Source organism: Pelophylax lessonae (assembly GCF_965119305.1).
Source record: "Pelophylax lessonae genome assembly, chromosome: 3".
Taxonomy (NCBI): domain Eukaryota; kingdom Metazoa; phylum Chordata; class Amphibia; order Anura; family Ranidae; genus Pelophylax; species Pelophylax lessonae.
This window is the reverse complement of record NC_138770.1, coordinates 430,970,906-431,115,084: the sequence shown is the minus strand read 5'-3', so window position 1 is coordinate 431,115,084 and position 144,179 is coordinate 430,970,906. Positions and strand designations below refer to the sequence as shown.

Sequence of the window (144,179 nt, the reverse complement as noted above, 5' to 3'; positions counted from 1 at the left end):
CTGCTATGGCCCGGTTGACAAGTGGTTAAATATAGTGGGGTCACTTTAGTCTGTAAAGTGGGGCATCTGTACCATGTATAGAACCTGATGCAGCAAAACTGACATTTAGAAAGAAAAAAAAGTGACAAAATTGATTTTTCCCTGCAAGCTTTCTTTATTTTGTAAACAATGGCTTTGGGAGCCAATCTGTATGATGAAGCTACAATTTAGTGCACTCAGAACAAGATTAGAGAATTATTTGGATAAATTCTAGTGTCTCTTTGGCAGACTTTGGATGGAAATAACACATTTTTGTACCACAGTGAATAAGCCTTATGTGAAGAAGCTAAATTATAGTAAACTAGTGTCACAGACTTTGGATAGAAGTAACAGGTGCATAAAAATTGATACTCTTGATGAAAGCAAGAATTGGCCTTGCTGTAAAAATGTGGAATTTGATGCCCCTTTCACACATGTGCTGAAAAAATTGGTCTTGGTTGTTGTTGGTGCCTTTACCCCTTTACCTTCTAGAGGTATTCATGATAAGAGCAAGAGTTGGTCTTGCTGTAAAAAATTGCAATTTGTTGACCCGATCAAACAGTTGCGGACAAATAAGTCCTTGGGTTGGTGGTGCCTTTACCCCGTAACCTTCTAGAGGTACTCTTGATGAAAGCAAAATTTGGCATTGCTGTAAAAAAAATGTAAATTTAAAGACCCTGTCAAAAAGTTGCGGAAAAAATTGGTCTTTGGGTGTTGGTGGTACCTTCACACCATAATCCTACAGGGGTCAATTTGATAAAAGAAAGAATTGGCCTTGCTGTAAAAAAATGTAAATTTAATGCCCATGTCAAACAGTTGCAGAAAAATTAGTCTTTGGGTGTTGGTTGTGCCTTCACCCCGTAACCTTTTAGAGGTACTCTTGATGAAAGCAAGAAATTGCCTTGCGGTAAAATATTAAAATTTAATGCACCTGTTAAACAGGTGTGAAAAAATTGGTCCTTGGGTGTTAATTGTACCCATGAAACCTATACCAAAAAATTACTTCAAGATAAAATCAATACCCACAAAGCTAGGCAGCCTAGACTGTCTTTGAGATTTGAGATCCCAATAACACTTAATCAGTGACATCAGAAACAGGGGCTTAATAGCTGTTGCTAATCCAGGACTGATTTATTTTGACAAATGTCAGACGGTCAACAAGGTCTGTGGACAGACGCGCTCTCTTATCTGTCACAAAACTTCCGGCAGCACTGAATGCCCGTTCAGAAGTCACGCTGGATGCAGGACAGCCCAGCAGCTCATTTGCATACAGGACAAGTTCTAGCCAGTAGTCTATTCTCATGACCCAGAAGGCCAGTGAATACACTGCTCTGCACCCATGGTGTGGGAAAACTGCACTGCATTAGTCTGAATGGTCCAAGCTGACCATTAAATACTAATGACTTCTGAACTCTTCGTTAATTACTACTGACCCTGGAACACTGCTTCACTTACTACTGATCTCTGAGTAATTTCTGAGCTCTGCGTCACTTACTACAGAGTTCAAAGATCAGTGCTAGGTGATGTAGAGTTCAGAGGTCAGTACTAAGTGAGGAAGAGTTCAAAGGTCAGTGCTAAGTGAGTTAGAGATTAGGGGTCATTACTAAATGAGGCAGAGGTTAGGAGTCAGTGCTAAGTGAGGCAGAGGTTAGGAGTCAGTATGTAACAATCCTACAGGCTCACCTGAGTCAGAGGACTGCTGGCCGGAGTTAGGAGTGGAGCCCAGTGGCAAAGACCGCAGGCAGGTAGTAGGTGCTGGATACCGGATGGACACCGCGTAGTACTCTGATGAGGACACGGGTTCACCTGAGGTGCGGAAACTAAGTGCTAGCTGGTTTTCACTAGAGCCCCTAATGGTGGGGATAGACTGCGCTGCAAGCTAACACCAGGACGCGGTCCTCAGGATCACCCAGCCAGGCAGAGTGCAGGTTCGGTCCAAAGGCAGAGGAGCAGACAAGGGAATACCCAGAGAGAAGTCAGACGAGCCAAAGGTCGGGGCGGGCAGCAGTAAGCGTAGTCGGACAATCCGGATCGGCAACAGAGGTAGCAGTTCAGTAGATGGGGACAAAGCAGAAGAGTAGTCGGTAGTCAATTCCTGGTCAGCGTTGGATTTGTGGTAGTAGATAAGAGCAGCAGGTGAGGAGTAGCTTGATCAAGGCTCAGGAGCTCAATAATCAGCAAACTTGAGTGCACGGGGCTGGACTTATATAGGGAAGTACCAGGTGTCAGGAATCAAGGGTGATGAGCAAGGCTTGGCAAGACTAAGGTTGAAATAATAGGCTTCAGGGAGGAATGTTCAGGGAGGAAAGTCCAGAGAGGACGGTAGCCTAGTAAGCAGGGCTACCGCCTGGGATGTGGCTGGTCACGGGTTCGAATCCCGACACAGTACTAAGTGAGGCAGAGGTTAGGGTTCAGTATTAAGTGAGGCAGAGATTATGAGTCAGTACTAAGTGAGGCAGATGTTAGGGATCAGTATTAAATGAGGCAGAGGTTAGGAGTCAGTACTAAGTGAGGCCGAAGTTAGGGATCATAGATAAATGAGGCAGAGGTTAGGGGTCAGTGATAGGTGAGGCAAAGGTTAGGGGTCAGTTCTAAGTGAGGGAGAGGTTAGGGGTCAGTGCTAAGTGAGGCAGAGGTTAGGGATCAGTGCTAAGTGAGGCAGAGGTTAGGGATCAGTGCTAAGTGAGGCTATCACATACCTGGTGGAGATTGAGCTGTAGAGGGGGCTTCTCTTGCACCTCCTGTCCAACACCCCTGGTAGAGATGACAGGCAGTGTGGGGCACAGAGTGGCATTAGGGCCGGTATAGCAGGTGGCGTCTTGACAGGAGACCGATGGCCGCGGATCACCGAATAAGCATCTGGAACTGGAACTCTGTAATGCTGGATGAGAATGCAGGAGCGAAGCCGTAACACAAGCCAAGGAGTCGTCAACAGCCGGGCAGAGCGGGTACAGGAATGTGAAACAGAAGCAGTTTCAGGATGCAAGCTGAAGTCGGAACACAATCTGGCAGCGGGGTACAAAGGCATAAGACAGGAGCAAGGTCAATCACAGGCCAGGGTCACAGGTAGGCAGGCAGGGATCCAAAGGAAAGTCAAGGGCAAGCCGGGTCAACACAGGTAAACCAGAAGCAGGTCAGGACACAGCTAAACAGGAACAAGCTGAAAGACCACTCAGCAATATGCTCCTGTCACTGCTCAGTTTAAATAGGTAGGAAATAGGTATGCAGAGGTTAGGAATCAGTGCTAAGTGAGGCAGAGGTTAGGGGTCAGTGCTAAATGAGGCAGAGTTCAGTGATCTGTGCTAAGTGAGGCAGAGTTCAGAGGTCAGTGCTAAGTGAGGCAGAGTTCAGAGGTCAGTGATAAGTGATGGATACTTCAGAGGTCAGTGCTAGATGAGGTAGAGTTCAGAGGCCAGTGCTAAGTGGGGGAGAGTTCAGAGGTCAGTGCTTAGTGAGGCAGAGCTCAGAGGCCAGTGCTACGTGAGGCGAAGATCAGAAGTCAGTGCTAAGTGAGGCAGAGTTCAGAGGTCAGTGCTAAGTGAGGCAGAGCTTAATGCTAAGTGAGGCAGAGTTCAAAGGTCAGTGCTAAGTGAGGCATATTTCAGAGTTTAGTGCTAAGTGAGGCAGAGGTCAGGGGTCAGCAGTGACACAGAGTGCAGTAGTGACAGTCTCTCTCACCTCTTTCTTCTGTTCTCTGTCTCCCTGGACTCTTAACAGTACTTAAGATACTGCAGCTCCAACTCTTGTCCTCTTTCTCCTATTCCCTGCTCCAGTAGACAGAGCTAAATTACAGCTACTCATAGCCCTACCAACTGGAGCAGGTAATAGGAGAATGGGGAGAAGAGCCAAAGCTGCAGTACCTCGAGTACTGTGAAGAGTCTCAGGGAGAAGAACAGACATAAGGGAATCCTATTTCTGTGTCTCCCCTTGACCACTCCAAGTGCCACCAGAACCATCTTGGTTTCAGCCAAGTCCTAAAGCAGGCTAAAGTTTCTGTGAGTTTTTGCGGTTGTTTAGGAGCCTTGTGAAGCCTGGACACGTTGCCTGCAGGTGGAGGAAGAGAAACAACCCTGAATGGGCGTGTGAACACTCTCAAAGTCACTTGATTGCCGCTCCAGAGCTGGGAAAGCAGCAGAGCTCTATTAAAAAGCTGCCATCCACTGAGCTGACGGGACACACCCCCTGTAGCGTAATTCTTTTCCCCACTTGGTGATGTATTATCGATTGGTACATTTTTTGTCGAACAATTGCATGGGAATTATGTAAAGATTTTATGACCTGTGAATCCTCCCACTCTCCAACTGTATGCATTTCTTATGCTCCTGGGGTTACATTTTACTAAGCACATATGTTGTCATGATTGTTTATTTTTGTGCCATAAAACGTTGCATTTTGAGAATCAGAATGAGTGCGCTAACATTTAGAAAGTCAAACGATTGAGGGTTTTTTAACGGTTTTCTAACTATCTATAGCCAATTTAACAGAGTCTATTGCTGATCATTCTCCAGTACTTCAAAAGAGCTTTGAGGAACAAGCAGAAAGGACATTCCAACAGTTTTTATCTGGTTTGAAGCCACAGGTGGACTGTTAACAATGGGCAGGAAGTTCCTTCAGACCCCAGAGCAACTGAAAAAACTTTTTTTTTTTTGGTTGGAATTATGCTGGAATGCCCTGTGAATGTTTGGATTTGCTGGACAAATCAAAGTGGATGCTGCTACACTAAAACCATCATTTGGTAAGTAGACTCATTTTTTATGGTTGCAGTTTGAAGCCGAACCCTTACAAAATTGAATATGTAAATACATATCTGGTTATTTTAAGAAACTGCAGGTCCTATTATGTAACAGGCCCACAATGTATGATGTTGACTCATTGACAAAATTATTGTGGGTTCAATTGCATGGAGAGCACTTTTCAATAAGCAGGCAGTCTCTTATAAACTTTTTGTCTTTCAATTGATTTCTATTGAAATTTTACAATAAACATTTTGGTACAGTTAGCAACTTACAGTTTAGTAATGTCTTTATTCTATGCAAAAGCTGTATATGACTACTAATTAATAATTGATAGGGAGTGTCAAGAATAAAGTTTTGGTGAGTAAAATGTGCTCACTGGACTTACAGCTCAAAGTGGTATTAAACCCAAAAGCAAACATTTATTATATTGCAAAAGAAAAGTGGTTGTTGATATACGACTGACAAACATTCACCCAGCGCTAAAAGCCAAATAAATGTTGAATTATAAACATATGATACAATTACACTAATAGCAGCTGCTGTAAAATATCCAATATCCAAAATAAAATGCAACAAACACTATGATGTCAAATCAATCAAGTAACCCCATAGAAATGGGCACTCACCAGATATCTGATAGGGATCATTTATATGGGGTGCACTGATGGCGTGGTGGAGGATACAGTATAATCTTACCCATATGAGCACTGGGAGTACCGCCGATAATCAAGCTGCATATATTGAGCTGATTTGAAATTCCTTTCAGCAATATATGTACTACAACTTTCCTTATGGTTTCTGTTCTTATTGTTCAAAGACTATACTCAATATTGGGGACTTTCTAGTCATTTACACTTGATATGTGTAGACATATGAAAGCGCCGCTGAATGCAATGTTATTACTTGATTGATTTGACATCATAGTGTTTGTTGCATTTTATTTTGTTTATTATATTGCAGCTTACTATTTCTTAGATGTGATGGCTGAATTAATTTCCTTTTTTAGTCTTTGTTTCTTCTATTTTCATCTGGTGATCCAGCCAGTAAGTCTATTTTCCAGATGTATCAGTTTACAAGGATGGGACAAACCATTTAACACTGTCAAGGGTGCTTATAATGATCAGTTTTATTTATGTAAAACCTTTATCCCAAAAGGAAAAAAACTGTTTGCTGTAACTGCTTATAAAGTAAGAGCTGGAGTTTGGTTTCCATTTGTTAGTGTATATAAATCTGCTATTACATGTAACACTTTCCTCCTTTCCATACTAACAATGCTGCTGTCAAAAGGTGCCCCCTGTGCTCCTTCTTCCAGAGTGGGGACACCGTGATACAGCAGGTGTGTTACTGACCGAATCACTGATGCAGCCACCGCATCTAATGACTGGATTGGAAAGCTGCAATATATTACACTTTTGGTTTTGGGGTTAATGCCTCTTTAAAGAATAGAAAAAGAAGTAAAAGAAGATGTAGCCAGGAGTTGGCTAATATTGCCTGCCTATTCAGGAGAAACTGCAACATTGCTACAGTGTGGCTGTTTCCCTTGCTGGGATTGGTGAACGGGCACTTGCCCATCTTCCTAAAACAAAGGACCCTGCATGCAGACACCATTGTCTTGTTTCATTGACTTAACTTGTAGGAGAATTCTGTGCTACACTTACTCTTTGCTGAGCAGTGACAGTGTTCACCCTGCTAGTCAGGACACCACCAGTATACTTTACACCTCCTTGCTTGTCAGGACACTTCAAGCACTTCACCAAAGAGCTTGCTGAAGATGCAAGACCTTCTTTCCTCTGAGAGGCGACAGCATATCCCCCGCCCCCGCCCAACAAGAGATAAAAGCCATTGGTGCCATAAGGGCCCACACTTCCACCCAGGACTCTATTCACACTATAAGGTGTGTTACTGACCAAATCCCCAGGTGAAAACAGAGGGGAAAAAAATGCAGCCACCACATCTAATGATTGGATTGGGAAGCTGCAATATATTACTCTTTTGGTTTTGGGGTTAATACCTCTTTAAAGAATAGAAAAGGAAGTAAAAGAAGATGTAGCCAGGAGTTGGCTAATATTGCCTACATATTCAGGAGACACTCTGCAACATTGCTACAGTGTGTCTGTTTCCCTCTAGTGCCCAGTCTGCATTCTATGTCATCACATCCTCCATTCAGGGTGAATAATAACTAAGACTGGAGCAAAGCATATTGGGAAATGTAGTCCAGAAGATCCAAGTTCTATACCCAGTCAGACTGGTATGAACTATAAATCCTAGCCGGCAGGGGAAAGTAGAACAGAATGTTGGGAGAGGTCATACATAGCCTGTAATGGGGAGGAGTCAGTCTCTTGGGACCACGGGCTGGATCTGCAAGCAGTGACTCTGTGCTAAATTGTGCTGTGGCCGAGTTGTGGCCTGAACAACAGGGAAAAAGAGAATGCTGGAGCATCCACTGCCAGCCACCTCTTGTCATTTAGTGGCAGCCTGGGGGCCGCTCTCATCACACCTACGCCAGATCCAGCTGAGCTGTGTTGTGGTGCGACACGAGGTCAAGCACCATCGCTTGAGCCAGACCCTGCAGGAGCCTTCATGCCACTCTTCAATACCACAGGTCACTGGGATGGGTGAGCAGGCACTTGCCCATCTTCCTAAAACAAAGGACACTGTATCCAGACACCATTGTCTTGTTTCACTGACTTAACTTGTAGGAGAATTCTGTGATACACTTACTCTTTGCTGAGCAGTGACAGTGTTCAACCTGCTTGTCAGGACACCACCAGTATACTTTACACCTCCTTGCTTGTCAGGACACTTCAAGCACTTCACCAAAGAGCTTGCTGAAGATGCAAGACCTATTTTCCTTTGAGAGATGACAGCATATCCCCCCACCCAACAAGAGATAAAAGCCATTGGTGCCATAAGGGCCCACACTTCCACTCAGGACTCTATTCACTATAAGAGCTGGTCTAATGACTTAAGTGTCATATTATTGTACTGAATTAAATACAAGATTAATACAGTTCTCTGAGACTGTGGAGTCAGGGAACAGGCCCTTTCTGCCTGTATCCATAGAGCTCAATCTAGGCAGAATTTGCTGATTCTGTGTAAGTGTCTATATTTTACTGCAATTGGTTTTTGCTGCTTGACTGTTTCTGCTTTCAGGGTTATTTGTCAAAGTGAATTCTGTTATTGAATATCATTGCCTTTAATCTTTCAGTAAATAAAATTCACCTGCTTGGTTTAACTGTGTATGTTTCTAAGCACTTTTGTTACCACAAGAATGTCAGAACCCAGAGTGTCAGAGGTGACGGAGGACTTGAGGGGCCCTCATGGGGTAGCGCTGCAAAAGGAAAAAGAGGTAAAAAGACAGAGAGAGCATGAGTGTCGATCACCTTGTTCAAATTCCCAAGAATTAACCTGTGGTTAGATCCCAGGGGATGGCACGGTAAGTAGGTTTTCTGCATTGTAAGAGGAGAAGAGAAGAGTAGTAAATATGGGGTTAGTCCTAGGATTACTTATATTGGAGTCATGTATTTCAGAATCTTAAGGTTAAGAAAGTCTATCATTCACAATTGTAGCAGTATTTCCAGGTCTTATGCCTGATGTGGGTCTGCCATTGTTACCGGTGACAGCTCCAACACATTTGAGTTGTGACTCCCGGTGTGAAAACTGAGACAATGTCCATTCCAGCATCTTTGTTTTGTTTTATTGTATTTGGGGGATGCGAGAAGGGAATGAGTGGGATACTCCTCTGGCTCAGCTAGGTACACTTTGGGACACTTGAAGAAAAATGCCTGTTGGCGCTGTCTTGACGCCAGCTGAATGCCGACCAGCGCTTCCTGACACCTAAAGATACTGTAGTACTGAAACTGTGCTGGAACCTCAGGACTGTAGAACACTTGACTCCTGACTAGAGTTGAGCGAATACCTGGATGTTCGGGTTCGACCGAACTTGAAAAAAAAGTCCGGGTTTGTGAACCGGACTTAACCTGAACTTTGTCCCGATCCCGAACCCCATTGAAGTCAATGGAGGCCCGAACTTTTGAGCACTAAAATGCCTCTAAAACAAACATGGAAAGGGCTAGAGGGCTGCAAATGGCAGCAAAATCATCTTAAGAGCATGGCAAGTGCTCTGCAAACAAAGGTGGATAGGGAAATAACTTAAAATAACATAAAAAACCGAAAAATAAAAAATAATCATCTTGAATGATGTAGGAGGAGGACAAGGCCCATATGGAGTAGGAGGTTGAGGTGGTGGAGGATATGGCGGTGGATATGGCAGTGTAGGTGGAAGCGGCGGCGGCAGTGGAGGAGGAGGACGAGGTAGCCAACACTCGGTTTTGGTTTTTAATTAAAAATCATTTTAAATTCGGGTACACCCCAAAAGAGTAAGAAAGATCAAATCCAGCAATGGCTGGGTAAGGCCGGTACACATGTCTATTCTGCACAAGGTACGGACAAGTCCTGTGGGATCCATGCCTGGTTCATTTTAATGAACGTGAGCTTGTCCACATTGGCTCTGGACAGGCGACTGCGCTTGTCTGTGATAACGCCCCCCGCCGTGCTAAATACCCGTTCAGACATTACACTGGCTGCAGGGCAGGCCAGCACGTCCAAGGCGTAAAGGGAAAGCTCAAGCCATGTGCCCAACTTGGAGACCCAGAAGTTGAAGGGGGCAGACCTATCATTCAGTAAGTCTAGGCATGTGCACACATACTGCTCCACCATGTTAGTGAAATGCTGCCTCCTGCTAAGACGTTCCATATCAGCGGCTGGTGCTGCTGCTTGTTGTGGCGAGCTGACAAAGCTTTTCCACATTTCGGCCATGCTAACCCTGCCTTCTGAGGTGCTGGCAGTGCCCTGGCAGCGTCAACGACCTCTTCTTCCTCCTCCCCTGCCTTGACCTTGTGCTTCCACTGTGCCCCTGCTGTCAGGTGGGAATGCCACCAGCAGCGCCTCTACCAGTGTGCGCTTGTACTCGCGCATCTCCTGCACGGTGTGTGGTTTTTCACCCAAACAGGCAAGATTTACCCCTTGCTGTGCTGAAGTTGGTGGTGAAGGTGTTACGCTGACCAGAAGAGGAGGCGGTAGAGGATGAGGAAGTGGAGTAGGAGGAGTTAGGAACAGGAGGCAAACTGAAGTGCCCTGCAATCCTCGGTGGTGGAAGCACATGCGCCAAATTGCTATCCGCCTCAGGCCAAGCCGCCACTGCATTTACCCAGTGTGCTGTTAGGGAGATACTGGTCCACGTATCCGTAGTTAGGTGGACTTTGCCACAGATGGCGTTGCGCAGTGCACACCTGATTGTGTCACCCACTTGGTTGTGCAGGGAAGGGATGGCTTGGCTGGAAAAGTAGTGGCGGCTGGGCACGACGTACTGTGGGACAGCCACCGCCATAAGGCTTTTAAAACTCTGCGTCTCCACCAGCCGGAATGACAGCATTTCAAAGGCCAGGAATTTTGAAATGCTGGCATTCAGGGCCAGGGATAGCGGGTGGGTAGAGGGGTACTTCCTGTTCCGCTCCAGTGTTTGGGAGATAGAAAGCTGAACGCTTCCATGGGACACTGTGGAGATGGTTGTTGGTGACCCAGGTGATGGTGTTGCTGGTGGATCCTCTGTTTGCGTGGGTGGCAGGTGCCACTGGCACTACAGAGGTGGATGAAGAGGCCGAGACTGCAGCAGCAGAAGAGGAAGCAGGAGGAGCCAGAGACCTTTCTTGGTTTTTGAGGTGTGCACTCCACTGCAGCTCGTGCTTTGCACTTAGATGCCTGGTCATACAGGTTGTGCTCAGGTTGAGAGCGTTTATGCCTCACTTCAGGCTCTGATTTCACAGCATGCAAACCACTCGTGTCCTGTCAACATCACATTGTCTGAAGAACTGCCACGCTAGGGAACTCCTGTGAGCTGGCTTTGGTGTGCTTGGTTCCTTGCTGAGTTGGGCAGTAGCAGGCGTAGTGTCTAGGGCACGGCTGCTCCGCTTTTGCACCCTGCTCCCTCTTCTGCTGTGCTGGTGGCTCTGTGTGACTACCGCCTCTTCCTCCAAACTACTCAGGTCACCTGCATGACATTCATTCCATGTGGGGTCGAGGACCTCATTGTCCTCCACATCGTCTTCCACCCAGTCTTCACCCCTGTCCTCCTTGTCGGTCTCCACAATTCGGAATTCTGCAGCAGTTGGCAACTGTGTTACATCATTATCCGAGACGTGCTGCAATGGTCCTCCCATGTACTCATCTGGAGACATAAATGTTGGGCATCGGTGCACTTAATCTCTTCCACTTCTAGGGCAGGGATAGGTGGATGGCCCTGGGAAACCATGGTCACAGAGTCATCAAAAAGAAGAAGAGACTGACTTAGGGCTCAGACTGCTTGGCTGATTTGCAAGGGGGTGAGGTGAAAATTTGATGGACATCTGCTGCAGGTGCCAACTCTGACCTTTCAGCTGAAGACTGGGTGGGAGACGATGAAAGTGGAGGCACTGTCAGCAACCCAATCTACTATCGCCTGTACTTGTTCTGGCCTCAACATTTGTAGAGGCACATTAGGCCCTGCCAAATACTGCTGCAGGTTCTGTCGCCTACTCGCAGCTGAGAAAGGTGTTTCACCTGTGCGTGTAGCTGGCACAGATTGACCAAGTCCTCTCCTTGCAACAGGAGCTCCACCAGCAGCACCACGACCCAGGCCACGTCCCTTATTTGACCTTCTCCTCATATTTATAGAATTTTGGATCTTCCCCAAAATAGGTTTTTATTGCAATGCGCAATACAACAGTATGAAATGGGTGTATGTCACTGTAACATATGCTGACAGGGCCGCAATCAACTTTTTTTTGCCCCTACGTGTTTTTTTTTTTACTGCAAAGCGCAATACAACAGTATGCAATGGGTGTATCTCACTGTAACATATGCAGACAGGGCTGCAATCAACTTTTTTTGCCCCTTAATGGGTTTTTCTATTGCAATGCGCAATACAACAGTATGCAATGGGTGTATCTCACTGTAACATATGCGGACAGGGCCGCAATCAACTTTTTGTTGCCCCTAAATGGGGTTTTTTATTGCAAAGTGCAATACAACAGTATGCAAGGGTGTATTCCACTGTAACAAATGCGGACAGGGCCGCAATCAACTGTTTTTGCCCCTAAATGTTTTTTTTTTTACTGCAAAGCACAATACAACAGTATGCAATGGGTGTATCTCACTGTAACATAAGAGGACAGGGCCGCAATCAACTTTTTTTGCCCCTAAATGTTTTTTTTTTATTGCAAAGCGTAATACAACAGTATGCAATGGGTTTATCTCACTGTAACATATGCGGACAGGGCCGCAATCAAATTTTTTTGCACCTAAATGTTTTTTTTTTTTACTGCAAAGCACAATACAACAGTATGCAATGGGTGTATCTCACTGTAACATATGCAGACAGGGCCGCAATCTATTTTTTTTGCCCCTAAATGTTTTTTTTTATTGCAATGCGCAATACAACAGTATGCAATGGGTGTATCTCACTGTAACATATGCGGACAGGGCCGTAATAAACTTTTTTTGCCCCTAAATGTTTTTTTTTATTGCAATATGCAATGGGTGTATCTCACTGTAACATATGCGGACAGGGCCGCAATAAACTTTTTTTGCCCCTAAATGTTTTTTTTTATTGCAATACGCAATACAACAGTATGCAATGGGTGTATCTCACTGTAACATATGCGGACAGGGCCGCAATAAACTTTTTTTGCCCCTAAATGTTTTTTTTTATTGCAATACGCAATACATCAGTATGCAATGGGTGTATCTCACTGTAACATATGCGGACAGGGCCGCAGTCAACTTTTTTTGCCCCTAAATGGGTTTTTTTATTGCAAAGCGCAATGCAACAGTATGCAATGGGTGTATCTCACTGTAACATATGCGGACAGGGCCGCAATAATTTTTTTTTGCCCCCAAATTGTTTTTTTTTATTGCAAAGCTCAATACAACAGTATGCAATGGGTGTATCTCACTGTAACATATGCGGACAGGGCTGTAAACAACTTTTTTTGCCCCTAAATGGTTTTTTTATTGCAATGCGCAATACAACAGTATGCAATGGGTGTATTCCACTGTAACATATGCGGACAGGGCAGCAATCAACTGTTTTTGCCCCTAAATGTTTTTTTTTTTACTGCAAAGCACAATACAACAGTATGCAATGGGTGTATCTCACTGTAACATAAGCGGACAGGGCCGCAATCAACTTTTTTTGCCCCTAAATGTTTTTTTTTTATTGCAAAGCGCAATACAACAGTATGCAATGGGTGTATCTCACAGTAACATATGCGGACAGTGCCACAATCAACTTTTTTTGCCCCTAAATGGGTTGTTTTACTGCAAAGCGCAATACAACAGTATGCAATGGGTATATCTCACTGTAACATATGCGGGCAGGGCCGCAATCAACTTTTTTTGCCCCTAAATGTTTTTTTTATTGCAATGCGCAATACATCAGTATGCAATGGGTGTATCTAACTATAACATATGCGGACAGGGCCGCAATCAACTTTTTTTGCCCCTAAACTGGTTTTTTTTATTGCAAAACGCAATACAACAGAATGCAATGGGTGTATGTCACTGTAACATATGCGGACAGGACCGCAATCAATTTTTTTTGCCCCAAAATTGTTTTTTTTTTTATTGCAACGCTCAATACAACAGTATGCAATGGGTGTATCTCACTGTAACATATGCGGACAGGGCCGTAAACAACTTTTTTTGCCCCTAAATGTTTTTTTTATTGCAATGCGCAATACAACAGTATGCAATGGGTGTATTCCACTGTAACATATGCGGATAGGGCCGCAATCAACTGTTTTTGCCCCTAAATGGTTTTTTTTTTACTGCAAAGAACAATACAACAGTATGCAATGGGTGTATCTCACTGTAACATATGCGGACAGGGCCGCAATCAACTTTTTTTGCCCCTAAATGTTTTTTTTTATTGCAAAGCGCAATGCAACAGTATGCAATGGGTGTATCTCACTGTAACATATGCGGACAGGGCCACAATCAACTTTTTTTGCCCCTAAACGGGTTTTTTTACTGCAAAGCGCAATACAACAGTATGCAATGGGTGTATCTCACTGTAACATATGCGGGCAGGGCCGCAATCAACTTTTTTTGCCCCTAAATCGTTTTTTTATTGCAATGCGCAATACAACAGTATGAAATGGGTGTATCTCACTGTAACGTATGAATGAAAAGCTGATAAATAATTGTCCCCTTAATTGGTGCTTGTTGAATACAGTGTCTGTATAAACGCTCACAGTAAAATATGAAGGAAAAAAGTATTTCCTGTCAGTCTCCATGGCAGCCTACGTGTGGGTTAACCCCGCCTCCACTCCAAGGGTATAGGACCCCCCTCCCATAAATTTCAGCTCTCAGGTACAGCAGGTGTTCCTTTTTTGTCCTCCTCCAAGGACCTACAATTCTGATGTCTTACTATTGTCCGGCTTACCTCAGGATACTTTGGATGGTGTCTGCATGTCCAGGGCCCAGCCACGGGCGGGTGAGTGACATTTAAATTCCCCTGCTCTCTGCAGTTGACTGAAGCTTGGCCGGCGTTTTCTGACATGGGTCTGAAGATTCGCATTACATCTCTTCATGGCAGCGGTATTTGTTATTTATGTATACCTTGTTTGTCTCTTTTTCTATCACTTTGCGGTGTTTGTTTGGCCCCAATGGCGCTGGAACGATTCCAGCAACCCTTCCTCTTCCTCCTCTGCCTTCTGCGACCAATCGGTGGACGTTTCCTAGTCCCGCACATGCGCAGTACGTCGCGAACTAAGCCGAGGCTTGGTACGCGCATGCGCATTAGCGATCACGGCCGCATCACCGCTGTCATTCCGGCGGGAGATTTAAGCAGCTGACGGTTCCCCTGTACTTCGGGAAGTACTGTGGGCATTGCGGCAGCTTCCCTGTGTCTCTGGATTCCTTGCTACAGGTATGTGCAATGGATATTTGACTGCAGAGGGGGAGGGGGGGCGGATGGTTTGCTACCTCACAACGTATCACTATCTTGGTGTCTGATGTGTATTACCTTTCTTTATCAGTCTGGTTGTTGGCCTGAAGTAGGGATCCTGCGTCACCGCCCTCCTGTGGCCAGCCCTCTCACAACAGGTGGGTGCTGGCATTTTTCAGGGGGGGGGTAGGGGAGAGCCAGCTGGTCCCTGTTTCATGGCTAAATCCAGTGTCTCCCTGATTTTCTCTTTTTCCATCAGCTCTTCCAGGCCTGATTTATCCCAAGAAAGAGACCCTGTCAGACCTCGTGGGAGTTCATCCTCCAGATCAAAGCGCCATGAATCTCCATCAGGGAGTAGGCAGCAAGGGAGACGCTATAATTCCTCCCCCAGACACCACAAACAACACCAGAGTCACCGCACATACCAGAGAGCCTGTTGGGGTTGTGGGGCGCATGTCCCGGAGGACAAGTCCCTATGTGAGCTATGTTTTGCTCAAGCAGCCGGTGAGAGGGTGCACGAGGACCATGGATTGGAATCTCTAGTGAAGAGAATAGTGCAACAGTCCCTGAAAGAATGGGGTACGGTCCCACCACTTGGTCCCACTACGTCCAGTTCTCCAGCGGAAGTGCAGGAAGATCAAGGCCCCTCTCAACCGAGCATTACTTCTGCAAAATCATCTGACAGTGATTCAGAAGAAGAAGGGGCAGTGGGCGGCTTTGAGTTTGCCCTGGTTTCACCCCTGATCAGAGCCATTAAGGAAGCTCTAAGATGGGAGGATCCTGTGTCTCCCCAGAAAAAGCAGCAGAAGTTCTTCAAGCACCTTGGCAAGGAGCGTGTCAACTTCCCTTCCCTCTCTGAATTACAAGAGGTGATTACTAAAGAGTGGAGTAAAGGGGATAGTAAGTCTTCCCTATCTTCCAAACTTGGGAAATTATATCCCTTCAAACCTGAAGATGTCGCCCGCCTGGAATCTGCTCCCCTTGTGGATGCGGCAGTTACAAGATTAGCAAAGCATGTCCCTTTGCCCCTGGATGACGCGGTTTCCTTCAGAGATCCCTTGGATAGAAAAATAGATCTAGACTTGAAGAGGATCTATGTGACGGCCGGAGCAGCCTGTAAACCCGTTATGGCATTAGCTACGATGTCTAAAGCCTTGGAAGTCTGGGTGTCTGATATTGAGACTAAACTTGGAAGCTTCTCGGAAGAAGCTGTTGAGAGCTCTCCTATTCATGAACTCAAGTTGGCTTCAGTATTTTTAGGAGAAGCATCTATTGATGTCCTGCGCCTTCTGTCCAGATCAATGTTATCTTCAGTGACGGCAATAAGGGCCTTGTGGCTCCGCCCTTGGCTTGCGGATCCAGCCTCTAAGCAGGCATGGTGTAAGATACCTTTCGAGGGTACTTCCCTTTTCGGGAATAAATTAGACAGCGCCATTGCAAAGGCTACTGGCGGAAAATCAGGCTTCCTCCCGCAGGATAAACGTTTATTTGGTCAGAAGAAGCCTCAATCTAGGAGGCAATACACTGAGAGATCGAGAGACGCCCGCTCTTACAAACCTAATAGAGACTTCCGGAGAAATTGGAGAGGTGGTCAATCTTCTACTCGGAGATCATCCAAAAATCCAGCGCCTGCTGGACAAGAATCCACTAAATCTTTTTGAGATTGGGCCCGTTCAGACATGCCAGGTGGGGGCACATCTTCTCCATTTTCAGCGTGTCTGGACGGCCTCAATCACAGACTTTTGGACCGTAAGGACGGTCTCTAAAGGCCACAGATGGTCATTTCTGGCAGATCCGGTTCCACGATTCATTCCAACTCACTTGCCCTGTCTAGAAGAGAGAGGAGAAGTCTTGCTCGCCTATGTAGATGCTTTGGTGGCTCAAGGAGCAGTAGTTCCGGTTCCAGAACAGGAAAAATTTCAAGGTGTTTATTCACCCCTCTTCCTAGTCCAGAAGAAGAATGGAGCCTGGAGGCCCGTTATAGATCTTACATACCTGAACAAGTTCATAAAGAACGAAAAATTCAAGTCTCTCTCAACTATTCAGAAGGCAGTACTGCCGGGTGACTGGCTCGCCTCAATAGACTTGAAAGATGCGTACTTTCATGTAACCGTGGCAACCGACTTTCACAAATATCTCCGCTTCTGTGTTCTGAATCGACATCTGCAATTCATTTGCCTACCCTTCGGCCTGTCTATCTCGCCCAGAGTATTCTCCAAAGTTCTTCTGGCTGTAGTGGCCTTCATAAGATTGAAAGGAATACATGTACATCATTACTTAGACGATCTTCTGCTGCTGTCTCAAGAGAAAGATCAGTTATTGACACACAGAGATCAGGTCATTTCGACCCTCAAAGAGTTTGGCTGGCTGTTAAACCTACAAAAAAGTCAGCTGGAGCCCACTCAGCGCCTAGTTTATCTTGGGGCGCAATTCGACACCGTCGAGAATTCAATCTCTCTCCCATTAGAGAAGATACCGGTAGTGAGGGAGAGAATCCTTCCAGCTTTTTCTTCTCCTCGGCTGAAAGCCTCTCAGTGCCTCAAAATCATTGGCACCATGGTGTCCACGGCTCCGATGGTCAAATGGGCTCTTTGGCGTATGAGGCCCTTCCAGAAAGGGTTCCTACAACAGTGGAACCCAGAAGAGAGGGATCAATACATTCATATTTCCTCCAACATGAGATCCAGTCTTCTCTGGTGGCTGCAACGCAGGAATCTACTCAATTGTCACTCTCTGATTCCAGTCTCATGGACTATAATCACAACAGATGCCAGCAACTCAGGTTGGGGGGCTCATTGTCTGACAGAGATGACACAAGGAAAATGGTCTTTTCAGAGACACACACCAGTCTCCAATATACTGGAGCTCCGAGCAGCCTATCAGGCTCTTCGATCTTTCCAACACCCGGTGGAAGGGAAATCTGTAATGATTCGGATGGACAACACCACAGCAGTGTCTTATGTAAAGAGACAAGGTGGGACACGGAGTCTCTCTCTACTACGAGAGTTAGACCCAATTATGTCTTGGGCCCAGGCTCACCTGGTAGATATGTCGGCAGTCTACATTCCAGGTTCACAGAATGTTCAAGCAGATTTTCTGTCCATGGTCCAGTTGAACCACAACGAGTGGTCTCTCCATGTGGAGTCGTTCAAATTGATCCTGTCGCTGGGAGTATCTCCCGAAGTCGACCTGTTCGCCTCTCCTTGCAACCACAAGTTGAAGAAGTATGTCACGAGAGGCAAATGCCATCAAGCCTACGGGACAGATGCACTAACTGACAGGTGGGAGTTCAGCAGGGCATATGCCTTTCCTCCAGTACCCATCATTCTCAAATTTATGCAGAGACTTCAAGCGGAAGATGTAGAGGTAGTGATGGTGGCGCCTTTCTGGCCGAACAGGCCATGGTTTCCGCTGCTCCTACAGCTAAGTTACCGGGACCCGGTCCCTCTTCCCCTCAGACCAGACCTGCTTCTTCAGGGAACATCAGTGCACCCCTGTCCTGCAATTCTCCGGTTGACGGTCTGGTTCTTGAGAGGGAAAGGTTGGAATCGCTCGGCTGCCCATCTACAGCCATTTCCACCTTGATGAATGCTAGACGACCAAGTACAAACAAAGTATACTGCAGAATCTGGTCAAGATTCGTGAAGTCTGCATATCCAGAAGGTATGTCTTCCTCAGTCCCTGGGATTCAAGAACTACTAAGTTTTCTTCAGGCTGGTCTGGATATGCCCCTTTCAGTGGCAACTCTAAAAGTCCAAGTTTCGGCATTGTCTGCCTTCTCTGGGGTCATGTGGGCCCAACACCCACTGATTCAACAGTTCTTTAAAGGAGCAGTCAGGCTCAATCCTCAAAGAAGACCTAGGTTTCCAAAATGGGATCTACCTCTTGTCCTAAATGCCCTCTCAAAAATGGGCATAGAATCCTCTTCTTCTATCAAGGATCTGACCATCCGGACTGTCTTCCTGGTGGCCATTACTTCGGCTAAAAGGGTCTCTGAGTTAAGTTCCCTCGGCTGTAGAGAACCATTTCTGACTTTCTTCCCAGATCGGGTAGTGCTGATACCCATGCTGAATTCAAATCCGAAAGTCACCTCGGTGTTTCACCAGAATCAGGAGATCGTCCTGCCTACTTTCCGGTCATCTGATGAGTCCAACCCTCATCCGTTGGATGTAGGAGAGTCCTTAAAAGTCTATCTTCAAGCAACTGCACCATTCAGGCATTCTGACAACCTCTTTGTCCTGTTCTGGGGGAAGAACAGAGGTAAAACTGCTTCATCCAGGACTATCGCATCATGGATAGTGGCAGCTATCCAGCAGGCCTATAGAGCTGAGGGTCTGGCTCCTCCGGAGGCGGTGACGGCGCACTCTACAAGGAGTATCTCTACTTCCTGGGCGGCCTCGCGGCACGTGGCTCCAGATGTGATTTGCAGAGCGGCTTCATGGTCTTTGGTCAATACTTTTATGACCCACTATTGTGTGGAGCTTGCTTCTCTTATTTCCCGCACGTAGGCTGCCATGGAGACTGACAGGAAAACGGAAAATTCCTATCAAATACTTACCGTAATTTTCCTTTCCTGATAGTCTCCATGGCAGCCGGAGTTCCCACCCTCTCGTCTTGGATTCGGCTAAGATTTGGAACACCTGCTGTACCTGAGAGCTGAAATTTATGGGAGGGGGGTCCTATACCCTTGGAGTGGAGGCGGGGTTAACCCACACGTAGGCTGCCATGGAGACTATCAGGAAAGGAAAATTACGGTAAGTATTTGATAGGAATTTTCAGTTTTTTCTTTTTTAAATGCAGATTAAGCAGACACATATGCACTCAGCTTGCAGTAAATGCCCGCTACACACTGCACGCCTAACAGGTTGGATACTGTTGTTGTTCTATTCCGCTATTGAATAAAAAAAAAAAAAACCCGTTTGAATGAAAAACTGAAAACATTTTTTTTCCCCAAAATACTGAAAAATAATTATTTCCCCCTTACATTGGTGCTTTTTGAAGAGCAGGTTAGAAAAGCAGTGTCTGTCTAAAGACTGTATGTCAAAGTTAAATATGAAGGAACATTTTTTTTTTTTATTTTTTAAATGCAGATTAAGCTCTCCCTAGTATAGTTATAGCAGAGTGACGTGCGGCGCTGTGTGACTCCAGCTTATATAGAGTCTGGGTCACATGCTGCACTGGCCAATCACAGCCATGCCATTAGTAGGCATGGCTGTGATGGCTTCTAGGGCACACTAGTTAAACGCTTGTTGATTGGCTGCCTTGCACCTGTTGAAAGCGCGCCATTAAAACCGCGCCAAAACATTAAATAACCTTACCGAACAACGGACAGTACCCGAACATACAGGGAAATGTTCTGGTTCGGGCGGGTACCGAATACCCAAAAGTCCGGTACGAACCCGAACAATACAGTCCTGGTTCGCTCAACTGGCTGAGGTAGCTCTGTGTAGATACTTGTGCTCCTGCAACTCTTAACCTTGTACTCTTCCCACTGTACACTGACTCTTCAGGGCCCAAACTTCAGGTGTCCCCTTACACAATTCAGGGTCCTCTACCTAGGTACCCCCTCTAACACTTCAGGGTCCTCTGACTAGGTACACCTTCTAATACTTCACGGTCCTCTGACCTGGCACTCCATTTGACAATTAGCTGACTCCTGGATCCCTAGAACCCTCTCCGGAGTAGTCTCCTCTGACACTAGGCAGACCCCCAGGGGCAGTCCACAGTACTCACGACCTTTGTAGACTTTGTAGGCTTTTCCCTCTCTCTCTTCAGGCTAAGTTCACCTTTGTTCATCTTTTTTTTTTTATTTCAGGTTCCCTATGTACCAATAAAGCATTAATGTACTTCTTTTGGAAAAACAGTTTTTTTTATTAATTCTTCAGACACTTACCTCACTGTCTTCATGGATGTTTCCAAATGTATCCATTACTTCTGCCTTACTTCCTGGGCAGACTTTAGGTAATGGCACAGGAAGGAGTTGATCAGATGACCTCATTAGCACACACCCTGCATCATCTACCCTCCTACCTACAGATGTGTTTGGGGCCGTTATCATGTTGGAATACTGCCCTGGGGCCAAGTCTTGGAAGGGAAGGGATCGTTCTATGGTTCAGTATGTCACAGTACATGTTGGCATTCATGGTTCCTTCAATGAACTGTAGCTCCCCAGTGCCAGCAGCACTCATGCAGCCCCAGAGCATGACACTCCCAGCACCATGCTTGACTGTAGGCAAGGCACACTTGTCTTTGTACTCCTCACCTGGTTGCTGCCACACACGCTTGACACCATCTGAACCAAATACGTTTATGTTGGTCTCATCAGACCACAGGACATGGTTCCAGTAATCCATATCCTTAGTTTGCTTGTCTTCAGTAAACTATTTGTGAGCTTTTTTGTGCATCATCTTTGTAAGAGGCTTCCTTCTTGGATAACAGCCATGCATACCAATTTGATGCAGTGTGCGGCGTATGGTCTGAGCACTGACAGACTGACCTCCCCACCCCTTCAACCTCTGCAGCAATGCTGGCAGCACTCATACATCTATTTCCCAAAGACAATCTCTGGATATGACGCTGAGCACTTGCACTCAACTTCTTTGGTTGACCATGGCGAGGCCTGTTCTGAATGAGACCTGTCCTGTTAAACCGCTGTATGGTCTTGGCCACTGTGCTGCAGCTCAGTTTCAGGGCCTTTGCACTCTTCTTATAGCCTAGGGCATCTTTATGTAGAACAACAATTCTTTTTTTTGGATCCTCAGAGAGTTCTTTGCCATGAGGTGCCATGTTGAACTTCAAGTGACCAGTATGAGAGAGTGAGAGCAATAACACCAAATTTAACACACCTGCTCCCCATTCACAACTGAGACCTTGTAACACTAACGAGTCACATGACACCAGGGAGGGAAGTTGGCTAGCTGGGCCCACGTTGGACATGTTCACTTAGGGGTGTACTCACTTTTGTTGGAAGTGGTTTAGATATTAATTGATGTATGTTAAGTTATTTTGAGGGGACAGCAAATTGACACTGTTATACAAGCTGTACACTCACTACTTTACATTGTAGCAAAGTGCCATTTCTTCAGTGTTGTCACATGAAAAGATATAATAAAATATTTACAAAAATGTGAGGGGTGTACTCACTTTCGTGAGATACTGTAAATCCTGGACTGCTAAAATCCAAATTGTGAATGACAAAAGTTCATATAGTCCATGAGGTACTATGTCAACACTAGTGGCAGCTCCCTTGAGAGTGAAGCAGTTCTCTGGAAGGCAAATGAAGGACAACAAGGTCTGCCAAACTAAGTGTAACAGGTAAAATCAGAAAGGCAATTTATTAAAAACGTCAGTCAAATGGCTACTCACATAATGTAAAGATCAACAGGCATGTATATAAAAAGGGTCCTTGGTCATTTAGGGAGGACCTGGGATCTATCACAGCGTGTTTGGTGATATTCAGGCAGGGTAGATGGATGAGCCAGCCAGGGCCCTGCTGCACAGTGTGACGTGTCCTGACATCACATCCAGCACGGCTCTGAGTGCGTTCCACACTGGTTCTCACACTGTGCAGCAGGGTCCTGGTTGGCTCATCCATCTACCCTTCCTGAATACCACCAAACATGCTTTAACAGACCTCCCTGTGTGACCACGGGCCCTTTTTTATAGATGTAGCACCCTCCCAGGTATGTGCTAGGCAAAAGCATATATGTGAGCCTGTTCTGCTTATTAGGAGGGTCTAATCTGTTAGTTAGCCTGTCACGTGCTTCCAGGTGTGACCTGTTGAGTCTGGGGAGTCTCCCCACTGTATACAATGAGGGACCATCTTGGACAGTGGAGGAAATCTAGCCAATAGCACACCAGGGTTTATGACTGTCCCAGTGGGTGGGCATTGCTGCAATGCATCCTGGGATTGGGAATAATTTCGGAGGGGGCATGTGACAGGGTGTCTTTGGGCAGGAAGCCAGGTCCCAGGAGGAGGGTGATGGCTGTCTCTCCTCCTGTTGCTGAGGAAGGTGGTCCAGGCAGTCAGCCTAGGGACCAGGGGTTGAGCTGTGCTGCAGGAGGATACAGTGTGCTGACCAAGTGGAGCTGCTGGGCAGAATACTTCTGGAAAAACAGTATCATGAGTACTCAAGCATCTGTCCAGGGGTCTGCCTAAGAGAGGGGACCACTCCAGAGAGGTCAAGGGGATCAAGGAGCCAGCTAACCCGGAGTGTTACAGTAAAGGGGGTGCCAAGTTGTAAAGCCCTGAAGATTAGTGGTTAAAGGGGGCGTCTACTATTAAAGTCAGCTACCTCAGGAAAGGAGTGCCTTAGGAAGCTAATAGGACTCTTTCACAGTCAAAGGTGAAATATAGTAAGCGGCCTAGCCGTGACTAGCTCAATCAGTGTTAACCAGCGTCAGTCAGCGTTAACCAGCGTCAGTCAGCATTTTTTGTACAGTCCCTGCCTTTTTGTGCATAGTTCAGTTATTGGAGTATCCCACTCATCCCTTCTCCTATCCAAGTTACAAATAAAAATACAAAAAGCAAAGAAACTGGACTGAGGTAAAAACACTTGGAAACATGTCAGAATGGTCTACTGTTGCTTATGGTAAGCCAGGGGAACCCACACTCAGCAGCTCCCATGGGAGTAGTGCTACATATACATGCCTGTTGATCTTTACAATATGTGAGTAGCCTTTTTTCTCTGATGTTTTTATTAAATTCCCTTTCTGATTTTACCTGCTACACTTAAGCTGGCCATACACTAGCCGAAAAAATGTTCAAACTCATTTTCGAAAAACGAAAAATAGGCCATGAGAGCAGACGATCGTACCATCATGTAATGACCGAATGTTGAACAATAAATCGTTCAATGGACATAAATGAATCAGTTTTTCGTTCAGTTTGTCACATATGCCTAGTGCAAACAGTTCGAGCGAGAAACACATTAACCTTTCTATTTATCGTTCATTCGGCAGAATTTTCCAAACTGTTCCTTCGATTTTTCAGCTCTGAAAAGTTAAAATCGATTTTCTATTTGTGCCCATTAACTCTACGGAAAACGAACAGACCAAATGACAGATTTTCGAACTACTTTTTTGCTAGTGTATGGCCAGCATTAGTTTGGCCCACCTTGTTGTCCTTCAAAGGTGAACTTAGCCTTAAGGTTTGATTTTTTTGAGGTTTTAGTTAGAAGCACTTTGCTTTGCATTTGCAAAATATTTTTTGTTGCATTGCAGTATGTTATTTTACATTGTTATATTGTTTCTATATTTTTTGTCCTGTTAGCAGTGTCAAACCTACAGTACAATGTGTGTGATTTCTGAAATTCATATGCAGGTTTCCATCTCACCACGAGAGGGGGTAAAATGTCCTATAGATATAGGAAAAGCTTATGCTTCTGCAGCTCTAAAGGTTTCTTTATTTTTGGCACAGAGCAGTAATACAAAAGGGAACTTCTCTCCCACACAAAGACGAGTACCCACTTGTAACAGCATGCCAATAGCACTATACATCAAGACAGCATTGCCTCAGGCTTGTAAGGAACATAATTGACTGGCTAGAGCTTTAACTATGTTTATTTCTTTCTGATAGGGACAAACAGTGCAAGCTCACAGCACTCTCTTCCTGTAATCTTCAGAGAACACATTACTAAGCTAAGGCAGAGAGCATTAAGTAGTATAGTGAATGGGAAGGAGCTGAATGGTAAAATATTACAATCCTCTTATCCTGCCTAACAGAGAGGAAACGTTAAATGAAGATGCATATATACACAATTCTACTGCTATTTGTTACATCAGTGAACATGGATCTACTGACATATAGTCATAGTGCTGTTCTGGATGCCCAGGGTAAATATAAAATAAGTTGGACCCACAAGGACGGCACCATTACCTTTCTGCTTCAAGTGGAAACGTTGGGCTATGTTGGATTTGGATTTTCGCCAAATGGAGCCATGGCATCTTCTGATATAGTTATTGGAGGGGTTTACAGAGGAAAGCCCTATTTCCAGGTATGCATTAAGCACGCACATTTCATTTTATATTTATCTTTTGTGTTGCTAAAGTCTTTGTTTAACTGATTTAATAGGCCTCCAAATGCTAGAGTTTTGTAATGGATTTTAGAACTGTTATACATATATAAGAATTCTAAACTGTTTCACTTATGCCGGAACCTTTTTTTTTAACTGATGAATTTCACTGTTAGGAAATGAGAATGTAGAATCCCAATACAATTAAATGGTATACTTTTAAATTATTTTTTGAAAAAAGGTATTTTATAACTAATGAGCATATAGGTCAGTATATAGATACAAAATGGTGCAAATAAATATAACAAGATTCATATAAATTATTCAAGTCTAATGCCAAATGGATATGACAATAATGAACAGTAATGTATAAATGGATACATTTGTCTACATTCGTTTAGAGTTCCTGTGAATATGAATCACAAAAAAATCATTGCAATTAATATTATTTATTAATGTAATCATTAATAGCAAAATATTGATAAACAAAATGATAATTTTTCTAGAAAATATTAATTGATTAAAGGGGATAAGGTGTATTGCAAAAGTTTTACAGCAATGTTTAAGACACATTGGAATTGTTTTACAGGTTTAGAGTGCTTGCTTGCTTGTATAGTCACAGAAAAAGTGTGATATATTTGTATTGCTCCTAACTCTGAAATTGCTTAACCTTAAAACGTGTGTAAGATTTAATTTTGGGGTAGAGAAGGGAAAAGACTTAAGTAGTTAAGACCCATGATAGTTTTTTTTTTTTTTTTTATTTGTCTTTGTCTTGTAGGGGAAATTTTACCCTCTACTTCATGTAACAGAGACACCGTAGGAAGTAACAGGAAATCTCTCCAAAGTGAGGAAATGTCTCCTTCTGTATAGTTGTTACAATAACAGGTTTATCCACTTTAAGATTTCCCTTTCCTGTTCCTATAGCAAGTCTAACATTTTGGATCTGCCATCACTTTCTACACTATTGACAATGCTCATTAGGAGAAATAAGGAGGATGAATCTCCCCAGCAGGCACACAGAAAACTGCAAGCTGGCAGAGGTTCTAACTATAGCCTGTCATATCACATTTTGAAATATCCTAACTGAAAAGTTTACTTGAATAATTGTTATCAAACAGCTCTTACTCTTACAGCTCTTACACTATTGTGCAAGTATTCCAGACAAATGTCTAAATGTTCAAAGGAGTTTCACTAAACCAATCCATTTTTGGGCATATAATTTTCCGTTTTCAGGGTCTGGCCTGACTATTCATTTGCCAAAAATGATTAATAAATCAAGCTGAAATCATTCATTACTATTGATGGTATTTAATATATGTGCACACCTTATAGAGAATCTCTCCTTTTACCCATTCAATATGCATGCCTCCGAATTTTTGAACATGAGAAAGAAGGACACCTTGGGATGGAGAACACATGGGCATGGAGTGTGCTGTGATGAAAATGGGCATGGCTAGAGTGCAGTGAATATTGGGCAAGGGTTAAAGTAGAATTCCAGCTAAAGCTTAACTAGTCTTAAAAGCCCCCCCCCCCCCTCCTAACACCTATACTTTCTAACCTGTGTAAAAATGATGTATATACTTACCTATTTTCAGCTCACTCTGGTCCATTTACATGATCTGGCTCCCTTGTGTCAGCCAGCAGCCGGTCCAGGGGAAAAGAAGTACTTCTGACAACAGCTGCACCATGGAGCCTATGGGTGGTGTCATTGATTTCAGGTTTCACAGTTTCTCTCCATTCCCCTGCAGCTGCCATTGGCTGGCATGTGGGGAATTACATGACTGGAGTGGAGCGGGCTGAAAATAGGTAAGTATATATATATATATATTTTTTCACAGGTTAGTTAGGATAGGTGTTTTGGGGGGGGGGGGCATATTTAAAATTAGCTAAGCTTCAGCTGGAATTCTTCTTTAAAGGAGCAATGTTAAATAAAGTCATACCTACATTATGTATGCAATGTACCCACAGCATACTCTATAATTACTAAACTATGTGTGAGAGACCCATCTATATTAATCTAACAGAGAAGAAAAAAAACAAAAACTGAACATACACCGAGAACTATCATTTTGTCTGAGCTTACCTTAACTACCTCAATACTGGGCACTTAAACCCCCTTCCTTCCCAGACCAATTTTCAGCTTTTAGCGCTGTTGCATTTTGAATGACAATTGCGCGGTCATGCAACACTGTACCTAAACCAAATCTGTGTCATTTCTTCCCCACAAATAGAGCTTTCTTTAGGTGGTATTTGATCACCTCAAGGTTTTTTCTTTTTTGGTGCACAAATAAAAGAAGACCGTAAAGTTTGAAAAAAAAAAAAGTTTTTTTGTTTTATGTTATAAAATTTTGTAAATAGATACGTTTTTTCCTGCACTGATGAGGCCGCACTGACAGGCACTTAATTAAAAAAGTTACAAATTACTCAGCAAGGAGCAACTATTGGGAAAAGAAAGCACTTTGGTAATGACTATGTAGTTTGTAGAGTGAATGCGCAAATTCTATGTAAACACAGCACAGAGTGTGGCAGTCAAAACAATGCAACATACTACATAATGTGCAACAGTACAGAGCCCCTTACATTCCTAATCAGTGGGAGGAAAAATATTCTCAAGCATCAGCTGTGGGGGCATTTCCCTGAAATCAGTGGTCCCTGGAAAGAAAAAATATCCTGGCATCAGTGAGTGTCGCAAAATGCCCTTTATCAATGGTAAGTGGGAGGAAAAATCCCCAGAGCTGGTTTTTAGTGGGAACAAAATATGAGAACATTAGTGTCCAGCGGGACGAGGAGAAGATTAGTGATGACTAGTACGGGGTGGGGGAGAGCAATAATGGGCATTGGCGGTTGGGAGGGTAATAATATTTCCCAGCGTAGTGTGGGGAAGAACATTAGTGACCAGCAGGGGTTGGAAGAGAACAGTAGCGTTCATAGGAGGGTGGGAAGGAACAATAGTTCTCAGTGGAGGTGGGGAAGGACAAAAGTGCTCAGCGGGGTTGGGGGTAAATATTAGTGTCAGTGAAAAAAACGTGTCTTTTTCTGGAGTCTGTTTCCAATGTTGTTGTTCTCTCTTCTCCTTCTGCTGTCGGGACTATACAGACTCTGTAGGGCATAAGATCACATAGAGTCTGCCTACAGCTTGAACAGGAGTTATGGTGACTGACTCTTGGACACAGGATATATAAGCATTGTATTAAAATCCTGGGACAGTTCCACAGAGCCTGGAACATTTGGGAGGTACAAAAGTGACAGATTCTCCTGAAAGTCGACTCCCTCACTGATACTTACCGTTTCCACTGCTTTATTTACCTGAAGGATCATGAAGTCTAAACCCTGTGTAAGATCCATATCAGTGTTTACACAGGGTTAGTGACCTGCTCCCTTCCCTCACATGTGATGATGTTACTTTTTCTAGGAAAAAGTACTGACCTTGTGACCTCTTTGCTATTATTAACAGAGACAACAAAGCAAATTGTACCGCCCAGGCTGGTAAAATACTAGCCAAAAGGCAGCTTTACCTGCATGAGAATGCTTGGGCCAGGCACTTGGTTCAATAGGCCTAAGAAATGCAACTTAGGAGGAAAAGGAGAAAATTGTGGGTGTTTATGTATGTGTTTAGGGGTGGCGGAATCTGTCACTTTTCCCTGACTAAGATGAAAATCTCACTTTAAATAACATTGCATTTCAATACAATGAGCTAGAATAGACGCTAAAGAAAACCTGTCATGCATGGCCATACTAGAGAAATGCACACAGACTACATTTTAGCATATCGTTAATGTGATACCAACTTCATAACTATTATTCTATATGTAGCACTACCCCCTCGTAGGGGTTGCAGATGGCAAGGTTCCCCACTGCTGCAAAGCCAGGCCACAAGTAACTTCCACACTTTCCTCAGAGGTAAGGAACAGTCTTTGAGTCTTGTTTTGATGTTTAATTAGGGGTCATAGCTTGGATGGGGAAAAGGAATTATGGGATGCCCAACTTGACAGCGACAAAACCAGGGACAACTTCCTCCCTATACACAACTCTTTACTCTGTACAACTCTAATTGATTCCTCTTCTTTAGTTTGTACAGCTCTGATTGATTTCTTTCTTGGCAGCTAACAGTCTCTGTTAGCAAAATAAAAGCCCCTTACAAGCTAGGAACTCTCAGTTCTTTTAGAAAGTAGCACAATGTGTTGTGAACTTCATCCTGGAGTACCTTCAACTTCCTTGTAGACACTAGTCCCAGCTCTACTACTGCAGGAAATCCTAGATCACCTGGCTGCTTTACCACCAGCCTACCTGGCTGCTTCTTCACCAGTCTAGCTGACTGACTCTCTTCACCAGTCATTTGATTGACTGTCTTTACCAGTCTGCCCGAATGACTGCTCCAAAGATCTCCTAGGGCAAGGTTGGGGAAGATTTAAGCACACCGCTATCTTCAAATGAGACCTGCTACATGTGGCAGTCTCTCCCCTTGTAAGTCCCTGCACTGTGCTGTAGTATTTGCACTGCCCTCCTTGCTCCTGCTGCCTCACAGGGAATACTCCTTACAAGCTTTTCCTGTTGTCGGATCCTCCTAGGCAACCACCTGAACCCACACCTGAGGCAGAGCACCCCCTTCCAGACTAGGGGGATCGCCTCAAGGGCCACTGACAGTCCCCTCAGCACTCCATCTCTATCTTCCACCCGACTCCCTTGCCAGCATGACTTATCCATATTTAAGGATTGGCTTAGCCACATGCCAGACCCACTGCCTGGGGAGTAACCAAACTCTCTAAGTATGCAGATCAATCCTCCTAGCCTCCGCACACTAACCACTAACCTGCCAAAACTTGTTGCTATGTGTCCAAGGGGCACAGGCACATCGAGATCGCACCGCTGCGCGTGGCCGCGGCGCGTGGCCGCGGCGGCGCGATCATGCTCCTTCTGCAGGACTTTCCGGAACGTCCGATCAGAAGGACGAGACTCCCACCCAGCCGTATATGTACAGTGGCCGGGTGGGAGGTGGTTAAACAACATAAATGTCCATAATAAGTGAAAAATCTTCCAACAACTGTCCACCACTCCCCTTCAGATGTCCACTTGTCCACTTACCAAATAGAAATGCCAAATATACTCATATTGGCAAAATAAGCAAATGCCCTCTCTAGGGTAATGGTAGTCTGCAAATGGTGTCCAATCCTCAATGATGTTACATGATTACCATGAGTGTAATAAAAGAAAATACAGATAGTGCAATACTGTTGATAAACTTTATTAAAACCCACATATAGTCCACTCACATACATAGTGGAATAGCGCATAAAAAGGCAGCAGGTATGCTACCTTTTTAGCATACACATGTGTTCGATCCGCCACGACCAGGTTTTGCCTGCTGCCTTTTTATGCGCTATTCCACTATGTATATTGTGATTGCACTATATGTGGATTAGTTAGTTTTAATAAAGTCTATCATTCGGTATTGCACTATCAATATCGATCCTCATCATTGAGGATTAGACACGATTTGTGGACTATCATTTACCCTAGAGAGGACATCTGCTTATTTTGCCAATATGAGAATATTTGGCATTCCTATTTGGTAAGTGGACAAGTAGACATCTGAAGGGGAGTGGTGACAATGATGCACGGGGTTTGGTGGACAGTTGTTGGAAGATTTTTCACTTATTATGGACATTTATGTTGTTTAATCACATTTGGAAAAAGGATTTTTTTTCTTTTTTTGTTTGATTTTCTATTGATTTTCATTTATTCACTCTTTTCACTGGGGTTATTTAATTTTTAGCACCACTATCTACTGTAATTATTTATCTGCGCTAAGTAGTTACAGTGTCAGTCTAATTACAAAGTCAATAATATATGTTAACAAACGGATGATGGCTTCATATCATTTTACATTGTTATTTTATTAATCATATCAATGTAACTTGAAAGCATTATTTTTTGTTATACGTTTGGATGCACGTTTATGCCATAACCACAGTGATCTGTTACCATTCAGCTCTGCAAGTTCCTGTAACAGAAAATGTCTGCTTATGAGAGTTATTGTTCAGATATGTTCAGTGCTTGTAAATTAATCTTTATTGCTTGCATATGGTGCTATTATTTTCCAAAAAAAAAAATTCAGGTTACCTTGAACAATGTTCCTCTGTTTTAGCTTAGGACCACAGTTCCAGAGATGATTCAGTTGTATTCTGCTGTGTAAAGTTACCCAGAGCTGTAAGATGTAGGCTACTTGATCCAGCCAAATCGGATCACAAACAATCTAATGTGCATTAGTCCCCCCAGATGCCTTGGCCTTGTTAGAAAGCCTTTCCTGATTGCAACTGTTCCCCCTTCAAATAAGTGATGCCAACAAAGCTTACCTGCAATGTGTTCCTCCTTCCCTCTCTATTTACATAAACTTGCTTGGCTGGCAGTAATAACCCAGTTAATGAAGTGCTGTCAGTACTCATAAGATTTCCTTTCTTCACTGTGATCAGCTATTTGCTCAAGATTTAGAATATGTATGGGTAGTCTTAGAAAATGTTGAGATTACTCTAGCTTCATACAGTATTTATCCTAATGTAAAGGTGGCCATACACAATAGACATTAGATGGTGGTTGGGTATTGAAGGATCCACTTGTTATGAGTAATGTTTTTTTTTAGAAACAGCTGTACAAGAACATGCATGTGGTGGAATGATTGCAAATGGTCATAGGAGTTATTCTTCTTATTATTTTTTTAATTTCTTTGCTTTCTAAAAAGCAGATGTTTTGATTTCAGAGCTCATCATCACACTTCTCTTCAGTCCTCCTTGTTCTCTTTCCACAGTAGGTTTTTAGTAGCTCCCAACTGTCTCTGATTTGGAGAGGCTGTCCCTGATTTGCAACAAAGTCCCTCTGTCCTTCTTTTCTCCTCATTTGTCCATCATTTGTCCCTTATTTTAGTCTGATCTATATAGTTGTATATAAAATGTACTATTTATCTTTCAAAAAGTGTTTTCTCAGTGCTAAACCTTTCATCCAATTTTTAAATTGCTGCATTTCTAAATTTCAAAAGACAGTATACAGCAATTGTAGAGGTAAAAAACAAAACACTTGCAGGTTGAACTAATCATTTCCTTGTATAATTCTCCTTTAAGGGTGCGAGGTAGGGGGTGTGTCATATGCCTATATACTTTTGCCAATAGGTGTCCCTCATTCCCATCTCAAAAAGTTGGGAGGTATGCTAGTAGCCAAGAAAAGTTTGTTACTATTGTGTGGGATGATCTCATTATGAGTAGAGTTGGGTTTAATGAATGGAAAACAATAAGGCAGTCAAAATATCTGAGTTTGCACATGCATTGAAGGGAGTGATAACAAATACATACATACAAATTTCTATTCCAAAATGATAATAAGGGATTTTATTAAGGGAATAACAAGGGGCTATTGTTGTTATAGGGGCTTCAATTGGCTCTTTTATCTTTAATGCATCAGTAAAGGAAAAGAAATATAGAAAATTATAAAACTGTTTTCTTGATTAGTGCTTTTCCCAGTCAATATGGTACTTGGGACAAGATTAATGGGGCACTAATTTATATATGAACAGCAAAGTGATATAGTGAGGTGGTATATTTACCATTGCCTGGAAATAATAAGATCAGCTGTTAGATTTAAAAGAGCCATCCATTTTCAATATTTTAACATTTCTTGAGATCGTTGTAGGTAGAAATTCTTCTGCATAAAAATATTATTACACATTTGCCAGCTGCCCAGTCACCTTAATGCATAGTGAAATCATTACAAGTATACTCGTATAAAAGAAAATGCCACCATTCCACAGTTCAGATTCCACAGAGATCAGCAAAAGCTTAAAGCGGAGTTCCGGGCAGAGAAACGTTTTTTTGTTGAACATACCCCCGGGACAGTCAGGGCTAGCACATTCCACAATGGCTAGCCTCTGATCTGTCCCGGTTCGCACTTACCTTTTAGAAGAAATACTTACTTAGAAATTTTCTTCCACAGCGTTTCCATCTCGGTTGTGGGCAGCTGAAGCCGGCGCGGTCCTCTTCTCTGTCTTCTTCCGCGTCTTCGTGTCCCAGAATGCACTGCACCGGCCCCTCTCGTCACTTCCGGCGCGGCGCCGCATTCCTAAACAGCTTCTGGGCATGCCCAGAAGCTGTTTAGCAGGGGAATGCGGCGTCGCCCGGAAATGACGAGTGGGGCCGGTGCGGCGCATTGATTCCTGGGAGCTATGACGTTTAGCTCCCAGGAATCATCGCGAGGCAGGAAGTGACGGGGTGAGCCTCGGCGCTGGAGGAGGAAGCTGTCATAGGTGAGTATTTACGATCGTCAATAAAAAGGTGAGTAAAGAAAAAAAAAAAAAAATAACTATCCAATTCCTTTTCAGGTGTGGCATACCTAGCGGAGGGGCACAAAAAAAAAAATCTTTTTTGTGCCCGGAACTCCGCTTTAATAAGCCACGGACTGGTCTGATCAATTTCACTTGTGGCCAGCAGTTAAACATGGAAGTGGGTGGTGCTGGGAAGATACGAATGAACACCTCATGGAATCTTTTGTACAGCCCCTTTATTACATTGAGTGTTTGTCAGTACTGCCCTACTTATAAATGATGATGAGTAAAGTTGTCATAATTCTAGGGCCTGAACCACAGAGCTACAAGTCAATGACTGACATAAATCAGTGTCACCAGAACTTCGTTTTGGCTCTGCTGGGATATTAACCCTCCTCTTATGTTAGCTTTCTGTTACTATCCATGATGTTAACGGGTCGGTTTTGACCCGTGTCTTAAATCAGCCATAAAATACCCTCGGAACAATTTTTTATTATCCAATTTGTTTCTTACCTCTTGGTTACCTTGTTAGGCTTCTTTATCCTTGAAAAGATTGGTTTTAATATTTTTGGTGTGACCCTTTAGACCTTTCTTTTGATAGCACACCTCTCATTTTCAAATTTAAAAAATGGTAAAATAAAGTCAGCAACTCTGAAATGTATTGTCCTATGTTTCTTTACTTTATTTAGAGCAGCAGACAACAAGGAAAATAGATATGCCCCTCCCTTACTACAGCTCACAGGGTTGAGAGGGGATTGGCTGTCAGTGTTACTAAGCAGAGAGAATGTTTATGATTTCAGTTTTGGCACTTATTAGTGTCCTATAATATAACTGGGTCAGAATTGACCCTAACACCATAAACGTCTTAATTTTCATCACACTATTTTATAATTTAGTGAAAAGGATTCTTTTTCTATTACAATGTTTAAATAGAGGTTCCTGACAAAGTAAAAAAATCTTGATGCAATAAACAAATTTATGTGATACTTATAGACATTCAAAACCTGAAAACGGGTCGGTTCTGACCCTAACACAAGAGGAGGGTTAAGCCCCAACAACAGGTACCCCCACAAGGATTTTGTGCCATGCTTCCAGGAATAATGACCAAATTAAAGGGCAAAAATATATTCTGAAAATAGCAGAACACACAACATTCAGTGAGGATCCTAACATTGAAACAAATCAGGGCGGGCAACAGAGACCAAAAAGCCTATGTCGGTAGATAGGCCAAGGTCAAAACCAAAAGAATGATCACTTGACAAAGTACTAAACATTTTTTGCTCATTCGATCCAGTATACAGAACAATGATAATTTTTACTCCTGTAATGTCGCAGTCTTGCTTGAAAGACACATGCATTGCATTCTGTATTTCTACCCGATGATATACATCGATTCCCAGGAAAAGCATACCTGGTCCATAGGAGGTATACAAAATCCTTACAGTAGTGCAACCTATCACTAGTTTTAGTGAAGGTAATATTGTGGTCACTCCCTAGTTTTACCAGCATTAGTGTGATGGTCTTCTTTTGACTGTAGCAGTGCTAAAGTAGTTGTCATGATTTTTTCCATAGTTGTGCCGTAAATGCAGCTGCAGCAATTCATTGACTGTGAGTTTTAGAATTCATTGACTGTGTGAGTTTTAGAATTTATTAGTTGTGAGTTTTAGGGCCAGCTTATATGAGAACTGGGTACCAGAAACCCATGTTCCATGTGTATTTCCTTCACCACATTCAAAACACACTGTGCTAGCAATCTGCAGCACGAGACAATGTTACCTTAATGACACCCTAATACAGGTCACAAATGCAGCGCGTTTGCCTGCACCAGATCTGATTGCTCTATGCTTTGTAGAGTAGCGCTTGCACTACTTTTGGTCTGGTACAACTTTAGCTCTTTCAAATGAACTGGCTGCAAATGCACTTCACCCAGATCGAATGTGAATTGAACAGGAATGCACAAAGCCTTCCTGTACGATTCAGTATGTGAACGGACCCTAATGCCCCATACACACGTGCAGATTATCTGCAGACTTTTGTCTGCATACTTACCAAAACCATATAATATGAGGTCAAACCTAAACACTTTCAATTTATATGCAATCCGGCAGGCCCTTGCACTACATAGAAAAGGTAAGTCTACAGACAAAAGTCTGCAGATAATCTGCACATGTGTATGGGGCATAAGTCAACCAAGTGTCCATGCTCTGAGTGCATTACAGAACAGTCTTTTTGTTGAGTAGTAGTCATCATGCTTGGTGAACAGTTGCGCTCCTGGTATCAAGCAGTGGTCAATTTATGTGTCTAATTCAATACTGTTTCTTGGATTATACCACCACCTCTTGTCTTCTCCTTATATCAGGTCACATGACAGAGGACAGGGACTGCAAGAAATCATACACTTTAAGCTAAACAAGGAGCTTCTGGAGATTTAGCATTTCTGTGTGGCCTAGAGCACCACAGGATCAATTCAGCGCATTGTGATGTAATGCAGTATGGGAAGGGAAGAGTGCAGCACTGGTCAGGAAGTGATTAAAATAAAGTAAACCATTATCTACCCAAAAAACTTCAGTCTGGTTGCTCATGGGATGTTTCACTTTCAAAGTAAACCATTTATGTGCTAACCAAATGAGTAATCCAAAGAAATATGAAATGTCTCCAATCCAGGAAGCTGCCAACACTCAAATTTGTGTCCCCACAAAAAAAAAAAAAAAAAAAAAAAAGAAATTGGAGCACTATCATAAATAATCAGCAAAATTGGAAGATTCTCAGTTTAAGAAATAATGTGATAATGGACATCTTACAAAATACATGTGAAAGACACAACATGTAATCTTTCCCAAAAGTAAATCAAAATTGCAGTGTTGTCAAATATACATGTGACACAATATAACTAAACAAAATAATCAGACATTAATAAAAAATGTACACTACTGGGTTGTGAACCAAACTACAGTGCTGTAAAGTATCCCCCCGAAATTAAAACAGTTTGTAATTCATTATTTTCAGTGCTACAAACACTATTCAAAACTATTTCAAATTGTATGTATAGACAACATATGTAATGAAAAATATATGTCTATAAGCCAAACCCATAAATGTGAATAATAGTCCTCCTAAGTGATATAATGAATTTTAGTGCTGCAATAAAGACAGGTCAGAGAGTGATCACCAGAGCAACAGATCACCAGTTATTCCCTGCAGCTGATTTTTTTCCCAGAACTAACTTAAGCCCCGTACACACGATCAGATTATCGAACGATCTGTCGTCCTTTTTTGTGGCATGCTAGTCTAATGTGGAAAGTGAAGAGGTTATTTTCATACGAATTTTCCCGCATGACAGAATTCTACTTCAGAAGTGATGTCATGTGTTGGATTGCTTTGTATGTGTTCTTTCGTCTCTGAGCATGCCTAGTCTAGATTTTCTTATCGTGTGTACGGGCCTTTAGCCTAGGTTTGCACGTGTGCGGATGGTTTCTGCTGTGGGTCCACACTGGTTCCCAAAGCTGCAACAAGAAAAATGCAGGAGATGTGTGTGGGTGGCACTAATCTTAATGGCACACCGCAAGCACTGGAAATCACTTCCACACTGAGAAACACACTGCACTTGCAGTTCCTGCGCTGGCTGCGATTCCAAAAATGGAGCAGGGACCTTCTCTGTGCATTTCAGGAGGCACGGCAGCCCATTCAAATTAATAGGCTGCCGTTGCCAAGCAAAATGTGTCTCACAGAGCCACATCAGTGTGAACCAAGCCGTACAGTGCCTTGTTCACACTGTCTCTGTTTGACCTTGGTCCACTTAAAAAGGGAAGTACTGCTTTTCCTCCTCTTCCTCCCTTCTTACTATTTTATTATTTTTTTTAACAGAAAACTCCTTACTATTTTTAGATGTTTTTTGAGTAGATACTTATTTCTGACAGGTACTCACTCCACTTTTGCTCAGTTCTCCTAGGGAATCCAACCGAAGGTTCGGTGCACCCTCAACTGCAACCATCTGGGAGAAGTCACAAGTCCCAGGAGGCTGTGGGTCCATTAACAAAGCACAGCAGTGCTCATGCATGGGCAGAGGGAAGCCAGCTATGAAGCACCAGGAAGTCACAGCCGACTTTCCATATCAAAGATGGTAGTACCAGGGGTGTAGAACTGGCCTTGATAAAGACAAAACTAGATCTCTGGACTGCTAAGTTCATGTTTATTAAAAGTCATCAGCCACAGTATTTGTAGCTTCTGACTTTTTCTTCCAGGGCAAAGTTCCTCCTTAAGTACCGATAGCTTGCATTAAACATTGAAACATATTAAAATATCATAAAACAGGTTATGTTACATTTTAATTATATTTTATACTTTTGTGTGTTTTATTTATTAAGAGGGCCTTCCTTGCTGTTAAGAGTACAGAACTATGATTTTAGCTCTCTCCTTCTATGACAGAGGATCCTTTTTTGGTATCACATTCTACAGCACAAAAGGGCTTAAATGTGTACATAAATTTACCCTAATCAGTCTCAGTTCATTGCAATTTAGACCTAATCCTAATTACACTCTCTAAACAGGATTGGTTTTGGATTTCAGTTTAAGGAAAATTGCACATATATATAGTACACAGCATTGCTCTGTTTTTGTAAGGCTTTTACTTGGAGGAGGGGGGTGTGGGCTTTATTACCTTTTGTCCCACCTCGTCTCAATCGAGATACAAGCTTTCCTTGACAAAGAACCTTTAGTTCTAGAAATGTTTCACCTGCTGTCAGCATCATTTGCCTTACTTTTTGTTCAGTGTCACAAGATACCCTCCTCAGCATTCATGGTTCATCTTTTTCAGCATTCCAGGATACTATCCTCAGGCTCTGTGCTTCCGATGTCCGATGTCCAGTACAATAACCATAAGAGCCAACTGCCATGTGTAGAGTGGACATAGTGTGATAAAGACAACTAGTTTGTTCCTCAGGCCCCAATATCCCTGGCTTACGCTAATAAGTAGTGATTTCTGACTCATTTCAGCCATTGGAAACTAATATTTTTTTGTATTCATTTAAACAACAATGCTATGCATGTGTAGGCTTAAAGCATAATTATTAAATTAGAAATAATGTGGATTATGATGGTCTGCAGGCATCAGTCAATGCGCCTCAAAACACCCCTGGCCATCCTATTTGACCTGTGTCCCAAATTTTTAGCATGCACTAATATCACACTGCATGGCTCTCACTGAGCTTGCATGATTCTTTTCCCTATCTGTCTGCTGTGCCTGATTGCGATCCTAAATGTTCATTATTATGGCAGATTACAACTGTGAATCCGGGCACATGTCTGTAGCTTTCTTAAAGAAAGATTCATGTTGTCTGCAAGCATAAACTTCATTTTTAATGTTAATTAAAGCTGACCTTTACTCTAAAAACACATTTTTCCCTGTCTGAATCTTGCCACCGCACAATATAAAAAGCCAAGTTTTTACCATCACCACCATTTAAAGCGGAGTTCCGGCCACATACACTTTTTTGAGCTAAAAATACCCCTCTAATCCTAAACTATCCCCAATTACCCTAACGCTAACCCCACATTACAGTACATTACATTTACTGAATAAAGATAAATACTTACCTTTAACCACTTGCCTACAGTGCACTTTCACCCCCTTCCTGCCCAGACCGATTTTCAGCTTTCAGCGCTCTCACACTTTGACTGAGAATTACTCAGTCATGCAACACTGTACCCATACAAAAATTGTGTCCTTTTTTCACACAAATAGAGCTTTCTTTTGATGGTATTTGATCAATACTGGGTTTTTTATTTTTTGTGCTATAAATAAAAAAAGACTGAAAATATCGTGAAAAAACGCATTTTTCTTTGTTTCTGTCATAAAATTTTGCAAATTAGTCATTTTTCTTCACAAATTTTGGCCAAAATTTATACTGCTACTTATCTTTGGTAAAAATAACCCAAGTAAGTGTATATTATTTGGTCTTTGTGAAAGTTATAGAGTCCACAAGCTATGGTGCGAATCATTGAAAATTGATCACACTTGCTCACACCTGATGTACTGAAGGCCTATCTCATTTCTTGAGACACTAAAAAGTCAGGAAAGTACAAATACCCCCCAAATGACCCCTTTTTGGAAAGTAGACATTCCAAGGTATTTAATAAGGGGCATGGAGAGTTTTTTGAAGTTGTCATTTTTTCCCACAACTCTTTGCAAAATGAAGATTTTTTTTTTTTTTTTTTTTTACAAATTGCCATATTAACAGGTTATTTCTCTCACACAGCACATGTATACTTGCAACTACACCCCAAAACACATTCTACTACTCCGCCTGAGTATGGCGATACCACATGTGTGAGACTTTTTCACAGCCTGGCCACATACAGAGGCCTAACATTCAAGTAGCCCCGTCCGGCATTCTAGGAGCACAAATTACACATATAATTTCCTGACAACCTATCGCACTTTTGAAGGCCCTGGAGCACCAGGACAATGGAAACCCCCATAAAATGACCCCATTTTGGAAAGCAAACAGCCCAACGTATAATTTTTGAGGCATAATGAGTCTTTTGAATATGTCATTTTTTTCCACAAGTTTTTGGAAAATGTGGAAAGAAAATGAAAACACATTTTTTTTTTACACAAAGCTGTCCATTTATGCAATATTTCTAACACATAGCATGTACATAGCAAAAATTGCACCCCAAAATACATTCTGCTATTCCTCCTGAGTATGGCGATACCACATGTGTAACACTTTTTCACAGCCTGGCCACACACATAGGCCTAACATCCAAGTAGCGCTTTACACAAAGTTGTCCATTTATCCACTTTAAGACTGGGCCTATTTTTGACACTTGGTGTTTACAAGCTAAAATCATTTTTTTTGCTAGAAAATTACTTGGAACCCCCAAACATTATATATTTTTTTTTAGCAGAGACCCTAGAGAATAAAATGGAGATCGTTGCAATATTTTTTATCACACCATATTTGCGCAGCAGTCTTCCAGATGCGATTTTTTTGAAAAAAATTCACTTTTTTGAACTAAAAAATAAGAAAACAGTAAATTTAGCACAATTTTTTTCCATAATGTGAAAGATAATATTACGCCGAGTAATTAGATACCCAACATGTCATGCTTCAAAATTGCGCATGCTCACAGAATGGCGCCAAACATTGGTACTTAAAAATCCCCATAGGCAACATTTTAAAAATTTCTGCAGGTTACTAGCTTAGAGTTACAGAGGAGGTCTAGGGCTCAAATTATTGCTCTCGCTCTAACGATCGCGGCGATACCTCACATGTATGGTTTGAACATCGTTTACATATGTGGGCGGGAATTGCGTATGCGTTTGCTTCTGCGCGCGAGCTAACGGGGACAGGGCGCTTTAATTTTTTTTTTTTTTTTTTTTTTCCTATTTATTTTATTTATTATTTTTTTATTTTTACACAGTTTAAAAAAAAAAAATGTTTTGATCATTTTTATTCCTATTACAAGGAATGTAAACATCCCTTGTAATAGAAATAGGCATGACAGGTCCTCTTTATTGTGAGATCTGGGGTCAAAAAGACCTCACACCTCACAACTACACTAAAAAAGAAAAGAAAAAAAAAATTGTTGAAAGAGGAAAAAAAAAAAAAGAAAAAAAAAAAGCGGCCCTTTAAACCGGTTGCTAGGCAACGTCTTTTGACGTAGCTCCGGTCCTCCAAGACCATAGAGTTGAGTGAGGGCCATCTTGCCCTCACTCGACTTCCTGTCTCTGAGGATCCGGGACCGGATAGTTTTCCCCGCTGCCGGCTGGTCCGGTAAGCTGGGAAAACGTCTGGGACGCGGCAGGAGGGGGGGGGGCACCTCTTCCCCTGCACCGTAAGGGTAATTCCGCGGCGAATCCGCCACTGGGACCACCCTTATCTGAAAGCCGACCGCCCGCCGTTTCAAAAAATACCGGGGTTATGGGGGCTATCTGCTGCCATAACCCCAGTATTTAGCTTTTAATGGCCGACGCATATAGTCGTTAGGCGGTCAGTAAGTGATTGCATGCATATGGCAAACAGGTGACGATGACTGATGGGGTGACAGGTGACAATGACTGATGGGGTGACAGGTGACAATGACTGATGGGGTGACAGGTGACAATGACTGATGGGGTGACAGGTGACGATGACTGATGGGGTGACAGGTGACGATGACTGATGAGGTGACAGGTGACGATGATTGATGAGGTGACAAGTGACGATGATTGATGGGGTGACAGATGACAATCACTGACGGGGTGACATGTGACGATGATTGATGGGGTGACAAGTGAGGATCACTGATGGGGTGTCAAGTGACGATGATTGATAGGGTGACAGATGACGGTGACTGATGGGGTGACAGGTGCGGATGACTGATGGGGTGACAGGTGACGGTGATTGATGGGGTGACAGGTGACGGGCGATGGTCACTGATGGGTGACAGGTGACGGGCGATGGTGCACGGCGGTACTGATGGCAGTCTCTGGTGACCGGTGAATTTTAGGCTACGTTCACATGTGAGCGTAGCGATCGCGGGCAGAATCACTGCGATTCTGCCCGTGATCCAGAAATCATTGCAAATTGCGGGACACCTGTGCGTTGCCCGTGATTTGCAATAGCACCCCAAACGCTGTGCGATGTTGCTGCGATTTCCGCCTGCCGAATTGAGGTAACATCACGCAAACAACGCATGACGCCCCAAAGAAGCTCTTGTACCTTTTTTGGGCGTCATGCGTTGTTTGCGCGATGTTACCGCGATTCGGCAGGCGGAAATGGTGGCAACATCGCACAGCGTTTGGGGTGCTATTGCAAAAAACGGGCAACGCACAGGCGTCCCGCAATTTGCAATGATTTCCGGATTGCGGGCAGAATCGCGGTGATTCTGCCTGCGATCGCTGCGCTCACATGTGAACGTTATGGGTGTCAATTTCTGGGCACTGATGAGGTGACTGTTGGGTGACAGGTGACATTGGGGGGGGCTGAGGACTGTGTGGGGGACCTTTATTAGTGTGATTTTACTTTTACATGTGTACAGAGCAGTAACTCACTATTTCTAGCTCTTCTCCCCTCATACTGGAAACTGTATGAGGGGAGAAGAGCTAGTAACACTGAGTTACTGCTCTTTGTTTACATTTTCTGATCGGCTGTGAATGGATTCACAGCCGATCACATAGTAAACAGTCACTATCAGTGACTGTTTACTACTGCCGGTGACAGCTGTGTTCCTACGGAACACAGTGCCACCGACATGACCGCGCTGCGCGCTCCCGATCGCGCATGCGCGGTCATCTCCCGGCCGCCTCCATTGTGATCGGCTGTGTCATTGGAACACAGCCGATCACGTGGGAAACAGCCACGCCCAGTGGCTGTTTCCCCCCTGCCGGTGACGGGGGGTGTCCCGGGGACACCCCGACACCGGCAGTGCACGGCGGCGCGCCCGCGATCGCGCGCCTGCCGTGCATTTCCTGGGTCACGTCATATGACGTCCGCCCAGGATAATAGCCGCACCGTCCCGCCGTCATATGACGGCGGGCGGGCGGTAAGTGGTTAAAATTGATTGCAGAGCGCGGCCATCTCCGGTGTGGGCATCTGAAGCCGTGGTGTCCCCCGCTGTGTCCCTCTTCCTGGTTCTGGGCTACCCAGAATGCCGATCGCAATCTCGCGCATGCGCTGTAGATTGCGATCGGCACTCAGAGCAGCGGCCGCCTGTTCCCATTTCATCCTGGGATTGATGACGCTCATCTCCCAGGACGCAATGCAAAGCAGGAAGTGACGTGGGGGGCCGCGCCCGCACAAGGAGGAAGAGGAAGGAAGGTACGTTTATTTTCTTTAAAAACAAGGTAAGTGAAACAAAAAAAAAATTAATTATCCAATTCTTTTTCAGGTTTTTTTAAGCTAACCGATGCTGCGAAGTTTATTTTTAGGCTGGAACTCCGCTTTAACCACTTGCCGACTGCCGCAAGTACATATACTGCGGCGGTCAGCCCCTCCTGGGCAAAGTGACCTATCGATACGTCATTCGCCACGAGCCTCTAGGGGACGAGCTCCCTCCCCCACTCATTCCCTGACAGCGAGTAACCGGCGGCTCCGATGTAGAGGGAGAAAGGCAGACGGCTGATGTAAACAAAGCCGCCTGTCATTCTCCCTGGTGTAACTGCAGAGACTATACAATCCTGCTATGTAGGATGGTATGTCTCTGTGGTTGCATCACAAGCCACGCCCCTTGACAGTTAGAATCACACCCCTAGGGACACACGTAACCCCTTGATCACTAATACAGTTAACCCTTTCCCTGCCAGTGTCATTTTTACAGTAACAGTGTATATTTATAGCACTGATTACTGTAGTAATGTCACTGGTACTCCCAAAAGTGTCAAAAATGTCAGTCAGGGGTCTGATCTGTCCACTGCAATGTCGCAGTGCTGCAAAAAAAAAAATCACAGATCGCCGCCATTACGAGTTAAAAAAAAAACAAAAAACAATAAAAATGACATAAATCTTTCCCGTAGTTAGTAAACGCAATAACTTTTGCGCAAACCAATCAAAATCCGCTTATTGCGATTTTTTTTACCAAAAATATGTAGCAGAAAACAAATTGGCCTAAAATGTTAAAACATTTTGATTTTTTACTTTTTTTTTGAGAATTTCATTTAAAAAAATGTGAAAAATATTGTAATTTTTTCAAAATTGTCGCTCTTTATTTGTTTATAGCGCAAAAAGTAAAGATTGTACAGGTGATCAAATACCACCAAAAGAAAGCTTTGGTTGTGGGGAAGAAAAGGATGTCAATTTCATTTGGGTACAGTGTTGCATGACCACGCAATTGTCCTTTAAATTCACGCAGTGCCGAATCGCAAAATAGGCCCTGGTTTTGAGCAGCCAAATCCTCCGGGGCTTAAGTGGTTAAAGAAGGGAAAAAAAAAAAACTTTTATTTGTTGTGCTTTAATTTGCTTATTTTATGTTTTGTTTGCACACACACCCTTCCTTAATACTCACCTAGGTGGGAATGATGATTGTGCATTTTTCTGGAGCCTCTTGGGATACCCACATGCCACATTCCCATATTTCAGAAGGCAACAGATCCCCAAATGTGTGAGATACCTTGCTTCTGCAGCTGCACAATAGAAAAAACAGACCATGCATGGGTGAGATCCCATGCTGCGTCATCACAGTATCAGCTTTAAGAATCCATAAAAGACAGTTGGCTCCCAATGACAAAAAAAATGGTGGCATGGAACGAGAAGTGTACTATAGATATTGCAGCTGAGCAGAGGACACCACTGAATCTAATGGCATTGTAAGTACATTTATTCTTAATGATATATAGGGACGGTTATCATAAAAACTCAGGATTTTCTTGACACAGGAGGGTGAAGGTCCTCTTTAAGGAGGTAGCTGATATTCAGACTGGAGATACTGTAAGTGAACGAAGGGCGTTCGAGGTACAAAAAGCTGCACTTATTTAGGAGAAGTAGAACCTTTCCTTTTTTTCAGAAAATACATTGCTGTATTAGTTTAAAGAGTTTACTATTAATAAACTCAGTGTAAAAAGAGTTGCACTAACCTAGGAAAATAGAAAGACGTATCTCTACAAAGCATAACTTTAGTTAAAAAAAAAAGAAGAGTGCTTTCACAAAATATGTTGCTCCAATATCTGGAAGAAAACATATGCTAGAAGTAGCATTTATTTTCAGGGCTTTTTTTTTTTTGCTGGAAATTAACCTTTTTTTGTGGGGGAGGGGGTTTAAAATTCGTAAAGTCAGGTGCTAGATAGGTAGCATAGTTTTTGTTTTGACTGCTTATCAGCGGAATGACAGGCAAAGTTATGTGCTTCCTGCATATCAGGGAGCAGGATTTGTAGTTAGGCCAGTTGCATGTGTCCAGGGTGTGATTCATCTGGGCTGAGGGAGTGTCCCCACTGTATCCAATAGGGAGGCCTATTGGACAGTGGAGGAAGCACAGCCAGTGACACACAGGCTTTTATGGCTATCTCAGTGGGTTGGCACAGGAAAGTGGTGAATCCTGGGATATGTTATAAAAGCCAAGGACACATGTGGCAGGGGGTCTTTGGGTGGGAAGCCAAGTCCCAGAAGGATAGTGATGGCTGTCTCCTCTTCTGAAGCTGTGGAAGGTGGTCACAGGCAGTCGGCCTGGTTAACCAGAAAGTGTGGCTGAACCCAGAGGACCAGTGGAAGCTGACTGTGGATGTGGAGGCAACGGCGACTCTGGAAAAACAGTGTCTGTGAGTACAGAGAAACCTGCCCAGGGGTCTGCCAGGAAGGGGACAACTCCAGTGGCTAGAGTCAGCAGATGGGTGTCAGCACACAGGCAGTGAGAGTAAAGGGGGTGCCGAGTTTATAACCCTGAAGAGAATCTTCAAGCGGGAACATTCAATATATCTTCACTTCAGTGGCAGGGTGAAGTAGTGGCCTTGCCGCATTCTAAAGTCAATTGTCCTGAAGATTGTGCATAGTTACTAGTTGGAGTATCCCACTCATCCCTTCTCCTATCCAAGTTCTAAATAAAACCACAAAACCAAAATCCCTTGGATTGATTATTGACTGAGCCAAGAAATGTAATTGCTATTTATCTGCTGTCAGTTGCTAAGGGTAACCCAGGGGAATCCAAAAAGTGTAATTCTCAGCAGTCCTCTAGGGAGCAGTGCTACATGTGGTAAAGCATGCTTGTTATACTCTATATATCATCCAGCATGTCAAAAATCAATGGTTCCTGGGAACTTGTCCGCATGTAAACAGGCTCGACTTTCGTGGTAACATCATAGACACATGGTGATTTTTCTATGAGTTATCAGTTCACTCACATTGGATATTTATTTAAGAGACTGTGCTCACTTACATTGTTTTCATGTTTGGAGAATAACATGAGATGTTTATATATATATGGACATTTTTTTCACTATTTATATCACTTTTTTCACTTGTATCAGCGTGGCAACTTATGTTACTTTTGATAATACAATAGTATAGTCCAAAAAATGTCAATGGTGCATGTAAGGCTCCATTCACACCTGAGCGCATAATTTTCAGATGTTTTTTCAGGCATTTTTTCGGGTGTTTTTCAGGCGTTTTTTTGCAGGTGTTTGGAGGCAAGCATTGACATCTAACAAAAACGCTTGTAATTTGACAAAGAAGAAGCTCATTTACTTTTTTGAGATTCACATGTTTTGCTTCAGGCGACGAAATGCTTATATGTGAACAGGGGCCATTGAAATGAATATGATTTTGCTTGTTGGGCGTTTTGAGACTTCAGAGATGAGCATTTTATAAGCTGAAAAATGCTCAGGTGTGAACAGGGCCTAAGGGTTCAGTCTAGGCTTTTCCTGTGTCACCAAAAATATGTTTTGCCACATATTTGGGGACTTCTTTGCTTATAAAACATATGCAGGACCATCACCCTCACCTCTTGCAGGTACCACCTCCTTCCCACCCCACCACTCAGAGGTCGCCGCTTACCTACCGCTGTGCGCTTGTGTCTGTGTCTCCATTCCGAGTCCGGACTGCAGGGCTGAGCTGTGTATCTCACACACAGCTCAGCCTCAGGGACGCTACAGGAGAGAGAGATCGTCCTCCCGCCCCTTCTCCTCCTCCTCCCGCCCCTCTTCTCCTGGGTCTGCCCCACCCACACTCTCCGGGGATGTGTGGGCGGGAAGTTTAACACAGAAGAAAAGCTGCAGACAGCCTGAGCATTCATCCTGGGGTAAGTAAGCTCACCCTCTCTCCTACCCCAGTATGTAACAAATGTAAGGGGGTCTCTGATGTAAGGGGGGTCTGTGGGGGGGTCTCTGATGTAAAGGAGGCTCTGTGGATGGGGTCTCTGATGTAAGGGGAGTCTGTAGGGGGGGTCTCTGATGTAAAGGGGGCTCTCTGATGTAAGGGGGCTCTGAGGGTCTCTGATGTAAGGGGGACTCTGTGGGGGGTCTCTGATGTAAGGGGGGTCTGTGGGGGGTCTATGATGTAAGGAGGGGCTCTGAGGGTCTCTGATGTAAGGGGGACTCTGTAGGGGTCTCTGATGTAAGGGGGGGCTCTAAAGGGTCTCTGATGTAAGGGGCACTCTGTGGGGGTCTCTGATGTAAGGAGGGGCTCTGAGGGTCTCTGATGTAAGGGGGACTCTGTGGGGGTCTCTGATGTAAGGGGGTGGCTCTGAGGGTCTCTAAAGTAAGGGGGCTCTGTTGGGGGCTCTCTGAGGGTCTCTGATTAATTGGGCCCTGTGGGGGGTCTCTGATGTAAGGAAGGCTCTGTGGGGGGGGGGGGTCTCTGATGTAAGAATAGTCGGTGGGGAGGCTCTGATGTAAAGGGGGCTCTGTGGGGGGTCTCTGATGTAAGGGGGGCTCTATGGGAGTCTCTGATGTAAGGGGGGGCTCTAAAGGTCTCTGATGTAAGGGGGAATCTGTGGGTGTCTCTGATGTAAATGGGGCTCTGTGGGGGGTCCCTGATGTAAGGGGGCTCTATGGGGGGTCTCTGATGTAAGGGTAGGCTCTAAAGGTCTCTGATGTAAGGGGGAATCTGTGGGGGTCTCTGATGTAAAGGGAGCTCTATGGGGGGTCTCTGGTGTAAGGGGGGCTCTGTGAGGGTCTCTGTAAGGGGGGCTCTGTGGGGGTCTCTGATTTAAGGGGAGTTCTGTGGGGGGTCTCAGATGTAAGGGGGGCTGTGGGGGTCTCTCATGAAAGGGGGACTCTATGGGGGGTCTCTGATGTAAGGGGGGCTCTATGAGGGTCTCTGATGTAAGGGGGGCTCTGTGAGGGTCTCCGAAGTAAGGGGGGCTCTGTAGGGGGGTCTCTGAAGTCTCTGATGTCCACTTGCAGTCAATTAGCAGAAATTATACTCTTAAACTGTTTTTCAATAGATACAGTCATGTTTGGGGGGGGGGGCGAGAGGTGAGGATGGGGGAGCGCCACAGGATTAGCTCGCACAGGGCGCCTGAACACCTAAGGCCGGCCCTGCAGCTGCACAACTGTCTCACTAGCAATTTGGCTGGCTAAGTAGCTAGATTTTTTTGCTATGTATCTGTGTTCACATCACTGCTAACATGTGTAGGCTGTATAAATACAATTTAGAAGAGGTGTATACTAAAGTGATGGTATATTTTAAAACATTTTAATAAATCATAAGCTCAGATTTGTATTATTTATCTTCTGTTTATTGCACACTACACTTGTATATGGTTGATCTTCAAACAACAGCTGCAACTCTCAGTGAACTCACTGAGAAAATAATTTTACACTAAGTACAAAAAATCTGTTTTTTATTATGTACAGTTTGATTCTTGGAAGTTTGAATAGAAAATTAAGAAATTGCCAAGGGAATGAACACAATGAAAAAAAAAAAGACACTATTAACATATTAAAAGCAGCAATTTATGCTGCATGTTTTGGGCAAAGAAGGAGTGGTCTTTGCAGGTATCTTTGTGTTTACTGGCATGCCTGGGGAATTCCAGTCCAGTATGGCTGTTTTGAATCAAAAAGGGTGATTCTGTTTTTCTGCTTCTCAAATCTATGTTTATAAACTACCATCTACAGTATTAGCTTCCTACTACCCTATGCAACATCACTAGATCTAAACTAAAAAAAGTGTGTTAAAAAGTTGAGCTTAAACTCTATTTTATGAAAAGAAAGAATACAGAGGGCGCACCAACCTAGCGCATTTCCGTGAAAACTGTTTAATGTTTAAAAACATATGTACATCATATTCACAAAAATAGATGGAAAATAGGCACAAAGTATGACGATAAATCCACCGAGAAGGTCCACTAAGCTCTGAGGAAGGGGGTATGCCCCAGAAACGCGTTAGCTGCATTTAGAGGTTTTACATCTCAGCAGGGTCTGTATCAGCGCACTACGCCCAGTGGACCGTCTCGGTGGATTTATTATCGTACTTTTTTTGTGAGTATGATGTACATATTTTTTTAAACAATAAACTGTTTTTTTTAAGGTAATGAGCTAGGTTGGTGCGCCCTCTGTATTCTTTCTTTTCAGTTTCCTTTGAGGTTTCCCCAACCCTTTGTGAGTGGCAGCACAGCATGATGACCACAATACCAGCCAAGGTCGTTTCCAGCTATCCTAGTTGCATAAACAACCCCTCAAGCGCAGGAGCATTTATTTTCTTTTTTAAACTCTATTTTATTGCCTGTTCACCTAGGCACCAGTGAAGTCACGAATCACGATGCCTCCTGAAGAACCAGAGAATCCCAAAACTTGTGAGAATGTGCGCATGCATGCCTAGGTGAATGGGCAAGACAATGAAGCCTATACTTAACCTTTAGTTTTTACCGCTAATGTGTTTAGTTTAGATCAAGTGGTTTTGCATGGAGGCTAAAGGATAGGTAATAGAGTCTCACTGATACTCTATTACTATCACTGATTCTGGTGGGGAAAAAATTAAATATAATACACATAAACAGAAATGTAATACATGTAAAACATTGAGCTTATAATGGAACAGCATTTATTTTATTGAATCTATTATTTAACATCATATGCTGGCCTTTTCTTTCCAAAGCTATTTGGCTGACAGTAACTCTCAGGAACAGAATGACTTTTGTGTGTGCAAGCTGCCGGTATAAAGGAAGTTTCTTCCTGGGTCACCCAGCTGGCCTAAAGGTTTTGCCTATAGCTATGCATTTCAGAATGAATTATCTTCTCATTTTTTCACAGTTAACATCCTATGTGTGTGCAACTTATTCAGAGTTTAGGAATATTGTTCTCAAACGTCTGATAATAAACAGAATATTTGTATATCTTACTAAAATTCAGGTTCAGGTAGCTATTTTAGCAATTGTTAGTTGGTATGCTATTCCTAATTTACTACTATTTACTAATACTTTACATCTGCAACTGTTGCAAACATTTCTATGGTTGAATTAAAATGAAGGTAAAGTGTAGGAAGTGTGACAAAATTAAAGTGTAATTCCAGTCAAAACCTAACTAAACCTATCTAAGCTTAACCACTTCAGCTCTGAAAGGTTTTACCCCCTTCCTGACCAGGCCATTTTTTGCAATACGGCACTGCGTTACTTTAACTGACAATTGCGCAGTTGTGTGGCGCTGTACTCAAAAAAAATGGATTTTTTTTCCCACAAATAGAGCTTTCTTTTAGTGGTATTTGATCACCTCTGCGGATTTTATTTTTTGCACTATAAACAAAAAAAAGAACCATCATTTTGAAAAAAAAAAAAAAAAAATATTTTTTTACTTTCTGCTATAAAACACACCCAATTAAAACAAAAAAAATGTTTTCATAAATTTAGGCCAATATGTATTCTGATACATATTTTTGGTAAAATCCTAATAAGTGTATATTGATTGGTATGCACAAAAGTTATAGTGTCTACAAACTAGGGGATACATTTATGGACTTTTTATTTTTTTCATTGTTTTTACTAGTAATGGAAGCAATCAGCGATTTCTAGCAGGACTGTGACATTGTGGTGGACAAATCTGACACTAAGTGACACTTTTTGGGGACCAGTGACACTAATATAGTGATCACTTCTAAAAAAAATGCACTGTTACTGTATAAATGACACTGGCAGGGAAGGGGTTAACACCAGGGGCAATCAAGGGGTTAAGTGTGCTCCTAGTGAGTGCTTTATAACTGTGGGGGGAATGGATGCACTAGAGGAAAAGAGAGATCTGTGTTTCAGCTTAACTGAAACCCAAGATCTCTCTTTTCCTCCCTGACAGAACAGCGGTCTGCCTTGTTTACATAGGCAGACCGCTGTTCTGTTATTCCTCTAAACGATCTGTGTATCCCGGCGGCAATCATGGCTGCCAGACTCGCTGATTGGTTCTCGCTGTGTCCAATCACAGTGGGAGTGGGGTTGCGGCAGCACGCGTGCTCCTCCGACATCTCCTGCACGAAATCCCGTACATGTATGTGATTTTGCACAACTGGGCCGCCCTGCTGCAGTATATATATGCAGTGGGCGGTCTGGAACTGGTTAGACAGGATGTAAACCCTCACATATATCTAGTGAATTTAACAGCCTCAGATGATACACAGAGATGAAACAAATCTCCCTACATAAGTTTTACATGTACTGGTATATCTTCAGCTTTCTACACTGTTTAGAAACTATACATCGTATTAGATTTTTTTTCTTCCTGTTGCAGCACTAGGTGTGGAGTCTTGGCATACACTGTGTGACAGCTGATTGGAGTAAAGGCACAACCCCCTCCACATAGGCAGAGGAAGAAAGAAACATTCAGAGCTGTGCTGTAAATAGACCAGCTCTCTGCTAATCTATCTCTATGCGCCAACCCTGACACAATTTTCCAGCTGCTTTTATCTCCTTTGTCGAAGAACTTGTCAGAAGTTATCATGCTGATAACAGAGGAATGAAGCAGCAGAAAGAAACGGCACTTATGGCTTTGGAGAGAGATAAGTAAACACTACAGATATATGTGCCCAGGTCACATTTTATGAATGGGGTTTACATCCACTTTGAATCGACTCCCACCCCCATTCTAAATCTATTCTATCTACCCTGTAAAAAGAAAGATATGCATACTTACCTGTACCTGTTCTGAAGTTACTCCAGTCCAGTCAAATGATCTCTCCAGCGGAGCCTCGATGTAAATGAGAGATTGCTGATAACAGTTTCTAAGTCTGGGTAATTATGTTACCCATAAGCTAACTATGGGGCAGTCATTGCTGGCTGTCCCTCCTCCCAGCCAGCACTGGTACACAATCATATGACCGGACTGGAGCAAATTCAGAATAGGTAAGTATAGGCATCTTTCCTTTTACAGGGTAGGTAGCACAGGCTTAGAATGGGGGTGGGAGTACATTTTAACTTAGTTAGGTTTTGAATGGAAATATACCGAAATCACACACCAGGAAGAAATTAGAACACATTTAAAGTAAACTATAGGCAAAACTTTTATTTTTTTCATTGTGGATAGAGTAAGCGAGGATTATAACTAGTGATCGACCAATATTGTTTATTTAATGCAGATACCGATATTTTGGTCATCGGATATCGGCCGATATTTTCGGACATGTAAAAAACATTTTTTTTTCACAGGTTCTCCTTGTGGAGGGATCTGGGGGTCTAAAAGACCCCAAACCCCTCCTCGGCACTGAAAAGCATTCAAAATGCCAAGTTTGGATGTTTTGAATGCTGTCAGTTTTTTTAATTTGGCGCCGAGTACCCGGAAGTGATGTCATGACATCACTTAAGGGTTTTTTACATGGAGACCCGATGCAGCTTTGATGGGTCTTCGGCGGCCGTGCAGGTAGGATGCCCGGGTCTCCCGGTGGGACAGGAGACTCGGGCGAGCCGCGGAAGGTGGCGGGAGGGGGGGACGTCCCCTCTTGCTCCTTGTAATGACAGCTGAGCGGCTTCTCAGCCACATGGGCTGTCATTACAAGACAACCGACCGTCGCCTATGGATGCCGGTACTGGGGTGATGCCTCTAGCTACATAGTTACATAGTTTGTGAGGTTGAAAAAAGGTATCAGTCCATCCAGTTCAACCTATGATGTGTGTGTGTGTTAGTACATTGTATACCCCTGTATGTTGTGGTCTTTAAGGTGCCCATCTAATAGTTTTTTGAAACTATCGATGCTCCCTGCTGATACGACTGCTTGTGGAAGCGAATTCCACATCCTTACTGCTCTGACAGTGAAGAACCCCTTACTTATTTTAAGGTGAAACCATTTTTCCTCTAGTTTTAGTGATTGGCCACGTGTCTTGTTGTATTCCCTTTGTCTAAAAAGTTTGTTCCTTATGCTAGGGTCCTCACCAGTACAGTATTTGTAAATTGATATCATATCCCCCCTCAAGCGTCTCTTCTCCAGAGAGAGAATAAGTTCAATGCTTGTAGTCTTTCCTCATAGCCGATGCCCTCCATTCCCCTAATTATTTTTGTTGCCCTTCTCTGGACTCTCTCCAGTTCAAGCACATCCTTCCTGAGTACCGGTGCCCAGAACTGGACAGCATACTCCAGATGTGGCCCGGACCAGAGTCTTGCAGAGTGGGAGAGTAAGCGTTTGTGGGGAACGGTGTCAAAGGCCTTTGCAAAGTCCAGATACACCACATCCACAGGCTTACCTTTATCTAGGCGGCAGCTCACTTCATCGTAGAAGGTTAATAGATTGGTTTGGCAAGAACGATTTTTCATGAATCCATGCTGATTACTACTAATAATACCGTTTTCATTACTAAAGTCTTATATAGTCTCTTAACATCCCCTCCAAAATCTTACGGACTACAGATGTTAGGCTGACCGGCCTATAGTTACCCGGGATATATCTCGGCCCTTTTTTAAATATTGGTACCACATTGGCTTACACAAAATGTAGAATTTTATTTTACTTTTACTTTAAACAAGACAATTAGGCCCCGTTCACATAGGGGCGACGCTACCTCGGAGCGGCCGCCATGGACTTCATAACATTGAAGTCTATGGCGGTCGCCTCCTGGTCGCCCCAAAGAAGCTCCGGACCCTTTTTCTAAGTCGGAGCGACTTGAGTCGCTCCTATTAGAACGGGTTTGCAGCTTCCCTATGGGAGGCGACCTACGGCGACCTGTGAGGCGACCAGGTCGCCTCACAGGTCGCCTTAGTGTGAACGGGGGCTTAGGGAGGGTGAATCTCCCTAATGGGAAAACAGACAAAAAAAAAACTGACAGGCATGCTAATCCATCTCCCCTCTACCTAAAACTAAAAAAAAAAAAAAGTTTTGCCTTTAGTTATACTTTAAGACAATTGAAGACCTAATGCACATGGAATATTTGAGGCTAAAACAATACATTAAAAATGAAAGAAAAAATGCGAAAAATTTAAAAATCATGCATGTGCACGTTTGCACAAAAGCATAAGTATACCGTATATACAGTATATATACAGTATATGTGTATATACAGTATATATATATATACATACATACAGTGCCTTGCGAAAGTATTCGGCCCCCTTGAACTTTGCGACCTTTTGCCACATTTCAGGCTTCAAACACAAAGATATAAAACTGTATTAAGAATCAACAAGTGGGACACAATCATGAAGTGGAACGAAATTTATTGGATATTTCAAACTTTTTTAACAAATAAAAAACTGAAAAATTGGGCGTGCAAAATTATTCAGCCCCCTTAAGTTAATACTTTGTAGCGCCACCTTTTGCTGCGATTACAGCTGTAAGTCGCTTGGGGTATGTCTCTATCAGTTTTGCACATCGAGAGACTGAAATTTTTGCCCATTCCTCCTTGCAAAACAGCTCGAGCTCAGTGAGGTTGGATGGAGAGCGTTTGTGAACAGCAGTTTCCAGTTCTTTCCACAGATTCTCGATTGGATTCAGGTCTGGACTTTGACTTGGCCATTCTAACACCTGGATATGTTTATTTGTGAACTATTCCATTGTAGATTTTGCTTTATGTTTTGGATCATTGTCTTGTTGGAAGACAAATCTCCGTCCCAGTCTCAGGTCTTTTGCAGACTCCATCAGGTTTTCTTCCAGAATGGTCCTGTATTTGGCTCCATCCATCTTCCCATCAATTTTAACCATCTTCCCTGTCCCTGCTGAAGAAAAGCAGGCCCAAACCATGATGCTGCCACCACCATGTTTGACAGTGGGGATGGTGTGTTCAGGGTGATGAGCTGTGTTGCTTTTACGCCAAACATAACGTTTTGCATTGTTGCCAAAAAGTTCGATTTTGGTTTCATCTGACCAGAGCACCTTCTTCCATATGTTTGGTGTGTCTCCCAGGTGGCTTGTGGCAAACTTTAAACAACACTCTTTATGGATATCTTTAAGAAATGGCTTTCTTCATGCCACTCTTCCATAAAGGCCAGATTTGTGCAGTATACGACTGATTGTTGTCCTATGGACAGAGTCTCCCACCTCAGCTGTAGATCTCTGCAGTTCATCCAGAGTGATCATGGGCCTCTTGGCTGCATCTCTGATCAGTCTTCTCCTTGTATGAGCTGAAAGTTTAGAGGGACGGCCAGGTCTTCGTAGATTTGCAGTGGTCTGATACTCCTTCCATTTCAATATTATCGCTTGCACAGTGCTCCTTGGGATGTTTAAAGCATGGGAAATCTTTTTGTATCCAAATATGGCTTTAAACTTCTTCACAACAGTATCTCAGACTTGCCTGGTGTGTTCCTTGTTCTTCATGATGCTCTCTGTGCTTTAAACGGACCTCTGAGACTATCACAGCGCAGGTGCATTTATACGGAGACTTGATTACACACAGGTGGATTCTATTTATCATCATTAGTCATTTAGGTCAACATTGGATCATTCAGAGATCCTCACTGAACTTCTGGAGAGAGTTTGCTGCACTGAAAGTAAAGGGGCTGAATAATTTTGCACGCCCAATTTTTCAGTTTTTTATTTGTTAACAAAGTTTGAAATAGCCAATAAATTTCGTTCCACTTCATGATTGTGTCCCACTTGTTGATTCTTCACAAAAAATTACAGTTTTATATCTTTATGTTTGAAGCCTGAAATGTGGCAAAAGGTCGCAAAGTTCAAGGCACTGTATATTTGTATATGTACAAGTACATGTAGGCACTTCTATGGCTGGTTGTATACACCACCTGCAGTAACTGGGGTGCTGAGAAACCCAGTGATTTTATGCTAGAGCATTATTTCCACTTCAAAACGTCCGTGTTCATGAGGGACCTGTTAGTATTTGTAATCATATTCAAGTGGACCTTTCTTGTAATGATGAAGGCATCTTCCTCCAGAGTGATGGCCTTCACGGAAAAATGCATTGCAATCATTTTCGTCCTTTGTTGCTAACTACATTAAGCAGCCTATTTGAACTGAATAGGCTGAAATGCACTTTAGCACATGGGCGTTTCGAAGCAGGCTGCATTTCCCATAGCACAACACATAGGACACTATGGAGTTGATTTACTAAAGGCAAATAAACTGTGAACCTTGAAAGTGCAGTTGCATACATTTTCCCCAGAGCTTAGTGACACTCTGCTGATTTCCACTCCTTTTTGTTTCCTTGGGGTTGGGTATTCTTTACAAAGTAAAGCTTCACCACATTCACTAAGCTCAATGAGGGAAAATAAGTGCAACTGCACTTGCAAAGTGCACAGTCTATTTTCCCTTTAGGAAATCAACCCCCAAGATTTGGGCTGTAGTGGGTTGCAGCTGTTTGGGGGTTTGTTGGGGTGCCATTCCCAATGAATGGCACAGCAGTTCACCAACATATGCAATGTTCATTAATGCAAGGACCTGGTTTTAATTGGGCCCTGTTTGTCAGAAACATACCACAGTAACTACAGTATATCCACATGGGTCAACTTAATTTAATTACTATGTAATCTGTAAAGGGGGATGTTGTTATTCCAAAAATATAATGACAAGTTTGAAAGTTTGTGAATGCATGTTCACACCAGAACGTGGTGAAGGAAACTCACGTTCCATGTGCGTTTCCCGCACCACATTCAAAGCAACTGCAGTTCTGATCTGCAGCTGGGGTCAATGTTAAATTAACAAGTGCAGGTTACAAACACAGTATGTTTGCCTAAACCGGGTTGCATGGTACAAAAGTACCTGGTTGCAGGGTGTTTTTTAAAGTAGTGCAAGCCAGAGGCGTAACTAGAGCCTTCAGGGCCCCGATGCAAGAAACCATGAAGGGCCCCCCCAGATCCCTGGCCGGGGCCCTTCCCTTCAAGCCCAGGGCTCTTCCCACTAATCCTGGGGCTCTTTATTCTCGTTGCATGGCCTTTTATTACGGTCCCGCAGCAGGATCCTTTCACAAGTTCTGCAGTGGGCTCCCTTCCTGCAATCTTGGGGCCTCCCCACAGTGGTGCAATGCCAGGGCCCGGTCACAAGTGTGACTTTTGCAATCCTGGAAGTTCACCCACTGGTTTGCTACTGGGCCCCCTGGAGCATGGGGCCCGGTAGCAATCGCAACCCCTGCAACCCCTGTAGTTACGCCCCTGGTGCAAGCACTACCTTTGATGCTGTCTAGTATGATTAAGCCCATTCGAAATAAATAGGCTCAAATTACACACACTGTGAATCACACAGATAGCACAGCTTGTTCCTGTGTGATTCCTGGTATGAACCGGCCCTGAAACCATCTTGTTCTAATAACAAAATCTGATCCCATTGTGCCAGGAAGCACTGGGCATGTGTTGATGGTTTGGATTACATGACTGAAGGTGTGAATTGTGATCAAATGCTGAATGGAGATTTTAAAATCTGTGGGATGGTTGTTCAACTTTGATGTGAATGGCCTATTATGAAGCAGTTATCTTGGCATTGGGATGAGAGGTTTATTGAAGAGAACCCAAAAGCCACCAGGGAGACCTGCAAGAATGATCAAGGAGAGGGAGTTGGCATGTGGATTGAGTACTGGACCCCTGGGGGCAGATGGAACACAGATGTATTGTCGTGGAATGCAGTCAAGATCACTCACTTTACAGTGAACAAGAAGATGTGTTTATTGAAACATACATGCACATGGACTATTCTCCAAAGGAGAATGGCCAAGAGTTTCTGTTTGACATAGGTATTTAAACTGTGTAGAAGGCACATACATGGTTGGACAAAATTGTTTACAGATATTAGTAGTTATGTCAGCATGACTGATTTGGGATTGATTGCCAAGTATGGTGTGTTACACTATACATAAACAACAAACAAAGTAAAGGATAACCTCTAACGTATGTTTCCAGATGTCATAAAACATTCCTAGTCTCCTGTGTTAGACACCTCCAAGGGTCTTTGAAAGTTCATGACACAAGAATGAAATACTGATTAATCTTAGGCCTATGTTATATTTGATTTGATAATCAGATTAATTTCTTTATCAGTGTGTTGACAGTAGTACCAGGGAAGATGGAGGCCTGCCTGTATACTTGGTACATCTGAGTTGCCTGCTGTGCTGTTGAGTCTTTTCCTGCAGACCATTTCCAATGTGTCAGAGAGGCCATAAGGCATAACTTTTACCTCTTCTACTGTAACGCAGTTGTTTTCATGTTGGATGCTGGGTTAATTCTGCCATTGTTAAATCTGTTAGCCAGCACTTTCCTTTTAGGGCTTGTTCCAACTTCGATAAAGCCTTTTGTATCACTATTAGCCCGGTCATACATGGTTCGATTTTCAGCAGGATCTGGCCAAGATTTGTACCATTATAGGGCAGACTAAATGTACCAGGTTGATCAAATGATCAACTTGGGTACAAACAGCCTGCTGGGTTTGCTTGCGATTACAGAAAGCGGCTGCTATAGCCACTAATGATAATCACTATCCTCTGGTGGGGGAGAAGACAATTGCCTGACAGGAATCCCTGTCAACACTGTCCGTGTTGATGGGGGAATCATGCACATTTGTTTCCTGTAACCCGTGGTTGCAGGAAAGAAATTCACTACGTGTATGGCCGGGCTTAGTGTGTAGGCGAGTTATCAGATCCAGTTAGGGTGGATCACCACTGGGAGTGGCAGGAAGACACAACAATCTAGCAGGGGGAAAGGAAATAAATTTGCTGAAAGCATAATTATTTAACCATTTAACCACCTCAGAACCTGCATGTTACATCCATTTCCTGTCCAGGTCATTTTTCAATTTTCAGTGCTGTGTTAGTTGGACTGACAATGACTTAGTCATACAACACTGTACCCAAATTCATTTTTTATGAGACAGATAGAGAATTCTTGTTGTGTGATTTAGTAACCACTTTGTCTTTAATTGTTGTGATATAGAGAAAGTTTCAGTCCAAACATTTAAACTATGGCTGTTCAGGCATTTATCTGTACATCAGACTTTTAGACCATTTGGCAGGAGTCGACTATCATTTATAGCAGGTGTATTTCTAACGTTACTATCTATAACAGCTTCCAATCTGTCAGTGATTGCTAAGAAAGCAGTTGGTTCAAGCAACCAGTGAAATCACCTTGACCCATTAATTTACTGATCAGAATCCCAGGTCGTGTAAATACAGGGGCAGGTATAGTGTGACATCACTATCCACATATGGTCACATGAACATTGACACTGACATTGACCCAGGGCCGGATTAAGAGCATCATGGGCTTGGTGCTGAGGATTTTGAAGGGCCTTAAGGGCCGTGCCTTGGCATGCACCCAGAGGAGGAAGGGTGCAGCCATGCATGCCTAATTCAACATGGGATGCTGTCTCTGAAGCCCATAAACACATCCATGCATCGGCAACTGTCCCTCCTTGTCCGGCCTTCGTGCTGTGTGGGGAGGTTCTGAGGGAGCTGCCTGGGGAAGCGAGCATAGAAGCCAGACTTCTGTGTTTACAAGTGACAGAAGAGCGGTAACAGTGAATATGGCCAACCCGGGGCCTATATTAAGGTAGGGGCCTGGAGCTGCAGCTCCAATAGCCCCTATGTTAATCTGGCCCTGCATTGACCAAATATGGCAGTGGATACATTTGGACAATGACATCACCTGAGAGACCCCAAAATGTTGTTTACTTTTAGCTGCAGGGCTTGGGGCATGTGATTCATCACTAATCAGTGACAAAATCAGATGTATCCATTGGAGGGATCCATTGGAGGGATTTTTTGGAGGCTATTTTTGGTAGGCTTCATACATCATGATTGACATTGATCTGCATAGCTAGTTGTGCTTACTGGCACCCAAACTTTAGTCATGCACTGTGAATCTGCTTTGAACTGAACCCAGGTACATTCTGCTCATCCCTAATTTTTGGTATAAAACATAAAAAAAAAAAAAAAAAGTGCCAGAATAGTACACCCCAAGATGATCTAAAATTTTCCTATGTTTTTTGGAAATGAAGAAACATGTTGGTATTGAGGTGGTTAAAAAATAAATTAAGGTGTGATTAGCCTTTTGAAGTCACCCACTGAAGCCAAGTGCAAGTCTTGAGTTATTAGTAGAAGAAAATTTCCCAGAGGATGACTAGATGTCCACAATAAACCCAAAGCACCTAAACCACCCTTAAAAATGATTGCACAATTATTGATGGTCCATGACACTTGAAATCCCCACACCAAATCATTGGTGGTCACTGGTCAGTAGCATTTAAGAAATCCCACAGCATCAGTGGTAATTACGTGTCCTTGTTGTAAATCTGCCCAAAAAATAATTCCATAATCATTGGTGGTCAGAGGCATTTTAAAAGCCCCTCACCTTTCCCCCATCATTGGTGGATGCTGGCACTTTGATTCACAGCCAATAGATATCCAAGAACATTGAACTTCTCCAACTTTGATTTTTTTTGTTCCACTGCAGCTAGAGGAATTATTGAATGGATTCTATGCATAGTATATTGTTTACACTTGTGATCACTGTGATTGGTCACAGAAATCACATGATACAGAGTCGCTCTCACTGGCTCTGTGTCTTTACCTGTTGTTCTACTGTGTCTAATCATGATAGATCACAGGACTGTTTGTGCGCCTGGAAAGGCATGCAGTGCACATACAGTATAGGGATACATCCATCCACCACAGTAGGGGCAGTGAGCAGCCATTTAGTAACAACAACTAGTTGTAAAATGGTTATATTTAAGATCACAAGAAATAGTACGTAAAGAAATATAGATCAAGTTTTAGTTCATCAGACTTGAGAGATATAGGATATAGGAAGGAAGCATTGCAAAAATGTAAAATTGCAGTGCATTTGTATGATGTATAATTTTGGGCACAAAGCCCTGAAATAAAAACATGTAATCAATCAACGCATTTTCTTTATCTCTACTGGATTTGTTATATTAAAATTGAAGTATCAAACAAAATTCTCCCCCTTTAAGTACGCAAAGAGTTAAGGCCTCATTTTGTTCTCTCCATAAGACACTGTCAGAATGAGCTGAGAATCTAAAATCTTTAAAATTATATCTTTGTATCCCCTGGGAACAAAAAAGAAAAAAAAAAAAAAAAAAAAACATCAAAATGATTTCTGCTGGTGTAGGAAAAAAGAGCAACAGGAGTTTAGACTGGGATGACAAGTAGCATTATTTGTTTCACCATGACTTTCTCTAAGATCTCAGAGATAAAAGGAAACATGCAGGAACATGAAAGTAAATTCACATGAAGGCTTGGATTTTCAGAGTGAGAGTGCTAAGACAGCTGTTCCATAAACGGAAGGAAATCTCCCCATAGGGAGCAAGTTAATTGATTGGGAAATTCTAAGAACTTTTTATATCCAAAAGAAGTTATAGCACAACAATGTCTTGTTTTAGTATATTTAACCTGATATAAATAAATTAGTACTGTGTAAAAACAGCTTTTATAATTGTTTTGACCTGAAAAATGGCAAAAGATATAGAGCATGCTTCTGAAACACTCAGAGCGACACACAGCTCATCAGAGTGGGTCTGAAGGGCACGATAGCTGGGTACCTACAGCAGGGGTATTTTTCAAGTAACTGAAAAGATTTTTAGCTGGCATAGAAAAACTGCTGTAATGTGAAGGGTAATTTACAGATTAAATTTTATTAGCAAGCCTCGGAATGGCCACTTAGTCTTAAGGTAAATGAAAATTGCAAAAAAATAATCTCTAATGCTTCATCCCTCTCCTTTCATGTTTCTAGGTAATTGTATGTTGGTTTTAAATGCAAACTTTGATTTTCATCTTTGGGGTCCAAATAAAAATATACTTGGGTACAGTTGGGGATATAGACAGTGGTATTTTTAGGGACATATTTTATTTTATACAGTAAATAAAATATTTATATAAAATTCCCCTTTTTATGAATTCTCTTCGCCATAGGTAACAAGAGAAAAAACTGCCATTTTTAGTCTCTCTGTTGGAGAACTGCTTTGCCAGTAGTACCTGCATTTTCAAGCAGTTGCTCTGCTGATGAGACCTCTCCTGCTCATGCCCAGCATTCGCATTCCTTTTGGATGTGTCTCTGTGCACCTACCTCCATGCCATCTGCTGATACATTTCCCATAGTTGATGCCCCCTCTCCTTCTGATCCCAACCTGCTAAGATGTCTTCCTTCATTCATAAACCCTATAAAATGTTGCTGCCCACTTTCTTCACAAAGTTCTCAGAAATACTGTATATACAAAACGAACAGCTTCATTGATATACACCGAATAGTACTGCCATGTAATGCACTGCAGGGATTTCCTATTTCTGGTAAAAATATGTGCTGCTTGTAGGCACAATTCTATTTACTATAAGGTACTTCTGTGTCCAAAGTAAGCATTGTAAGAAGGAAGCATCACTAGTGTGTAACATAAAAGTTACTGTATGGCAATTTATTTATTTTTCTGACTACATTTGGATTTTTTTTATAAAAATCCAGCATCTAAACTTATTGTTACTAAACCCAGAGAGAGAACAGTGATCTGGTCTCCCACAGTACACAGAACATAGAAATGCAATCATTTTAGTAAATATAAATGGATAAATACCTTTTTCCATGAACAGTATATAGCAGTCTTGTGACTTGTATCAGCTCCTAGTAAAGCTTGTAGGAGGAGTTTTCAATCTCCCCTAAACCTCTTTCTGGACATGTCTGGACAGTGCTGATTGGCCCTGTGCTAGTCACATGAACTCACCCAAGAAAAAAGAAAACTCTCTAGCAATACACACCAAACTGAGCACATGCAGTCTGTCCCCTGGCTCTGTAAACATCATGTTATTTTTTTGGAGACAGTTAAAGGAGAGGAGGATCAGAGAGACAAGATTAAACAGCCTTTTCACACAATGCAAAGGATTAACCCCTTAGGTTCTACAGTGAGTATAACAAGCATGCTTTACCGCATATCCAGACTGATTTTGCTGTTGTGGGTTTAGTAACACCTTAAGTATTGAGTGGAGGTGCAGGGCTGTCAAAAAAAAGCACAAGACTTTCTGGCATCCTAGTAGCATTCTGGTGGAATAACATGTCCTATTTAGGTGCTTTCCACAGCAAGCAGCTGTCTATTCCTAATCTTTATGTCAGATCTGAATTATTTGTTTTTGCATGTGCTTATGTATTATGTAAACACATATTATTATGTGCATTCATGCATGTTTTCATGCATTTCATTTGATTTCAATTAAATATACAGCACATTTACCTTAACACATAGAGATGTGAATGGGCCCAAAATAAATGTATATGCCTTTGGGAATATTGACCAACTTTCCTTTTTGCTCTTTTTATCTTTGTTTTTTTCATAGGATTACTTTACAGATAGTAAGCGAGTTCTTCACAGAGACACCCAGCAAAATTATAAACTTAAGTATGCGATAGAAAATGGCACACACACTACCCTAAAGTTCAGCCGAGCTCTTCAAACCTGTGACCTATATGATAAAAATATAACAGTAAGTTGCATGTTAGTCTTTAATATCCTAATGAAAATATTAAATTATTAGAATTGCATTTCAGTGTTTAATTTCATGATAAAATATTGGATGAAAGGAAATACATTTTATTTTTATATTATTTCAGGAAAGCACAATACGAATAATTTGGGCATACCATGATGATGACATTGAAGGCACTGGACCAGCCTACCATGGGTCAAATCGGGGTCAGAAAAGTCTACGCCTACTCAACCCAGAAAAAAATGTTATGTTTGTAGAAACTCAGTCTTTCAGCTTTACTCATCAGAACGTAAGCTTCTGTCTTCTTCTGTTTTGTTGATAGTAATCTACCACACTTCCATCACCAATATTTAATCATAATGAGTAATTAATGTGAAGGCGCCTTGTTCCTAGGGGATTTTTTTTTTTGAATTGTAGAACCTGCTGCCCTTTTAATTGCAAAATGCAATACAAGCTAGGTAAAAAATGGTAAAAAGGCGCTGGTATCCTGAATATAAAATATGTAACAATGGTGCACCTGAATATTAATTTTCTAAAAAATAAATAGATATGTAAAATGCAATATCTGGTGTATATCTGTGACAGAATATTAATATTCTAAAAATAAATAAATATAAGGTGCAACATATGATGTGTGTCTGTGACAAGGAATACATTATGGCAAATAATAATAATAATTCTAAAAAATGGTAAAAAAATATGTAGGTTAAATTTTAAAACCAATAATCATATATACCATCATAAGCCTTTTTATAAAGTGCTGGTGCCACAGAATATATTGTGCAAAACAAATATATATATAAGGTGCTGAAAAGTGCAATAAAGAACCGATACAGTGCTAGTAATCACCTTATAAATTTCTAATGTAGAAACGTATGTGAATAAAAACGCATATACAAAATGGTGAATAAACAAATAGAATTAAATATTTTTTTAGACAGAAAATGTAATTGATGATCAAATAAGGTGCATTTCTATGGTGCTCAAAGGGTTAAAGCCATGATCCAACAAAAAACAGTTTGTGCAAAGTAGTGGATGATATTGCTTGAATATCAGGTGCTCCAGTGCATAAAGATGATAATCTTTGCCTCTTACTGGATACAGGTGGGTCACACAGACCCCACAAGCCTGTGATCCCTTTATCCTTTGGTGGATCAAACCATAGGAACACCTCCTCTCCTCTTGGATATTGGTTAAATAACTCCACAAAGTAATTAGCTCCTTCTCCTCACTCCAAATAATTACCTCTCATAGGTGTTTTAAAAGCCCATGTGCAGGGAGACAAATAGAAAGCCAAAATAGTGTAATACTGCAACTTTATTAACAAATTAACATCTATTTAAAAAGTTGGATGACGCAGAATAAACTTGACTCGATATAAGGTCATGCTGATGTGGGCACCCATCAGATAAAGTCCATTTTAAAGCCAAAACATGTTTCTTGTTTTGGAGGGAGTGGAGAATAGAGAGTCTTTGTCAATTTTGTATTCTTATCCTTTAGTATCGATTTCCACTGACGTCCTGTTGCATCGTTTGGGCAGGAAATTAAAGTAAATCCCCCCATTGGCACAAGGAGAGAAAAAAGTATACTGCCAGTGGTCCTTACCCTTTCTTACTCTATTCAAATAAAAAAAAAAAGTTTTGGCTATACATATATTTAAATGTGAAGTGGCTTGTGCAGTTTTAGTTTCACAGTGTATTAAAGGGATAAACTGGCAGGGTTCTTGTGCTGTGTGTGTTATGCCTACAGGGCTTTAATACTAAAGCCAAAAATCTTGGATTGGGAAAAATAATTTCTGACACTTTATTGAAGTTGGTCTGTGATAATTATTTCCTTGCAGGTAGGTATTCCTTTTTACTGAGTATACCCTTATTAAAGTAGGGTAACAACCACCAAAAATAAATAAATACTTTTAAGTATTATTTTTGTACTGTTGATGTGAGACAAAGGTACAATGCTCTAAAAGGTTAATAAAGTGTCCTAATATATATTCAAATAATAATGTATATGTGTTATAAAATAATTTCCAGTACAAATTATGTTTGGTAGAGGTATTACATCATTTTGTGATATGAATCATCCTGAAGATAGAAATTGAGGGTCAGTATACTTAGAAATGTTGTAAGAATGTTAAGTGTAAATTAAAACTCTTAACAAATGTCTTTTTATTCAAGGTATCAGGCATCCCTGCCTAGAACTGTTATTTACCATCAGATGAGTTATAGCATGTTACTCTCTGTCCTACTGCTTTATATCTCTCAGAACTCCTGGTTGGAAATCTCAAATTTTGAGTTTCCAGCCCTCCCAAGCATTGAATTTTCTCTTTTTTTTTCTTTAAGCCAAGCAATATATTTATGTTCTCTCCTTTCCATTTTCTAAAAGATTTCCATAACGGATTTAAAGCGGAAAGCTGAACTAAAGCTAAATAAGATCATATTGGCTGAGTAGGGACAAGAAACAGTAAACCCAACAGGACAATTTAATATTTGGAGCTCCCATGGTATATGTGCTATAACATGCTCTCAATCCACTTAAAAATAATTTTTGGGCGAAAATACCTTAAATGAGTATTGATGGTCTCTTTGCGCTACATATGAATTCAGTTTAAATACATTTTAACGGATATACAGTATACCCTGCTATGTATATTTTATATAAAAATGTATATTTATAGTTAAAATATTTAAAGCAGAATTCCAGCCCAAAAAAAAAACCCAATAAATAAAAAACAGTAAATAACAAAAAATAAACAGCTCATTCAAAAATAACATATAAAAAACAGTTTTTTCTACAATCAATCAATGTTCTTCATCATTATACCATTTACTCTAGACTCTTGGACCCAACTCAGCCTGGTAATGTACAGTAAAGGGAGAAGCATCACAAGCACAGTAATAAGCACATCTTTCTGATCTCTCCCCCCGTTAGCATTCTCTTTGTCAGCACATTAAATGACTGGCTCCTTCTGCTGCTTCTTTCTTTCTCACCCTAGTCTTGCTGTACAGGAATTATGGTCAAATTCAGATAATGACACTGCTTGTATTAAAATGAAAAAACAAAATCAACACAAATTATTATAAAAATAAAAAATACATTTCAAGATGTATTAATATTGACAGAGCTGCATTCATTTGTGTCTTTTATATCTGTCTAGAGTTCAACTTTAGGCTTCCTATTTCTTTTCAAGATAGGTTCCTATTCCATATAAAGACACAACTTATTGGTGTCAGATGTTTAAGATGCCAGTACTGGACAAGAAGCATCACATCATTAAGGTAGGTTTATTTTATTTCATCCTAAATTATAAAGTGCAACTGCATTATCACTTTGGACCAAACATTTGTACTTGTGTATGTAAAGGCAATTTATGTTTTTCATTTTCGACAAAGAAGGGACGGATTAAACTGGGTTACAATTTGTTCTTATTTGGGAGATTCTCATTCACTATGTGTCCTAAAGAAGCAACAGGAAATTAGAGGAAATCTCCCCAAAGTGAAGGGAGTTCTCATCTTAGACAATTGCAATCTAAAAATGTTTCTCTATTGGATGATTTAACTCCACACCCTACTTTGGTAATAACTCTTAAGTTTTGGATTCCCCCACCTTTCTGTCTAATCAAAAATGGTCTCCAGGAAAAAGATGTGCGTGTGAATCTATAGTACCTGTTGGAATGAAACATTGATAGAAAGTCTGTCCCTTCCCTACTCTATCCAAAACTAAAAAATAGTGTTGTCTTTAAAAAACTCAAATTCTAGCTTACATTATAAGGTGACAATTTTCCCTACCAATCAATGTCTTCTTGACGATGGAAATTATTTTCCTAATAAATATTATTTATTACATATGTATACTTTTTTTTTTTTTTTTAAATAGTTAAAGTGATTGTAAAGTCTTGTTTAAAAAACAAAACAACAAACATGTTATACTTACCTGCTCTGTGCAGTTGGTTTTGCACAGAGTGGCCCGAATCCTCCTCTTCTCGGGTCCCTCTTCTGTGCTCCTGTCCCCTCCCTCCTGTTGAGTGCACCCACAGCAAGCAGTTTGCTATGGGGTTACCCAAGTCACAGCTCCCTGTGTCCATTCAGACATGGAGCAGCGACCCAGGCCCGCCCCCTCTCTCTTATGATTGGCTGACTTTGATGGACAGCAGCAGGAACCAATCGTGCCATGCTGCTGTCTCAGCCAATGAGGAGGGGAGTCCCGGGCAGATGAGAAACTCCTGCAACAGCGCTGGATAAAGATGGGCTCAGGTATGTATTAGGGGGGCTGAGGGGGCTGCTGCACAGAGAATGTTTTTTTAACTTATTGCATTGAATGCATTAAGATAAAAAAAACCTTCTGCCTTTACAATCCCTTTAAGCTTGCAGATTTTTCACTTTTCTCTGCATGGGCAAAGTGACAAATTAACTTTAGGAGAATACATTTTGTTAATGTGTGTGAACATTCAATAAATATCTGCCTCTCCTGATTGACCACCAGCATCCATTTTTATACACGAGTGATTTTTAAAGTTAAAGAGATTGTAAACCCATACAATTTTTTTTTTTTTTTTGCAACCTGAAAGAGAAACACATAATGAGCTAGTATGCACCTAAACTGTACATGTTTAGGAGATATTTACAGTACCTATAGGTAAGCCTTATCATAGGCTTACCTATAGGTAAAAGTTGCAGAGGAGGGTTTACTTCCTCTTTAAGAAGATAATTCAATAAATTAAAGTGGTAGTCCTACAGATGTATTCTCCATAAATGAGTGAACAATCCCACAGAAAGAATACAAGACTATCAACCATAAGCATAGGAGCATCTGGAGACTACCAGAAAACTGCCAGTTGGGCCCTTCAGAATCAGCTCTAAACAGAAATAACATTTATAAGTGGACTGGTTCTTTTCATTGTCAAACAGTTCTAGCAAGATTAGATGCAGAGGATGAGCTTTGAAGGACTACCAGAATTATTATATGGTCCATGGAACAGCAAACATTGCTAAGGTTCCCAACAATTACCGTATTTAATCTTATTTAAATACAACCCATGCAGACCTATACAGTTCAAGGATTTTAGAAGAAACAACTTTGCTGTGCTTTGAATATAAAGTGGGAAGAGTGGCTAAACTATACATAAGTTAATTTTAACATATTTCTATATTTAGTTGGCTGCAACACAATGCTCTTGCAGCTATGTACTTAAAAGACTGGAAGATGGATATGATGGATATGTCAGTGCTTATGCGATTTTGTTTTATTTTTTCTTTTAACTTTCCTGTGATCCTGAATAGGGATGAGGCCAACAAACCTGGGTCTGGTTCGTGAGAGGTCCGCCAGACAGCTCACAAATTCAAATGTTAATCCAAACCCAACTGATATATAATGTATAATGATATATATATATATATATATATATATATATATATATATATATATATATATATAATGTACAATAGCAAAAGATCTACAAATTCAAAAAATATTATTTAAATTTCCAGTAAACGCCTCTTCCTGACAATTTTTTTTTTGTAAAAAAATGATATGTGAGCCCTTCTGTTTAGACAGAAAATACCCCATAAGTTCTGGTATTTATTTAGGGGGGGGGGGGTCCCCATGCTAAAATGTCACTTTTTCTAAAGTAAATCTTACAGCGTAAAATTGACAAAAAAAAAAAACAAAAAAAAAACAAAATGCTTGGGGTTTCCACCTGAATTTTAGGTAAGGGTCTGGTATAGATTTGAAGGGGGACCCCATAATAAATTGACTTGAAGTCTCCTTAAAATCCATACCAGTCCCTTATCCAAGCATGGTGCCTGACTTACCAGGAAAGGGGGGAGCAGGAGTGCCCCCCTCTCCTTAACGATACAAGGCTCTCAACCAGGGTAGGGTACGTTACCCAGGGAACCCCCCCCCCCCTGGCAAAGCACATTGTCCCTGTTTTGAGGAGAAGGGACTCTTCCCCATATTACTAGTTCAGTGACGAAGGGGCCTATGGTGGGGGGCATATTGGAGTTTAGAAGCCTTCTTTAAACACTTGAGCGGAGGAAGATTTTAGTCCCTTCATAACCATGCCATTTTTAGCAGTGTGGTACTGTGCTACTTAAATTGGTAATTGTGTGGTCATGCAATGCTGTGCTCATATGAAATTTATATAATTTTTTTCACACAAATAAAGCTTTTTTGTGGAGGTATTTGATCACCACTGGGTTTATTATTATTTGCGACATAAGCGAAAAAAAGACGCAAAAAAAAAAAAAAAAACAATATTTTCTACTTTCTGCTATAAAACATATAAAAAGAAATCTAATGTCTTCATAAATCTTGTCCCAAAATGTATTCTGCTACATGCCCTTGGTAAAAAAAATCCTAGTAAGTGTATATTGATTGGTTTGGATGAAAGGTATAGTGTCTAAAAACTATGGTATAGATACTGAAATTTTTATTTTAGTTTTTTAATACTAGTAATGGCAGTTATCAAAGACCTATAGTGGGACAGCAATAGTGTGGCAGGCAATCTGGCATTATCTGATGCTAGGGGGAACTGACTAACAGCCACTGACATCTCTAGTAACACTAATACAGTGATCGGTGCTACAAATATACACTGTTACTGTACTAATGATACTGGCTGGGAAGGGGTGTTTATATCTATGGGCAATCAAGGGGTTAAATGTGTGCCTAACAATCTTCAGTGTGTTTACTGTGTGGTGTTTTATTAAGCAATGTGCTGGTTTTTACTCCCTGCTTTGCAGGGAGAAAAGAAGAGACACATCACTGCTGTATGATGTGAGTCCTGTGTTGTTTATCAACACAGGGCTCTCTTTTGTCATTCACTAAGCTGATCAGCGGGTCCTGGCCCTAATTCATTGGCTGAGACCCACTTTCGGGTTGTGCTGCAGCAATCAATGGTTCGGTGATGTCAGTCACAATCCCCAGCTTAACAGCTAAATGGACATGTCGAAGATTTGTCACTGGTTGTTATCTCCCAGCAACCAAAACTCCTAAGAGGCTCTATGGGTAAGCAAATACCTCTTTTAGTTTGACTGTAACACCCCGTACACACGATCCGAAAATCTGACGACAGATTGTCTGATTTTTTTCGCTTGCTAGTTGCATTTTGAAACTAAATAGGTTACTAAAGTTATGACAATTTGGAAGTGATGCAATGTGCTGTAGTGTATTTGTATTGTATTTTTGAAACAACAACTATAATGATTCAGTGAAAATCATATGATCTGGTATCATACATGAAAATTTTTCATGCTTGTCTCGTTGGATAATATCAGATGAACTGTCATGATCGGCTCTCAAAAGCTGTGTACTAACCATCAGATTATTGTTTGATCGCTTTGAAAGTGGCATTTTCAATACGATTTTGGGATTGTGTGTACGGGCTGAATCCTACTTCAATTTCAACTTGAACATCATCACTATTCTTGAACACAAGTAGCACTTGTCCAGCTGTACATAATTTTTGCATTATATTTCAATCTAGCATCATGTAACAGGATTTCCTTTGCAAAGAGGCCACCCAATGTAGGGCTATAATACCCCCATGTTTCTTGTAGCAGACCAAAGCCATGATACCAAAGTGATGCAAAATATTACCAGAATGATATTTTAGTATTTTACCTTATTTTTTCAGTGTTAAACAGCTTATTACTAGTATAATGCCATCACATCGGAGTTAATGATTCTATGCTACCAGAGCAAGTGAAAAATGTCGGAATAAATAGGAGTCATGTTGCAGAGACAGAAAACTTGGGCAGCCACCTTCTTAGAATTACAGTCCTCCCTTTTCTCCTTTTCATGTATATAAAAAATCCTTAGACCACCCTGGAAGCTTGTTAAGAAGTTCAGTAGAAGCCTTGCAGTCTCTGTTAAAAATAATATACTTATAACTATGCAAAAATATACCACCCACTATTAACCTCTTTGTGACCACTGCAGGCTAATATTAACCTAAAGGGTATATATTACACACCTGGAATTACAAAAAAAAAAAATCAAGGTAATTCTGTAATGCTGAAGGAACAACCAGAGGTGCAACGGGTCAGCGAGTAGGAACCCCAGCTAGTAATCTGACTCTGGGCCCTCCCCACTGAATTGCACTATATGCTACTGTACTGGTCACATATTGCACAAGCTGACTATGCTTACAACCACTTGGGAATTGTGTTCTATAAATTTGCAATCTATTCGGGGAGGAATGTAAAAGGTAATTGTCCAGTAGAAAATATGTGCGTCCTAGGAAAACCCATTCATAATAAAGAATGTTTCAGTTTTGTCATAGTCTGTGTATGTCCAAATGACAAATGGACTAAAGTTCAAAAAGAGAGTTAATGGTAGTGTGCAGAAGAGGCAAATTCTGACCTCCAGTACCTAATAAATGTCACTGAATGACCGCATACAATCCAGTGTATAATCAGTGCTTTTATTCTAAGTCCCTTGTTGCCCTCCCTTTACATTGCATCATGCTCATGGAGACAGACAGACACTTCATTATCCTTCTGTCAAACATACTGGTATGTATTCTGGTTACATGGTAAGTTATATTGTCATAACATACCACATATAAATTTAATTTCTCTTCTATTATATGTATAATTTATGTCCTAACAGAATAAGACATTTTTTTTTTGCATGTTCCTTTCCCAACATTTGCAAATAAAGTAAATTATTCATGCCCAAGAAGCAGCTATACAGTTGGCTTTCTGTCAGCTGCAACAGCTGCAGGCAAAATGGTTTTATCACCATTCATCAATCATGCAGACACAAGACTTTTTAGTAGTTTTCAAATGGAACTGGTAATGGCAGATCATCTAAAACGTATGCTATAAAAATAGGTAGCCAACATAACCGATAAGACGTCATTATGGAATTTACAGTCATGCTGTGGGCATGGGATGAGAGTTTTTCATCACCGTTATCTTCTAATACGAATTTCAAACCGGCAAACTGAAAGTACTTTTTATGTTAATCTTCCTAAATCTGTTAAATTATTAAAAAACAGCTTTTATTAAGCTTTGCAACTGCATCCTATTGGCTAACTTGGAAATAGTCATTTGACACTTTATTAACCTTAACTCTGATTTAAAACCCAGCTTTAGCCATTTTTTTGTCATTTTTGATTGCAAGAGGAAGAGTTAGAACCTCTTTCAGGACTCCCCCTCCCCATGTATGTGTCCAAGCCAGAGGGCGACATGCACAATAAACCATTCACTTAGAAAAATTATCATTTTCTCCCATGAGCTTAGGTTGAGGCATAGCAAGAAGGTGTACATTCTGCCTCAGTGACCACACCTTGTTACTTTTGGGGATGAGCAAGTTGACCTGGATTCTGTTTGCAGAGAGTTTTGTGAACCCAGTGTAAAATTTGCAAATGCCAAACTTAGCACCAAACCCAAACATAGTCTATGGCAGCTGAATATTTTTTTTATTTTTTAAAGGGAAATGTGCAAGGTAAAAAAGGCATCAGTAACTTGACACTGCCATAGGGGATATGTACTAATGCAAAAAAAGATTTTTCAGAATACCCTTCAGGGTCTTGCAACATAAAGGACAACAGCAAAAATACATTAATTCTTTGAATAACATATTTTGTGAATGGCTTATACCTGCACGTGTACTTGTGCAGCAGTGCAATGTGTTTCTTTAAAAGATACATTGTGCGTTTATAAACAGCGGCCAAGGACCTGTCATTGACAGATTTCCCACTGGCTTCTGTTTGTCAGTAGTAGTAACAATACCGATGCTAAGTGATAGATTCCTGATGGCATCGGTTTACAAACAAGCTGGAAGGCATCCTAGAAGACATCATTGAACAGATATGGTTCTAACCATATTTGGTCAAAGGGTTCACCCAGCAAATTCAATCCCTTTGTTTATACAGAATATCATTGGATGCGGTGTGATATCATGTCAGCATATCATCCTAATTGACGTGAGTCTACATAGATGGACAATTTAGTTGAAGCTGGATTGACATTCTGGAGACTTTTCAGGATGTGATTGATTTCATCTACTGTTTATTTTTTGTTTGTGAATGATTAGCAATGGCTTCAATATACTCTGTACCCATTTATCTTGGGGGAAGGGCCAGGCGCCTTGAAAGTAATCCTCCTAATGTTGAGAGCATCTGATCTAGTATGGTTTAAGAGGGGACACCCTTGCTCCCTACTCCCCCTTCCCCCGCCACCCAGGTTGCATGCTTGGATGAATTCTGGTATGAATTTTTAGAGGCACAGCATGTATTCTTTTTGTAACAATTTTGTAAACAATGGGGTGGTTTCCTAAAACTGGAGAGTGCACAATCTGTTGCAGCTCTGAATAGTAACCAATCAGCTTCCAGATATTATTGTCAAAGCCTAATTAAACATTACCAATAGCTGTGCAGTGGTGCAGGGTAACCAGATGCCAAAGAAACGTGCCTCATGGTCCCTAGCTGTTAGGCCTAAATTGTCTATTATTCCCAGTTGCTTAATGAGATGATTGTCCTTTCACAGCCAGTTGTTAACCATTTTGGAGTATCCCATGCCCTAACCCTCCTCTCCTATCCTCTCCTGTTTCATGTTTCTCCATCAATAAATCACAAAAAGACAATCCGTTGACTTTATTCGAGTCAGAGTGAATGGACTGTTGCTGGGGTGGACAGTCAGCCTCTACACTTTTTGGGGAAGACACTTATCTGTGGCCCCTGCTGGGGCAGTACTACAAGTAGATGTTTGAAATGAGTGGAATCTGACTTTTTAGTTACCCCCTGAAAGGCTGATTTATCTAGGTCAGGGTTTAAAGTAAGGTTTAAATCTCCAGCTATAATCACCGAGCCTTTGGATAGTGCTGTAAAAGTGCAAAAATATAATGCAGAAATGGTTTTTGCTTGGAGTTTTGGACATTGTACATCAAAATATTAATGTCAGTATCTTGAATGGAGCTCTGCAATAGCAGGCACCTTCCAGCAGAGTCAGCAATTTCCTGAGTGTGGGAAAATTTGTAGATATGAAAAATAATGAGGACGCCTCACTGTTTAGTTTGGGAATTGGAAAAATAAGCCCTAGGGTAGTAGGCATTAGAAAATTTGGGGGATGATTGAACAGTAAAGTAGGTTTCTTGAATGCAAGCAATGTTAATTTTGTGTGAGTACAGATAATAGAAGATTTTAGACAAGAAGCTAATTTTCAAATATACCATCTGTTTCCAAACTTGTTAAAACCGGGCCAACTTAAAATGTGTGCAGAATAAATGGGGAAAGGAGGGAGGGAGAGGAGAAAAATAAAAAAGGGGGACTAGAAAAAAAAAATTAAAGATTGAGGACGAAACCCAAAGAAAAAGAGAGCACACTTGTTGGGTTTTTACAGCTATCCGAGACTTCATTAGAGAGGTTTACTCTAAATCCTTCCTGCTGACAACTGTTTCACCATAAAGGAAATAAGAGAAAATCTGTAACAGAGACAGAGATAGAAATACAAATTAGACAGGTGTATAAGCTTTCCCATACTCTACTAAAGAAAAGCATTTTTATTTCTATCATTGACGAATTTAGAGAGTTACTCTTGTTTCCTGCCATAGTAAAATGTTCCCAAGGGGACAGGATGTAAGGGGGAAACGCAGTAAAAATCTTACCTTTCCCCACTCTGTCCAAAAAGTTAAAATGCTTTGGCATTTTAATAGGTAGGAAAACAACTCCAAATATGTCAATCACACCGTATCTCCATTATTTCAGGCCATAAATCCCATACCTGTTCACTATAGAGAATAATATTATTAGGTACCCTGCCTTGTGTAAAGCATTGTAGACCGTGCCCAAATCTATGGCTAATTTATGACATTGCCTGTCTTTTTTTTTTTAAATCAGAATAAAGTTTGTTAACAACTTTTAACAGTACAATAAACAATGCACATTCCGAAGTATTACATTATACAATACTTCTGCAGAATACAAAGTAGAATAATGTTCTTATACAAAGACAGAGCAGGTTTATAAAACCAATTGAACCTGAGATGTCATTAGTCATTATATCTCACAGTGTATGTATTCCTAGGTATGGTTTAAGAAGACATTCTCATCATATCTCTTCCCCAGTACTTTAAAATAAACTCACTCCAAAGGTGAGGACACACTGAGCAGTTGAGTTCCCACTTTAAGTTAATAGCCTATCAATAATTATGTCCAATGGAGCCAAACCAGGGGTAGCTAGCCAGCATCCCCAGATCTTATCGAACCGGGTCGGGCTGCCTCTATGCTCATATATCAAGCGCTCATATCTCAAACATAATCCCATGTTGGCTAACCCCATTTCTAAAGTTGGAGAGGTTTGAGAGATCCAAAGTTGCAAGATCAGCTTTCAAGCTTGGAACAGTGCTCTGGACACCGCCTCTCTGACATATATGTCCATTTATAACCTAATCCAGTTTACCCAACAAGCAAGGTTTAGGGTCAGGAGAGACAGTTCCTTAAAAAGTATTGTTAAAGGTGTTTACTGTGCCAGCCCAAAAGCGGTGCAACTTTGGGCACCGCCAAGGGCGATGTATTAGGTCCCCCTTCGCTTCCTTGCATCTTGTACACAATGGGTCTGGGTGAAGTCCAAGAGTAAACAATTTAAGTGGGGTATGATGAACCTGCAAGTTGGGAAAGTCTTTGGGTTACATTTAAAATTGCCTGTCTAATTATAAAAATGTTTATGATTTTCTTACCAGGGTGGGGTAAAGTTAGTTTACCAATTTTTATTCCAGACAGTTGTTTTTCAACTACTAATGGAAACGAGTTTGTCTCTTGGCCCTGATCTCTGGAATTTCATGTGCCTGAAACCAAAAATGTTACAGGGAATTGAAGAGAAATAATCAAAAGGCACTGGAACTAGAAGTGTATAATGTACTGAGACTAATCACTGGCAGAACAGTAGATGTTGTTTGAAAAAACAAGCCTTTTCAGAAAAAACTATGCTCAGAATCCAAATACATAAACAATCTGAATTGGTTAGTATATTTGTAATTTTATAGAACAAAAAAATTAAAAATAGAATAAAAGTTATACAGACAAAGAAACAGAACTTTGTCTGATTTTCTGGACTACCCCTTTAACGATTTGTATATCATTTTTTGGAAAATGTGGAGATTTGTTTTCCTCCTGTCTCCTTTTTTTCTCCAGCTGTTGTGTCTCTTTAGAGAATTAACTTCAACGGGAAGTTTGATTCCTAGAAGAAAAGGGTAACGACTTGACAAAAAAAAAATGTCCTGAGTCTAGGGGAAGGGGAAGCTGATTATGGCCAAGCAAAAAATAAGTTGACTATGGGGTTGATTTACTAAAGGCAAATCCACTGTGCACTGCAATGTATAGGAGAGTGTGAGAGACAGTCATTTAATAAAAATTTTACAAACCATCTAATCTGTGGCAATATTCAAACTTTATTTTTTTTCTTTGACTTAAAGTGATACTAAACTCTGTTTAAAAAGAAAATCTGTTAAGGTATGCATTTATAAAAATGTATGACATACTGACATACTGTTAGAGAGAAGTTAGGTTCCTTCTCTATAGTCCCACTGTGTATAGGAATGTAGCCACTCTGTTTTTCTTGCTTCTGAGATGTAGTATGGACTATGGGAGTTGTAGTGTGCATAGAGCGATGCACTTGACAGCAACTAATGTGCACTGCTCATTTCAAACATATGGAAGGGAAAGGGAAATGGAGAGCTTTTCAAGCTCACAGAGGATCTTACAAGGAGGCCCAAAAAAAAAAAAAAACACAATAGGAAACAAATTATTGAAAAACAGATTTCAGGGCTATTAAAGTGTTACTAAACCCAAGAGCCTGCATTTACTATATCTGGTCTCCACAATAAACAGGACATGAAAAGGCAATTATTTTAGTAAATATAAACTGCTAAATACCTTTTCTCCCCATCAATATATAGCAGTCTTAAGACTTCTATAAGTGTCTGGTAAAAGCTTGTAGGAGGAGTTTTCATTCGACTGTCCAATGAGGCTGAAGGACCCCTAACCCTCTGTCTGGAAAGTGCTGATTGGCCCTGTGCTGATCACATCTGCCCCCACCAAGACAAAAAACAAACTCTCTCGCAATACACACCATTCTGAGTGTGTGCAAAGTGATTTCAAAGGTTCTGTCTTAGAGATGGATTAGGGACAGTGGAAGAATGAGAGGATCAGAAATGACAGGATCAAACAGCCTTTTTACACAATGCAGACGATTAACCACTTAAGTTCCACAGTGAATATAGCAAGCATGCTTTACTGCATATACAGACTGCTTTTACTGTTGTGGGTTTAGTAAAACTTTAGGTAATGGATGTGTGTTGATTATTTTTGAAGAATAGGGTTATTGTTTAGTGTAACTTTTAGTAGAGTAAGAGGACTGCAATCAGGATCCCTTCCACAAACGCCGATTGAATTCCATTGTAGAAACAATGGCACAAGTGTGTTCAGCTGTTATATTTGTAAAAGGTGGCTTATTTATGAGTCACAAATGTAGATACAATTTCATGACTTTAAACATTTTACAACTGAAAAGTGGCAGATCCTATATCGGTGTCAATTTAAAAGCCTTGTCCCTCTGACATTTGAGAACACAAAAGCCCTAGTTCACAAGAGCTAAGGTGTTTAGTATTTTTATTGTCTTTTATTATTTTTCAATTTATAGTACATTTTTTTCAAATCACAAGTTTTTTTTTTTTTTTGCACACACATCTGGATGAACAGGATGATCCAGGCAGCATTGTCTGTTTCCACTTACAACTACTACCATAGACCGTTAATTAATACAATGTTTAGTGTTCTACCCCACAAATATGTGAACTGTATAACCAAAGGGATACTGTTTGTACTTTTGCTGGGATTCATACCGATTCCAAACTTATACACATGGAAATGTTTTACTCACTATTAACAAATCTTTATTTATTGAATTTAAATGCTATAGTAGTCATCCAGGGACAATGTCTATACATAGGTATATAAAGATTCAGCTAAAATCATAAACAAGAATTCTACTACACTGATAAACAGTTTTTAGCTATAACTTTTGTTATAAATGTAGCACTGCCCCCTTGAGGACTGCTGAATTCTTCACCTTTTTGGGTCCCTATGGGTTACTGTTTGCAAATGCATGCACAAACTTAACACTTTACTTTCCAGCTCAGTCAATGATCAGTCTAGGGGTTGTAGTTGTTTTTGTTGTTTTATTTTAAATAGGGATGGGAGAAGGGATAGAATGGAATATTCCAAAATTGAACTATTCACAGTTGATGAGGACTCCTATTTGAGGATGCAGCAAAGCTGCAGATTCACCTTTGCCCTAGATGAATTTAAGGTAAAGTTTCTGTCATCAAACTTGATTGAGCAACTATCTTCAGAGTACTCGCCTAGCACCCCCTTTCATTCCACCAGTTGACACCCGTCCTCTGATTACTCTACTCTGGGTTGGCCCCCCTCACAGGTCAGGCTCTCAGACACAATTCCCTGTACCCACGATACTGTTTTTCCCAGTTCTCCAGTGTCTCAACCTCTCTAGTCAGCTCCCCTGGACCTCTGGGTTCAGCTCCATCCTTCTGGTTCACCAGGCCAACTGCCTGTGACCACGTGTCACCAATGCAGAGGAGGAGACAGCCGTCACCCTCCCTCTGGGACTCTGCTCACCAGCCAAAAACCCCAAGCACATGTGCTCCTGGCCTTTATATCACACCCTACAATGCACCGAGACAACCAGTCTGTGCCAAACACTGGGGCTGTATCAAAGCCTGTGTACCCATTGGTCAGGATTTCTGTCACTGTCCAATATGCCTCCCTATTGGACCAGCATGAAACACTCCCCTAGACCAGATGAATCACACACTGAGCACCATGAGCAGACCTAACTTACAGATCCTGCTCTCTGTTAAGCAGAAAGCAATATAGAATTTGCCTGCTGCTCCTCTGATAGGCAGACAGAGCCAAAAACTATACTCACTCTCTAGCACCTGCCTAGGAGGGTGCCACATAAAATAAATCTACATTCATTTCAATCATCCAATCATGTGCAGTGCAAGCAAAAATCTTTTTTTTTTGAGTATTATTGGGTATTCATAGTCAATGTACCTTCACCTAAAAATGTATTTCCACTTTTTTGTGTAGCCTAATTGGAATAACACCTGCTTTATGTTGTTTACAGGTTCCCATTCATAGTAGAACTTAAAAAAAATAAGACAAAATTGAAATTCAATTAGTGCTCCGGGTGATGCCAAATAACATATATAATTTTCCCTGAGGGCACCATCCCTTAAAAGTACAATCTCGTTAACTTTCTCTCTGCTGTCAACCTGAATACCAGGAGCAGAGAGAGACATGGATAGTGAGGCTGTTAAATGTGCCTTTCAGGGAATATACCATACACTGCATTAAAAAAAAAAAAAAAAAAACACCACTTTATTACAAGTACAAAACTATCGTAAAAGTTAAGAAAAATACATTAATGCAATTTTTTCACAAACGAGTAACACATATCACATTAAGGCTTGGAGGTTTTGTAACTCACTAAGAAAGCGTCATGACTCTACACATTTAGCTAAAGAGCTACAGTAGTTTGACAGCAGATAGACAGTTGACTAGGTTATATTGAAAATTGCAACTTACCATTTATCTAGCTGCTTTATTCAGGACCCTCCAGCCAGGAAATTTCCTAAGTAGTTCTCCTTGCTTATGAGGGGGCTAGATAGCTGTGTTTACCATAATTAACACCTCCTGTACTGTGCAGGCAGCTCCTCACTACTAATTGTAACTCATTTGAACAATGTTTGTCTTAATAAAGGGTTAAAGGTATAGAGGTTGGACTTCTTGCAGTGTATGCTAAAGAGGACAGACTTAGGACAGGCTCACACTAACATTGTTCAAAAACCATGCAGTCAGCGAAACAGGTAAGTAATATTTAAAAAAAATTAGGCAAGCTATGTGAATGTAAAAAAATAACAAACATAAAGTGCGATTTTCTCAAATTTGACTGCAAAAGAGGAAATATGCTTTAACCACTTACTGACCAGCCGCCGCCTTTATACAGGTCGGCAGGTTCCAGTGAATCTACGTACCTGTACAGCAGTTTGCGAGAGCGATCCTGGGGGCGCGCACCCACTCGCCAGCAGGAAGCTGATCCATCGGTCACCCATGATCGCTCCCTGTCATAAGAGAATGGCGGTATGCTGTTGTAAACACAGCGGACCGTTGTTCTCTCAGCTATCAACACAGAGCTCCTGTGTTCCTCCTATTTAGGAACACAGGTCTCTGTGTTGCTTTCACAAGCCCATGCCCCCAACAGTTAGAAAACACCCCCCTAGGCTCACATTTAACCCTTTGATCGCCCCTGGGTTAACCCCTTCCCTGCCACTGTCATTATTACAGTAACAGTGCATATTTTTTAGCACTGATTACTGTAGTACTGGTCCCCCCAAAGCGTCAAAAATGTCAGCTAGGGGTCTGAACTGTCCGCCGCAATGTCGCAGTCCCACTAAAAATGACTGATCGCCGCCATTACTAGTAAAAATTAATAAATAAAAATGGCATAAATCTTTCCCCTAGTTTGTAGACATGATAACTTTTGCACAAACCATATTTTTTTATTATTGGGATTTTTTTTTTACTAAAATTGGCAAATTTTACAAATGAACTGTTTTCCTACCGAGTCATTCAGTGAGAGGAACCAAGTCATCCAGTTCACTGAGAAGAATCAATTCAAAAGAATGATTCGTTCATGAACTGGACATCACTAGTCCACACCCACCTAAGGCTGCAGTCATCTTCAGGAGGACGGATCCCCTGAAGAAATCGAGACTGATGACAGTCCTCATGGGGTGGAGCTGGGTGACATCAGTACTAGTGGCCATAAGATATCACTAGTCCTAGAGAACAGCAAGGCTTCAAGAGATTATCCATATGTGCAGTGGAATAGTACTTATTACGATGAAGTGGTGATCGGATGTTAACACAGGAGAGTGGAGTGGAGGACCTTATCTACCTATGTTACATGCTGTATATGACCTTTGTTATGAGGGTCATATAATTCCAGTAAGAGACAGTGTGTACGGGTGTTTGGTAATAGTACACATAGCTGTAGGGAGGAGGAAAGAGCCATGTGGGCTGTGCTCTCTCTCTCTTTCCTTGCAGAGTCGCACTTCACAGAAGTTAACACAGAGTAGCGCTTAGACCAGGATGTGTCCGTGGCACCACTGAGGACTCTTTGCAGCACCCCAGTTGAAAAACCCTGCTTTAAGCTAAGTAAACTTTCACTTAGCAAAGTGAACATCCTCTGCTGATTTAGTAAATCTTTTTTATTGCATCTAGTTTTTCTTGTAAGTTCTACACATTTTACATGATTACTATTTAACTTCATAGGTTTTGTGTCATTAGCAAGTAGCGTATGCAGGTGATGAACTACATTTGTCTGAATCAAAACTGGAGTGTTTAGAGTATTGAACACTTTTTAACCAAATAAAAAAAAAATGAGTGAGAATATTCAAAATGTCAACTTTGAGTGCCTAGTATGCATGAGTAAATGTCATTGGGACAAATTTTTACAATATTCACATGTATATGTTTTGAATATTGCACAGAAGGGCAAGTAAATGTCAGCTATAAAATTTATCTACTGTATGTACAGTGTATTTAGACTTTAAAGAGGGGAAATCATCACAAAGTATAAGTAAACCTATGGGCACTGTTAAAATTCAGCACTTATTATGTAGGATTTCACAAAAGGTAAGTCAACTTCCTACACTGTTGGTTAAAGGTGTTTAGTACTTCTTAATGTCAGAAGGTTAAAAAAAGAAAAGCCAACTGTTGGCACGAGAAACTGAGATTCTTGTCCCATTGCCACCTGCAGGTAAAAGTGGGATCCTTGGTGAATTTCATCAGGTGCCCAGAGGATTTCCAAGGGATGAGGATCCTCTGTTCCTGTGTAGCTTGGTTGTACAGTCCCCTTTCGCTAAAAGTGTACAGTGAATTACATTGGTGTATGAATTTTCGGCTGCTTATAAAAAACTAGAGACCCGTGTAAACTTTGGTGCATGCAGCTGATCCAGAATAGTTAGTTTTGGCTTCAGGGAATGCTCCATGGTTATAAGAGAGTGTTAACAAATGTACTGCCATGTTAGAGACCCTTATTTTAGAAAGACTGAGGCTTCTTGTTAAAGCAGACATAGACTCAAGGAAACTTTCTCTTTACACCGTGTGTGAGATGATTCAGTTTAAAAAATATAGCATTTAGAGTAGGCATTCTGCAGCTACTCTTTTGTGTAGGCCTATTTAGTCATGCATTATTCAGTGACGTGTGGCTGCAAAGCAGCTACCATATGAGTAGAGGTGCAAGCTATCACCAGACAGCTCTTCCTGTTCCTAGACTGCTGAAGACATTATAAATGTAATCCAGGGTAGGGGAATCCTTCTTTACCCATCTTGTCCAGCAGTAGGTACAGGCTTCTTTACTTCCTTTTCCTATGGTCCAGTGGGCTCTCCTAATCCCCTGCGACCTCACAATCCCCATGACTTTTGGACATGCTCAGGGGATATAAATTCCATTGTTTCCCATCCTTTAGTGCTCAGAGAGACTGCACCTAACAGCAATGTCTGGACATGTTAGCTGGCACAAGGTAAGGGGATTTTCTCTAATGTTCTTGGTGTGCACGCCACCAAATGAGAGTCTAAGGGCACACAGTCTTTGTGGTGGGCACTGTGTTAGTTGGCCTCAGAATACTGTCTTTCTAGTAGGGTGGCCCTGTAAGTTCAGCTGATGGGACTTCTGCTGCTATCTGGAATTCCAGACCAGAGACCCCTTCTGCCTCCCATCTGTGGATCCAGTTCAGGGATCCTTGTGGCCAACCATCTGGGCTACCAGTTACAGCCAGACTGCTTGTTACATACCCCATTACTACTTCATAGACATTGTCATTGTATCTTGCATTTAAACAGTAAATCTTAAGTTGCACATTAATACATTAATGTTTGTCAGATTACTTGGCTGATATCTCTACATAACACTGGAAATCAGAGGAAGGGGAATGTGGGATATGCCTCTGATGATGTCAAAGTCCAGACAGGCACATATGAGGATAAAAGAATAACAGGTACCTAGGCACTATTATGTGGGCAGTAGTACCCCTCTACTTCATAGTTATGCTACAGATATTTTTTTCTAAATTCTTTGTCACTAATGAGTCCCTGTTTGACAGCCAAACTTTTAACTATAGGGGTACTTTAAAGACATTAGCAGCCAATCTGGCCCTATGTCTTATCTTTTTAGTGGAGGTTTTGAAATCTTTAAATTAACTAAATTATTTTCCTAAAATGTAAGATCCTTTCAAACTGGTTATGAAGTCAACCATGCTGTATTTAGTATGCTGTATGTAAGTCTGTATATTCATTACAGATAATTTAGCAAATACAGCATGACATTGCTGCACAATACATGTGTTAACAATGCATGTATTTCACCATGTTCCTTGCAAATATGCGTATAATGTTTTCCTGGGGCTGACATGAAAGACAGAATGAAAGAAAAACAGAGTCCATTATTTTAAAATCAGCACACTCTAATATTTTAATATGCATACTGTTAGTAGCTATTTCCTACTCCATTAATTATATTGACTGAAACTGACATTTTAAGAAATAGTCTTAAATATAGTAAATTACAGTAAGCTTTTATGTGACCGTAATCATAATCAAATGTCCCATATTATTTACATACAGCAAAAGGGTTAACATTTTTTTTTTATTTTAACAATTATTGTTTTAAAGAAACGTAGTACTTTGTCATGAATTTCTTTGTTGGAACTTAAGTTGACTGGAAGACATTTGGAAAGCTTAGAAGAAAGACATCAATAGATTTCAAACAAAGATATATCTGTTTTCGGCAGTTGATGTTGTTCTAAGCACAAGCTTTAAAGGATTTAGATCTTAGGCTTGGCAGTGTTCAATTGCTTTCCAAAAGTGGTCTATGGATAAATATGCACAGTTCACAAAGAGGGCATAGCTCTATGAGAAGCTATTGTCCCTATAAATCTTTGGTATTTATGATTTTAATTCCTACATGTATATATTGTAAGATTAGTTTATTGGTAGACTATGCAAACATAAGCTAATTATGTGTTAGTGACTTCTTCCACCTGATAGCAGGTAGCCCAATCTATAACAGATGTGGTCATCCTCGGTGATGACAAAATGTAACAGGTGTATGCCCCAACCATCTATATTATCTGGGGACTAAAGGCATACTTGCCAACTGTCCCTTTTTTCCTGGGACAGTCCCTGCAAATAGGAGCCTGTCCCAGGTAATTAATATTGTCCCTGGAAGCGCCTGTTAATCGGGCTGCCCATAAATGTTACGCAGAAGTAGTGCAGCTAAATGGGAGACTTATTCCAACTCGGCTACTGTGGCCTGAAGTTTGGAATTCCCTTTTTAATTTCCTGTAATTCTCTCTATATTGAGTAGACCCTATAATCTGATAAATAGGCGAGATTAATTATGCAGAGTGGGCGGAGCTTCATGGAAGTGGATGTTTGATAGCTGTGCTGCAAAGTGTCCCTGGAATTTTTTTTTAAATGTTGGATGCCTGCTGTCAGAATGCAATAGCTGGCAATACAGATACGTTCATGTGTGCTAAAGAGCTTGGACAAAGGAATCTGTTCTAAAAGCTATCAGTGTATGTCCAGCTTCATTCAGTACACTAAGTAATATCTTAAAGCCTCCAAAGTCATCTGCTGTCTAAACAGAGGATTGTATCTGTGCAGAGTGCCTAAACAACCTTTCTTGGCATGATAACATACCGTATATAAACACATATAGTCACCATTTCACAAAAAAATGACCGCAATAACAGCAGTCACATGGACTATACAATAATTCAGAATAACACTTGCCTTTTAAGGGCAGAAGTTCTTAACTATTCATATTTCACAGACTAAGAGTGCCAAAGTTAATAGAAAAGTGCCCCCATTACTGGCTGTAAGCCACCATAAATGAAAAAAATGTCCTAAATATTAGCCCAATAATAACAATGATGATAAAAGTTTAATATAAATTATTTTTATCTAAAAATCAGAGCTTGTGATGAGCCATTCCCCTTACCAGAGTAATACTACCATCCCACTTTCTGCTGAGGGTAAGAACTCTTCCAACTCTCAACATATCGTTATCACAAGGGGGAGACTTTTTGTAGTGCAGTGGAAACTTGTTAATACTGGTTGGAATGTCATTGCAGCAGGGACAGAGCCACAGGACGTTAAAAGCTCACTGAATTACCAGCAGGATGAACATGTATTTTTCTGCAATAACAGTGTTTTTAAAGAGGTAACACATACTGTGCATGTATTGCACAGATATTTCACATTTTGTTTTATTTTACATAAAAATGCATTAGAACATCTATAAATTATGTGATGTGAAGCCCTATCTAAGCTATCCATTCAATTAATAACAAATTAGGCAGACCCTTGCACTTTACAGTTTTTGGTAAGTGTTTGTTGGATTGGGGAGGGACGAGTGATCACTTTTTAGCATTGCTTAAATGTTGTTGCTTGTTAACCTCCCTGGCGGTATGATTATTTCAGATTTTAGATGCTGAAAGCGGTACCATTATTTTGCATGTAATTCTTAAGAATGAGCAGCCCAAACCAACTATTTACATATGATTTTTTTTACTGTGCATTCTTCCTTATAACATCTCGGGTATGATAAAGTTTGAAACACAAAATCATAAATTATAATATAATAAATAACTATAAATAAGTTAAAGTATATATATATATATATATATATATATATATATATATATATATATATATATATATATATACAGTACATATATTATTATTATTATTTTTTTAACATGGGGGACCATTAGCTTAGTGGCAGATGCGTTTTTCCAGTGATTCACTGCAGGCAGGTATTATATTTGAAGGGCCTGGTAGCCCATTTTTATTAAAAGGCAAAATAAGAAGTCCAAAACACAGGATTCCCACACAGGGGTTCTGCTCCAGTCAATGTATATCAAACTGAAAATGCTAGCCCACCTGGCTCTCGCTGTAGCACTACTTTTGCTCTTGGTGCTGGTCACACAGACCACAGATTCCTTTAGTGGGGATGACCCCCTGCTGGTCATCCCCAAAACATGGACACAGAGTTGGAGATTCTGTCCCTCCCAAGACACTATGAAATCTCCAAACTACAGAGCCCCATCCAGGAATACCAAAACCTGGGGAACCTGGAGCTGCACTTACACCGTGACAGAGTCTTGACCTGTCACAATATATATATATATATATATATATATATATATATATATATATATATATATATATCTATATCTATATCTATATATATATAAAATGTACAGTAAAACTGCAGGCAATGGGACTGGGGGGCAAACTAAGGTCAATTAATTTTATTTAGTAATGTAATCCAATAGGATTACAGTATATCAGTGTGTTTGTGTTTTACGTTTTGAATTTGCCGCTGGTTCCATCCCCCTGCGACGTGACACTCACAGGGAACGGAAGCCGGGGCACACAGCATCAGGCGGAAGATCCGCCCGCCGTTCACTGCCGGAATACATTGCGGGATCCTGGGGACAAGGTAAGTAACCTCTTCCAGGATCCAGCGACTTCTCCCTGGTGGTACCATGAGTGTGGCTCGGGGTTACCGCTAATGGCACTGAAATTCCACCCCGAGCCGAACTCTGGAATACCGCCAGGGAGGTTAACTACTTTAATACAGGTCACTTTCACCCCCTTCCTGCCCAGGCCAATTTTCAGCTTTCAGCACTATTGTACCTTGAATGACAAATACGTGGTCATGCAATGCTGTACCCAAACAAAATTATGACCATTTTTTTGAGACAGATAGAACGTTTATTTGGTGGTATTTAATCACCACTGGGTTTTTTATTTTTTGCTAAACAAATGAAAAAAGACCAAACATTTTGAAAAAACAAAAAAGTTTAGCTTCATTTCTGTGATACATTTTGTAAATAAGTAAGTTTTCTCCTTCAATGATGTGCACCGATAAGGCTGCAGTGATGGGCACTGATGAAGTGGCACTGATGAGGCGGAACTGATGAGGTGGCACTAATATGCAGCACTGTTGGGCACTGTTGGGCAGCCTTTATGGGCACTGATAGGCAGCAATGATGGGCACTGATAGGTGGCACTGAGGTTTACTGATAGGCACCACTGATGAGCAGCACTGATGGGAAATGATGGGCACTGATAGGGGGCACTATTGAGGAGACAATGACAGGCATTACTAATGGGCACTGAAAAGCATCACTGTTGAGCACTGATTGGCATCACTTGTGGGCATGGCTGAAGGGGCTGCACTGATAATCACTGCACTGATTATCAGTACAGATCCCCCCTGTTAGGAGAGGCACCTAACGGCTCTCCTCTACTCACGCCTATATTGATGGATGCCAATAACTTAAACTTCCTAGTTACTCTGTGATCAGCTGTGATTGGACACAGCTGATCACATGGTAAAAAGGCTATGTCATAGGCTCTTTACCATGATCAGAGATGCGGTGTATCGGAGCGATAAACCCCACTACCGATCGCCATACTACATGCCCCTGGGGGCCCGCACGCGTGGCTGGTTCTGAAGGACGTCATATGATGTCCAGTCAGAATGGGAATGCTACCGCCCGGCATATAGCAAAATGATGGCCTGGCCGTCATTTTGCTATGGGCCGGGCAGGATGTGGTTAAAGTACAATCTTAGCGGACACATTTGACATAAAGCCACATTTCCTGTCTACTTCTCTGCTTAATTCTTAGCTTCTCTGTTTTTTAATTTTTGGCTCAGATCTTACATTTGCATCAATGTGCCAAAAATTAATTTATACCAGCAACCACATTAATACTACAAAAGATCAGATCTAAATATGAAAAATCTTTGTGTAAACATTGTTGCTGGTTAAAGAAAACCTCCTAACACATGTACATGTTCTCCTCTTTGCCGTATGGTGTTTTAGCCAGCTTTATGAGATATGTAATCTTTTTGACACCTGTTTTCTAGGTTGAACCACTAATACAAAAGGGTCATGAGAGTTTGGTACATCACATACTACTGTACGAATGTGAAAGAGATGCAAATGACAGTGTCCTTGAATATGGGCATGAATGCTACCACCCCAATATGCCTGATGCATTTCTTACATGTGAGACAGTACTTTATGCTTGGGCTATTGGAGGAGAGGTAAGGTTTCATTTTCTTGTTCAAATATTTTATTGATGACAAGAATCAAAAATACAACAAACATGTCACTTTTGAGATATAAGGCAAATGTAAAAAAATGCAGCCAGCTAGTAAAGATGTGGTTAGGATAACAGTCATAACAACAATAAAGAATAACAGGGTATCCATGGAAGGGGTCATTTAGTTACAAGAATATAGACAAAAGGGGTCCCTGTTGTAGGGTAGACAAATGAAGTAACAGTGAGTATGTTTTATAAAATAATATAGAGATACTGAAGTATGTCGTTGGGATGGGGATACAGTGAACATGTCAGTTTCAAGCATTGTGTCGCGAGAGGATAGGTACAATCAACCCACTTTAAAATGAGAAGGAAAACAACCATAGCATCATAAAAATGTAATGCAGCGATAACATCAGAAATAGTTTAATCAGAATTCATTAGGCAAGTGGCACCCAAATCATGGAGTATATCAAGGTAATAAATAAAAACATAACCAGTAAAAACAACAGTATGCCAAAGTCTGAAACAAAGGAATGCCGTGGATGCCCCTAACCTAAAGTGGCGAGGGGGGCCAAAAATTGTGTGGTAAATGTTAACCTCAAGGGTGATCGGATATGGGATGTGTAATGGCTTCGGTAAACCATAAAATAGAAAAAGGGGACATGTGGGAGATTATTGAGTACATAGGAAAAGAGTGTAGGGGAAGAATAGTAAAGAGGTGAAAGAAAAGGTTGGGGGGAGAAGGCGACTATCCTCAAGAGGAAACTGGGTCATCAAGGGGGTGCTGCAGGAAGGTTTTTTTTCTGGCCATGACTTTACTACAAGTGCACCAAACATATGACAAATCAGACAACAGGCTATAATTCTTCAGAACACACAATGATCTTTTCAGCACAAGATTGTTTCTGTTTTTCTGTGACTATATGATTACGTTTGATAACTCTTCATTTTCCTTACAAATTCATTCACTTATTTAACCATTTACCAGCCAGTAGTACACTTTTAGATTGCTCTTTTTGTGTTTTAACTTACTATTTTTTTTCCTCATGTATTACAACTGTTGCAGGGATTCACATATCCACCTAATGTTGGCTTGTCGATCGGGATGCCTGAGGACCCAACATATGTCTTAATGGAAATCCACTATGATAATCCATCTCAGCAAGAAGGTAAGAAGGCTTATCTCAACTTAAAATGGACTGTAATCTCTGTAGTGCCCCCCCCCCACCAAACTCCAGAGTCCTAGTGGTGACCCCCAGAGACAGGGAGGGCCGACATTCCTCCTCAGGGTACAGGTTACTAGGCATGGTGGGTGCTGTACAAGGTAGAAAGATGGGCTCCAGTCACTTTTATGCTCGAGCAAAGGGAAGTTTATTCTCAAAAAAGGAAAAATGTGGGAGAGAGGGGTAGGGCACAGGACACCCTTAGTCAAAAACAGCAGCAAATTTGCAGATCAGCAGACTCCTTAGACAAAAATGTAGAAAAGGTAGACGGCAGAACAGAAAAAAGAGCCTTTAAAATGGAACCAGCAATATGTACTTCGTAGCATAAGCTGTCTCCTATAGCAACAATATTCAACTCACAGAAGGTGCAGGAGCTCTCTGGGTGATTCCATCTTGACACTTTCCCAGGCTCTCCATGGATCCCTGGTCCATGCAAGAGTAACCTCTGATACTTCATCTCAGGTCTCCATCTTTTCCTTTATGCTTCCTGGCAGTGAGCAGGCTCTCCCTTGCAGAGCCTTGAGCCTATGGCTAGGCCTCAGGCTTTAGGCCTACCCAGTAGCAGCTGTTCCTCATACATCCACCCAGACAGGAGTCTGAGTGAAAAGGACAAAGATCACCTGACTTCCTCCAAATAAATACCTTTTCCCAGCATGCTCAGCGAACAGTGTGATTGGCTGAGAGAAGCATACATATTCATAACCTAGACTTACTGTAATTCATCACACTAATGCCAAAAGGTAACAGTGCCACCTATTGACAAATGGGAGAAACCACAGCAAAACCAGGCTAAGGAGGACAATCCAATGATCACAAAGACTACAAATTAGCCAGGCTAGGTACCACCTAGCACAGCTTGAGGAAGGCACGTAGTCCCTTGTGTCGTCACGCGTAGGGGAGGGGCCAGGTGAGTTTTGGTGTTAGGAGGCTTACCACAGCGGCTCAAATGCTGCATCTGATCGTACAGAAACAGGTGCATGCTCAGCCATCTGTCATCCAATACCATTTGAATATACTTTGCATGAATAGAGTGTTGCACTCTAGCACCCATAGCATGTGAGTGGAATTTATTATTTAATAAAGTCATTTTCATCAGATGTTATTTGCACTATAGATGTCTGTTTTTTTCCCCTATACGAGAGAAAAGCTGATGTTATACACCTCATATTGGGAGTCTGGTTCAAACAAGGAATAAAGGAGATTACACATCACAACCCTGTGAGGGTATACCTGCAAATTTAGACCAAGCTTAATTGCAAGGTCATATTCAGTGAGGTAAGCACCCACCCTTTGGGGGTCACGAGAGTGGAGGTGACGCACCTGACAAGCCGCTATATATTCTTGTATCACAATCCATCACTGGTGATTGGGACTATCTGATTATTCATTTTTAGAAGGGACTCTTCACATTTGATTCCATTTATGCTTCAGTGATTTAGCACCTAATCGCATGAATTTGCATGGTTTGGTTTACTATTGTCTTATCTATGTTTTATTAATTACGTTTATTTATTCATTTATTTATTTCACTTAGTTCACAATTTTTGGAAGGAACCCTTCACAATTGTTTTTATATATGCTTCAGCCATTAAGCACTTATCGCACGGTTTTGCATAGTTTATTATTTTTGTCCTTATATGATATATTAATCACTTTATTTATTTATATAATATTTATATATCTTACATAGGGTTGAGCGGACACCTAGATGTCCGTGTTCGACGGGTTCGGCCGAACTTTAAAAAAAAGTCCGGGTCCGTGTCCCGGACTTTTACCGAACTTTTCCCGGACACCGAACCCCATTGAAGTCAATGGGGACCCGAACTTTAAGGCACTAAAATGGCTCTAAAACACCAAAGGAAAGGGCTAGAGTGCTGCAAATGGCAGCAAAACGTAATTAAGAGCATGGCAAGTGCTCTGCAAACAAATGTGGATAGGGAAATAACTTAAAACAACAAAAAAAAACAGAAAAATAAAACAATGTTCTTCTTCATCTCTGAAGGACGAGGCCCATATGGAGTAGGAGGGAGGTTGAGGTGGTGGTGGATGTGGCGGTGACATAGGCGTGCGCACAGGGTGTGCTGGGTGTGCCTGGGCACACCCTAATCACCTAGGGCACATAGCATTGCCAGTGAGGAGATGGGAAAGATCTCCCTGGGACCTGCTCTGCTCTATTTCTCCTTGCCTACAGGTACATGGCCCCGATACATTACTCTCCCTGCTGGCAAACACATGCATGTGTATTTCAACTTTGGGGTGCACACCTTAATGCAATAGGCTGCGCACACCTATGGGCGGTGTAGGTGGAAGCGGCGGTGGAGGAGGACCAGGGCCGGATTAACAGCATCATGGGCTTGGTGCTGAGGATTTTGAAGGGCCTTAGGGCCGTGCCTTGCCATGCACCCAGAGGAGGAAGGGTGCAGCCATGCATGCCTAATTCAACATGGGATGCTGTCTCTGAAGCCCATAAACACATCCATGCATCGCCAACTGTCCCTCCTTGTCCGGCCTTCACGCTGTGTGGGGAGGTTCTGAGGGTGCTGCCTGGGGAAGCGAGCATAGAAGCCAGACTTCTGTGTTTACAAGTGACAGAAGAGCGGTAACAGTGAATATGGCCAACCCGGGGCCTATATAAAAGGTAGGGGCCTGGAGCTGCAGCTCCAATAGACCCTACATTAATCTGGCCCTGAGGAGGAGGACGAGGTAGCCAACACTGCTTCTTTTCACAAATTTTAAATGAGGGTACACCCCAAAAGAGTGAGAAAGAGCAAAAATGGAACAATGGGTGGGTAAGGTCGGTATCCATTGCTATTCTGCATAAGGTACGGAAAAGTCCCGTGGGATCCATGCCTGGTTCATTTTAATGAACGTGAGCTTGTCCACATTGTCTCTGGACAGGCGGCTGCGCTTGTCTGTTATAACGCCCCCAGCCGTGCTAAATACCCGTTCAGATAATACACTGGCTGCAGGGCACGTCAGCACCTCCAAGGCGTAAAGGGCAAGCTCAGGCCATGTGCCCAATTTGGAGACCCAGAAGTTGAAGGGGGCAGACCCGTCATTCACTACATGTAGGCGTGTGCACACATACTGCTCCACCATGTTGGTAAAATGCTGCCTCCTGCTAAGACGTTCCATCTGAGCTGCTGGTGCTGCTGTTTGTTGTGGCGTGCTGACAAAGCTTTTCCACATTTCGGCCATGCTAACCCTGCCTTCTGAGGTGCTGGCGGTGCCCTGGTTGCGTTGGCGACCTCCTCCTCCTCCTCCTCTGCCTTGTGCTTCCACTGTGGCCCCGCTGTCAGATGGGAATGCCAGCAGCATGGCGTCTACCAGCGTGCGCTTGTACTCGCGCATCTTGCGATCGCGCTCCAGTGAGTGAATTAAGGACGGTACGTTGTCCTTGTAACGGGGATCCAGCAGCGTGGCCACCCAGTAATCAGCACAAGTTAGAATGTGGGCAACTCGGCGGTCGTTGTGGAGACACTGCAGCATGTAATCGCTCATGTGTGCCAGGCTGCCCAGAGGCGACGAAAGGCTGTCCTCTGTGGGAGGTGTATGGTCCGTGTCCTCTGTATCCCCCCAGCCACGCACCAGTGATGGCCATGAGCTGGCCTGGGTGCCACCCTGCTGTGAACATGGTTCCATCTCCTCCTCCAGCTCCTCCTCCTCCTCATCCTCCTCATCCTCCAGAACTGTGCCCCTGCTGGACAATTGCGTCCCTGGCGTTTGCGTGTGCAGGAACCCACCCTCGGAGCCCCTTGCGAATGACTGCCCTGAAAGCCTTGGAAATGTTACCTCTTCATCCTCCTCCTCCTCCTCATCCTGTGCCACATCCTCTTCCATCATCGCCCGAATTGTTTTTTCAAGGAGGCATAGAAGTGGGATAGTTAAGCTGAGAACGGCGTCATTGCCACTGGCCATGTTGGTGGAGTACTCAAAACAGCGCAACAAGGCACACAGGTCTCGCATGGAGGCCCAGTTATTGGTGGTGAAGTGGTGCTGTTCCGCAGAGCGACTCACGCGTGCGTGCTGCAGCTGAAACTCCACTATGGCCTGCTGCTGCTCGCACAGTCTTTCCAGCATGTGCAAGGTGGAGTTCCACCTTGTGGGCACGTCACATATGAGGCGGTGAGCGGGAAGGCCGAAGTTACGCTGCAGCGCTGCCAGGCGAGCAGCAGCAGGGTGAGAACGCCGAAAGTGCGCACAAACGGCCCGCACTTTCTGCAGCAGCTCTGACATATCGGGGTAGTTTTTAAGGAACCTCTGCACCACCAAATTCAGCACATGCGCCAGGCAAGGGATGTGCGTCAAACCGGCTAGGCCCAGAGCTGCTATGAGATTTCGCCCGTTATCGCACACCACCAGGCCGGGCTTGAGGCTCGCTGGCAGCAACCACTCATTTGTCTGCTGTTCCATGCTCCTCCACAACTCCTGCGCGGTGTGTGGTTTGTCCCCCAAACAGGCAAGTTGTAAAACTGCCTGCTGTCGTTTACCCCTGGCCGTGCTGAAGTTGGTGGTGAAGGTGTTACGCTGTCCGGATGAGGAGGCGGTAGAGGATGAGGAAGCGGAGTAGGAGGAGTTAGGAACAGGAGGCAAACTGAAGCGCCCTGCAATCCTCGGTGGTGGAAGGACATGCGCCAAATTGCTATCCGCCTCAGGCCCATCCGCCACTGCATTTACCCAGTGTGCCGTTAGGGAGATATAACGCCCCTGACCGTGCTTACTGGTCCACGTATCCGTAGTTAGGTGGACCTTGGCACAGATGGCGTTGCGCAGTGCACACCTGATTTTTTCCCCCACTTGGTTGTGCAGGGAAGGGATGGCTTGCCTGGAAAAGTAGTGGCGGCTGGGCACGACGTACTGTGGGACAGCCACCGACATAAGGTTTTTAAAACTGTGCGTCTCCACCAGACGGAATGACAGCATTTCAAAGGCCAATAATTTTGAAATGCTGGCATTCAGGGCCAGGGATCGCGGGTGGGTAGGGGGGTACTTCCTCTTCCTCTCAAGTGTTTGGGAGATGGAAAGCTGAACGCTTCCACGGGACATTGTGGAGATGGTTGTTGGTGACCCAGGTGGTGGTGTTGCTGACAGATCGTCTGTTTGCGGGGTGGCAGGTGCCGGTATCACTACAGATGTGGCTGGAGCGGCCGAGACTGCAGCAGAAGAGGAAGCAGGATGAGCCAGAGACGTTTCTTGGTTTTGAAGGTGTGTACTCCACTGCAGCTCGTGCTTTGCACTTAGATGCCTGATCATGCAGGTTGTGCTCAGGTTGAGAAGGTTCATGCCTCGCTTCAAGCTCTGATTGCACAGGGTGCAAACCACTCGTGTCCTGTCATCAGCACATTTTCTAAAGAACTTCCACGCTAGAGAACTCCTTTGAGCTGACTTTGGTGCGCTCGTTCCCTTGCTGCGTTGGGCAGTAGCGGGCGTAGTGTCTAGGGCACGGCCGCTCCGCTTCTGCACCCTGCTCCCTCTTCTGCTGTGCTGGTGGCTCTGTGCGACCACCGCCTCTTCCTCCAAACTACTCAGTTCACCTGCATGACGTTCATTCCATGTGGGGTCGAGGACCTCATCGTCCTCCACATCATCTTCCACCCAGTCTTCACCCCTGCCCTCCTTGTCGGTCTCCACAATGCTGAACGCCGCAGCAGTTGGCACCTGCGTTTCGTCATCATCGGAGACGTGCTGCGATGATCCTTGCATGTACTCATCTTGAGGAATAAGTGGTTGGGCATCGCTGCACTCAATCTCTTCCACTTCTGGGGCAGGGCTAGGTGGATGGCCCTGGGAAACCCTGCTGACAGAGTCCTCAAAAAGAATAAGAGACTGCTGTATGGCTTGGGGCTCAGACTGCTGGCCTGATTTGCAAGGGGGTGAGGTGAAAGACGGTTGGACATTGGCTGCAGGTGCCAACTCTGACCTTTCTGCAGTAGACTGGGTGGGAGACAATGTGAAGGAACTGGAGGCACTGTCAGCAGCAAACCAATCTACTATCGCCTCAACTTGTTCTGGCCTCATCACTTCTAGGGGCGTTTGATGCCCTACCAAATACTGATGCAGGTTCTGTCGCCTACTCACACTTGAGGAAGGTGTTTCACTTGTGCGTGTAGCTGGCACAGATCGACCATGTCCTCTCCTTGCAACAGGAGCTCTACCAGCAGCACCACGACCCAGGCCACGGCCCTTATTTGACGGTCTCCTCATATTTCTGTAATTTAAGATCTTGCCCTAGAAAGGTTTTTATTGAATAGCGGAATAGAAAATATGATCCAAAAAAAGTGTATGTATATCACACGTACACAACCACACTAGGCCCCAATTACTATTGTTTGTACCCCTAAAAGGCTAGATGAGGAGTAGGGGGAGTATGGAACAGGCAGCACCCTCAAACCTTCAGAAGTATGAGATGAACCCCAACAACTTGGAAAGGTGGATCTCTCTCACACGTACCGACACAGACTATCCCGCAATTCAATTGATCCTCAAAGGTTTTTATTGAATAGCGGAATAGGAAATATGATCAAAAAAAGTGTATGTATCTCGCACGTACACAACCACACTAGGCCCCAATTACTATTGTTTGTACCCCTAAAAGGCTAGATGAGGAGTAGGGGGGGTATGGAACAGGCAGCACCCTCAAACCTTCAGAAGTATGAGATGAACCCCAACAACTTGGAAAGGTGGATCTCTCTCACACGTACCGACACAGACTATCCCGCAATTCAATTGATCCCCAAAGGTTTTTATTGAATAGCGGAATAGGAAATATGATCAAAAAAAGTGTATGTATCTCACACGTACAGAAACACACTAGGCCCCAATTACTATTGTTTGTACACCTAAAAGGATGGATGAGGAGGAGGAGGAGTATGGAACAGGCAGCACCCTCAAAGCTTCAGAAGTATGAGATGAACCCCAAAAACTTGGAAAGGTGGATCTCACACGTACCGACACAGACTATTCCGCAATTTAATTGATCCCCAAAGGTTTTTATTGAATAGCGGAATAGGAAATATGATCAAAAAATGTGTATGTATCTCACACGTACAGAAGCACACTAGGCCCCAATTACTATTGTTTGTACACCTAAAAGGATGGATGAGGAGGAGGAGGAGTATGGAACAGGCAGCACCCTCAAAGCTTCAGAAGTATGAGATGAACCCCAAAAACTTGGAAAGGTGGATCTCACACGTACCGACACAGACTATCCCGCAATTTAATTGATCCCCAAAGGTTTTTATTGAATAGCGGAATAGGAAATATGATCAAAAAATGTGTATGTATCTCACACGTACAGAAGCACACTAGGCCCCAATTACTATTGTTTGTACACCTAAAAGGATGGATGAGGAGGAGGAGGAGTATGGAACAGGCAGCACCCTCAAAGCTTCAGAAGTATGAGATGAACCCCAAAAACTTGGAAAGGTGGATCTCACACGTACCGACACAGACTATCCCGCAATTTAATTGATCCCCAAAGGTTTTTATTGAATAGCGGAATAGGAAATATGATCAAAAAATGTGTATGTATCTCACACGTACAGAAGCACACTAGGCCCCAATTACTATTGTTTGTACACCTAAAAGGATGGATGAGGAGGAGGAGGAGTATGGAACAGGCAGCACCCTCAAAGCTTCAGAAGTATGAGATGAACCCCAAAAACTTGGAAAGGTGGATCTCACACGTACCGACACAGACTATCCCGCAATTTAATTGATCCCCAAAGGTTTTTATTGAATAGCGGAATAGGAAATATGATCAAAAAAAGTGTATGTATCTCGCACGTACAGAAACACACTAGGCCCCAATTACTATTGTTTGTACACCTAAAAGGATGGATGAGGAGGAGGAGGAGTATGGAACAGGCAGCACCCTCAAAGCTTCAGAAGTATGAGATGAACCCCAAAAACTTGGAAAGGTGGATCTCACACGTACCGACACAGACTATTCCGCAATTTAATTGATCCCCAAAGGTTTTTATTGAATAGCGGAATAGGAAATATGATCAAAAAATGTGTATGTATCTCACACGTACAGAAGCACACTAGGCCCCAATTACTATTGTTTGTACACCTAAAAGGATGGATGAGGAGGAGGAGGAGTATGGAACAGGCAGCACCCTCAAAGCTTCAGAAGTATGAGATGAACCCCAAAAACTTGGAAAGGTGGATCTCACACGTACCGACACAGACTATCCCGCAATTTAATTGATCCCCAAAGGTTTTTATTGAATAGCGGAATAGGAAATATGATCAAAAAAAGTGTATGTATCTCGCACGTACACAACCACACTAGGCCCCAATTACTATTGTTTGTACCCCTAAAAGGCTAGATGAGGAGTAGGGGGGGTATGGAAGAGGCAGCACCCTCAAACCTTCAGAAGTATGAGATGAACCCCAACAACTTGGAAAGGTGGATCTCTCTCACACGTACCGACACAGACTATCCCGCAATTCAATTGATCCTCAAAGGTTTTTATTGAATAGCGGAATAGGAAATATGATCAAAAAAAGTGTATGTATCTCGCACGTACACAACCACACTAGGCCCCAATTACTATTGTTTGTACCCCTAAAAGGCTAGGAGTAGGGGGAGTATGGAACAGGCAGCACCCTCAAACCTTCAGAAGTATGAGATGAACCCCAACAACTTGGAAAGGTGGATCTCTCTCACACGTACCAACACAGACTATCCCCCAATTTAACTGATCCCCAGAGGTTTTTGATTAAATAGCGGAATAGAAAATATGATCCCAAAAAAGTGTATGTATATCACACGTACACAACCACACTAGGCCCAATTACTATTGTTTGTACCCCTAAAAGGCTAGGAGTAGGGGGAGTATGGAACAGGCAGCACCCTCAAACCTTCAGAAGTATGAGATGAACCCCAACAACTTGGAAAGGTGGATCTCTCTCACACGTACCAACACAGACTATCCCCCAATTTAACTGATCCCCAGAGGTTTTTGATTAAATAGCGGAATAGAAAATATGATCCCAAAAAAGTGTATGTATATCACACGTACACAACCACACTAGGCCCCAATTACTATTGTTTGTACCCCTAAAAGGCTAGGAGTAGGGGGGAGTATGGAACAGGCAGCACCCTCAAACCTTCAGAAGTATGAGATGAACCCCAACAACTTGGAAAGGTGGATCTCTCTCACACGTACCAACACAGACTATCCCCCAATTTAACTGATCCCCAGAGGTTTTTGATTAAATAGCGGAATAGAAAATATGATCCCAAAAAAGTGTATGTATATCACACGTACACAACCACACTAGGCCCCAATTACTATTGTTTGTACCCCTAAAAGGCTAGGAGTAGGGGGGAGTATGGAACAGGCAGCACCCTCAAACCTTCAGAAGTATGAGATGAACCCCAACAACTTGGAAAGGTGGATCTCTCTCACACGTACCAACACAGACTATCCCCCAATTTAACTGATCCCCAGAGGTTTTTGATTAAATAGCGGAATAGAAAATATGATCCCAAAAAAGTGTATGTATATCACACGTACACAACCACACTAGGCCCCAATTACTATTGTTTGTACCCCTAAAAGGCTAGGAGTAGGGGGAGTATGGAACAGGCAGCACCCTCAAACCTTCAGAAGTATGAGATGAACCCCAACAACTTGGAAAGGTGGATCTCTCTCACACGTACCAACACAGACTATCCCCCAATTTAACTGATCCCCAGAGGTTTTTGATTAAATAGCGGAATAGAAAATATGATCCCAAAAAAGTGTATGTATATCACACGTACACAACCACACTAGGCCCCAATTACTATTGTTTGTACCCCTAAAAGGCTAGGAGTAGGGGGGAGTATGGAACAGGCAGCACCCTCAAACCTTCAGAAGTATGAGATGAACCCCAACAACTTGGAAAGGTGGATCTCTCTCACACGTACCAACACAGACTATCCCCCAATTTAACTGATCCCCAGAGGTTTTTGATTAAATAGCGGAATAGAAAATATGATCCCAAAAAAGTGTATGTATATCACACGTACACAACCACACTAGGCCCCAATTACTATTGTTTGTACCCCTAAAAGGCTAGGAGTAGGGGGGAGTATGGAACAGGCAGCACCCTCAAACCTTCAGAAGTATGAGATGAACCCCAACAACTTGGAAAGGTGGATCTCTCTCACACGTACCAACACAGACTATCCCCCAATTTAACTGATCCCCAGAGGTTTTTGATTAAATAGCGGAATAGAAAATATGATCCCAAAAAAGTGTATGTATATCACACGTACACAACCACACTAGGCCCCAATTACTATTGTTTGTACCCCTAAAAGGCTAGGAGTAGGGGGAGTATGGAACAGGCAGCACCCTCAAACCTTCAGAAGTATGAGATGAACCCCAACAACTTGGAAAGGTGGATCTCTCTCACACGTACCAACACAGACTATCCCCCAATTTAACTGATCCCCAGAGGTTTTTGATTAAATAGCGGAATAGAAAATATGATCCCAAAAAAGTGTATGTATATCACACGTACACAACCACACTAGGCCCCAATTACTATTGTTTGTACCCCTAAAAGGCTAGGAGTAGGGGGAGTATGGAACAGGCAGCACCCTCAAACCTTCAGAAGTATGAGATGAACCCCAACAACTTGGAAAGGTGGATCTCTCTCACACGTACCAACACAGACTATCCCCCAATTTAACTGATCCCCAGAGGTTTTTGATTAAATAGCGGAATAGAAAATATGATCCCAAAAAAGTGTATGTATATCACACGTACACAACCACACTAGGCCCCAATTACTATTGTTTGTACCCCTAAAAGGCTAGGAGTAGGGGGGAGTATGGAACAGGCAGCACCCTCAAACCTTCAGAAGTATGAGATGAACCCCAACAACTTGGAAAGGTGGATCTCTCTCACACGTACCAACACAGACTATCCCCCAATTTAACTGATCCCCAGAGGTTTTTGATTAAATAGCGGAATAGAAAATATGATCCCAAAAAAGTGTATGTATATCACACGTACACAACCACACTAGGCCCCAATTACTATTGTTTGTACCCCTAAAAGGCTAGGAGTAGGGGGGAGTATGGAACAGGCAGCACCCTCAAACCTTCAGAAGTATGAGATGAACCCCAACAACTTGGAAAGGTGGATCTCTCTCACACGTACCAACACAGACTATCCCCCAATTTAACTGATCCCCAGAGGTTTTTGATTAAATAGCGGAATAGAAAATATGATCCCAAAAAAGTGTATGTATATCACACGTACACAACCACACTAGGCCCCAATTACTATTGTTTGTACCCCTAAAAGGCTAGGAGTAGGGGGAGTATGGAACAGGCAGCACCCTCAAACCTTCAGAAGTATGAGATGAACCCCAACAACTTGGAAAGGTGGATCTCTCTCACACGTACCAACACAGACTATCCCCCAATTTAACTGATCCCCAGAGGTTTTTGATTAAATAGCGGAATAGAAAATATGATCCCAAAAAAGTGTATGTATATCACACGTACACAACCACACTAGGCCCCAATTACTATTGTTTGTACCCCTAAAAGGCTAGGAGTAGGGGGGAGTATGGAACAGGCAGCACCCTCAAACCTTCAGAAGTATGAGATGAACCCCAACAACTTGGAAAGGTGGATCTCTCTCACACGTACCAACACAGACTATCCCCCAATTTAACTGATCCCCAAAGGTTTTTGATTAAATAGCGGAATAGAAAATATGATCCCAAAAAAGTGTATGTATATCACACGTACACAACCACACTAGGCCCCAATTACTATTGTTTGTACCCCTAAAAGGCTAGATGAGGAGTAGGGGGAGTATGGAACAGGCAGCACCCTCAAACCTTCAGTATGAGATTGTGTTCACTGTACCCCACAAAGATTGAGTTCACTGCACCCCACAATGATTGTGTTCACTGCACCCCACAAAGATTGTGTTCACTGCACCTCACAAAGATTGTGTTCACTGTACCCCCCAAAGATTGTGTTCACTGCACCCCACAAAGATTCTGTTCACTGTACCCCACAAAGATTGTGTTCACTGCACCCCAAAAAGATTGTGTTCACTGCACCCCAAAAAGGATGTTGTTCACTGCACCCCAAAAAGGATTTTGTTCACTGCACCCCAAAAAGGATGTTGTTCACTCCACCCCAAAAAGATTGTGTTCACTGCACCCCACAAAGATTGTGTTCACTGCACCCCAAAAAGATTGTGTTCACTGCACCCCAAAAATGATTTTGTTCACTGCACCCCAAAAAGGATTTTGTTCACTGCACCCCAAAAAGGATGTTGTTCACTCCACCCCAAAAAGATTGTGTTCACTGCACCCCAAAAAGATTGTGTTCACTGCACCCCACAAAGGATTTTGTTTACTGCACCCCAAAAAGATTGTGTTCACTGCACCCCAAAAAGGATGTTGTTCACTGCACCCCAAAAAGGATTTTGTTCACTGCACCCCAAAAAGATTGTGTTCACTGCACCCCACAAAGGATTTTGTTCACTGCACCCCACAAAGATTGTGTTCACTGCACACCAAAAAGGATTGTGTTCACTGCACCCCAAAAAGATTTTGTTCACTGCACCCCAAAAAGATTGTGTTCACTGCAGCCCAAAAAGATTGTGTTCACTGCAGCCCAAAAAGATTGTGTTCACTGCAGCCCAAAAAGATTGTGTTCACTGCAGCCCAAAAAGATTGTGTTCACTGCAGCCCAAAAAGATTGTGTTCACTGCAGCTCACACACAGAAAAATGGATGTGGATCACTGACACCTGCCTATCTCCAATCCCACACCACACAGCAATATCGATTGTAGTTTGTAGAACACAGTTTCCCTAAAATTCAGCAGACTCTGTCCCTAACAGGATTGAGAAGAGATCGTAGATCAGGATTGAGTGCAGATTCACCCCACCCCCCACACAGCAATATCGATTGTAGTTTGTAGAACACAGTTTCCCTAAAATTCAGCAGACTCTGTCCCTAACAGGATTGAGAAGAGATCGTAGATCAGGATTGAGTGCAGATTCACCCCACCCCCCACACAGCAATATCGATTGTAGTTTGTAGAACACAGTTTCCCTAAAATTCAGCAGACTCTGTCCCTAACAGGATTGAGAAGAGATCGTAGATCAGGATTGAGTGCAGATTCACCCCACCCCCCACACAGCAATATCGATTGTAGTTTGTAGAAGACACTGACCCTATATAATTCAGCAGACTCTATCCCTAAAATGCCTACAACTCGCCCTGCCTAAACACTCCGACCTGTCCCTCAATTCTATCCGGACACAAATGGTTTTTTCCTGCCTATCTTTCCCTAATCAGCAGCCAGCACGTTGATGTGTGCTCTGTCCCTGAATCTAAGCAGCATAATGACGCCGCTGCGGCTGCCTCGAACTTATAAAGACTTGGTCACATGCTTCAGACGGCCAATCACAGCTACTGAGACATTTGCAGGCATGGCTGGGATGGCTTAAGGCACACCAGTTAAACGATTGTTGATTGGCTGTTGAAAGCCCGCCATGAAAAGAGCGCCAAAGCATGCAAAACCCGGAAATAAAACGACCGAACACGGATTTTTACCCGAACATACAGTAAAGTGTCCGTGTCCGTGTTCGGGTACAAAAAATCCAATTATTCGGTACGAACACGAATAATACAGTCCGTGTTCGCTCAACACTAATCTTACATAGTTCACAATTTCATATATACCTTTTTCACACTGCACAACACTTTTTAGATTATATATAAATTTATTAGCAGCCCTGTTAGGACAAGGGTGCTACATCTCCAAGAGGCATATTAATAAAGCGAAATCTGAACTTTGCTAAACATTCACTGCAGGTGAATGTTCCAACTGCATGTGTGTTAAATGACTGCAGTTGATTCACAGTCAGTAAATGTTTGGTGAAAGTCACGTTCATGTGCCCTGACCCCGAACAAAGTTGTTGAGACAGCAATAGATTAAAACTCAAATTAACCACCTGCCAACCGCTTACTATATATATATACGGGCGGCTGGGTGGCTCGTACAGGCAAAACATGGATACGTTGTTTGCTTGGTGGCAGCTAGGGGGCAAGCGCGTGCCGCTGCCGGCGGCGTGCTCCCGCCCCCGATCGTCAGCAGGGAAGCCGATGCGTATGTCAGGTGACTCCGATTGCCGCCTGATACCCCTGATCACTCCCCGCTGAGAGAGAAGAAAGACCGGCTGTTGTAAACACAGCCGACCATTCTTCTCCTTGGAATGGTCATAGAGCCCATGTGATCCTTCTATATAGGATCACATGTCTCTATGGTCATTTCAGAAGCCACGCCCCCCACAGTTAGAATCACTCCCCTAGGCTCACATTTAACCCCTTAATCACCCACAGGGTTAACCCCTTTCCTGCCAGTGTCATTATTACAGTAACAGTGCATATTTTTAGCACTGATTACTGTAGTAATGTCACTGGTACCCCCAAAGGAATCAAAAATGTCAGTTAGAGGTCCGATCTGTCCACCGCAATGTCGCAGTCCCGCAAAAAATCGCAGATCGTCACCTTTAATAGTTAAAAAAAAAACAATAAAAATTACATACATTTTTCCCGTAGTTAGTAGACGCGATAACTTTTGCGCAAACCAATCAAAATACACTTATTGCGTTTACCAAAAATATGTAGCAGAAAACAAACGGGCCTAAAATGTTAAAACAAATTTGATTTTGAAATTTTTTTTTGAGAATGTCATATAGCAGAATGTGAAAAATATTTTTTTTTTTCAAAATTGTTGCTTTTTTTTGTTTATAGCGCAAAAAATAAAAATTGCACAGGTGATGAAATACCACCAAAAGAAATCTCTATTTGTGGAAAAAAAAAGGACGTCAATTTTATTTGGGTACAGCGTCGCACTACCGCGCAATTGTCCGTTAAAGTAACGCAGTGCCGAATCGCAAAAAAGGGCCTGGTCATTAAGGGGGCAAATCCTTCCGATCTTAAAGTGGTTAAACAGAGTGAACTTCATGACCTAGAACAAGTGTAGTGTTCACTGGTTTCATTTGCTGACTGGAATTGCTCCTTAAAGAGAAGTATGGGATTCAGTGTTTTCCCCATGTATACTTACCTAAGTGGATGCAGCATCAATGCAATGCTGCATCTGTTCCCTGGCTCCTCTGCAATGAGAACCGAGCGATCGAACACCACCGATCGCTGGGTTCTGACAGCTTCCCGAGCAGAGAGCTGCAGACTGTCAGTCAGCAGCTCTCCGGGTCACAGAAGTGCAGAATGAACTGCACTCCTGTGATCCATATGAGGTGTACAGCCAAACGAGCTTAGCTGTACATCTCCTTTAAACCCAAAAGCAAAATATTTATTGTATTGCAGCTTACCTTTTTTTTTAGATATGATTGGTGCATTAGTTGTTTTGTTTTTTAGGCTTTCATTCTTTTATTATCACCTGGTGATCCAGTCAGTAAGTCTGTTGTTTTTCATCAGAACAAGCTGTCCTGCAGAAGTACTGTAGCAGTTGAGACAAACCATTTTACCATTGACAGGGGCATTTACAACAATCAGTCAATCTAACACAAACTAATGCTGGCTGGGAGGTTTAATAACTGACTAACTGGCACTGATATCTCTAGTGACACTAATACAGTGATCAGAGATAATAGTATACACTGTCACTGTACTAATGACACTGGCTGGGAAGGGGTTGACATCTCGGGGTAATCAAAGGGTTAAGTGTGTGCCTAACAATTGTTGATGTGTGTAATATGTGCTGCTTTTTACTAAATATCTGTTTGTTCCTTCTCCCTGCTGAGCAAAGAGAAGAAACCCTGTATACAGAGCCCTGTGTGTTTGTCAACACAGGACTCTGAGCTGTGATTGGACAGCAAATCAGCAGATCTCAGCCATTAATCTTTGGCTGAAACCTGTTGACAAAATCCCGCTGTGTCTAATCACAGCGGGATTCGGCCGAGGGGCACACATGCGCACACCCTGAACCCAGTAGACACTGCCTGCGTACAGGTACATGGTACTGATACAGGATTGTGCCTGTATGGGCCATCCACCTGCCCACAGTAAAATGTTTTTTTTTTTAATCATTTTGGCATCTTTTTTTGCCATCTGTGTCCCATTGGGGAGATTTCCCTAGTCTTCATGTCCCATGGCCTAAACATAAAGTTGTAGGAAATGCCTCCAAAGTGAGGGAATCCTGGTGTGTCACAATCAATAGTTTCTTATCCATAGGCTCACCATTTTACTGACTGTTTCACTTTTGGCGAGATTTCTTTTCATGTTTTGTATCAGTGACCCAATAGGAAAATCTTCTCTGAGCCAGTTGTCACCAGTACAGGTATCCCCATTGGAGGTTTATCTCCTTACTCCCTGTTTTGGTGAAATCTGTAATTAGGTCACCAGAACAAATAGAGTAGGTGACCTATTGTCTGAGCTTCTTTCTGCCTTTAAAATGTCTATTTCCACCAACATAAAACACCAAATTTTGACAAGTTTCTTTTTGTCACAAGGCATGAGGTTCAGGTTTGCTGTTAACATGGGATTGTGGTATATCAAGCCTGTTTCAAATTCATCCTAGAGGTAGGGAACATCTTAATTTTCTAACTTAGCATTGCCATGCCATACAGCCACAGTAGAGGGCTTGCACAGTATGTACTGAAACTTTTGGCTTGCCCTGCAGCCAGGGCCATGGATAAGGGGGTACCACGGGCTCTTCTGTATGGGGGGGCCCAGGCAGCAGAGTGAATTGGATGTGGGCAGGGGGGATGATAAGCAAGGCAGGGGGGGGGGGCAATTGCTAAAACTGATCCCCTGTATGGCCCTCTCTGCAGCAGCTGAAAGCCGACTTCTTCTCCTCTCCCTCACATCGGCTTTTAGCTGCTGCAAAGAGGGCCATACAGGGGATCAGTTCTAGCATTTGAGGAGACTTCTTCTCCTCTCCCACACATCAGCTTTCAGCTGCTTCAGTGAGAGACATAAAGGAAATCAGTTACAGTAATGCCCCCCCCCCCCACACCGATCACCCTCACTGTAAACAAACATTTTCCCCTGCTGTCAAGTCCCCCTGAGGTGCTGTCGGCTTCCCTTCTCTCCTTTCTGCCCGCAGCTGTATGTAAGCACACAATAGGATCCCTGAGGATGGAGAGTGGAGGAAGAGTCTGGTAAATATGTCAGATGAATGAACACAATGCGTGATTGGTACCAATCATTCATAAATAAAGCATAGTAAACTGTGTTTATTTGGGGGGTGCTCTCAGGCTGGCTGTATGGGGCCCCGTGGTTTCTAACTGCAGCCCCGCCTTCAGCCAGTTTACTGTCTGAGAAGGTATTCTGCACAACAGGTGGACTGGGTTATTTTCATTAAAATTAACTAGTTTTGGATTACAAATGACTATAAAACCCCTACTATTATAGATTTATCTTTTATTTGTCACCCACTCCTCCCTCCTAAAGAATTAAACCTACCACCATTAACTGCTCTTGCAGTTTCTTCTTGCCTGTTCTAGTGCTTTGGAAGAATCATTACACCCAAAAGCAAACATTTATTATATTATAAGGAAAATTAGTATTGTTTCAAAAGTGAGTTATATCCAAAACTCCTAACCTAAGTGGCTGCATTTTGGTAATTGCTTTGTTTGTGTCAAGTAGTAAGTAATGCATTGTATATTTGTATTTGAGATTCTCCAGTACAGAAATATGGGTAAAGCGGGTTGTAAAGCTTAAAAACATGGAAAAGTCCACTGGCATCTAATTACATTTATATGCCTATTTCAGTAATCCCAATAACAAAAGTATTTGGTCTGAGAGCAGAAACTCACAGTAGTGGTGCAGAATGGCAGGATAACAAAGTACTTCTGAACTGTGCAGGAATAAATGAGAACAGAGTATAATAGGAAAGGTGATTACTTGTAACATAGAAAGGAATACAAAATTTTATTTTGTTGCCTGAAATTCCATTTTAAGTATGTTATGGGTATTCAGCAGTTAAAATAACAAGGATTCTCTACCATTGTAATGAAGTGGTGCTTGTCATAATAGGATAGCATATTATGAACCCATCACATGAATAGGTTGAAAGGTTGAAGTGAGACATTTTTAGATAATGAGTAACATAAACAAGTGTAAGTTGGAGCTTGTTCAGGACATCATACTTCGAGTCTTGTTCCTCGGAGGCATGTTAAGAAGGATTACAAGAGATTTGTGTTTAGTGGGTAGCCTAGAGGATCCATAATTAGGTACTGTATATGGTAACATAACCAAACTAACAATGAGAAGAAAAGATATAAAAAATAAGATATTATCAAAATTCAAACATATTTATTAATAATATATACAATCATCTAAAAAGCCCTCCAAACCACCCCAAAAACTACCAGTTTTATAAGAGTATAGGACACTATCTACACACTAAAACAAAAATGTCATAATTTAATTTCCGAATACTAATATACAATATGTATTTAGTATGTATACATTATTTTTGTGAAAATAGAATTGTTGCTGAGGTAAAGGCCTTTTATTTTGCTGAAGAAAGGATCTAGAAGACATACTTGCTGCATCAAACTGTATTTCAATAAGTAGCTAGTGATGACTGCAAACATAAATCCAAACTCTCTTGAAGTCAATGGGGGACGAATCTTAAAAGTCAATTCTGGCCATTTTCAAAGCCAATAGGAAAGGGATTGACAAACAAAGGTCAATGGGAACTGGGCCCTGCTCTGTTGGACATGTAACAATGCAACAAAAAAAAAATTAAAATAAGTAGGGTACAGTGGTGCTAAAGTCCTTTTTTATGCAACTTCAAGGATGACATTGAAAACACCAATACTTTTTACAGGGATCCCCATGCTGTCATTGACAAAATATGGTCATGTTCATATTTGGTCAATAATGTCACTCAGGACACTTTTCCCCTTTGTTTATATCATCTGTCATCCACCAGGACCGTCATTTGGTTGAGGGAAGTAGACATATGTTCACATTTTTGTTCTTTTAATGGGTTGGTCCGCTTTGTGCATCTTGATTGGTGCAGATCTACATCGCTTGAGGATGTGATTGACAATTTCCCCTAAAATCTATACCAGGCTCAAAGGGTCTACTATAGAATTTGGTGGGACCATATGTCATTTGTTCTTTTATTTGTGTGGTGTCCCCTTTAAACTTCATACCAGATCTGAAGGACCCAGGGGAACATCCAATTTTTTTTTTTATTCTCCCTGGTTCCTTTGTTTACATGGCTGGGGATTCCAAAAATATTCTATTGGCCAAATGCTGTCACTGGTTGCTAATGTCACAGCAGGTGTCGGCTCCTGCTAATTCCTTAAAAACCATTGACAGGAAGAAGGAAGCTGTCATGTGCAGTAGCAAAAGAACCCCCCCCCCCCCCCTTCCTACAATGAAGCTCCTGTCAAGGCGCTGAAAGTCCTGTCAGGGCTGAAAGTCCACCATTTAGATGAATGACTGAACAAGCAAAGTTCAGTTCAAACATATGTAGTTCAATTGGGAGCTCATCTCTCACATCTACTATGCCACTCTCTAGTCAGAGTATGTTGTTGCTGGTCACAAAGATGCTCTGATTGGACAATGGGGTAGGCAGCTGACAGGGCTTAGTTACAGGGGTATGGCTTAACTCCAAAATTGGAGCAGTTAGGATCTACTAAAAGAGCACAATCAGGGATCTGTGCTTCCAGAAGACAATATTTAGGCTAAGAAAGGTTAAAGCATGTACTTTGTGGAATCTGCACTCAGAAAGGAATTTTATCTTAAAACATTTAAACTTACTAGTGATTACATCCTTGCACCAACATGGCATGCATTCCAAAAACATATTGTCAAATATGAACTCATTAATTTCTGAAAGATATTACATTTAAATAGTAAACATTCTTTTGGTGCTGATTGCATTTATTGATAAGATCAAAAAGATTGCCCTGCTAGCCACTGTAGTAAATAGAACATTTTACAACCTTGATTCCAAAAAAGTTGGAATACTGTGTAAAATCTACATAAAAACAGAATGCAATGATTTGCAAATCTCATACACCCATATATTATTCACAATGGGAAATAGATAACATATCAAATGTTTAAAATTAGAAAATGTACCATTTTAAGAAAAAAATTAATTCATTTTGAAACTGGCAGCAAAAAGACTGGTGAACTCAAGCTGACATTTACACACACAAGTAACCTCAGTCAGACATAGTAAGCTAAACGGCTTGTAGCTTCTGCAGTCCTGTCTTGTTCAATGTAGAAGAAATTGCTGCACTCCAAGTATAATCAAGATTCAGGTTTATTGACCGAACATCCCAATGTGGCAAACAACAGGTAGACGCGTTTCACACACTAGTATGTGTGCTTAATCATTAGGTATGTGAAACATGTCTACCTGTTGTTTGCCGCATTGGGATGTTTGGTCAATAAACCTGAATCTTGATTATACTTGGAGTGCAGCCATTTCTTCTACATTGATTGTCTGCGGAGGCGAGCCAAGGCGTGCACCTGTATATTACCAGGCTTCCTGATTCACCTGGAGCAGTGAGTTCTCCTTGTCTCTGTAGTCCTGTCTTGTTAACTAACCCATAGTGGTTTGGGATGCTTTGTCCTGTATTGTTTGTAAAACAAAGGATGTATATATATAGTAAAAACAGAAATTCAAAATGCATAAAATAACAGACTCTTAACTATTTGACTTTAAAGCTGAATAAAAATAACTGGTCCTTTAATCTTGGGAAGCTTCATTTTCTATTGATGTCTTTTATCATAAAGATTTTCTTTGAAAATTCTTAAACAGCTGCACCATAAAAATTCAACATAATGTAAAATAAACGAATAATGAGAGAATTTAGCTAGAGCCAGAAGATTGGGATTTTTATGTAATGGGCTCACTGTGAGGTGATCACGTGGGGAAATATAATGAATTCCTGCATTCATCAATGTGTGAACAATCATCTAATACTAAAATATTATCTTTGGGTAGACATAGCCTTTAAATGGAAACTATAGCATTTTTGGAAAAGTTTATGTTTCTTTTTTAGAAATTCATAAATTTATACTTGATATTATTTTCATTATCCTATAGTATTAAAAGGAGAGTGGCTGGAAACAAAGCCCACACTGGAAAAAGTTACATATACTGTAGTTTCTATGCAGACTATCTTTCTCAACTCTCACACTATGCCACTGTTGCCCCAGGGGCACTCTTTTGGATGTTAGACTTACCTTCCTCTCCTTGTAGCCCAGAATTTCTCACTGCAACAGCAGTCTCAGGCTTCCAAGAGAGGAAGGTGCGCCCCACAATGCAGCCACTGCTGAAATAAGGAGCGTATAATGCCAAAAAGGGTAGGTGAAGAGGATGCTGTGGAGCAGAGTCACAACTGGTAACCTAAGCAAAACTCGCATACTTTCACTGGTGCTGCATGCGCCACATGGAACAGGCTGAAGAAGAAAACTGTTTGGAAAGAAGAGAGGAAGGAATATGATCCACAAGTCATGCGCATTCCTTCCTAGATACCAAACCCTTTGGTGACAGCCCATGCATTTGCAGCTACCTCACTTTCTAGTTATGATGCATCCCTCTCTGGCTACCTCACCCTCTGCTTAACCAGTAACTGCAAGCAGTATACTTTTGTTAGTCTGTATAAAATCCTTATCATACAAACATGCAACAAGAATTGTCTAATAGGAAGCCCGGAACAAATTCTGAGATTGCTGCATGTTTTAGAAGATAAAAAAATCCCGACAGGAATTTCCTCTCCCACTATCCCTTCCTTGCCTCCCTTCTCCTCTCCTCCTTTGCCTCCTTCTTTTTTTTAATTTCTTTCTTTCCCTCTCCCATACTTTAATGGCACACATTCACCTCCTGGGTACATCACATTGGCCACCATTGTTATTTTAATACTCCCTCCCCTGCCTTTCAATACGCACCCCCCCCTCTTCCAGGAGTGAGAATTGTGATGCCCTGACCTCTCCTCTCCTCTTGCCTTGTTCTTCAATTCCTTCCTTCAATTTATCTATATCCTTTACTGTTCAGTTACCGAAGAAGGCACTACACATTTGATGCTTTGTTACTCAATATTTGTCTGCTACTCCTTTGTATCTGTCATGGCATCCATCTGTAACTTTAAGACTTATGATTTACATTGTACACTGAATACCTCATATCACAATTTTGCTGCAAACCACAACTTTGTACTGTGTGATTGATAAATGGCTATTCCTTGTATGAAAATAATTTAAATAAAACGATTTTGGAAAAAGAAAATCCAGACAGACACTGTCTTCGCCAGGAAAAAAGACTCTCCTGCACTCAAAAAGTGATGTGAAGGTGGTGGATGTTGTCAAGGATCTCTATGGCTCCATGCCCTCCCAGAAGAGGGGTAGCTGGCCCTGGAAGTGTGGCGCTGCACAACACACAGGCCTGATGCCACAAAGGAGCCTATCCAACTCTATAGCCACCCATCTTCCCATCAGGAACCCCAAGGGAGGAGAGGGCAAGCCCAGAGAGTACTTCATGAAGCAGAAGGGAGGCGGAGTGGAAGCAGAAGCGCCAGGAAAGGAGAAAAGCAGTGTTAGGTTGGTAATACATGGTTTGAATTTCAGCAGGAACTGGCCAAAATTGGAATCATTAATGGGCAGACTGAATGTACCAAGTTGATCGATCAATCAACTTGGGTACAACCTGCCTGCTAGATTCTCTTGCGATATTTGCTAGCAGCTGCTATAGCCACAAACAATAATCACTATCTTCTCCCTCCGGGGACGGGGTTCCCCGCCCGCCCCCTTGCCGAGAGCAGACAATGGACCGGCAAAAGGGATTCCTGCATCAACACTGTCTGTGTCGATAGGGGAATTGTACAAATTTAAATTTCTTTCCTGCAAGAAATTTGCACTCTGTATGGCTGGCCTTAGGCTCCTTTGACCTTTGTGCCTGTCTTTGTAAATGTGTAATTTGATATCCAGTATTCACAGCTTAGTAAGAAATCAGCTATCTTTCATATTCACCAAATGCCAACTGCAAATGGTTAGTATTTCGTTATTTACATGTAATATCTTATAATTATTAAGTATACTTTAAAATAAGTAATTTGTACTCCTGAACTTAAATAAAGGCTAATTTACAAAGCAAGATGTAATTTTAGTGTTAACTGGACTGGATTATGTCCATTTCATACTAAAATATACAGAATAATTTAACTGTTTTTGTATTCCTTAACCATATCTTTTTCTTGTTTTGAAAGGTTTAATTGATAACTCAGGACTTAAATTCTTTTATACTCCACACACGAGACAATATGATGCTGGTGTTTTAGAGGCAGGCATTTGGGTTAGCCTATATCATATGATCCCACCAGGTATGCCTGCATTCAGCTCCGAAGGACACTGCACTGTGGAATGTTTGGAAGAGGTGTGTTTACTGACTGCCACATTACTAATCAAATTGTTTAACAGAATTTGTTTTAGCAATTAAAAAATGGGTTAATCAAAATAGCCTATACATAGCTAAAATGACTGAATCTGATGACAGCTGTCCTTTTTTGAGGGTGAAATAGACTCTGTGTTTGTTCATAGACTTTTCAATATCAAATCTGCTTGGTGAAAAGTCTGGTTGTTTGTCTATGTATTCCATCACAATGCAAATACTTTTATTTTCTATTCATGAATTAATGCTCAGTCTAGATGCCAAATAGCTAGAGCTGTAAAAAATGGTTACGCATACACATATGTGGAATATCGAGGTGCATTTCTAAAGTGAATTACATCTGCTCCTTAGCCAATCTGCACAACCCTGTTTTGTGGGAACTTTTATAATTGTGCTGTCCTAGCAATTTCATTAGGATTACATGTTGAGTTTTCTTTGAATGAAAATGAATGTCTATTGATTGGGTTGGCTTTTTTTTCAGCCAATAGACTGTGGTTTTCCCAGACAACAGTGTTGGAAAGAATGCTGTAACACCAGACTCTCATGCAATTGAAGACATTAACAGTTCAAACAATGATGGAATCTTGTGAAGTTAATTAATTTTTACATGACTATGGTACATTTTCCACTAAATATATAAAAAAGCATATTACCACTCATAAATATAACCATATTGTAGGCATAGTTTTCTAAAAGATTGTAGACAATAACCCTCGCAGAAACATTTCTAATATACTAAAAATGTTGTGTTTTGAACCAAAGAAACAAAAACCTTTGTGGTCAAATCAAGAAGCTGATAATTTTCTCCATTCCTCTTGTACCAGATATGTCATAGACGTAAAATGTGTTTTTCTGACAGCAACAAATGTTTTTTTCCTTTGACATTTAGTGTTCTTAAGAACATGTGATTTAGAAAAAAGGCTTTTACATCATATTACTCATAACCACATTTATCAGAGTAATGTAAGCAAACTTTTTCTTAATTAGGACATCTGTACAATAATATAATTTTTTTTTGTTATTTGTTTTTGCTAGGCTCTGAACTATGAAAAGCCAGATGGCATCCATGTATTTGCTGTTCTTCTACATGCTCATCAAGCTGGTCATGTCCTCCGAACTCGCCATTTCAGGAAAGGAGTTGAGCAGAAGTTACTTGCTTATGACAATGAATTTGATTTCAATTTTCAAGAGTTCCAATATCTGGATGAAGAACGGACTATCTTACCTGTATGTGTTTTAAAAAAAGGCATGCTTTCAGAATATAGGTTTCTTAACACAATTTGAATAATAACATTATGCATCACACATATCAAACACAAACAAAGCCACATTCTGTGTTCATTGACAACCACCATACCCTTGCACACAGGGATATATACCGACTCTGCACAGATAGGTTGGTCATGTACAGTGGCGGCTGGCTCGCTAGGGGCGCAGGGGCGCCGCCCCCCCATCCATGCGTCCGGCCCCCTAATCTGTATGCAGGGGCGCCGGACGCATGGAGTTCAATGGGGATTTTTTTTTTCATCACCTGATTAGAGCCAGAGGCTCTAATAGGGAGATGCAAAGGGTGGACCCGGGGCACAGAGCAGTGCGTTCCGAGCCCACCCATTGTGTGACAATAGCGAATGAAAATTCGCTATTGTCACACCGATCCTCCTCCTGGCCAATCAGGAAGTGTGTCCGATACGCGCTTCCTGATTGGCCGCAAGGCAAACCCCATGCCATTGGCCGAGGAGGAGGCGGGACCGGAAGGACTAGAGGAGACGTGCCGGGACCGAGCAGAAGAAGCCGTACGGGGGACTAAGGAGGAGCCGATCACCGCCGCTGCTGCTCCAGGTAAGTAAGGGGGCACGCACACTGATCTCTGCATTGGGGACATGTATACTGGTCACTGCATTGGGGGCATGTATACTGGTCACTGCATTGGAGGCACGCATGCTGATCTCTGCATTGGGGACATGTATACTGGTCACTGCATTGGGGGCATGTATGCTGGTCACTGCATTGGCTGCATGTATACTGGTCACTGCATTGGGGGCATGTATACTGGTCACTGCATTGGAGGCATGTATACTGGTCACTACATTGGGGGCACGCACACTGGTCACTGCATTGGGGGCATGTATGCTGGTCACTGCAATGGAGGCACGCACGCTGATCTCTGCATTGGGGACATGTATGCTGGTCACTGCATTGGAGGCACGCACGCTGATCTCTGCATTGGGGACATGTATACTGGTCACTGCATTGGGGGCATGTATACTGGTCACTACATTGGGGGCACGTACGCTGGTCACTGCATTGGGGGCATGTATGCTGGTCACTGCATTGGGGGCATGTATGCTGGTCACTACATTGGGGGCATGTATGCTAGTCACTGCATTGAAGGGGGCATGCACGCTGGTCACTGCATTGGGGGCATGTATGCTGGTCACTGCATTGAAGGGGGCATGCACGCTGGTCACTGCATTGTGGGCATGTGCGCTGGTCACTGCATTGGGGGCATGTACGCTGATCTCTGCATTGAAGGGGGCATGTATGCTGGTCTCTGCATTGGGGGCATGTACGCTGATCTCTGCATTGAAGGGGGCATGTATGCTGGTCTCTGCATTGGGGGCATGTACGCTGATCTCTGCATTGAAGGGGGCATGTATGCTGGTCTCTGCATTGGGGGCATGTACGCTGATCTCTGCATTGAAGGGGGCATGTACACTGGTCACTGCATTGTAAGAGGGCACGCTGGTCACTGTGCATTGATAGGGGGCACGCTGGTCACTGTGCATTGAAAGGGGGCACGCTGGTCTCTCTGCATTGAAAGGGGGCACGCTGGTCTCTCTGCATTGAAAGGGGGCACACTATACCTTAATTACAAAAGGCCCCTTTCACACTTTTGCGACCTCAAAGTCACGCAATTTTTTACAGTGTTTTTTGCCGCAAAGCAATGCCTATTACATTTTTCTGTTTGCACCCCCCAAAAAATTTTGAGCACCAGCCGCCACTGGTCATATAGCACTAAGACATCTTAACCTTCTTCTTAGCTTTGCAAACCCCACTCTCCTCTCACTGTTGATCTTTATAAAAACTCATCTTGTGCAGTTTTTCAAGAATGTTAGCCTCTCTTTCACCTGGTAATGGGTGCCTACCTGGAATTTTCTTTTTTTCCAATCAAAAGTTTATTAAAAGTAAAAGATACAGAAATAGTAACAAAGAAGAACAAAGAATTGCCGCAAGGCAGAAAATGCAATTCAGCCAGTGATACAATAAAGTGGTGCTGTAAATATCACATACATCAATGGAAATAAATTGGTTAACAAACACATGGTATGTCATAGAAGAGCATACAATAAATTAGGCAGATTCGTATAATTGCCATATCAAAAAGCGAAAGGAGGGCAGTAAAACAGATAATATGCAAAGATTAGGCAATATCATCACACAGAGAAAAAAAAGCTGATACCTGAGGCGTAATAAGAAAAAACAAAATATATCTACATCTGGGTGGCTAGATTCATAAGTAGAGAAGGTAGATCACTACCAAAAATGGGAGGACTCAATGCCTGGAATTTTCTTCTGATCACCTCCACAAAGGTGTATATGGGACAGTTCACACATGAAAAATATTGACTAGTGTCAAATAATTTATTAACACATTATACAAGACATGTCACTTGTAATTGCTCAAAATGTTTTGTAATGCACAGACTTCATTAGGAGCACCTACTTCACCAGGAGCAGTCAAGCAGACATTTTCAGTTTCTTTTTGAGTTCTAAAATGTCCAAATGCTTCAAACTTTACAGCTGTACATTGTGTATAACCAATATAAGGTGATTTCCATAACCTTGGCATAAAAATGTCTAGTCACCAGGTAGCATATGTTGTTAAATAGATCATTTTAAATCTGAGAACAGGAAGGCCAGAAATACAAATACTTTGTTCTGTTATATGTATTTCAGTTGTGTTTTTAGCTATTTGCTAGTTGTAACCATTCCCTAAAAAGACTATTAACAATGAATCATGTTCCAAACACCAGACCTAAACAAACAAGTCCTGACTCCTGAACATTAAATGTATCCAACCGTAATGCTTAACTTAACTCAGAAAATGACCCCTAACACTTATCCTCATCCTCCAAAAGTAAACATCTAAAGTGCATTCTTATTCCAAACAATGACTTTAGCTTGCAACTCTCTGGTTAAAGAGCCTTCAGTTCACCATGATTTGGCTCCATCCATGTTTACAAATTTGGTATGTACACAGATGGGCTCTGCCCTAGTGATGGACAGATATCGTTTTTTCGTTGCTGATACTGATACCGATATTTTGGCTGATATTTTCGTACATTTAAAAAATATATATATTTTTTAATTTTTTTGACTTGACAGATACCCTTGTGGAGGGATCTGGGGGTCTAAAAGACCCCAAATCCCTCCTCTGCACTTAAAAGCAAGTTTGGCTGTTTTGAATGCTGTCATTTTTTTTAATCTGGCGCCAGTACCCGGAAGTGATGTCATGACTTCATTGCTTATATCTTTAATTTGTACATATGTGAGTAGCATATTCAATAACATTTGTAAATGGAATTATGCTATGTGACATCATTTTACCCTTACATGAGCAATATTTGGAATATCCGCAATATCGGCCAGTTCCGGGGCCGATACAGATATATCGGCAAAAGTTAATATCGGTTCTTGATATATCAGCCTTGCCGATAATCGGTCGATCTCTGCTCTGCCCTGGCTATGGGAACCAACAGAGACCTACAGCACACCTGCACACATGCCGGGGGGGGGGGGGGGACACCTGCACACATGCCGGGGGGGTTCCCAAGCATGCACAGGCACCCCTGACATTCGGGACCTCATACTTTTGTCATCTTCCTGCATGTCTGGGAAAACCCCAACACATGCACCGACATGCCACAGTTCTCTGGCGGCCCCAAAGCCCTGCAGCACATCTGCGCACATGTGTGACATGTGGTCTAGGAGAGAAAGATAAAAGTGATGTGTTGCAGCATTACAAGTGGCAGGAGTCAGATGCAAATTAGTTGCTTTAATGGGTGAAGGATGGCTTTAACTAAAAGGCAATTTAAAGCAATGTGTTAGCAGCACCTCTAACTGCCTGCTTCAAAAAAGTTTTTTTCAGCCACAGGTTCACTTTAAGCTTCTAGATCTAACTGTGAGAAACTATTTAAAGTAGCACTAAGCACAATGGGGTTGACTTACTAAAGGCAAGTACACTGTACGCTGTGCATTTTGCAAAGTGCAGTTGCTCTAGATATTAGTGAATGAGGTGAATTTGCAAGGAATATACATACACATGCAAATAAAAGAAAAGCATTTTTGCTTGCACATAATTGAATGATGTAAGTCAGCAGAGTTCTCCCTCATTTGCTAAGCTCTGGATCATCTACACTTGCTGAATACAACTGCACTTTGCAAAGTGCACAGTGTATTTGTTTTTAGTAAATCAACCCCATTGATTCATCTGATCCAAAACTGTTAAAATCAAGGCATATCTTAATTAGGGATGATCGAACGTTTCGGGTTGACCATCGGTTCGACCCGAACATTGGCTGTTCAAGGTTCGGCCGAATTTAGAACTTTTTGCTGAAAAAGTTCGGAATTCGGCAACCAGAACTGACCAAAATGCAATGGGACAGGAAATGGGCTTTAAAAGCCTGTGATTGGACCAGAACCTTTAGTAAAAGCCAATTGAGGGGGCAGGAGAATGCTAGGAATGTGATTGGAGTGACTAGGGGGTCCACAGGCCAATCATTAGTGAATACGCCCCCCAGTATATAAGATAGCCCCTGCCAAATTCCTAGCATTGTAATACAGGGACATGGAAGAGAGTGGAAGCAGTTCTGTTAATTTTGCTTCAAAAGTGTCATTTAGCATTTATTAGTGTGAGGAAAGGGATATCTAGTGTAGTTAGGGTGCTATTTTCTACTTTAGTTAGATGCAAAAATTTTGTTTCTGTAGGGAAAGTGTTACGTGCCAGGGTGACCGTAATGTCGTGTAGGGTGAACTGACTCTGACTGCTATGGCAGGGTGACCAAACCCTTCCATATCAGGGTGACCGCTATAGAGAAAAGATCGTTTCTCTTAGGTCACTTTCAGAGCAGCGATATGGCTTCTCACCTGTCAGCCTGCTTTTTGGCTGCAGGCGTTTATAGGGATTTTTTGAGGACATGTTTGGAGTCAGGCATGACATCTGAACATGTGTATAGGGGTATATATACACACACATGTCTGTATATATACACCTGCACATATATAGGTGTGAAAGAAGCAGAACACTATACTTGCGCTAATTAAATAATTAACACCAATATGGCTCCGCTCCTATCACACCTATATATGTGTAAGTGTAAAATACATATAAGTGTGTGTGTATATATATACCCCTATACAGAAGTTCAGATGTTTTGCCTGCCTCCAAAGAACCCAAAAAAATGCCCAAAAAAACGCCTGTGCCAAAAAAAAAAACGCCCAGGTGTGTTCTTGCAGCAGGCGTTTTTTTGGGCATTTTTTTGGGGTCTTTGGAGGCAGTTCGGGTTCGGGTCCCATTGATTTCAATGGAGTTCTGAAATCCGGGCCAAACTTTTGGGAAGTTCGGGTGTTCTGGTCGAACCAAACTTTTCAAAAGTTCGATCATCCCTAATCTTAATATGATACTGTTACAGTTACTAGTGTGTTTATGTTAGTTCCCAACTGAAATGTCAAGTGATCACATGTACAACACCATGGCATATACAGATCAAACAAAGGCTAAGATGGCAACTTGCTTGGCAGTAATGAATAGGAGATGTTAGTTCTGCTTTAAGATACATTTCTTGAACACATTAAGCTCAATTCACAAAGCCAATGCACTGATCAATTATACTTATTTTTTAAATTAGAGATCCTTACCCCTGTGTTAAAGCTTTGTGAATAAAGCCTATTATCTAAAGGTCAACTATACTATATACAGGGGTTGGACAAAAGTATGGAAACAAGTATGGTAAAAGAACAAAATAGTTAACCAATATGGTGTTGGACTGCCTTTGGCATCCGAGACAGCCTGTATTCTCTCCTGGATGGGGGATAATGGTAAATGGTAAATAATACTACTCTACATGCAAAAATCCGGGTCACAATCCTGAGCAATGTACTTTTCTCTCTTTTGGTCAGTTGACCAAGTCAACTGCGCTTATGCTTATCAGATGACGTTCTCCCGGAAACTGTATGCCGTCATAACCTTTGATACTGTACCTCCCGACACCACAAATAAATTGGCAACTTTAGTCACAGAGGCACCAGCTAAGCACGCACCAGCAATTTTCCCTTTTTGAAACTCAGAAAGCTCTGACATGATTCAGTATTACTACCAGCGTACGCAGTGAATGACAAAAGTGAGGTTCCCCACCTGTTAGCTAGGTGTCTCATAAGACAGTAGAAGCAAAAGAATGTTACATCACTTCTGCTTTCAACGCTAAGCATGCCATTACTTTTACACCTGCAAATCATTACACCTGCAAATCATGTGGTGTTTTCATATTTTTGTCCAACCCCTTTTTCCCAAGTTTCCTACATAGATATTTTTCAGCATGCGTCATTAGTCAAACATTGTATGGGTTATTACTCAATAATAATAAACAATGAGTAATAAACATTCATTTACAAACCTGCATGTATACATACTATACAACTGCATTAAGTCAACCAATCAATCCACTTTTTTTTCAAGGGAGATCACATCATTACAGAATGCCAGTACAATACAAAGAGCCGATCCACAATGACATGGGTAAGAGAGTGCAAGAAAGTGATGCAATTAATACATTCTGTTGCTTATAATGATATTTCATAGATAGAATTGACACATTTGACATAGGTACCATTTGTTTGTTTTTAGAACAGCACTATTTCTTTATTTTAATAATGATATGGAACCTGTTTCTGCCAGCTATAACATACTGAACATTTCACTACTAAGATTTACAATTTAAAATAGCTTAATAATAACATAGCTGTGCTGTTGCTAGTAAAGTAAGTACAACCTTTTTACAGGGTAAGCTCAATTCACAAAGCATCACCACCAGTCTAAAGCAATCTATTTTCAGCCATGTGACTGTAATTTCAAATTCTATTGGACTTATATAAAATTAACTGTCACTTTTTTTAAAAAATAAGGATACCAATGCTGGTGTGATAGCTTTGTAAATTGAGCCTAATATTTTTAACGTCTACATTAAAATAATCCTTTGAAAAATCCTAAATGTTTTGCAAATTCTTAAAAAGACAGGGTTTAAGAAAACGTATATCAACATATCCAAATGTATTAGAATTGGGAACAGTTTTATCAAATGATTAACCACATGTAGCTATGTTATCATTTTAAAGAAATAATTTGTACCAATCAGTCAATGTGTTCATTCACAAAAGAAAGGGGCCATTAAATGATATATTTACTGACCCTTTCCCCAAGCTCTATCCTAAATATCCCACACCCTGTGAACCTGCAGGAGAAGGGTGGGGGAGGAGTTGAGGGAAGCCAGTAGCCCTGGATGGGGAGCACACAGGGGAGGCCCAGGCAGCAGGGGAGCTGAATCTTGGACAGGGATGCTGATAGGTGTGGTGGGGGGGACTTATAAGAACCAATCCTGTTATGTGTCTCCCACCTGCAGCAGATGGAGAGGGCAGAAGAGAGAGGAGGAGAAGCCAGATTTCAGAGACACTTAACAAGATCAGTTCTTATGAATGCCCCCCCCCCCCCGCTGCACCGATCACCCCCTTTCCTGCCCACATTGGCAGACCCCATGTGCATGCCTATGGGGATAACTAACAAATTATTGTATGAGAATTTACAACAGGCAAGAAACTTCCTCACTAATCATTTCTACATTCTAAATTTTTTAGGGTGGTCTAAGTGCAAGAGATGAGATGTGCCTTTCCTATTTAATTTACTATCCAAAGATTAATCTTGCTCGATGTGAAAGCATCCCTGAAATAAATGAGCAGCTTCAGTTCATTGGTGTGAAAGAAATATACAGGCCAGTTACGTAAGTAAATACAGTTTTTGTAGCAGTTAAAGCTGATGTCATATATATATATATATATATATATATATATATATATATATATATATATATATATATATATATATATTTTTTTTTTTTTTTTTAATTTGAAAGTGCCCAGCATTTTCTTTACAATATAATTTAGTATGAAAACTGTATACAAGGGAAGCTATATAGTAGTATTTTGGGGTAAAAATAATGTTATGCTTTCCTAGGTAATGGAGTCTTCTAACAATATTATCTACAGTTGTATTTCCCATCCAGCAAAATGTACTTGTGCATGTATTAGAACTGTTAAAAAATAAAGATTAACATGTCTTTGTAATATAATCAGAACCAATATTAATTAAATTCTGTATAATTAATATGGTTAAAGCTAAATTACAAGCAAACATGCCCAGTCACAATACATTTATTGAAGCTGTTTTATGTGCCAAATAATTTATTTCTGTCCATCTAGTTCTGAAATGTCCACAGCCCTGACCTGACTTTTATCTGCTGCATTGAAAGCAATAAAGGCTGGTCACATTACCTGCCACTTGCAACTGAACAAAGAGAAGCAGATTGAAAGGGGGAGATTTACTGAAACTGGAGCATGCAGAATCAGGTGCAGTTGTGCAGAGTAACCAATCAGCTTCTAGGTTTTAGCGCCCTTCAAATCAGCACAATTTTACATGTGATTTGACGGGTCAAATCGCATGTCAAATTGCAGCTTATTGCCGGCAATGGCACCATCCCAATCAGTTTGACACTGACTTTGCGGCGCAGCACTGATTTCCAAAAGTGGTTCCTGCACTACTTTAAGGCGACTTTGGGTGGGGGTGAATTGTTGATTTCAATAGACATCTGTGCAGGAACCCACACAGATGTCTGTGAAATTGCCCCTAAAGTCCGACTGAAAATGCCAGTCTTAACCACTTAAGCCCCGGAGGATTTGGCTGCTAAAGGACCAGGGGTTTTTTTGCGATTTTTTACTGCGTGACTTTAACGGACAATTGCGCGGTCGTGCGATGCTGTACCTAAACGAATTTGACGTCCTTTTTTTCCCACAAACAGAGCTTTCTTTTGGTGGTATTTGATCACCTGTGCGATTTTTTATCACGCGCTATAAACAAAAAAAGAGCGTAAATTTTGCAAAAATAACAATATTTTTCACATTTTTTATATGAAATTCCCCCAAAAAAATGTAAAAATCAAAATTTTTTAACATTTTTTGGCCAATTTGTTTTATGCTACCTATGTTTGGTAAAAAAAATCGCAAAAATCGTATTTTGATTGGTTTGCGCAAAAGTTATCGCGTTTACTAACAAAGGGAAAGATTTCTGTCATTTTTGGTGTTTTTTTTTTTTAACGTGTAATGGCGGCGATCTGCGATTTTTTTTTCGGTACTGCGACATTGCGGTGGACAGATCGGACCCTTGACTGACATTTTTGACACTTTTGGGGGTACCAGTGACATTACTGCAGTAATCAGTGCTATACATATGCACTGTTACTGCAAAAATGACACTGGCAGGGAAGGGGTTAACTTTATTGGACAGGGAGAACGGACAGATCTTCACTTTTACACAGGGAGAACTGACAGGCAGCTTGTTTACACAAGCCGCTCTGTCTTTCTCCCTTCACAGGAGCGATCGTAGTGTGACTGGCGGACATCGAGTCCGCCGGTCACACGCACTGACTTGTCTGTGAACGAGCCGCGGCGGGCGCGCGCCTCGGCGGGCGCGCGCCCGCCCGCAATAGGCTCACAAGTCAGTGACAGGCGAGTGACGTACCGATACGTCACTCTGCCTGGCCGGGGCTGACCGCCGCAGTATATAGTCGTGCGGCGGTCGGCAACTGGTTAAATTGTGCGAGTTCAGCAGAACCTAGGCGCACCTAAAGTCCGACTGAAAATGCCAGTCTTAAATTGTGCGAGTGTAGCTGAACCTAGGCAAGTGTCAAAGCTTAACTGAACAAGTTGACGTTAGAAATTGATTGGTTCCTATGCACAGCTGCACCAGATTCTTTGTACACCAGTTTTAGTAAATCTCCACCATAGGGTCATGCGGCCACTCACTCTTCTAATCAGTATGTTCCTTGTAAGCAACTAAACATGCTTACCTAATTAGATACTAATGCTGTCCTTCTATCTGTTTAAGTTTTGCTGTAGGCGGATACCAGAGCAAACTAAGGTAGTTACATAGTCACATTTAATAATACAGTAAAATGTTTTCAATTGATTTAATAATTGTTGTTTTTAATACCTACCTGGAGCTTAGATTAACCATTACCCTTTGACTATGCTAATATTAGTATTGATCATTCTACTCTGGCAGTAATTAAAATGCCTCACTTTAATAGTAATGGTAGATTATGAAGAAGTTTTAGAAGTGTATCATAAAAATATTGCTTTATGCACCTACAGGTCCTGGCCTTTAATAATTAAGAGCCCAAAACGATACAATAATCTAACCTTTACAGAAGCTATGAACACATTTCAGTGGTCTAGGAAGAAAGGAAATGCATTCAATGAGCGTGTCAGGAAAATGCCAATAAATGTGAGGTGTTCTAAACACGAAAGTGGAGAATGGTCGGTAAGTACACAAACCTTCTACAAAACTGTTATCTAACTATACAGATTCAAATAATTTTCGTCTATTTGGCTTTCTGCTCATACACTGTCTTTTACACTTCATGGAACTAATGCAATAGTAATAACTGATTACTAGGTTTTGAAACTTTTTTTTTCTTTGGATGGGTAAAATACCTACTCCCTCTCCCACGTGCATTGATTCCTCCCACTGCCTTGTATGTCCTATAGTAATGTAGGAGCTGGTGGTAGAAAACACTGTGTGCAGTGTAAGACTAAGGTATCCCCACATCTGGAATTGTGGTATACCTGCAGCTGCCTCTGAACTGGCAGCTTTTCAAATCCTGATCTGTTAAAAAGGTAAGTATAGCACCTCTTTATTTACAGGTCTGGAGTTTTCTGTAAGTGATCCTGTGGTGGCAGGGTCACTTTAAATTGTATGTAGAGCTCAGTACAATCTATCTCCCTCTAGCAGTAGAAGCTGAGCCCAGCCTTTGCCGATAGAGGGAAAGAGAGTGTACTGTACATGTGCAAAGCCACTGAGGGCACACTTCTAATGTTTGGCCCATCCTGCTGTTTAGCCATAATGGTGGGGGTTTACCACCTAGAGCATTTTGCAGACAGGCCATGCACAACATAAAGATATCATAAGGGGGCTGATATACCAAAACTGGAGAGTGCAAAATCTAGTGCAGCTGTGCATAGTAGCCAATCAGCTTCAAACTCCAGCTTTTTCAAATATGCTTTAGCAAAAAAAAAAAAAAAAAAACTGGAAGCTGATTGGTTTCTATGTAGATCTGCACCAGATTTTGCACTATTTAGTTTTAGCAAATCAACCCCCAAGGTGCTTTTCCGTGTCCTGGGGGAGATGGAAAGCATGAGGATTTTTTTTGTACGTGCAAAATTAACACTTTAAAGTAATTGTAAACAATCACCTTGAAAAACAACCCATTCCATATAAAAAAGAAATGAATTGAAAACATTTTTTGTACAGTTATAAAAAAAAATGTATAAATACCTTTTTTCCATTTTTTTTATAAGTGATCACATTATCTCTGTTCTCAGCTGCATAAGAGTTGGGGGGAGGAGAAGCAGCAGCACACGGAGCTTCCCAGTGAATGGCTGTGCAGTAAGGGCATGTCAGGACAAGCCTGATCATTGGAGGAGAGTAGCATAGCTAGAGAACTGACCACGGTTACTCTGCATAGTGTGGTCAGTTTTTAACAGGCAAGCAAGAGGACTAGCAGGAACACCATGGATTTCACATAAAGGAAGCAATACAAAGAGAACAGGATACAGGTACATGGTACAGCAGACACATATCAGAAATATAAAGTGTTGGGGTAGCAAATGCTTTAACAGCAGTTTGTTTTTTAATAAAGTCTTATCACCTGTTAATGCTGCCAATAGACCAATCACTTTCAGCATATTGTAAAGGGTGACAATGTTGTTTGTTCTTCAGTAATATTATTTCAAAGTTGTCACCCCATGGACAGGGTAGCCTTTGATGGACATGTTGTTTTAAATGGAATTTAAGTAATTTGTCTGATAATGATATACAATAGATTGCACTTTACTTGTAGATTTAAGAAGGTGGTTGAAAGTGACTGCTAAAGCTAGGCTAAACTGAGCATTCATGTTTTCGCATATGCAGAGGATAGTTAGAATTAAAGTGATGGGATTCTACTAATGCTACTTATCGCGCTTTGGCGGGGGGGGGGGGGGGGGGTATTCTGATAGTGATCAGAAAATTTTCTAAATCACTCAATCCCTGCCCTTGAGACCAGTTAATCAGTGTGTCTGCATACATGAGAATAGCAAGGCTGGTAATTGTCATCCCACACGTGTGGGTATCTTTTCATTGTAAATGTTAATGCTTTTTTAAATCCCTATAAAAAGTAGTTTTTACACCTTATATTTCCACGTATAGGCTAAATTTTTAGACCCCCCACTGCTGCTTTACCCTGTTGTAATTACCTTCTACTGCTAGGTGTAGATCCATCTTCATTTAACCTAGATCCAGCACTGCAGGTACAAGTTGTCATGGACCACGGGGTCACAGTGCATATTTTCCAACTTTCTGAGATGGAAATGAGGGACACCTATTAGCAAAAGTATGTAGGTATAGGACACACACCCTGTTACGCCCCCTTAAAGGAGAAACATTACCACTAATATTCCTTTATATTGGCTTTTGGAATAAACAAATGCAGCAATTTAGAAATTGGATGAAAGGTTTAGCACTGGGAAACACTTGTTGATAGATAAGAAGTGCATTTTATATTCAACTGTATAGACCAGGCCAAAATAAGGAACAAATGAGGAGGACAGAGGGACTTTGTTCCAAGTGAGGAACAGTCCCTCAAAATCAGGGACAGTTGGGAGCTATGACAGTGTAATAATGTACAGTTTATAGGAATGTCTTCTACTCTTGGTTTCAACAGTACTGCACAGTAGGGATGATCGAACGGTTCGGGTCGACCATCGGTTTGACCCGAACATTGACTGTTCGAGGTTCGGCCGAATTCCAAACTTTTTGCTGAAAAAGTTCAGAATTCGGCAACCAGAACCGACCAAAATGCAATGGGACAGGAACTGGGCTTTAAAAGCCTGTGATTGGACCAGAACCATCAATAAAAGCCAATTGAGGGGGCAGGAGAATGCTAGGAATGTGATTGGAGTGACCAGGGGGTCCAGAGGCCAATCATTAGTGAATACGCCCCCCAGTATATAAGATAGCCCTGCCAAATCTCTAGCATTTTAATACAGGGCTGTGGAAGAGAGTGGAAGTAGTTCTGTTACTTCTGCTCTCCATGTGTCATTTAGCAAATATTAGTGTGAGGAAAGGGATATCTAGTGTAGTTAGGGTGCTATTTTCCACTATAGTTAGATTCAAAAATCTAGTTTCTGTAGGGAAAGTGTTAAGTGCCAGGGTGACCGTAGTATAGTGTAGGGTAAACTGACTCTGACTGCTATGGCAGGGTGACAAAACCCTTCCATGTCAGGGTGACCGCTATAGAGAAAGGATTGTTTCTCTTAGAACACTTATAGAACCGGATAGTGGCTTTGCCCCTGTCACCCTGCTTTTTGTTGCAGGCATTTATAGGGCTTTTTTGAGGACATGTTTGGAGTCAGGCATGACATCTGAACTTCTGTGTAGGGGTATATATACACACACACATGTATGTATATATACACATACACATATATAGGTGTGAAAGTAGCAGAAACCTATGCTTGCGCTAATGAAATAATTAACACCCATATGGCTTCTCTGCTATAACACCTATATATGTGTATGTGTATAAATACATATAAGTGTGTGTGTATATATACCCCTATACAGAAGTTCAGATGTTATGCCTGCCTCCAAAGACGCCCAAAAAATGCCCAAAAAACGGCAGCTACAAAAACGCTCAGGTGTGTTTTTGCAGCAGGCATTTTTTTTGGGCATTTTTTGGGGTTCTTTGGAGGCAGGCAAAACATCTGAAATTCTGTATAGGGGTATATATACACACACACACTTATATGTATTTATACACATACACATATATAGGTGTGATAGCAGAGAAGCCATATGGGTGTTAATTATTTCATTAGCGCAAGCATAGGTTTCTGCTACTTTCACACCTATATATGTGTATGTGTATATATACATACATGTGTGTGTGTATATATACCCCTACACAGAAGTACAGATGTTATGCCAGCCTCCAAAGATGCCCAAAAAATGCCCACAAAAACGCCCAGGTGTGTTTTTGCAGAAGGCGTTTTTTTAGCATTTTTTGGGGTTCTTTGGAGGCAGGTAAAACATCTGAAATTCTGTATAGGGGTATATATATATACACACACACTTATATGTATTTATGCACATGTGTATATATACCCCTACACAGAAGTTCTGATGTTATGCCTGCCTCCAAAGACTCCCAAAAAATGCCCAAAAAAACGCCTGCTACAAACCGGCAAGGTGTGAAAATAATCAGAGCCACTATCCTGTTCTATTGCAATTCTAATACAAACAAACTTTTTTTCTGGTTCTGGACATGCTACAGAGCAACTTCACAGGTACACTTTTTAGACCCCCCAGACACTAAATCCAAAGAAATCTAATTTTTTTTTTTCAATAATTTTTTCAATAATTGTCTCTCTATCAAAAATGACAATTTTTAAGAACTTTTTTCATGTGATTAATAGTCCCTGGGACATGACCCAGAACCCTAGGCACTTTTATGGGCATTTATTGGGTTTTAGGGCTTCAAAATGGTGTTTTTTGATTACCGAAGTTCGGGTCCCATTGATTTCAATGGGGTTCTGAAATCCGGGCCGAACTTTCGGGAAGTTCAGGTGTTCTGGTCGTACCGAACTTTTGAAAAGTTTGATCATCCCTACTGCACAGAACTGAACAGGTGGCAAAGAGACCCTGCACATCATGTAACCATCCAGAAGTTGGAGTGGGGGGGGGGGTTCAGTATAATTTTTAAGCCCCCCCCCCCCCAACATGGTCATCTTATCAAGTAGTAAATTGAATTTACCAAAATAAATAGCAAATAAATATAATGAAGGGCTGTAAACACTAAGCTTCAGGGATAGCTGATTGCCAGGTTTGCTTAGCAGAAGGAATTTCAAATACTGAAGGAATATGACTGCCTTTGCATTGGGCTTTAGTTCAGAAAAGAATGAGTCACTTTTTCTGTGCTGGTTTCATGCTTGTCATTGCACTGAAAAATTGACATGTGAATTTTGCTGGATCATGCCGCACACCACAACTGTTATTAGAACTTTTGATCTGATTACCTGTAGCAATTTTTCCAGTGCTTTGAATTCCTTCTGCCTAGTTAAGCCACCTACCCGCTAACTGTACTGTACATTTTACTAGATAATTTTCAGAGTTTGGTTAAGGTTTTCATCAAAATCTGTCATTTTGGAAAAACCTAAATTGTTATATATGTTGGTGGAAACTAATAAAATATGAATATACAAAAAAAACTGTCATTCAAGTATTATTTATGCTGCCACTTCTGACAGCAACACATGGCCCCCACAGTATTTTCATTTGCATTTCTATTCAACTGAAAAAAGGAGTGCAGTGTTTAGGAAACTTGATGGACAACTCTGTTCCCTTCTCCCCCATAAATCCAGATTAAAAAAAAAAAAAAAAATCCTATCTCTAATCCCCATTATAAACTTTAAAACAAAAACTGGAACTGTACAACTGAACAAAAAATATCTTTTATTCAATGGGAAATGTTTGTTTTCTCGCAGATTCACGGAATGCTCATATCACCACCCGAAGTGAAATCGTATACAATAGAAGAAAATGAATGTGTCTCCCCTTTGCCTTCAATATCATCTTGTTCAACGGCAACAGCGGTCGGAAATCTGGTGATTGCGGCAAGCACACTGATGCATAACATTTTATGAACTGGGAGACTTTAGAATGCATTATACTTTATGTTAACTCAATGTTATCATTAAGGTCCGTGTATAATTGCACTATTAAAATTATGTTTTTTACACAAAGTAAAATATTTTTTATCAACATTTTTGATCTGGGTTTTACTATGTTATTTTGTTAGAGCTTTTTTGCCTGAATTTCTTGACACGAAGTAGGTGTGGTTAAATGGCAATCAAAGCGTTTAAGAAAATTTTGAGGACAATGTTTGAGAACATAGGTGTGGGGATTGTGCTCAAAGCATTCAGCCAACTTCGAACAGGTCAACAATGCAAAAAAAAAAACTCCACTTGTACCTCTCCACTCATTTTTCTATGTTAGATTTATTTTGCTTTTTTGTGTATTAAAGTACTTTTTTGCTATGAAGATGTAATATATATAGTCACAGTAAAATATGCTTAGGGCTATAACATGTCCTAGTTTTTTAGGACGATCTCTCTCTCTATTCCTCTAAGACTCGCCATAGTTCAGACTTCAATACATTAAAATGCACAGGAGAAATCTACAGGAGCTTAAAAAAAGAGTATTACTTTAGATGATATAATAATGGAATATGAAAACACAACAGATGAGCCCCTAATATATTATTTTAAAATCTATGTGGCAAAGTGAAAGCCTGCCATATCATTAATAGAAAGAGGTCTTTTCGCACTGCGTCGCCTCTGCAGCTTGCTCTGTGCTTTAAATTGCTGGAGCGCTCTGTACTTATCGTATATGAAAATGAAGAATATCCACTTAAGCAAAGTACAGTTGCCTCAGGAAATGCTTAAATGGCTTTTGGGAGGGAGGTGGGAGATGTACATCTATTTTAAATCTAAGAGCAATATTATGAAGTGTGGTATTCTCATTTCTCCCCTTACAGAACTAGTGATTTTCCAAATGGCCTAAATGACAAATACTAAAATAATAAAGTAGATAACAAGCTTTAAAAATACATAGAATACTAGTGTATGTCAACGGAAAGCATCTATAGGTTACATTTCCAGTTTAAAAATTTTTTATTGAAAATGTTAAAAAAATGGTAAAACTTTCCAGAAATATTTCTTAGACTTAGACACCAATTGGTTCAAACAGAGGCTGGCTCCTCAAAAATCATGCGGATCATCCCTGACAGTGTTGATACTATGTGGTATTTTTGAGAACCATTTAAGGAGAAAGTAGAGCAGTATCTATCTATCTATCTATCTATCTATCTATCTATCTATCTATCTATCTATCTATCTATCTATCTATCTATCTATCTATCTATCTATCTTATCTTATCTTATCTTATCTTATCTTATCTTATCTTATCTTATCTTATCTTATCTTATCTTATCTTAGTATATTTTTTCTCGGGTAATGTGTGTTTCATATCAAGGCAGCTGGTGGTATTTTTAGTTTTTTATGTGATTTTTTTAAAATTGTATTCATTTTAAAAAATAAAATAAAAACCCCCAAACTCTCTTAGTTTCCCTTTTATATAAGTTTTTCCATTTTTTTTAACCACTTCAATACAGGGCACTTTCACCCCCTTCCTGCCCAGGCCAATTTCCAGCTTTTAGCTCTGTTGCATTTTGAATGACAATTGCGTGGTCATGCAACACTATACCTAAACCAAATTATGTAATTTTTTCCTCACAAATAGAGATTTATTTTGGTGGTATTTGATCACCGCAAGGCTTTTTCTTTTTTGCTAAACAAATAAAAAAGACCGAAAAGTTTGAAAAGAAAAAAAAGTTTTTTGTTTGTTATAAAATTTTGTAAATAGATACATTTTTTCCTGTACTGATGAGCACTGATGAGGAGGCACTGATGGGGTGGCACTGGTGGGCACTGATAGGCGGCACTGATATGCAGCACTAATGGGCAATGATGGTCACTGGTGGGCGGCACTGATAGATGGCAATGGTGGGCACTAGTGAGGGCACTGATAGATGGCAATGATGGGCAGCACTGTCAGGCTCCCAGAGCACTGATTAGCATCCCTGGTGGCATGGGTGGGCATCCCTGGTGGCCATGGGTGTGCAATCCCTGGTGGCTCTAGTCGTAACCCCCAAGGGTCTGCACAGGTAATCAATGCTCTGATTACCAGCACAGACCCCCCCCCCCCGTCAGGAGAGCCACCGATCGGCTCTCCTCTATTCATGCCTGTCAGGCATGCACTGAGGAAAGCCGATCAACGGCGCTTCCTATTTACTATGTGACCAGCTGTGATTGGATACAGCTGGTCACATGGTAAAGAACCTACGTCATAGGCTCTTTTTTCCCGGGATCAGAGAAGCGGTGAATCAGAGCGACACACCGCACCACGATCGCCGCTCTGCGCTCCCATGGGCAGTCTATCCTGCTGGACGTCATTTGACGCCCAGCCAGGATAGAGTAACCACTTTGCAGCCGTCATTTTGGTATATGACGGGCGGGAAGTGGTTAATAATTTCATTGCATAGGAACAAGGCAGAACATGGCGAAAACAGTAGTTTGCCATTATACATATATATATACTTATTACTAACTTCTCAATAGGCAGTACCTGCACCATATTTAATATATTTAGTTAGTAATTATTGTCTTGATCTAATTCATGTTTTGATCTAGTTAAATGTATAGCATATAAAATAAGTAGAAATTTTAAAATTGGTAGGAAGACCTGGGGGAGAGATAGTTGGCTACCTTGCGGTATATACAGTATACAAATTGAAGAGGAAGGGAACAGAAGGTAGGGGGAGGTAGATTAATTTAAAGGGGATATTGACAGAAATATTGTAGGCAAGCCAGACGATTAGATTTGCCCATTTGTGCTAATTTTTCAATCTCAAGTTATACAATATCCAAGTATTTCTTGGTTTGCTGGAATTGGACCCCATAGTACCTGTTTTTTTTGTGTATTCCTTAGTCATATCTGTGAGTGAAGCAATTAGATCCTCTATTGTCATCATGTCTGAATTCCCACTCTGGTAAACCACTGTCCTATTGTAGATGGCTTTATTTCCGATTGCTCAGAGGACATTCAAAAGGTGGATAATTAAGGAATTCTTGTATTTATTTTGTATGAGTTTTTGGTGGAATTCCTGGAATAGGTAATTATGGTGACATCTTCCTGTAAAAATTGTATCTCATAACAATATTTGGTAAAATTCTCATCATATCAATAAAGCAAGGATTTCCATGTCTGCTTTTTTCCCTTTGACAACATTATCTTATCTCATATGGTGATATTTATTTTAACCCAAACAGACATTAATTGTATTTACAGTGGGTACGGAAAGTATTCAGACCCCTTAAATTTTTCACTCTTTGTTATATTGCAGCCATTTGCTAAAATCATTTAAGTTCATTCTTCTTCCTCATGAATGTACACATAGCACCCCATACTGACAGAAAAACACATAATTGTTGACATTGTTGCAGATTTATTAAAAAAGAAAAACTGAAATATCACATGGTCCTAAGTATTCAGACCCTTTGCTCAGTATTTAGTAGAAGCCCCCTTTTGATCTAATACAGTCAGGAGTCTTTTTGGGAAAGATGCAACAAGTCTTTCATACCTGGATTTGGGGATCCTCTGCCATTCCTCCTTGCAGATCCTCTCCAGTTCTGTCAGGGTGGATGGTAAACGTTGGTGGACAGCCATTTTTAGGTCTCTCCAGAGATGCTCAATTGGGTTTAAGTCAGGGCTCTGGCTGGGCGATTTAAGAACAGTCACGGAGTTGTTGTGAAGCCACTCCTTCGTTATTTTAGCTGTGTGCTTAGTCTTGTTGGAAGGTAAACCTTCGGCCCAGTCTGAGGTCCAGAGCACTCTGGAGAAGGTTTTTGTCCAGGATATCCCTGTACTTGGCCGCATTCATCTTTCCCTCGATTGCAACCAGTCGTCCTGTCCCTGCAGCTGAAAAACACCCCCACAGCACGATGCTGCCACCACCATGCTTCACTGTTGGGACTGTATTGGACAGGTGATGAGCAGTGCCTGGTTTTCTCCACACATACCACTTAGAATTAAGGCCAAAAAGTTCTATTTTGGTCTCATCAGACCAGAGAATCTTATTTCTCACCATCTTGGAGTCCTTCAGCTGTTTTTTAGCAAACTCCATGCGGGCTTTCATGTGTCTTACACTGAGGAGAGGCTTCCGTCGGGCCACTCTGCCATAAAGCCCCGACTGGTGGAGGGCTGCAGTGATGGTTGACTTTCTACAACTTTCTCCCATCTCCTGACTGCATCTCTGGAGCTCAGCCACAGTGATCTTTGGGTTCTTCCTTACCTCTCTCACCAAGGCTCTTCTCCCCCGATAGCTCAGTTTGGCCGGACGGCCAGCTCTAGGAAGGGTTCTGGTCATTTCAAACATCTTCCATTTGAGGATTATGGAGGCCACTGTGCTCTTAGGAACCTTAAGTGCAGCAGAAATCTTTTTGTAACCTTGGCCAGATCTGTGCCTTGCCACAATTCTGTCTCTGAGCTCTTCAGGCAGTTCCTTTGACCTCATGATTCTCATTTGCTCTGACATGCATTGTGATCTGGAAGGTCTTATATAGACAGGTGTGTGGCTTTCGTAATCAAGTCCAATCAGTATAATCAAACACAGCTGGACTCAAATGAAGGTGTAGAACCATCTCAAGGATAATCAGAAGAAATGGAAGTTAAATATATGAGTGTCACAGCAAAGGGTCTGAATACTTAGGACCATGTGATATTTCAGTTTTTCTTTTTTAATAAATCTGCAACAATGTCAACAATTCTGTGTTTTTCTGTCAGTATGGGGTGCTATGTGTACATTCATGAGGAAGAAGAATGAACTTAAATGATTTTAGCAAATGGCTGCAATATAACAAAGAGTGAAACATTTAAGGGGGTCTGAATACTTTCCGTACCCACTGTATGCCGTACATACTATACCTTCTTTCCGAACATCTGTTTAGACTCCCCATATATAGAAATGACAGTTATCGTTAGGCCTCATCAAAAAAAATTCTTGCTTGTTATGTCTGTATAAAGGTAAATATTATATTTCACTTAAAAACTGATTGTAATCTTGTATCTGTGTCATAGCGTTTTATGTGTTTTGTATTACAATGATATGATTGTTTAATGGTGAAATTTTGTTTATCTCATCACTTTTTATCAGTATCTGAGATTGTTAACTAATGATTTTATAGGCAAAAAACAACCCTCTCAAGATAGTACTAAAGACTTAACATTTAGACCAGAAATCTGAACTCTTCATCACTGATGAGTCATTTGAATTGCATCTTTGGTAACTTTGTCTGCAGCAGTAATGCTTTAGCATACTTAAGCTTATATTTTCCTTCCTTGGTTCCTTCTTTCCCAACCATCAAAATGCAAAATACATTTTTCAATAAAACTTTTCTACTTATATTGTCTAGCTATTATGGACAATGTGACATTATCACTATTGGGTCAGTGGGTTATTCTCTATGCAATGCAGGCAGATCATGCCTGATGGGAGGGAATAGCAGGATACTGTGCGTAGTTTCCGCAATACATCACAGCACCATCCCTCAGTACTCCAATAGTCTTAAGAGCTTTCAACCTTAATGCAAGCAGTGGACTGGCTATTGGGAGGAGTTATACAAATATCAAAATGCCTTGATTGGTAGAAGTCAGTTTAGAGAAGTGGGCATTCTTATACACACTGTATTTGCATAAAGACTGCCCTAGGTAAAGCCCACATGTGATGCTTGCTTGGCCTCCTTGGTTTAAAAGCTTAAAATATAATGAATGAAAGTAGTGGTCTGGGAATAGTAAGGCTTGGGAAGAAAGGTTTAGATGACGCTTGCTGTCCTCCAGTTTCATGTCGATGTGCGGTCAACTATTTCCTGTATTTGAACTTGCTCAGGCCGCGGACTGGACGTGCACCCGACTCTTGATGGTCCTATTACTCACCACTGAGCAGCTACCTCTCCATTGTGTCCAAGCTGTCCTCCAGTTAGGAAATGAGAAAGGCTCTATCCGACTTGCATTTTAGTTCTATTGAACACTGTTGGAAGCTTACAGTGTGCAGTGAAATCAGAATAAGCAATTTCAGTACAGAAGAGGAGGCTGTACAACTGTGCAAGACTGGATGTAAGGTTGGAGTTCAGATTTAAGAAAGTTGAAGACCCAAACTATGGAAAGTAGTAAATCAAGCAGAGCACAGCACTGAGCTAGCCCAGAATTGGTTCATGCTATTTTTATTCTGAAACAAATCTCTCATTCAAAGCTCTTATATGTTGTGGAAAAAAAGCCAGATAAAACATTCAGGTTGTTGTCTCGACTCCCATAGATTTACAAACTCCTTGTAGAACCTGCAATAGTGGGGTATATAATCAGACTCAGGTTTGTAAATGTTTTATTTTTTTGCATTTTGCTTGACGGTGAAAACTCCAGCTCAACATTTCTCAAATGCAAATTAATGTACCTAGGGAAAAAGAGTTATCTGATAGAGTACAATATTGGGGGTGCTGTGTTGGTCAGAACAACAAAATGGGGGGGGGGTGCTTATTTTGTTAGGCAATTGTAAAATGGGCAAAAAGTATGCCAAGCTGTGGGGAAAGGGGTTAGAATTCTAGGATGGACCACTAGAGGGGTCACCAGCATGAGGAAGGAGGTCTTGGTTCTCCTATGTAGATATTTAGTTAGACCATATTTACAATATTGTGCCCAGTTCTGGATACCTTACTAAAAGATATCAATAAGACAGAGAAAGTCAAGAGAGGGACATTAAAAATAGTAAAATGTTTGAGGGGTAAAACATGTCAGGAGACACCACAGGAACTTAAATCCCAACTCCACCAAAAACATTATTTTTTGACCATCCTTCACAGAGTAACATTTTCCTTGCCTTCTGAAGTCAGCTTAGGTCACCTGGTCCCCTGCTGACACCATTTCCTTCTGCAGGGACGGTTCACCTTCACCCCAATCGGTCTGACATCATCTCTCTTCAGGAACCTTTAAGCAGGTTGAAATGCTGGTTAGTAAAATAACTGCTGCCCCAGCCTGCAGGGTAACAATTAACCTGCTTTCCTGCTCTTTTTGCTGAGCTCTGCCTCTCTCCTTTTGCTGTTATTAAAAGGAGGGAGAGGGCTCTGCCAGACAGGGACAATCTTCTGCATGGGAAAGAAGACACAGGCAGGCCACGTAATCTTCAGCTGCTCAAAGAGAAGAGAGAAGGTGGAGCAGTTCCACCTCAGACAGCAAGCTTGCCTGTTACTTCATCCACCATGTAGAAGGATTGCTGGGACCTGCATTCCTCCCTAAAAACACCAGTTCTGGAGATCTGCCACTATGGACTCTGCCATGAATGGACTCTCATCCTGTGCAGATATGCTGGGGCAGCCACAAGCTTGAGTTAGAGATTAGGGAAGATAAGTGAAAGACTGTTACTGTTGTTATCCGGAATGACCAAGTTTTTCAGTAAAGCTTTTGAAGCTTTGTACTTACCTGGTCTGAAGTTACTAAAGAGGTGTAATGCAAGTAACCGGTTCACACATGTAGTTTCCAGCTGGAGAGATAAAGGAAGGGATTCCTGATGCTGCACATCAACGCAAGTGTTCAGTGGTAAAATGGCAACCTCATCCTGGGCTCCCACCAGACCACGTCCCCAACGCATTTCGCTCTGCCCCTCTGAGCCTAATCATGGGGATGGAGAAACCATGTGCATGGGGGAGTAAAAGAGCATCATTGGCAGTCACTAATGAGAACTGGCAGGTGTGTGTGATAGGTTGTGAGGGATGGTGGGGAAGAGGGGGAGGGAGTGAAAGGGAAAAAAAATGTACTGTACAGCCTGGGTCACAAAGCACACTGGGGTGTGAAGACAGCATTGCAGGAGTAAGGTAGTGCAGATTAAACCAAGGGTAACAAAGGTTTTTCTAGCAGCCTGTCATGAAGTGTATATAGGTGGCAGGTGGAATAGCCTCACGTAGGAGGAGTTGTTGTCGGCACACTATCCCTGAGCGGTCCATCCCCCATATCAATGTGAGCAGATAAGCACAGCAGAGGTACGGAAGAGAAAGAGTTAATTCAGAGCATATATAGAGTCTGTGCTAGGTGCTCAGCAGGACCCCATTCCATTACTGGTAGTGAGGTAGCGGAGATACGCTGGACAGGTGGAAAAGGCAAAGGCTCAGTATGGTGTACATTGAGTTAACTGGAAGACAGTTTATTGCTTAAGTGTACACGCTGCCCGGCACAAGTAAAGGTACCCCATGTGCAATGCAAGTGATCCTGTTTAAGGTGCCCTGAGTAGCCCAGAAGATTCTTCCTCTGGGTAAGTCTTCCATGTAACCCACACTTTGTGCCCAACAAGGAGGGGAACATGGAGGGAGTGACACCTGCCTGTCCTACATACCTAAGAGGGCCCCTCCACTGGCCAAAAAATGGGAATTATCCAAATAACACAGGCAGGGATGTGGACACCAAGAACAAGACGGAATTAGCACTGGATGATCACATGACAGCTGCTTCAGGGATGTGATAAAGGGTTTTGAGATTTTTTTTTCTGTATATCCAGCGATTAGAGATAGGAGGTTAGGAGGGAGGCACTGGGAGGGGAGATACCACCTTCATCCTAGTGTTGGGCTTAAATATGTACAGTTTGGAGGAAAGAAAAGAATGTGAAGAAATGATGGAAATCTTTAAATACATCCAGTCAGTCAACTTAAACATGATTTAAGTGTGATTGGTACAAATATTGATTAAAACTAAAACAGGAAGGTTTGGAAAATGAAACAAAAACAAAATATAAAAAAAAGGGCAGACTTGATGGGACGTTTCGTCTTTTCTGACGTCACTCTTCTATGCTTCTATGTTGCTTCTTCTAAGATGTTCTATAGCTAAGATGTTTTGAAGAATTACTTGGCAGAATATATATCTGGAGATAAGGTTACAGTACATTCAGACTAGCAAACAAGTAAGAAGAAAATAGAAATGTGTAGTGTGGGAAAAGCAAAGGTCACTTTTTAAATTAAACTTAACATATTTTTGATGGATTGTTCAATATTTTTTTTTTTTTCTGGAAAAAGTATATCTAAAAACATTACAAAAATAATAGTTCTCATAGCAAAAATGTACTAAATGTCTCTATTAACCTAGAAATTTTTTTTACAATAAGGAAGAATTGGCACAATAAACAAAAGGTTTGAAAAGAAAACATATTGCAACAGAAGCTAACAAGAAAAAGCCAAAAGTGACAGGCAGGCAAAAAATAAGTAGTCATGAAGATGTAGAAGAAATAAAGGGCTTTGATAGAAATGTACCAGAAGTGGGTTATACTGACAAATTGTGAGCAACAAATTGGCTATCATTACAATTTATGGATAACAAACATCTAATTAAGCCAATACACAATCAAGAAACCGATAACTGTGACAATATATGGACGGCAAATGAACAACTGTGAAAATATGTGGACAATAGGTGAGCAACAAACAGCAACAGAGGGGGACAAGCATGCTGCATTCCCTTTTCTAGCCACTCAGGCTGCATGCCAGGCCTGCATTGAAGAAAAAACCAACACACCAAGTAGATTCTGAAACCAATTTACTAACCTCTATCTGTCACCTAGAAAAAGAGGAACACTGTACTCTTGAAGCATTGTTGTAAGTTTTTTGCTGACATGGGACTTTAGTAAATCTGCTTCAGAGTTTACTTGCCGTGCTGGTTTTCTCTCCATTGCTGGATTCTACATGGTACCACTGTAAAGCCATGCACTCATCTTCACAAGGGCTATGGACATCTGGGTGGATTGGTTTATTGAATTGCATACTAGGTATACTGTAGATTTTAGAGCAATCCCATGCCCTTTTTTTTTTTCCTTTGGCCAATGACATCACCCAGAGGTTTTTTATTTATATTTTTGGGGTAAAAAAATAGCAAGTGGTACTATGTACCCCATAGCCATTCCCATAATGGGGAGAGCTGGACATCTGGACCCCATTTTTTTAAATGGGGGCTCCAGATTCTGATACATCCTTTTTGGGCACATGAAGTGAGAATTAGGCCTTCATGTTCTCAACATATGGATCATGTGGCTTGCACAATCGTTGCCCTCCTTTTACTGGCCACCCATGCTGCATGCCTGGACAAGGGTCAGGTTAGTTTTAAACTTATTAAAATGGCATGGGACATTTTTACCTGACCCTTAATCAGACATGCAGCCTAGGTGGCCAGGGAAGGGAGGTGTGTTGTTTCACTCTTGAATCCTTGAACCAGACCAGGCCACATGCCTTCAACATTGAGAAAGTATCTTGCTGGGGGGGGGGGGGACTTTATAAAATCTGGAATCCCTCTTTGTACCAAGGGGACCCCTCAGATATTCCCTTGACCATATTACCATATTTATAATTACTTCGCCCAGGGTCCCCAGCCAGTTTGAAAAAAAGAAAAAAGCAGGCCAGGGATCTGTCTTTTAGCAGCAGTAATGATACAGCTAAGGCTCCATTAACACTTGCACAGCTCCAAAGTCGTGGGACTTTGGAGTGCACCTTTGATGTAACTTTGATACAATTTTGACGCAACTTTGGATGGGTGTGACTTGAATGTGACTTGTTGTCCCTCTGCAAAGGACCCACTGTTGCATGTAAAACATTCAGGTACGACTTGCATGCAACTTGTGAGGGTTAACAATGAAGTCTATGGCCCTCAAGTTGCATGAAAGTCGGACCAAAGTTGTGCATGAACTACGTTGAAATCGTTGCGACTTTAAATTTCACATATATGAATGGTTATCATTGGAAAACATGGGGTACAGCGTGTCATGTGACTTTGATGTCCAAAGTCGTATGACAAGGTGCACAAGTGTAAATGGAGTGTAAATGACAGCTGTTTGTAAACAAAACATGTCACTTTAGGGACTACATCCTACTTTTACCTAACTTCAAGTAAAGCTTAAGGGTCCTTTCACACGGCCGCTCCGCTGCTTTAGTCCGCTGCGGGACTTTTTTTTTTTCACGGAGCGGATGACATTTGTGTCATCCGCTCCGTGTGCCCGCATATCATCCCATCCGTTTGCGGATGATATGCGGACATAATGTAAGGGTCCTTTCACACGGCCGCTCCGTGTGTCCGCAAATCATCCTATTTTTTTGCGGATGATTTGCGGACATAATGTAAGTGAATGGCACTGCGGATGTCAGCGGAATACCATCCGCTGACATCCGATTTTCCTCCTTTCAGTTCTGTTCCGTTTTTTCGAATGGAACAGAACCATATTTTTTCATCCGTGTAAAAAACGGAAAGGAAGGAAAATTGGATGTCAGCGGTGTCATCCGCTGACATCCGCAATGCCATATACTTTACAGTATTTTCAAAGCAGGTTATTTAACCACTTGCCGACCAGTCGCTATCAGTGGCGTAGCGTGGGGGGTGCAGGGGGGGCCGGCCGCCCCGGGCGCAACATCTGGGGGGGCGCATTCTGCAGTGTCACTCTGTCTAACATTATATATATATATTACTAACACTGTGTCATCACACACTGTTTGCAGCTGCCGCCATCTTTAGGCCGGGAGATAGCCGGCGAGCGCCCTATGGCTGGAAATTGCGGGTCGAGACGGGGCGGAGCTGGACTGTGCCTCCCCTGCCCATTGGCGTAGTGTTGCAAGCCAAGCCCCGCCTGTCGGCGGCGTGTTCTGCACAGCTCAGTCAGCTCAGCAAATCAGCAGCCTTCTTTTCACTTAGCCGCCCGGCGCTGTCACAGGAATCATTCATCTTTCCAGTTGTGGTGAGCACAGCGTGAAGAGGACTGAAGAGAGAGTTGTGAGAGGTGAGGTGAGACCATGAGAGATGTTTTTCTGGACTGACAGACACACAAGGCATCCAGGGAGGGAGGAGGAGGAGGGGGGAGCAGCCTGGACTGGAGAGCACTGACTGCAGTAAAGTGAAAGTGGAACTGTAGGGGAGGTAAGTGTAGGTGTCAGTGGGGGGTGGGTCAGTGAAGGGGGTCACTGTAGGTATCAGTAGGGGGGGGTTAGTGAAGGGGGGTGTAACGGTCCGTTTCAGCAGACAAGGGGTTAAAATCCGTTTAGGCGATATGACCCTTTCTGAGAGACAGGCACAGCTACTGCAGAACATCAAACTCCCGAACTGGATACAAAATAGCACTCCAACCTGGAACCTCACGAATAGCTGCTAGCAGACGAACAGGAAAAGCATACATCAGCTTACACTCCTAGCAATCAGTCTCCAACAGCATACAGTGAATCCCCCCAAGAACGAGACAAGGCTCTGTGTGAGGCTCAAGCAGTGGTCTGTTTATTGAGGGCTACCTGCCCCTGTATTTATGCAGGTCTCCCACCTGGTGGACACTCCTCTAGGGGACCAAATGAAAGACTGTGATACAGGCAGACATGTATCACATTACAGACTCACAGAAGCAAAACATCCCCAGATAGCTCAGGTCTGCTCATTAACATGTTTATCAATAGTTTCAGACCCAACCAACACACTGTCCCACTCTAGACAAAAGCACTCAGTTAATCAGTAGACATTCCTCAGGAGGGGGCTGCTGGAAACCATCCCCCCTCTCTCTGCAGCTAAAGCTAGTTTTCACAGCGACCTCTATCCTGGAGACAATGGAATATATAATTAGGTTTAGCTTCCAGGATAGAGGCAAGACTCCATTACACACATGGGGACCCAAATACAGTATTATGCTTTAAAATATATAAAGTTACTTTTTATACATTAAACATAGACATGTTACATATCCCCAGATAGCTCAGGTCTGAGTGCACATTATTAGGTGAATGGCACTCAGACCCCACGAATACAGTTTAATCGCCATGGAGTCAAAGTCTTTTAAAGTCTGGTCCATAGTCCAAGGGCAGCAGGCAGGCAACCAGGCTCCTCCAATGCAATGGGGCGAGATTGGTCTCGTCACATCGGGGTCAGTGTAGGTGTCAATGTGGGGGGGGGGGGTCAGTGTAGGTGTCAATGTGGGGGGGGGGTCAGTGTAGGGGAGTCAGTAAAGGGGTCAGTGACAGGGTCAATGTAGGGGGGGTCAGTGTAAGGGTTCAGTGAAGGGGGGTCAGTGTAGGTGTCAATGTGTGGGGGGGGTCAGTGTAGGTGTCAGTGAAGCGGGGTCAGTGTAAGGGTTCAGTGAATGGGGGGTCAATGTAGGGGGGGTCAGTGTAGGTGTCAGTGTAGGGGGGTCAGTTTAGGGGTCAGTGTAGGGGGGGTTAGTGTAGGGGGGGTCAGTGTAGGAGGGGGGTCAGTCTAGGGGGCAGAGAAGAAGGGTCAGTGAAGGGGGGACAGTGTATGTGTCAGTGAAGGGGTCAGTGTAGGGGGGGTTCAGTCTAGGGGGGTCAGTGAAGGAGAGGCAGGGAGGGAGGGGCAGGGGAGAAGGGTCAGTGAAGAGGTGTCAGTGTAGGTGTCAGTGAAGGGGTCAGTGTGGGGGGTCAGTGAAGGTGTCAGGTAGGTCAGTGTAGGAATCAGGAATGTCAGTGTAGGGGGTCAGTGTAGTAATAAGGTAGGTCAGTGTAGTGATCAGGGTTGGTTAGTGTAGGAATCCGGTAGGTCTCTGTAGTGGTCAGATAGGTCTCTGTAGGGGTCAGTATAGTTATCAGGTAGGTTAGTGCAGGAAACAGGTAGGTCAGTGTAGGGGTCAGTGTAATTGTCAGGTAGGTTTGTGTAGTGATTAGGTTGGTTAGTGCAGGAATAAGGTGGGTCAGTGTAGGTGTCTGTGTAGTGGTCAGGTATGTCTGTGTAGGTGTCAGTATAGTAATCAGGTAGGTTAGTGTAGGAATAAGATAGGTCTCTGTAGTGGTCAGCTAGGTCAGTGTAGTGGTCTGTGTAGATTTGTGTAGGGGGCGCAAATTACTTACCTTTCCCCGGGCGCTGACAACCCACGCTACGCCACTGGTCGCTATACATATACATATACTGCGGCAGGTCAACAAGTTCCTGCGAAATGGCATTCCTCATTTGTTGCTTTGCAGAGTTCGCTCCCCGTGGAGACAGAATGGCGGTCTG

At 41.9% G+C, this 144,179-nt stretch overlaps 1 protein-coding gene across 1 annotated transcript; it reads left to right on the top strand.

The window, feature by feature from the left end:
- The first annotated feature begins 24,161 nt into the window (after positions 1-24,161).
- On the top strand, positions 24,162-130,327 carry MOXD1 (monooxygenase DBH like 1). Its single transcript, XM_082251985.1, has 12 exons — positions 24,162-24,734; positions 63,139-63,285; positions 63,413-63,577; positions 66,480-66,563; positions 88,317-88,496; positions 89,565-89,667; positions 112,964-113,130; positions 114,181-114,372; positions 120,881-120,940; positions 122,053-122,195; positions 124,621-124,789; positions 130,051-130,327. Exons 1-12 carry the CDS (start codon positions 24,477-24,479, stop codon positions 130,207-130,209), a joined length of 1,827 nt encoding a protein of 608 aa, XP_082108111.1. The 5' UTR covers positions 24,162-24,476; the 3' UTR covers positions 130,210-130,327.
- Positions 130,328-144,179: the final 13,852 nt, after the last annotated feature.

What these genes read in the sequence shown, in the direction of transcription:
- MOXD1 (XM_082251985.1), top strand. Translation starts at nt 24,477, where the DNA reads ATGAAGATGCATATATACACAATTCTACTGCTATTTGTTACATCAGTG. An exon ending in AGAAGCATCACATCATTAAG is followed by an intron (nt 66,564 to 88,316) that starts GTAGGTTTATTT and finishes CCTGTTTTCTAG; the next exon opens with GTTGAACCACTAATACAAAA. An exon ending in AAGAACGGACTATCTTACCT is followed by an intron (nt 114,373 to 120,880) that starts GTATGTGTTTTA and finishes TTTTTTTTCAAG; the next exon opens with GGAGATCACATCATTACAGA.